The sequence below is a fragment of the Hyla sarda genome, chromosome 1 (assembly GCF_029499605.1).
Source record: "Hyla sarda isolate aHylSar1 chromosome 1, aHylSar1.hap1, whole genome shotgun sequence".
Lineage (NCBI taxonomy): Eukaryota > Metazoa > Chordata > Amphibia > Anura > Hylidae > Hyla > Hyla sarda.
This window is the reverse complement of record NC_079189.1, coordinates 10,845,289-10,989,467: the sequence shown is the minus strand read 5'-3', so window position 1 is coordinate 10,989,467 and position 144,179 is coordinate 10,845,289. Positions and strand designations below refer to the sequence as shown.

General features: G+C 45.1%; 1 protein-coding gene across 1 annotated transcript; it reads right to left on the bottom strand.

Annotated features, from left to right (window-relative positions):
- Nucleotides 1–31,479: 31,479 nt before the first annotated feature.
- Nucleotides 31,480–112,305, bottom strand: LOC130362054 (vomeronasal type-2 receptor 116-like). Its single transcript, XM_056568812.1, has 5 exons — nt 112,153–112,305; nt 108,343–109,146; nt 93,776–94,018; nt 56,215–56,338; nt 31,480–32,378 (listed from the first exon to the last, which is right to left on the bottom strand). Exons 1-5 carry the CDS (start codon nt 112,303–112,305, stop codon nt 31,480–31,482), a joined length of 2,223 nt encoding a protein of 740 aa, XP_056424787.1.
- Between the last annotated feature and the right edge of the window lie 31,874 nt (nt 112,306–144,179).

Genomic DNA, 144,179 nt, shown 5'->3' with positions numbered 1-144,179 from the left:
TCACGTCCATTCCAATTCGCCACGCACATCTCGTTCTTGCGGCATGGTTCCCAATGGCTAGTTCAGTTCAGGCTTAGCCTGTAAATGTTGTGGTTCTATGTGGTCTTGGTGTTATTGATGTACACATGGTCTGGCTAGCTATGCCGGGCCCACGTTCATATTGTCATGTTCAGCAAATATGTCAAGGAGTTATGCTACGCATATGCTTATAGCGTTCATACTCGGTACATGTTCATTTGTTCATTCGGTACATACGTTACTTTGGTTGAGGCTTTGATTTGGATTGACCAGTCACGTCTACAGGTCAGTCCGGATACAACCTGACACGACTTCAGGTTGGTGACAATGTCATTTTATACATTGTGGCTATCCAGCAGTTGGGTGATGCTACAGGAAAACAGCTATATTTTCCATTGTGATTTACCACGTCTTTAGGCAATCATGTTTTCATCCTGCATTGGCTTCAGTTTGACGGTCATACTATTAGTTACATACTAAGCTGAGTCTTCATTTTCGGCCTGTCACGTCTACAGGTCGGTTTAGTTACAACCTGACACGTCTTCAGGTTGGCGACAACGTTATTTATGTTTTCATATGTTTACTTAGTATTTGGGTTGCGCAAACAGGGACATGCTGGTCACATCCACGGATTAGTTGCAGTGACAACCGGACGCAGGTTTAGGTTTGGCACCTTATCGAACCTTCACTCTCTCCTAACACACAATCATATATATATACAGCATGGAACACGTTCTACAATTCTGTCACATTCATTCTCAGGTAGATCACCTGAGAGTCTCACTCCTATTAGCTTTCATTGGGTTTTGCCACTCCACCCTTCATCTGGCTTACAACACAAAATATACTTACCTGGCGTACAACATTTTTATCACCTTATCTTATCCTCATAGAGCCTCGTTGTTCACATCACATGCTATTAGGGCAGCATTGAAGTCGTATCCAAATGCCAGATCCAGAAACCCCATCGAGACAACCTTTTACAGGACAGATGTTCAGGGAGTTGGCAGATGTTGTATAAATTGCTGTTTGGGTATGGTAATAGTTTAATGTAAAAGCAGCATTGTTTTAGGATTCTATGGCTTCTTTAGGCCCGGGAAGTTCACAAGCAGTTCCGACAGATCGTCGTACTAAAGTCAGATCAACTCAGTTGGGTCAAGGTCCACTACGCACTAGACCTCAGTACCACAAAACGTCTCTCCCAGGTCAACCAGGGTTAGGGTCTTACTTTGCCACCTCTCACAAGTGGTGCCCGATAGTGGCTGCCATGCGCTGATGGCCTTCCATACGAATGCAAACTAAAACTCGCCGTTACTGTTATTCGACGGATCCTCCTTGACTACTTCAAAGTTTATTAAACATTTGTGTGTTATAATTCAGTCTTTAGGTCATGGCCCTTCACTCATCTTGGGGCATTCGCTACGTATATGTGCAGCAGCTGCCTCAAATCATGGTGTCCTTGTTCACACCATCAGAGATTGAGGCAATGGAAATCGCATGCTTCATTGCCTTATTAGCCTATTCCTCGTACGGAAATGAAAGAAGCTTTCCTTTCTTTGTTTTGCAATTATGTCGGTAAGTGGTATGTTCTGATAATTGGGTTTTTGCCCTCTTATTCTCAATTAAGATACCTTAATTGAGAATAAGAGGGCAAAAACCCAATTATCAGAACATACCACTTACCGACATAATTGCAAAACAAAGAAATATATGGCACAAGTCCGACTGCCTAGTTGTTAGAAGGTATTAGGTTGTTAGGTTAGGCTCGCTATTCATTGTAACACCGAGTATAAATGTCGCTTTAAGAACACCACGCCAGTAGATGGCATTTCGTGCACTGTTTTACAAAACCCTGTAATCTAAGTAAATCTGGGCCAAAGTGTTCATATTGACATTGGATTTGTAGAGGATATATAAGGAGTTGATGCAACGAGAACAAGAATGTGGGTACATCAGCGTGAAATGTATTGGATTTATGTGCTTGAATTATTGAGCTCTAAATGAATGCTATAGATTCAGCATGTCCCAATAGTCTTTTTTTTACTAGATTGGTCATGTGCAAATGAAAAGTACTGCGATAGGAGGTATATGAGTAGATATGCTTAGGTTCTGAGATTGTATCATAAATTGAAGGGGACAAAACATTTCTGCTGCACTTAAAGCTCAGAAGAGCACAGTGGCCTCCATAATTCTTAAATAGAAGAAGTTTAGAATAACCTCGACTCTTCCTTGAGCTGGCCGCTCCACAAAACTATCAATTGAAGGAGAAGAGACTTGTTAAGAGTCATCACCAAGAACACAATATTCACTTGGGTTGAGTTTTGAAGTGACCGGAGAAACAGCACTCTACCAATTTATGGCAGAGTGACCAAAAAGAAGATTCTCTTCTAAAAAAAAAAAAAAAACACACACACAAAAAAAAAAAAACAACTACCTTAAAGGGGTACTCCTGTGGAAAATATATATTTTTTTTTACACAAACAGGTACCAGAAAGTTAAACAGATTTGTAAATGACTTCTATTAAAAATCTTAATCCTTCCAATACTTAGCTGCTTAATGCTCCACAGGAAGTTCTTTTCTTCTTGAATTTATTTTCTGTCTTACCACAGTGCTCTCTGCTGACACCTCTGTGCATGTCAGGAACTGTCCGGAGCAGGATATGTTTGCTATGGGGATTTGCTCCTACTCTGGACAGTTCCTAAAATGGATATAGGAGTCAGCAGAGAGCACTGTGGTCAGACAGAAAGTAAATTCAAAAAGAAAAGAACGTCCTCTGTAGTATTCAGCAGCTACTAAGTACTGGAAGGATCAAGATTTTTAATAGGAATAATTAAAAAATCGGTTTGACTATCTGGATCCAGTTGATTTAAAAAAAAAAAAATTCCACTAGAGTATCCCTTTATGGACTCGCAGGCTGTGAGAAACAAGATTCTCTTGTCTGACTAAATTAAATGTTCAGGCCTCAATTCCAAGCATCATGTCTGGAGAAAACAAAGCCCTGCTGATCACCTGCCCAATACCTTACCTAAGGAAAGCATGGTGGGCAGCATCATTCTCTGGGGGTATTTTCAGTAGCTGGGACAGGGAGACTAGTCAGGGCTGAGGGAAAGCTGAATAGAGCTCTCTGGATCAGGTTTTCAGTAAGAATATCTATTCTTACTGAAAACCTGATCTAGAATGCTCTGGACATCAGACTGGGCCGAAGGTTCACCTTCCAACAAGTCAATAATCCTAAGGACAAAGCTAAAAAAAAACACAGGAGCAGCTTAGGGACAGCTCTGTGAATGTCCCCGAGTGACCCAGCCAGAACCCTGAATTGAACCCAATGGAACATCTCTGGAGAGACTTGAAAAGGGCTTCCACAGATGGGGACCATCTGTGGAAGCTATTTTCTGGTCTCTCCAGAGATGTTCCATTGGGTTCAATTCAGGGTTCTGGCTGTGTCACTCAAGGACATTCACAGAGTTGTCCCTAAGCCACTCCTGACAGGATCTGCAGAAAAGATGGCAGAAAATCCCCTGGTCCCCGCAAGTCTTCTTTAGGCAATTACTGCCGCAAGAAGACTTCAGGCAGTAATTGCTGCCAAAGGGGTCTTCAACTAAGTCCTGAGTAAAGTGTCTGAAAACTCTTGTCCACACATTCTTGAGCAAAAATATGGGGGTGGGGGGTGGGAGTTGATTTTGTTGATTTAAGCTCAAGGCTACAAGATACCAAAATGTCAATAAGTGAAAGTGTTTGAATACATTCTTAATGTATTATATAATATTAAAGTGCAAAATACATAAACACAGATGAATTTATTAATCAAAATTTCTAAAAATTATTGTAAAACGAAAATGATTTATATGTTCTGATTTTTCAGTACAAGCTCATGAGATGTTCTTACATTACACGGAGGTTACTTACCCATGACAAAATCTGATAGGCCTGTGCACCTTGTTCTTATTTTCAATAATCTGGCTGACTACATCGTGCACAGTGAATATCCCTCCAATGATAACCTCTCCGTCCTGAGAATACTTATACTCAAATAAATAATTGTGGTTGTTAAGTTTACATCCAAATTTCCGACCATGAGATTTACAAATTAAAATGAAAAGAATAAACCAGAACAGGCAATGTATAAAACTAAAGTTTGGAAAGTTTGTAAAAACCAGAGACATTATCAAACGTAATGTCCTCTCACTGATAGCAGCACAGACTCTGTATGATATAGAGTGTTCTGCTATAAGGCAGTGATGGGGACGAGTTTATATATCTTATCTGTCCTATTTATTATCATAGAATCCTGTGTTACATTTATACATTTACAATAAGATCATAAACTGGTTACTCCGGGGAGCAGCTCTCAGGTCATGTCCTGGACTTGTTTTCTACTAGGATTGAAATATAATTTTACAGTTCTCAGTTTTAAAATTGCTACAATATTAATATACACATGAAATCATTCTGAGCTAGAGATCATGAAATACATTTTCTTAACCCCTTAGGGACCCGGAGTTTTTCCGTTTTTGCATTTTCGTTTTTTCCTCCTTACCTTTAAAAAAATCATAACTCTTTCATTTTTGCACCTAAAAATCCATATGATGGCTTATTTTTTGTACCACCAATTCTACTTTGTAATGACATCAGTCATTTTACCCAAAAATCTACAGCGAAACGGGAAAAAAAATTATTGTAAGACAAAATTGAAAAAAAAAAAAACCCACATTTTGTAGATTCTGGGGGCTTCTGTTTCTACACAGTACATTTTTCGGTAAAAATGACACCTTCTCTTTATTCTGTAGGTCCATACGGTTAAAATGATACCCTACTTATATAGTTTTGATTTTGTCGTACTTCTGGAAAAAATCATAACTTCATACAGGAAAATGTGTATGTTTAAAATTGTCATCTTCTAGTATGGGGCGGTATGAGGGCTAATTTTTTGCACTGTGATCTGAATTTTTTAGCGACACCATTTTTTGTATTGATCAGACTTTTTGATCGCTTTTTATTCATTTTTTCATGATATAAAAAGTGACCAAAAATACACTATTTTGGACTTTGGAATTTTTTTGCGCATACGCCATTGACCATACGGTTTAATTAATGATTATAATAATGATATATAATTCGGACATTTACGCACGCGGTGATACCACATATGTTTATTTTTATTTACACTTTTTTTTTTAAATGGGAAAAGGGGGGTGATTCAAACTTTTATTAGGGAAGGGGTTAAATGATCTTTATTCACTTTTTTTTTCACTTTTTTTTTTTTTTTCAATGTTATAGCTCCCATAGCAGGGCCTTGTCTATATTGACATTTCTTCTGGCCCTTATAGGTGTATACTTGATCGGTAGCAAAATCCATATAGTCTCTAATGAATTTCCTGTGTTTGTTTATCCCACTTTTATGTTGTTCTAAGTGAGTTTTAAGTCTCTGTTTCAAGGCTGGAAATTCTTGATTTGTTGTAAAATTCATACGCTGTGATAAAAAGCCCGCCATGTTGCGGTGCTAACAATATAAGGGGGTAGTATTCATGGGGATTTAATCCCTATAATGAACTATAAACTTGCTCTGTGCTCCAGGTGAGTAAGGGGACAATAAATCAATAACCAAACCCATGGGCCTAAGCCCGGGGTAAAAAAAAAAAAAACATATTAACTTCCACCCCTTAAAAGTTCACTTTTGTTAAAGTTTTTTTTTCTTTATTTTTTTTTTCAAAGTAAAGTTTTATTGTTTTTAACAAAAAGAACAATTGGTAAGGCAATATGGTAACACATAGTAACAAGTATCATATAACAGCAAAGCCATGTAGAACAATCTCTCCAGATCGGTCTATATACCCTTGCAGAGCGAGAGACAGTCATAAACACTAACACTAGGTAAGAGCAAAAGCATGGATTATGGAGAAAAAGCCACCTCGCCACATTGAAGCTGGGATAACATTGCGTATGGTGTACACTATCAAGGGGCCACGTGGTTACCAATCCATATTGTTCAGGCTTTGGAGTGGTATAGTCTAATCCCAGGTACCAAGAAGGAGAGAGATGTGCGAAGCACAACAAGAGGGGAAGAGAAAGAAGGAGGAAAAGGAATAGACAGGGAGAGAAAGGGGAAGAAAGGGAAGAAGTAAGAAGGAGCAGGTCACTTTTGGAGACACCTACATCCCGGACCGGAACAGCTCGGCCCCTCTCCAGATCGGCAGCAGCAGCAGTCATGAGAAGAGCAGTTCATTATGGTGTCCGGTAGGCCACGCTAGTGCCCCAAGTGCAGGGGATCAAACTCCGGCGATGATAGGAAAGAGAGCCAGGGGCCCCAAACGGCCCGGAATTTGTTGTGTTGACGTTTAGAGTCAGCAAGCAATTCTTCTAACCTACATATACGGGGAATTTCCTGAAGCAAGGACGAAAAGGTGGGTGGTTGGGGTGAGCGCCATAGTCTTGGAATCACGGTGCGTGCCGCTATCAGCATGTGATGTAGTAAGCTAGCGGAAGCCCTAGGAAGGGAGCTGGGGAGTATTGACAGGAGGACAAGTTCAGGACTCTTTGGGAGCGTGCTGGAGACCAGGCGTGACATGAGGGCAAGCGCCTTACTCCAGTATCGATCAAGTACCGGGCACGTAAGCCAGATATGGGTCATCGTGCCTCTCCCTTTATCACATCTCCAGCACACATCTAAAGTCCCCGGGTAGATTCGAGACAACAAGGACGGGACTCTGTACCATCGTGTAAATATTTTGTAATTGGTCTTGTGAGCCTTACTCGAGATAGTCGACCTATGGCAGAGAGAGAGCGCCCTTCGCCACTCCACGTCCAAGATGGGATGTCCCAGTTCATCCTCCCATGAGGAGCAGAAATGAAGTGGGGGAGTGGCAAAGTCATTGAGGAAGAGAGCATAAAGGGCGCTAATCAGCTTGGGGGGTGGAGATGACGACATACAAAGGCGCTCAAAATCCGTCAGAGGCCGATGGAGGGAGAGTGAGCATTTGTTAGTGTCATAGAAATGTCGAAGTTGCGCATATTGAAAGATTTGGTACTGTGTGGGGGGAGAGGGAGCAATGAGATCCTCTAAAGGCTTCAGATTTGTAGGATCTAACAATGAATGAAAAACTGTACCTCCTGAGCGATGAAAGGAAAGAAAGGTGCGGGTGTGAAGTGCGGGTGGAAAGGCCAGGTTGTCGAATAAGGACGTGAGTGGCCCGTTGGGCGGTACTACAGAGGAGCGAGTGAGGTAGGTGGCGCAGGTCTTGAGGATGGAAGCCACGATAGGTGGGGGACTGTACGCGCCATGAGGGTATAGGGCATTGGCCGCCAACCATAGGGCCGCTCTAGGGTCTCTACCAGATATGTCGTGTTCTAAAGCCACCCATGGTTTACTATCCGCCCCGTGGAAGGAGTCCAATACTCTGGTGAGGACCGCCGCCAAGTAGTAGGACAGGACATCTGGAAGGGCCAGTCCACCCTCTTTTTTCCGCCTAATGAGAACAGACTTCGCCAATCTAGGACGTTTCTGAGCCCAAACGTATTTCCTCTGTATGGAGGTGATTTCAGCAAAGAAGGAGCGGGGCACATGTGTGGGAATTGTAGCAAATAGATAGAGAAGACGCGGAAGCACGTTCATTTTGAAAACATTTATCCTGCCTATCCAAGAGATATCGTTTCTTTCCCATTTGGAGAGGTCTGACTTTAGGGTACGTATTAGGGGAGGGAAATTCAAGCGAAACGTGTCATCCTGATCTCTCGGTACTTGGATACCAAGGTATGTGAGTGAGTGTGATTGCCATTGAAAGGGGTACGATGCTTTAAGCTGTTGGACAGTGTGTGCTGGAAGTGTGATATTGAGAGCTTCACTTTTGGAGGGATTGAGTTTATAATTACTATATGATGAGAAGAGACGAATCGTGGCCATAAGGGAAGGTAGGGAAGTGACAGGGGAAGAAAGGAAGAGTAGGAGGTCGTCAACATAAGCTGAGCATTTGCAATGGCACGAGGATAATTGGAGCCCTTTAATGTCAGGGTTCTGTTGGATAGCCACTAGTAGGTGTTCCATGCATAACACGTATAGGAGTGGAGAGAGAGGACAACCCTGCCTCGTGCCATTGCAAATGTCGAAAGGGGGGCATAAGTGACCATTAATCCTGACTTGAGCTTGAGGGTGTCTATAGAGCGCCATAATGCGTGACCTCATAACGGTGCCCAAGCCAATTTGAGAAAGTGTTGCTTCAAGAAACCCCCAGTCCACGCGATCGAACGCTTTCTCAGCGTCTAAGGAGAGTAGGAACAGTTGTAGTTTACGAGAGCGTGCATTGTGTATGATAGAGAAAGTCCGAAGATTGTTGTCCCTGGCCTCCCTTCCCCTTATGAAACCCACCTGATCTGGGTGGACTAGGGATCCCATGTGTTCAGACAATCTATTGGCTATTAATTTGGCGTACAGTTTAGCGTCGCTATTAATCAACGATATAGGACGATAGCTCGGGCACAGCAAGGGGTCTTTGCCGCCTTTTGGGATGACCGTTATGAAGGCACGCATAAACGAGGAAGGTAGGGGTGGGGAGTCAGTTGTAATGGAGTTGAAAGCGGAAAGCAGGACGGGGGGTAAGTCTGGGCCTAGGGATTTGTAGAATTTTGCTGTGTATCCATCGGGCCCCGGACTCTTACCACCCGGCAGGGAGGAAATAGCCACCTGTAACTCCTCCTGTGAGAACGGTTCCTCGAGAGACTGGATCGCTTCTCGGGAGAGCGGAGGCAGCGCGGTAGAATTCAAATATTGTTCTAAGGAGGGCGAGGCCTCAGTGGTCGAGGCTGGGACCCGAGGGCCTGGTAGGTTATAGAGATTGGCATAGTAAGCATGAAAGGCGGACGGGATATCAGGGGTGAGGTGGGAAGTGGAGCCCGAGGGGGTACGTATCGCAGGCACATATAGGGAAGATTTTTTTGCTTTGAGGGCATTAGCCAGGAGGCGTGCAGACTTATTGCCCCAGACATAGTATAGTTTGCCCGTGATCTGTTTGTAATACCTGTGGCTCTTGTTTAAGTGGTCAAGGAGGTCATGTCGGACTTTGATAATCTCTCTATAAACCCTATCTAGTTGAGACTGTTTGTGTTGGGATTCCAAAGTATGTAATAGGTTTGTAAGTGTAAGCAGTTTGGCTGACGATTCAGTCTTCAGTCGCACTCCATGTTTCATCAGGACCCCTCTCAGGACACATTTGAGGGCTTTCCATTGGGTCATGGGGGATGTCGGGTCAGTGAGGTGGTCCTGACGAAAGTGGGTGATGGAGTCCTTGAGTTCCTGAAGACATAGGGCATCCATGAGGAGGGATTCATTTAGACGCCATGTGGAGTGCAGTTTAGTATAAGGGGGAAGGGCAAATGTACAGAACACAGGGGCATGATCTGAATGTGAAATTATCCCTATGGTGGAAGAAAGAACAGGGGTGAGGAGGTGATGAGGACAAAAAATATAATCAAGTCTACTATAAGATTGTTGGGGGTGAGAGTAGAAGGTATAGTCACGCCCTTGGGGATGAAGAGCCCTCCTGACATCGCTAAGCTGAAGGGAGTGCAGTTTACGTTTCAGGGCACGAAGCTCATTGTGAGAGATGTATGAACGTCCTAATGAGGTATCCGCAGTAGGGGACAGTGGGAGGTTGAAGTCACCACATAAAAAGATTGGGCCTAATGCAAATGAGGAGAGAGCTTCTAGGGTTTTTATGATGAAGGGAACTTGGTCTCGGTTGTGTGCATAAATGGACGCTACCGTCAGTTTCTGTCCCGCGAGTTCACAGTTGGCAAATATGTACCTAGCATGTGGGTCAATGAGTGAGGAGGTGACAGTAATAGGCAGGGACCGGTGAAACGCCAGGGAGACTCCTTTCGTCCGTGCATCTGGATTGGAGCTGTGTATCCATTGGGAGAAGTACCTATCACTAATTTTTGGGAGATGACCTGTCTTAAAATGCGTCTCCTGTGGAGCCAATATGTGTACTCTTTGTTTGTGTAGGGAATAGAGTAGTTGGGCCCTTTTCTCCGGAGTATTGAGACCCTGCACATTTAGGGACACCAGTTTAAAGTCAGCTGCCATTACGACAACGAGGTGTTGGACTGTACTCACCGACCAACCTGGAGGACACCGAGCCGCCCGGCCCACAAGGCTGAGATGAAGGAGAGGACGTGAACCTGCAAGGAGTAAAAGAAAAAGTGTGATACAAGGGTAAATGGGAGAACAGAGGGAAAAGCAGCCATACAGAAGTGGAGGCAGAGGGACTAGAAGAAGCGGCCATAAGGGCCAAATTCAGTGACGGGACAAGCCGGCACTGCGACCTATTGGGGGTAACGTAGAAGGAGCGCCAGATAGGGAGCGAATCCAGTATCAGACACAGAAGGGGAATCATGTAGGTAGTGTGTAAGGGACAGTAAGAAGCTAGGGACCTATTTAGACTGTAGGGTCCTCCCAGCCTCTATAGGTGGGGAGGAGCGGTGTATAAAGGGCTAGAGATCAATCGCTGTCTGGTACTACAAAAAGGGGTGGGAGGCAGAACCACAGTAAGTAGCAGTAGTGGAATTACTGTGAGCAACATAAGAAACATAAATACAGAGAACATGTCAATAAATGCAAACTATGGGGACAGGGCATGTAAGAGCCCCCAAAATTAGCACTACTGATGACACCCATTACAAACAAAACGGGTTTCAGGGGAGTCTAAACCAATTCAGGGCCTAAGTGCAGGACGTTCCCCAACGAGGCAGTCCCCAGGCACAAGGCCCGTACCATGGGGAGGGGCTCCCTCGCAGGAGAAGACCACACGGGCAAAATAAGAAATGTCAAAAGATACTTGAAGTCCCGTGGGGAGTCAAGTCTTCCTCTTTTGCTGCTGTGGTTGAGGCAGTGAAGATCGGGTAGGTCGCCGGTCCTCCAGGGGGTGACGGCGTTGTGGGGTCACCAATTGTAGAGGTGGAGGCAGCCGGAACAAATTCTCCCAATCTGGTAGTTGGACAGGAGGAAGACGAAAAGTCGCAAGGAAGCCTGCGACATCTTCAGGACGACGTAACGTGGCAGTGGTAGGCCCATGTCTGGCCACAAGAGAAAATGGGTAGCCCCATCGATAAGTAATCTGTGCGTTGAGGAGCAGTTGTAGGAGGGGCCGTAAGGCAGCTCTTAGTTTCAGAGTGCGAAGGGAGAGATCTGGGTACAGTTGTATAGCAGTTCCATTATAAGAAAGGTTCTTTAAAGGACGCGCTTTTCGCATGATTTCTTCCTTCTGCGCATAGTGGTGTACACGGCAGTAAACATCCCTTGGCCTTTTGGGATCCGGATCTTTCGCCTTGAGGGCTCTGTGCACTCTATCTAGTTCCAAGGGACTGTCAAGCGGTTTCTGCAACACCTCATTGAAGATTCTTTGTACCGTGCCAGCAACCTCCTGGGGTATAAAGGTTTATGGTAGGCCCTTAATTCTAATATTATTATTTTGCCGATTGCGATTATCTATATCATCTAAATTCTCCACTGTTGCCGCTTGCTGGAGCGAGAGGGCCTGGACCCTTTGCTGTAGTGACTGTACCTGGGAATTCATTGAAGAGCGAAAGTCCTCAAGTCCCTGAACTCGAAACTGCAGGTTAATGACATCGGCCTTAACCGGCTTCAGATCTTGCTGCCACGCAGATTTCAAATCAGAGGCCAATGTGAGTAGGTCGTTTTTAGAAGGCAGGAATGCCAATAGTGCTTGTAGCTCAGGGAAGTTCTTAAAGGTGTTTGCAGCCGTTTCAAGTGATGGCAGGTGGGGAGCAGGTGTCACCTGTCTCGGGTCGGGGTATGATGTATGCGAGACAGGTTGTTTGCGAGGGATAGAGCGGTCTTGAGCGGATTTGCTCCCCTCTTGAGAATCATCCGAAGAGGAATGGTGCCGTCAGGCGGGCAGCATGTTTCAAGGGAGTCTTAAAGAGTTTCTTTTTAGCTGGCGGACTATCCTCCCAGAATCTTGGGGTGTCGCTCCCATCCGTGGAAGCATGAGGGCTCTGCTCTTGTGGCGTGTCATCAGAGTCCATATCGTCAGCCCAGTCAGTGACCGAGCGAGCTGGTGGTCCTGGAGCCTGTATTTCCTGGCAGGAGGGGATCTGAGATGAGGGGCCAGAAGCATGCAATGCAGGCGAGCATACATGGTTCCCAGCAGTCAAAGGTGAGGCCAAGATGGAGGCTGTAGTAGATCCAGGGCCGTCTGGGGAGGGAGGAGGCATAGGGACTGTGGTTGCAGCAGGAGCTGTAGAAAGGGTGGTGGGGTTCGCTGCTGCGTACAAGGCTGGAGTGTGAACTCCTGGTGAATGCCAGTCATCGGTTACAGCCCCCGTTGAAGTGCCAGAGGCCCCTGCTGCCAGGGCCTCCTCAGATTGGGGCGTCCGACTGCTGTCCCTTCTCAAGGCAGGAAGGTTATCTGCAGTCGTGCGCAGCGGTGCCCATTGACGCTGCAGCAGGGGAGAAGAGTGTACCTGCATGTCTCCAGCTCCCGGTTCCCCACTCGGGTCACTTAGCTGTGGATAGGAGGAGTCACGCTGTAAGGTGGGTGATCCTCTGTGCACTTTCGTGGTGGCTGGGAAGTGCGCTGCAGTAGTGGCGGGGAAGTGCGCAGACACTGCTGTGCTCCGGTGAGGCTCCGAAGTCCGGCTGTTAGAGGGCCACTGCGTCTGCGGGGCCCTGGCACCTCTCTGGGGCATAAAGAAAGCTGTAATTGAGCCAGCCGAGTCTCTGGGTGTTCCGGTGTCAGGGTGCTTCTTTTTGGATTTGGTTCTGCCTCCCATCTCACATTAGAAGCCCATGTGGTAGTGGTCCCTTCAGGAGCTCTCACAGACCGCTGCCGACCGCCAGCGCGCCAAGCCCACTTTTGTTAAAGTTTATTAAAAGGTGTGTAGTAAAACCAAGGTATAGATGTTGGTGATATATGTATTTTTAACCCACTGGCTTTCAGTAACGGTGGAGCTGCGGTATCCACCTAATATTACCAAACATCCTCACCAATGTTAAAACCAATATGCAAGCCCCCTCTACATGCTTCCTTGTGTCTGCAACGTCATCAAAAGGGAATGGGCCGTCATACACTTGGCTGGTGAGGAGATCAATTTATAATGTTGACCCCATCTACATCAGAGAACTTCCCCTTGTTGTTGCCAATCAGTTACTATGTACCATTACTCTCACCATTCTGACATATTATCATTCATAGCTTTTCACTTCGATTTTAGAGTGACATGTCACCACTCACTTTCACCATGCATTTTTTTTTTTCAAACATATTTTATTCAATTTTGTAAGAAAATACAAAATACAGAAAAGCATAATAGAATAAAAGAATCTACAACAAAGCAGTTTACACGTTATGTGCAATTTTTTACAGGTAGGTCAGTTCAGCGTATAGGAAGTATCACTGTCGATCCTGCTCTCTCTTGGGAGGCAACTAGCCCCTTGCGACATCTCTTAATGTGGTCAAATCTTTCCTGAGTCGTAAGCATTCAGAATGCACCATGACTTATGATAATAATCTCATTTCTGACATTAGGTGGGTAAACATAGGCCTCCTAGCGTGCCACTCAACGATTCTATACTGTACCATTCAGTGGAACCAAATGGAGTGACTATATCTACTATTTCTGACATTGTATAGTGGGAAAGGATAAATACCCTCCATTTATCAAAGAACTTGCCAGTATGCGTGTCCCTGTGACGTTCAGTGTCTAACCTATCTATCCCACACAGCAGTTTTAGCTGAGAGATAAGCATGGCCTCGGTTGGTGTTTCTGGCCGTAACCAGTTAGAGAAAAGACATCTCAGTGCCACAAGTAAAGTTATATGGACCAATGGAGGTGTTTTCCCTTCCCTCTGGGCATCCCGTTCCGGGGGTCTATTTTGGTGGAACAGTAGGGTTCTCGGTGTGAAGGGTAGGGTAATGCCCCAAAGATCCTTAACAAAGCGTATAACCATGTGCCAAAATTCCACAACTTGTGAACATGACCATACCCCATGCCACATATCTGTAAGGGGACTGGAGCACTTTGGGCACTCTGTGATCCTGTCAGGGAAGTGAGGCGACTGACGAATGTTGAAACCATACAATGCTCTATGAGCAAATTTGAAGTAAGTCTCGCGCCATCTTTCATTTATGATGTGCCGCCGTACCACCTGCCATCCCTTCAGGACACACGCTGAAATATCTTCTCCTGGGACCCACTTCGACCAGTTAGAGAATATGGACTCGGATCTAATCTGATGAGAGCTCCTTTCAGAGGGGGATATAAATTAGAAATTGTCAGCTTGCGAGGGCAGTCACCTACCAGACGGTCAAAGTCATGTTCTATGGCTTCCCTAGACACATTTCGCAGTCGGGATGACAGAAAAGAGTGTAGTTGTATAAGTGTGTAAGTATGTGTAGCCGGAAGTGAGTATTTCAGGACCATCTCATGAGGTGTGTGCCATCTCTTATCAGCCCTGTTAATCATGTGTTGTACTGTTGTTAGACCTTTGGATGCCCATAGCGACAGGGTTTGAGAGGTCAAGATGTGTGGGCCTTCTGGGTGCTTGGTGAGGGGGAGATGTTTGGAAACTAAAAAAGGGAGGAGAAATAGCTTTCGAACCTCCTTCCACGTCACCACTGTGTCCCGTAATAGGACTGAGTGTTTTAGCAATGGTGGTAGCTTAGCATAGGAGGTATGCATAATAGTAGTTAAATCCCAAGGGTTCGCCAATTCCCTTTCCAACTGAGTGGTGGCGTGGAACGAGGAGCCGTGAATCCAGTCAATTACAAATCGAAACAGGCAGGCCAGGTTGTAGCCCCTCAGATTAGGGAAATTCAGACCTCCCTCTTGTGTACCCAACATTAATTTTTTCAAGGCTATTCTCGGTCTTTTACCAGCCCAAATGAACTTGGTGAAGGCCGAGTTGAGATTCTGTATGTCTGCATGTCTCAGTAGTAGGGGAAGGGTTTGCATTGGATAAAGGAGTCTGGAAAAGCTAACCATTTTAAGCAAGTGGCACCTGCCCATAAATGTGAGGGGTATATTATTCCATCGCAGTAACTCTGCACGGATCCTAGCGAACAAGGGCGGGTAGTTTAAATTATATATTGCGGCAGGCGTTTTACCAATGTTTATCCCTAAATAAGTGACCGAGGAGGGGGCCAGTCTAATGCCTAACCCTGCAACGCGGTTGGCCCACCTTGGTGCGGATGTTCCTAGAGCTAGCAGTTCTGATTTATGTAGGTTAATTTTATAGCCTGAAAAACTTCCAAACAGTTGTAGATGGGTAAGCAATCGATGTAACGATTGGTCAGGGGAATCTATAAATAATAGTACATCATCTGCAAACATAGTTAGTTTAACTTCTTCTCTGCCTACTTTTATTCCGGAATATATTTGCGTGGACAATAGAGATCTGGCTAGAGGTTCCAGTGCTAGATTAAAAAGTAGTGGGGAAAGTGGGCACCCCTGTCTGGTACCCTTGGATAGAGCTATGGGTGCAGATAGAATTCCGTGTGTATAAATCTTAGCGACCGGATTGCGATACAATCCTGTTAGGTCTGCAGGGCACATTCCGCACATACCTATCCGATCCAGCACCATCCCCAGCCAGTCACACCTTACATTATCAAACGCCTTTTCGGCATCAAGTGTTAACAGGGCTGGCCTTTCTCCTGGCTGGGGACAGAGCTGCAACCGGTCCAGGACCGCCAGAACAGTTCTAAGATTCATGGTAGCAGACCTGTTCCTAATAAATCCCACTTGATGGGTGCCCACTAAGGCCGGCATGAACCTTGATAGTCTATCTGCCAGGATTTTAGATAGGATTTTAACGTCTTGGTTGATCAGTGAGATGGGTCTATATGAGCCAGGATCTGTGGTATCTTTGCCTTGTTTGTGCAGTAGTTTGATGTATGCCAGTGATGCAGCTGGGGAAAGAGATCCTGTGGTCATATAGACCGTATACACGTCAACTAGCACTGGGGTTAGCTGTGGTAGAAGTGCTTTGTAGAATTCCCCTGTGTACCCATCAGGCCCCGGGGCTTTACAATTATGTAGATTCCTAATGGTAGAGCTGACTTCCTCCTCCGTTATAGGCGAATTAAGGATATCCTTCTGCTCACCCGTCAGCTGAGGAATATCCACCCCTCGTAAAAATGTTTCCCCTAACGTCATATCCGCAGGGCCAACACGATATAGGTCAGCGTAGAAGGTAGCCAGAATTTTATTTATGACATGAGGATCTGTGTTCAGCGTTCCTGCGGTGTCTTTTAGGGCTGTGATATGTGTGAGGGGGCGTTTACCTCTCGCTAGCCTAGCCATTAGGCGACCTGCCTTGTTCCCGTGGCGGAATAGATCCACCTCAAAATGAGCCCTCTTCATCCTCTCCCTCCTGTCAAGCCATAGTTCAAATTGGGCCTTTGCCTCTTTCCATTTCTCCTTGTGGTCATCTGTGGGGGAACCGAGGAATACGGCGTATGCAGATTGCAATCGGGCACTAGCCTCCGCAAATTTCACCCGGGAGGTACGTTTTAGATTGGCTATATGTGCAATCAGCCTACCCCGCATTACAGCCTTGCCAGTTTCCCAGAACAATGTCGGATTTGTATGGTGATCAGCATTTTGTGCCGTAAATTCTAGCCACCATGATCTCAGTTCCTCCACAAATGCGTCATTTTTCACCAAGTAAGTGGGGAACTTCCACAAAATATCTGAGCCCTTTGGGCATGAGGGGTATAGGTGAAATATTATGGGGGCTTTATTTTTAATTGGATAAAGTAAATGTTAAGTTTTATTGCACTTGCACCTTGGGAGCTGGATTTTCCTTTTGTTTTCTGCCTGAATGCTACAGGGTGTCGTGCGGTAATAACTCAATTATGAATTATGGTCATAAAAATATTAATTATGAAAAATAAAAATAATTGAAAATGATTAAAAATATCAGAATTATGACCTGGTGAATTGTAGACAAAGCCAATCAATACAATTCACATCTGAGTCCGACTATTTCCTCAGATTTGAACAAGTTCTTTTTATGACGAGATGACAACGCTTAAGGATGTAGTTTTGCAAAATACAATAATACACAGGTATTATAAAAGTATGCAGATTTATTGGTTATAAACATAAATGAGTAACAAACACAATGATGTATGCAAATGAATATCAATTAGATATATTAGTAAACATTATAAGATTGTTAATTGACTACATAAAAGTAGAGCAATACATGTGAGTAGTATGTAACTTGTTACAATATAACATGAGCTACTAGGTTAGGAATATCAAGAAAAAGGTTACATATCACTGTGTTCAGAGGAACCTCATGATATTAAGATGGGCTATATCTAATCATAGACACATCAATATGGAATGCTAAATACACTCCCTGCCCCCTTATAGCCAACTACATATCACATGACTCCAAGAATGGGCAAATCCTTCTAAGGATATAAACATGGAAGAACTATTATATACTTCTGCCCAATTCTGGACTATTTTGTATACGTGACTTTGGTAAGACATTAGCTCCTTAAGGACGCAGGGTCTGTCCCGGTGGCTAAGGCTAATAGCGTGCGGCACCGATCACCGATCGTTGGAAGTGAATGAAATGAAAGTGAAAGCTTCCCAGAAGCTCAGTCGGGCTGATCAGGACCATCACGATAAAATCACGATCATGAGATAGAGGCTTGAGCAATCAACCGCCTATAACACCGATCAATGCAAAGCTATGGCTTTGCAGTGATCAGTGTAAAAGATCAGTGTGTGCAGTGTTATCGCCCCCTATGGGAGCGATAACACTGCAAAAAAAGTGAAAAAAAAGTTAATAAAGGTCATTTAACCCCTTCCCTAATAAAAGTTTGAATCACCCCCCTTTTCCCATATAAAAAAACAAACAAACAGTGTAAATAAAAAAAAACACATGTGGTATCGCCGAGTGCGGAAATGTCTGAATTATAAAAATATATCATTAATTAAACCGCACGGTCAATGGCGTATGCTCAAAAAAATTCCAAAGTCCAAAATAGAGTATTTTCGGTCTCTTTTTATCTCATGAAAAAATGAATAAAAAGCAATCAAAAAGTCCGATCAATACAAAAATTGTACCGCTAAAAACTTTAGAACATGGTGGAAAAAATTAGCCCTCATACTGCCCCATATGCAGAAAAATAAAAAAGTTATAGGGGTCAGAAGATGAGAATTTTTAACGTATAAATTTTCCTGAATGTAGTTGTGATTTTTTTCAGAAGTACGACAAAATCAAACCTATATGAGTACGGTATTTTTTTTTTTTAACCGTATGGACCTACAGAATAAAGATAAGGTTTTTACGGAAAAATGCACTGCGTAGAAACGAAAGCCCCCAAAAGTTATAAAATGGCATTTTTTCTTCAATTTTGTAAATGTTTTGGTAAAATGACTAATGTCACTGCAAAGTAGAATTGGTGGCGCAAAAAATAAGCCATCATATGGAATTTTATATGCAAAATTGAAAACGTTATGATTTTTAGAAGGTGATGAGGTAAAAATGAAAATACAAAAATGGAAAAACCCTGCGTCCTTAAGGAATTAAGACAAATAGCAGAGTTTCATGATCTCGCTATATTTTAGGAGGAAGAACTTGAAACAAGTTTCCTGTGTGGGAAATATACTTATAACACTTAGTTTAGCGAGTAGGAATTCTATCAATATGTCTAAGCTATTATTTCTTGCTTTGATAGATTATGAGTCTTGATTCTTCTGCAGGTAGAAGGAAGTCTCACAATATCCTAAAACTATAATCTCAATATGGAGATAATTAATTATTTTATGTAATTAATTTATTCGCCAATCTAAATGGTACAATTCCATCCACATTATCCAAATCTTAAAGTGTACCTCTCATGAAACAAACTTTTTATATATTAAAGATAAAGCCCTACTGAACAACTTTTTAAATGATTTTATTAAAAAAAAATTCCTCCTTTCATGTTTTTTTTTTACTTTAAAGGGGTACTCCGCCCCTAGACATCTTATCCCCTATCCTTTGGATAGGGGATAAGATGTCAGATCGCCAGGGTCCCGCTGCTGGGAACCCCCGGGATCTACCATGCTGCACCCACCTGTAGCGGCTTTCAGAACCGCTGGAGGTCCTCAGGCTGAGTCCATCTCGACCACGGGGATTGACGTCACGACTCCGTGTAACATCACACCCCACCCCTCAATGCAAGTCTATGGGAGGGGGCTTGTCAGCAAGCATTTCGGACTCAGTGGGTGAGTCTGAAATGAGCTCTGTGCAGCTCCCGGCCTGTCAGAGCAATGAGCTCCTACACAAGCAGGGAGTGAACAGAGGGGATACATTCCCTCTTCTCTTTTTCTCAGTTTCTCTCCCCTCTCTCCACTTTCCTCATGGATAATTATATATGCACTGCTTATCTCGCTCTCTCCAAGGACTTGCTGTTGCTATGACAACCTCATGTGCACTCTGCCTTGAATTGAGCTACAGAAGAGCATAGAAAAAAGGTATTTTAGGTTTTTTTAAAGCAAAATAAATGCAGGAATAGAATTGTTCAGAGTCAGGGACAGATGGGGAGGGGGATTAGGGAATGTTTAGATGGTGATAGGTACTCTTTAATTAAATGGAATACCATTTTTGTGTCTCTTACCAAGTCTATGTAAGAACCTTGCTACTGCTCTTAGGAAAATTGAACGATCCATCTCATTATCATGGATAGCGATTGGTCTGGTACCGTGTGATCAGTCCGGCTTGCTGGGATCTCACATGGCTTTTCCACCTTGTTGGACCTCTTTCCTGAGAGTTCTTTGTCTTTCTGTCTTTCTTTTTCCCTTCTAGGTGTCTTTGTGTTCTCTCCCATGTTCTACTGTACCTAACATCTGGTTTACCAGACTTTTTAATTAGTTAGACACCCTCCTAAATTGGAATTCCCCAATGAATGTGGGTTGGGCGTGTACATATGATAATGACTATGACATCACTATAATACCCAGAATGCATTGAGCATATCACCCATAATGCCTTTCCTGTCGGTGCAATATCAACTACCTATACGCTAGAGCAGGGGTCTAAAACTCCCGGACCACGGGCCATTTGCGGCCCGCGGAACAAAAGTTTGCGGCCCGCAACATGGATCTGGAGTTTGATTCGCCCGACACCAAGAACATGCAGTTCCAGGCGCCGGGCAGGTAATTTCTTCAGGCATTTAGCCCTGCTTCGGGCAAGCAGCGCTACATGCCAGACGAAATTCACACACTTAGAAAAACTGCAGTACAGTACTTACCTCTCCCTGTTGCAGCCTATTACGAGGGGGTGCGCATGATTGGTGACGTCATCACATCCGCAGAACAGGACCCCGGGACGCTGATGTCCTGCGCGGCGCACATGATGACGTCACCTATCATGCGCATTCCTGCAAAGAAGGCTCGCCATCGGCTGCTGCAGGAAGATGTAAGTACCAGTGGTGGGTGACCCTCCCCGCTGTCAGCTGCGCCGTCCACTAGAAGCACCCACGGTCCACAGTAGTGTGTGTGTGTGTGTAGAAAAATATGGGGGGCTGACTATAATATATCATATAAAAGTGGGTGTGTGTGTCTGTGTGCGCATGCGCAGGGGTTGATGCAGACATGATAGGGGCACAGTAATGGTGGGAGGGGGGGCTGGGGGGATGAAAAGGCTGATATCAATCATATCATCCTCATCACCCCCCCTCCCACACACATAAACGCACATTACTGTCCTTCTCATTTCTGCATCACCCCCCCCACATTACTGTCCCTCTTCAAGTCTGCATCACCCCCCCCCCACATTACTGTGTCTCAAGATGTGTGCTCCAAAGCCCCGCCCACATTACTAGTATATCAACGAGAAAAAACAACAAGAGGTGCGACCCTAGTGAGGACCGTTTATAATAAATGAAAGAAATAACGCAAAGATGGGTTCTTACCCCTAGCTCAGAGCACAACACCTACAGTAGCGTCTAAATGCAGGAAATCAATTGGAACCGCTGCCACGAGGAACTTCCCAGTGTGACGTCAGTCAGTCCGGTGGATTGCAATAGAAAGAGAAAGAGACAACACTGCCACCCAATGGTCGTTTTTAGATACTGTTTTTCATTCATTTTCCAGGCTTTTACATAAGAGGTTTTTTAATTATAAATATTGTTAATTCCTGATGATTTTATTAACACTAGTATGTTTAGCTTATAAACCCATTGTATTTATTGCACAAATACTTTAGATTAGCATCATCCTGATCTCAGTGACAAGTTGTTTTCCGGTTCTACGGAAGTGGTCATCAATTTTCTGAGACTATAAATATAATTGTATTCTATGGAAATGTATGCCTGACGAAGATCCCGGTTCGGGATCGAAACGCGTTGCTAATAAAGAAGTTTACTTGCATCTTTGGGTACCAGCGCCTTCTTTAGAGGAACTTGTTCACATATCTCTTTCTACCGCCCACATTACTGTCCCTTTTCATGTATGCATCACCCCCCCCCCCACATTATTGTGTCTCAAGATGTGTGCTCCACACCCACATTACTGTGCCTCCTATTGTCTACATCACCCCCCCACATTACTGTGCCTCCTATTGTCTATATCACTGTATTATCACACCTAAGAGGCACAGTAATGAGGTGGATGATGATGCAGACATGAGGCACAGTAATCGGGGTTGCAGGGGGCGCAGTGTGTAATAATATTATATTCAGAGCACGCAGTGTGTGATAGCATTATATTCAGAGGATGCAGTGTGTGATGGTATTATATTCAGAGGGCGCAGTGTGTGATAATATTATATTCAGAGGGTGCAGTGTGTGATAGTATTATATTCAGAGGGCGCAGTGTGTTATAGTATTATATTCAGAGGGTGCAGTGTGTGATAGTATTATATTCAGAGGGCGCAGTGTGTGATAGTATTATATTCAGAGGGTGCAGTGTGTGATAGTATTATATTCAGAGGGTGCAGTGTGTTATAGAATTATATTCAGAGGGTGCAGTGTGTGATAGTGTTATATTCAGAGGGCGCAGTGTGTGATAGTGTTATATTCAGAGGGCGCAGTGTGTGATAGTATTATATTCAGAGGGTGCAGTGTGTGATAGTATTATATTCAGAGGGTGCAGTGTGTTATAGTATTATATTCAAAGGGTGCAGTGTGTGATAGTGTTATATTCAGAGGACGCAATGTGTGAAATAATTATATTCAGAGGGTGCAGTGTGTGATTGTATTATATTCAGAGGACGCAGTGTGTGATAGTATTATATTCAGAGGACGCAGTGTGTGATGGTATTATATTCAGAGGGCGCAGTGTGTGATAGCATTATATTCAGGGGGCGCAGTGTGTGATGGTATTATATTCAGAGGGTGCAGTGTGTTATAGTATTATATTCAGAGGGCGCAGTGTGTGATAGTATTATATTAAGAGGGCGCAGTGTGTGATAGTATTATATTCAGAGGGCGCAGTGTGTGATAGCATTATATTCAGAGGACGCAGTGTGTGATGGTATTATATTCAGAGCGTGCAGTGTGTTATAGTATTATATTCAGAGGGTGCAGTGTGTGATAGTATTATATTCAGAGGACGCAGTGTGTGAAAGAATTATATTCAGAGGGTGCAGTGTGTGATAGTATTATATTCAGAGGGCGCAGTGTGTGATAGTGTTATATTCAGGGGGCGCAGTGTGTGATAGTATTATATTCAGAGGAAGCAGTGTGTGATAGTATTATATTCAGAGGGCGCAGTGTGTAATAATATTATATTCAGAGGAAGCAGTGTGTGATAGTATTATATTCAGAGGACGCAGTGTGTGATAGTATTATATTCAGAGGGCGCAGTGTGTGATAGCATTATATTCAGAGGACGCAGTGTGTGAAAGAATTATATTCAGAGGGTGCAGTGTGTGATAGTATTATATTCAGGGGGCGCAGTGTGTAATAATATTATATTCAGAGGACGCAGTGTGGGATAGTATTATATTCAGAGGACGCAGTGTGTGATGGTATTATATTCAGAGGGCGCAGTGTGTGATAGTATTATATTCAGGGGGCGCAGTGTGTAATAATATTATATTCAGAGGACGCAGTGTGTGATAGTATTATATTCAGAGGACGCAGTGTGTGATGGTATTATATATATTATAAGGGATTACATACAGGAATACATAGGGGATAATTGTATTATAGTGATAGCCAGCATGGGTTTACTAAGGATAGAAGTTGTCAAACCAATCTAATTTGCTTTTATGAAGAGGTGAGTAGAAGCCTTGACAGAGGAATGGCTGTGGATATAGTGTTTCTGGATTTTGCTAAAGCATTTGATACTGTCCCTCATAGACGTCTGACAGGTAAGTTAAGGTCTTTGGGTTTGGAAATTTTAGTTTGTAACTGGATTGAACACTGGCTCATGGATCGTACCCAGAGAGTGGTGGTCAATGATTCGTACTCTGATTGGTCCCCGGTTATTAGTGGTGTACCCCAAGGTTCAGTACTGGGACCGCTGTTGTTTAATTTATTTATCAATGATATGGAGGATGGTATTAACAGCTCTGTTTATATCTTTGCAAATAACACCAAGCTTTGTAGAACGGTACAGTCTATAGAGGATGTGCATAAGTTACAAGATGACTTGGATAGACTAAGTGTCTGGGCATCCACTTGGCAAATGAGGTTCAATGTGGATAAATGTAAAGTTATGCATCTGGGTACTAATAACCTGCATGCATCGTATGTCTTAGGGGGGATTAAACTGGCAGAGTCACTGGTAGAGAAGGATCTGGGTGTACTGTACAGACTACAGAATAGCATGCAATGTCAGGCTGCTGCTTCCAAAGCCGGCAGGATATTGTCATGTATCAAAAGAGGCATGGACTCAAGGGACATTGGTACGGCCTTACCTGGAATATGCTGTTCAGTTTTGGGCACCTGTCCATAAAAGGGACACTGCGGAGTTGGAAAGGGTGCAGAGACGCGCGACTAAACTAATATGGGGCATGGGACATCTTAGCTATGAGGAGCGATTAAAGGAGTTACAATTGTTTAGTCTTGAGAAGAGACGTTTAAGGGGGGATATGATAAACGTATATAAGTATATTAATGGCCCATACAAAAAATATGGAGAAAAACTGTTCCAGGTTAAACCCCCCCAAAGGACGAGGGGGCACTCCCTCCGTCTGGAGAAGAAAAAGTTTAGTCTCAAGGGGCGACACGCCTTCTTTACCGTGAGGACTGTGAATTTATGGAACGGTCTACCTCAGGAACTGGTCACAGCAGGAACAATTAACAGCTTTAAAACAGGATTAGATACATTCCTGGAACAAAATAACATTAATGCTTATGAAGAAATATAAAATCTCATCCCTTCCCCAATATCGCGCCACACCCCTACCCCTTAATTCCCTGGTTGAACTTGATGGACATATGTCTTTTTTCGACCGTACTAACTATGTAACTATATTCAGAGGGCGCAGTGTGTGATAGTATTATATTCAGAGGGTGCAGTGTGTGATAGTATTATATTCAGAGGGCGCAGTGTGTGATAGTATTATATTCAGAGGGTGCAGTGTGTGGTAGTATTATATTCAGAGGGTGCAGTGTGTGATAGTATTATATTCAGAGGGCGCAGTGTGTGGTAGTATTATATTCAGAGGACGCAGTGTGTGATACTATTATATTCAGAGGATGCAGTGTGTTATAGTATTATATTCAGAGGGTGCAGTGTGTTATAGTGTTATATTCAGAGGGCGCAGTGTGTGATAATATTATATTCAGAGGACGCAATGTGTCATAGTATTATATTCAGAGGGCGCAGTGTGTGGTAGTATTATATTCAGAGGGTGCAGTGCATGATAGTATTATATTCAGAGGGTGCAGTATGTGATAGTATTATATATAGAGAGGATACAGTGACTGGCAGTGTTATATTAATTATTGTTTTCATATGGACCAGAATCTTCTGATGAAGTAAGGAGCCATTTGGGCTTCAAGTTCTGCAGAGAGAAAATTTAGCTAGAAGAAGTCACAGCGGTATGTACCTAAATTAGATAAGGAAAAATTATAGATACGACGTCAAGATCTGTGAGTTACTTATATTATTGTCTGATATGTCCAATCAGGGCTTTAGCGATTACTTTCAATATATATCTTTGTCAACATTATGGCACAATTTTTTACCGCACCGCGTGACACCAACCCTAGCAATGCCGCTGATAAGAACTGTAGCAGTGCTTGCCTAATGACTCAATAGGGAGGACCTGCTAATCACGAGGGGCTACCTGCCAGATGTAGTATCACTGATGGGGGTAATATCTATCTGGGAGCTTGTACACCTATTGGGAACCCCTACCTTATCATCAGGTAGGGCTCCCCAGTAGGTAGAAAGGCCCCCAGATAGATATTACCCCCATCAGTGATGGGGATCATATCTATCTGTTGCCTCTATACCTACTTGGGAGCCCTACCTGATGGGGGTCATATCTATATGGGGGCCTATGTACCTACTGGGGAGACCTAACCTGATGGGGGGTCATATCTATATGGGGGCCTGTGTACCTACTCGGGAGCCCTACCTGATGGGGGTCATAACTATCTGGGGGCCTGTGTACCTACTGGGGAGCCCTACCAGATGGGGGTCATATCTATATGGGGCCTATGTACCTACTGGGGAGCCCTACCAGATGGTGGTCATATCTATATGGGGGCCTGTGTACCTACTGGGGAGCTCTACCTGATGGTGGTCATATCTATATGGGAGAATTATATGTGAGGGGCGCATGATGGGGACATTATATGTGAAGCGTGCATGATGGGGGCATTACATGTGAGGGGCACATGATGGGGTCATTATATGTGAGGGGCGCATGATTGGGGCATTATATGTGAGGGGCGCATGCTGCCCAGCCTCACCCAGCCGCTATCTCAAGTGGCCCCCAGATCATTTGAGTTTGAGACCCCTGCGCTAGAGGGTACTATTGCATAAGCAATTAGCATAATTACTCTTAAGGGTTAACTTTCAATAACTGGTCTTAAACCCACATTCCACACTTGATGTATGGAGCACTATACATCGATACACGATAAGAACACCATGGAAGTCTCTTTCACACAGACGTGTGAATCTCTCTCTAGTCAAAGGGGAAATTAATTGTTAGAATAACATTCACAAGACTGGCTAACTATCCCTCTTATCTGTCTTATCTAAACAGCCATAAATATCTAAAGAGACAACAAACATTCTTCTCCCAGACTGGCACTTTTGTAGAAGAACTTTAGAATACACTGTGGTCTATTTAGATTATACACAAAATGTCCGACATTATGCTATTAAACATAGTGATTCATTTTTGGGGCGTATAATTAACACGACAAGGGATGGGTGGATCTCTGCATCCGTGCTTCCATTATACCATCCATCTGTGTCTGGGGCCTCCAATTGGTGAGCTGGTCTATTTTCCTTCTGTACCTGCTATCATTCATGAGACAATTCTCTGTGCCCTGATCACTTCCGGGTCACGGATCGGTGCCTCCCTAATATAATTACATCATTTCCTTACCTTGGCTTGGTCCATCCCGCGCCTGCGCCTATTATCATAATCCTCCTGTCCAAATGAGCCTGCGCTGCCTCTAATAGGTCCTCCGGAAATTTTGCGCAGTATCTCGTATCTCTCTCCCGGGACTAAGGATTACATTTATCACCAACATCTATACCTTGGTTTTACTAGACCCCTTTTTAATAAACTTTAATAAAAGTGAAGTTTTAAGGGGTGGGAGATAATTATTATTTTTTTGGTTATTGATATATTGTCCCCTTACTCACCAGGGGAAAATTTTAGTTTGTTTTAACACCACTGTATGCCCAGAACTATTACCTAATATAGGGCTTATTGCAGGATTCTGTTGTATGAGTCACATTTGGGGAATGGGAGTGCAGCTCTGGAGGTGACTAGAGAAGAAGACATGATGTAGCCGCAGAATAGTGACTGCAGCTCTGGATGGTGACTGGAGAATAAGACCTAATGTAACAGCTGATAGTGAGTGCAGTTCTGGAGGGTGAGAGATGATGTAACAGAATAGTGAGTACTCGGCCGTCCACCCCTCCCATAGACTTGCACTGAGGGGGTATGGTGTGACGTCAGAGGGGATGAGGCCGTGAATTCATGACCCCCCACCGGCCACACCCAGCGTTCTGAAGGAACGCTGGATACTGCCGAGTTCACTCCGTGACCTGAATGACAGGGGTGCCGGACCGGAGATCACGGGGGTGCCGATCCGGAGAAAACATGTGTGCGGCCGAGTACGCCTTAAAAGTTGGTTTCTTATTTTGCCAGTTTCTTATTCACTGAAGTTGGTTTCTTAATCGAGCATTTTCTTGTACATTTCTAAGACAAAAAAAAACTTTTCTCCTCTTATTTCTCTGCAGTAAACTTGTTTTTTGTACATAAATGTTGAATATTATTTGGGAACAATCAGATTCAGAAAAAAATAACATAAAAATCTAGTTTGTGTTTTACACACCATTGGCCCACTAACCTTAGGGCGAAAATATAAACACTAAGGCCCCTACATAATACCCAACTGTTGCCAGCCGGGCCCAAAAAGTAGATTGGCAAGAAAACAGGTGCCAACCTTGCTAACTACATATATTTTTTGCACTTTGAATAAGTAACTGAGGAATTTAAGGGGATAAACACCATTGGGCCACCGACCTATGGATGGGAATTGAAAGAGTAAGGGCCTCTACATAATAGCACACTGCCTCCAGACTGGCCCAAAAAGTGCATTGGTAAGAAAATGGGTGCCAACTTTGCCAGCAGCTTATGTGTATTACGAATAAGTAACTGATTTTAAGGGGTTAAACACCATTGGACCACTAACCTGAGGATGGAAATATAAAGAGTAAGGGCCCCTACATAATACACAACTGTATCCAGCCTGGCCCAAATCTGGATTGGCAATAAAACAGGTGCCAACCTTGCGAACTACTTAGATTTTCAGCATTTTGTAACTGAAGATTAATTTCCTGAGCCATCAAGTCAAAATGAAGCTATTGTTTTGCCAAGATGTACAAGATATGAAAAGTTTTTATATCTGACAGTGTCCAAGGTGAGGAGGAAAAAATTTAAATGTGCATGACCAGAGACGTCACACTAGGCATAGATACACTCAAAGTATATGCATCATCTGCGTGAAAATGTATATGCGTCATTAGGAAAACTGTCACCCTGATCACCCACACTAAAACCAATACACTGGGTTATAATGAGGGTGACCAGGAGTGCAAAGAGGTGTCACTTACCAAATTCGGTCCAGTGGCTCCTGTGACATTGCCTGGAGAAGTTCCCATGCTCAGTTTGGTTAATTGCATGTAGGAGAGAAGGCCCAAATGGCTGCCCACCCCCTACTTCTTTCTGCCTCCTGAATTCAGCTCCCTCTATTAACATATTCATATTCTGCGTTGCGCTCTGAGGTAGGAGCACATGCACCATTCGTTTACAGGCAGCTCTTCTTGTGAGAGCGGTCTGCTACAGTGCCAGAGCACATGCGTTAATGCGTCACTAGGATCTGTGAGTCGTCAGTAAACGAATGGCGCATGCGTTCCTACCTCAGAGCACAGCGCAGAATACGAATATGCTAATAGAGGGAAATTGATTTAGAAGGCAAATATATTTAGAGATACATTTACCTTGTTAGCTAATTTATCAAATGCCAAAGAATAGATAACCTAAAGGAGTAGTGTGTATGTACTATGAGATAGATAACACCGAAATGACTGTTTACGGGTGTACAAGAATAATGATTATATCAGGTCCATGAAAAAACTATGCGAACTATAATATACAACTTTATTTCTGCATTTGACTTTTAACATTTAATACATTGAAACACCTATGTCAGTGATATAAAAAAAAAAAACGTATAGGAATCTATTAACCCCTTAAGGACTCAGACAATTTAATTTTTACGTTTTCATTTTTTCCTCCTCGCCTTCTAAAAATCATAACTCTTTTATATTTTCATCCACAGACTAGTATGAGGGCTTGTTTTTTGTGCGACCAGTTGTCCTTTGTAATGACATCACTCATTATATCATAAAATGTATGGCGCAACCAAAAAAACACTATTTTTGTGGGGAAATTAAAAAGAAAAAAGCTATTTTGCTAATTTTGGAAGGTTTCGTTTTCACGCTGTACAATTTACGGTAAAAATGACATGTGTTCTTTATTCTGAGGGTCAATACAATTAAAATAATACCCATTATTACATACTTTTCTATTATTGTTGTGCTTAAAAAAAATCACAAACTTTTTAACCAAATTAGTACGTTTATAATCCCTTTATTTTGATGACCTCTAACTTTTTTATTTTTCCGTATAAGCGGCGGTATGAGGGCTCATTTACCACATTTGTGATACCACATTTGCATATAAAAAACTTTTAATACATTTTTTATAATTTTTTTTAAATAAAATGTATTAAAAAAGTAGCAATTTTGGACTTTTTTTTTTTTACGTTCACGCCGTTCACCGTACAGAATAATTAACATTTTATTTTAATAGTTCTGACGTTTACGCACGCGGCGATACCAAATATGTCTATTAAATTTATTTTTTGCGCTTTTTGGGGGTAAAAGAGGAAAAAACTGACGTTTTACTTTTTTATTGGGGGAGGGGATTTTTCACTTTTTTTTTACTTTTACTTTTACATTCTTTTACATTTTTTTTTACACTTGAATAGTCCCCATAGGGGACTATTCATAGCAATACCATGATTGCTAATACTGATCTGTTCTATGTATAGGACATAGAACAGATCATTGTTATCGGTCATCTTCTGCTCTGGTCTGCTCGATCTCAGACCAGTGCAGAAGACGCCGGGAGCCGGAAGGAGGAAGGTAAGGGGACGACCGTGCGGCGTTCTGAATGATTGGATCCCCGCAGCAGCGCTATGGGCGATCCGATCATTCATTGAAATCGCGCACTGCCGCAAATGCCGGGATCTGTATTGATCCCGGCACCTGAGGGGTTAATGGCGGACGCCAGCGAGATCGTGGGCGTCGGCCATTGCCGGCGGGTCCCTGGCTGCGATCAGCAGCCGGGATCAGCCGCGCATGACACGGGCATCGCTCCGATGCCCGCGGTTATGCACAGGACGTAAATGTACGTCCTGGTGCGTTAAGTACCACCGCACCAGGACGTACATTTATGTCCTGCGTCCTTAAGGGGTTAAGCAAGATACAGACAACTATGTATAACAAACAAGCGGGGCGGATGAATGGAGGAAAAACTTTAATCTTTAATTATTATTCTTTAATTAAATAATTAAAATAAAAAGCAGAGAAAATATACCCCCAACCACTTATTCCTGATCAGTACATTACAAGAGAGGCTAATGCCCCATACTTATTCCACTCTAAAGCCGAGATAAGGGAATTAAAAAAGAAGATTGAAAACGGAGCACTCACCCGATAGTTGTCCTCAAAGGTGGGCTGAATCCCAAGCGGGATCTTCAGCAGGGAGGCGGTAGATGGAAGAGGGGGAATCTCAGACAACGGCACCCATTGGCATGATACGGACCGTAGCCGGCGTCTGAGCTCCCCCCGTTCCATCTACCGCCTCCCTGCTGAAGTCCCCGCTCTTTAATCAGCCCATCTTTGAGGACAACTATCGGGTGAGTGCTCCGTTTTCAATCTTCTTGGCATTGATACATTTGGCATATTCTCTGTTTCCGTGAAGCACCCCCTAGGTTCCGAAATTGGCACATACATACTCCATCTCCATTTATTATCGAAATGTTAACAATGTTGCATTTATAGCAGTAATAAAAGTCGGTGCCAATTCATTTCTACCTTCATTTTGTTTCTGGTTGACACAGGAGTTAAAAAAAGATATGTCACAGGAGAATGAAATAACACAATGTAACTAACCCAGTAACAAATACATTATATTTTAAGCCAGGACCATAGATATTGATGTAACCAATTTATGCCTTTAAAGTATTTATCAGATTTTTCACAATCCTCAGGAGATCCCTGGTCTTCAAATGTACCAAAATATGCAACACTGAAATAAAGATATATGATATTCCAATACATAGAAAGAAAACCAGGGCAACTCACCAAATGCGTAAACTTCAATGCTTCTTTATTGTGCCATGAAGGGTACAAATAGTGCAGGACATGGGTGGACAGTATACAGGGGGATGTTCGTTCGGGACTACAGTGCCGTTTCGCAAGATATGCTTCACCTGGCCTCACTGAAGCATGTCTTGCAGTATCCAGAGAGCACCACCTGGCGTGGTTCGGCCAACAGAGGTATTGAGTTGTATGTGCGGCTGATTAGGCGAGCTGTGCCGAGTTATCTTCTACACACAAGAGTTTCGTTTAAAGATATATGATGTTGTAAATGATGTTTCTGTACGGTATAAGATGAACAATTCATGTTATTAGGAATGTACTTAGTATTATCAGTACAAGAACTATTGTTTATCCCGGAACTGCCTTCTTCTATTCATTTTCAACCTTATAATTTTGTAGCATTTAGGAAAAAATATACAGCCCAGAATCCCAATCTCTGAAGCCAATATAGCAAATATCTCCACCATGACCATGTCCTTCCCCTTACTGCTCAGATACGCTGGGATGGCACAGATCCACACACTACAGAACAGCAGCATGCTGAAGGTGATGTACTTGGCTTCATTATAGATATCAGGTAATGTCCTCACCATAAAGGCCAAAACAAAACTCACCGCTGCCAGAAACCCCAAATAACCCAACATGAAATAAAAAGCCACCACAGAACCTTCATTACACTGAATGATGATCTTTCCAGGATAAGAGTCAATGTCCTGCTCCTGAAATGGAGGAGAAACCGACAACCAAATAATTCCATTCAGAACCTGAACAAGGGAGCAGATCAATACTACAGAATTGGGCAGTGTTACCCCCATCCATTTCCTCCAGAAGCTTCCAGGTCTGGTGGCTTTGAAAGCGATGGAAACCATAATGGTCTTGGCCAGGATAGAAGACACCGCAACAGTGAAGGTGACTCCGGTGGAGATTTGTCGTAACATGCAGGTTATATCATCTGGGTGACCAATGAACAGGAACACACAGAATAAACTCAGCTTCAGGGATAGAAGAAGAATGAAGCTGATGTTCCGATTATTGGCTTTTACTATAGGAGAGTCCAAGAATGAGATGAAAATCCCTGATACAGAGACGGTTATGATGAGAAATAGTCCAGATATGGAGGGAAAAATTATAGCCATGGTGTCCTGCTCAAATGATAGAAATTCTATATCCCTTGGCATACACTTATCTCTTTTTTCATTTGGCCATCGATCATGAGGACATTTATTGCAGTTTTCACTATCTGAAAATAAATAAAAAAAAAGAAAATAATGTATTAAGAAATCCAAAAACCTTTGATATTTGTTGATGTAAATTATAAATAGATATGATCGAAACCGGCAAACCCAAATTTTGTGTTTTGCTCGGCTCTCCAAACTTTCAAACTTCTCCTGATTCAGCTCTGCGAAGCATGAAAAAACTCGGAATACATGAAATGCATGGAGATTGGTACCCAGAGGAAGCAGTAGGAGCAGGGGGTGGTCACATGATGCCAGGTTATCATATAATTTGCTGGTTTATGTGTTAGTCAGCTCCTAGAAGACAGCAAGTGGGTAGGGACTTTTACACAGCTGTTGTAAGCATCAGCCTGTTGAGATTACGTCAGTCATGGAGGGAGAGATACAGTGAAAGGAACATAGAGATACTGAGAGCGAGAGAGTGATACAGAGACACAGACATAAAGTGTGTGTGTGGTGGCGGATGAGAGGATACTGTCTTGTGGGAGTGCAGGGTGTTTAGGGTGTCCTTGTGCAGGATAGTTAAGGGTGCTGTTAACCCTTGTCACTTGTGACGCCAGGGTGAAGGTTAAATACTGTGTTTCGTGATAGGACTATTGTCACCCTTCCCAAGAGCAATAGGTGATGCAGAAATAAAGGATTGTCCACAACCGCTGTTAACTGAAAACTTGCAGGAACTTTTACTGATGAATCTCTGTGCATGTAACAGCAGTAACAGTCCAGATAACAGAGTCTCTTTACATATAGCTTGAGCAGCGATTGACAGTCGGTTGGGATCAGGTAAGCCCACTTTAGCTTCTGGAGGATTATATAGCAGAGATCTGCTGGATATAGGGGAGTAATTAGGTCCAGTGATCTTGCGATCAGTAGCGGGGAATTGCTTAGTCTATCCGCTAGATTAGAGGCCGCAAGGCTTTGGCCTAGTAAATTGTCTTGTAAGCTGCGGAGGTCCTACCTCTTCCAGAGTCAGCAACCCAAGAGAGGGATCAAGATGGCGTGGGTCCCTTATATGGGCAGGGGCCTGCCATTTTGGATCGGTCCGTAACGACTGTCACTCACCGTTACAGTGCATTGTGGGTGATATGTCACGGAAACCTCCAAAGGTCCTAAAGCAAAACCATAGAGTTTCAACCTATTCATGTGACCCGCAGGTCCTGCCACGCTCCGTACAGGTAGACAACTAAGTATAAACATATATATCCTTATACTTATATTATAAGAACTGCTATATAATTATAGACTAAATGTGAGGTGACAAGGGGGGGGGGATCTACAACAGAGGGACCCTGTTGTCCTAGGGATTCTGGCTATGGGGACCTCTATACAGGTAAGGTATATAATACGGTACCGGGATACCACATGTGTGTGTGTGTGTGTGTGTGTATGAACAGGAGCCTGAATCCTGCAGATTCCAAAAAGCATTTATACCATCAATAACCTAAGCAGCAGGCTTAGCACCAATCCCATAGGGACTACACGAAAATCCACAGCAAAGTGATCATTCACAGCCTTGATCTGTGGGCTGATTTTAGGGGGAGGTCCTCTCCATTGCTAGAGAACCCTGATATTGTTCCACAAATCCCAGCAAGCCTTTTTATAGGTTTGTAGAAATAAAACTAAACAGCTACTGGGGGTACTGCGGTGGAAAACTTTTTTTTTAATCAACTGGTGCCAGAAAGTTAAACAGATTAGTAAATTACTTCTATTAAAAATTCTTAATCCTTCTAGTACTTATTTGCTGGCTGTATACTACAAAAGAAATTCTTTTCTTTTTGGATTTCTTTTTTGTCACAAGCACAGTGCTCTCTGCTGACACCTCTTTCCATTTTAGGAACTGTCCAGAGCAGCATACGTTTGCTATATGAATTTTCTCCTGCACTGGACAGTTCCTGACATATACATACAGTAGTGTACAGCCAGCTAATAAGTACTGGAAGGATTTAAAATTTTTAATAGAAGTAATTTACTAATCTGTTTAACTTTCTGGCCCCAGGTGATTAAAAAAATAAAATAAAATAAAGTTTTCCACCAGAGTACCCCCAGTAGCTGTTTAGTTTTATTTCTACAAACCTATAAAAAGGCTTGCAGGGATTTGTCTGTCAGTGGATTCCTCCTCATTGACAGTCACGTGGCACAGTGGAAATGTCTGTCCTATACTCTGTTTCCTCATGTCCATTTTTGCTTCCTCCCCGTATTGCTCAACAGATGTTTTTAATAGAAGTAATTTAGAAATCTGTTTAACTTTCTGGCATCAGTTGATAAAAAAAAAAAAAAAAAATTAATTAATTAAAAAAAAGGTTTTCCACCAGAGTACCCCTTTAAGCAAAGCTGTGGCTGACCTTCATGATAGCAAAACATCATAAGCGCAGAATATCGTTTTTACTTACTTTTTCAGGGATTACACATTATACCTACCGGTTGAAACATAGCATCACAATAAATGGCGTGTGCATACAACACTTAACCTTGTAAAACCAAACAATGTGAATCTTATTGATTTTAGCAAACACACATTGTATCTACCTGGTTGTGACATACATTTGGTCGGAAGAAGTGTCAATGTACGTTGTGAAACTAGTTGCCTCTTGTGGTATGTCCCCACACCTGTGAACTGTGAGTGGCAGCTCTCACTCCCAACTAGGTAAGCTGTCCCTGTTTTCGTTTTGATATCTAAATAATGAAGTTTTTCTTCGAGAGCCATAGGCCTTCATATGAGTTGGAAGAAGAGTTTGATGGTAAGCCAGCTGTCAGTGGATTCCTCCTCATTTACAGTCACATGGCACAGTGGAAATGTCTATACTCTGTCTCCTCATGTCCATCTTTGCTTCCTCCCCGTATTGCTCAACAGAAGAATACCACTAGCCACGAGGAGGAGTCGTGTCACAGTCAGCCTTTGGTGCATGTTGGTGAGTGGTGGAGGGTGATGCAGTGGCCGAGCATAGCACTAGTGGGACTGGTGGTGGTTGGCGTTGTGGGTATACCGTAAGGCCTCATGGTGGATGTGCAGAGGGGGAACAAGGAGGCCACTATCACACATCAGAAGTTCTTACTAAGGGTATGCCCACACTACAGAATTCCCACGGAACTCCGTGGTATGAACTTAACATTAGTGTGAATGAGTCTCCGTGAGACCCGTTCATACTGCGAAAATTGTTCAGCCCAAAGAAAGAACATGTTCATTCTTTGTGCGGATTCCGCAAGCACAGCACAGCCATCAATGTGATGGCTCAGTGCCCCACAGCCCTCGCGCCAAAGTATTTTTTGGCAGCGCCCACCAGACAGAATCTCCGCTCGCGGAATTCTGCGAGCAGAGATTCCGCAGTGTGAAGGCACCCTAACAGGAGTAGTGGGCATGATGAAAAGAAGTTTAAGGATGAGAATGTCAGCAGGCCTGTTGGTCTGAGCAGCTCAGGTGCAGACAAGGTTGGTGCCGGATCTGCAGACTAGAAAAAAAAAACCTTCTAAAACAGGGTCACAGTTGGGTTTGTATGAACCTAGCTATTTACGGTATCCTGCTATCTGTAAATTCCTTACTGTGTTGCCAGATGCAGGAAACCAGGCACAGTGCTGTATCTGCAGAGAGAAAGTAAGGCACAGCCAGCGTCCAACTTTAGGAATTAGGCCTCTATGTAAGCACATGGAAAGGCATCACAAGGCCTGGCGACAAGTATGCCAGATCCACCAATGCCTGCTGTCTGGTGGCAAAAATTTTGAAAAACCTATATTTTAAACCTTCTGCTCTACACTGGATACTATTAGGCTGCCTCCTCCTGGCTCACATTAGTCCCTCTAGTTCGCCTTTAGCTTTGCTGCTGCTACATCCAGTTAGGCCTGTAAAAATAAATAAAAAAAGTTTTTTTAAACCTCCTGCTGTATACGAGATACTACTTCACACCGGTCTGCCATAACTTGCTGCTGGTATTTTCAGTATATTAGCAATAGACACAGAATCCTTAAAACATAACTTTTATTTTGAATATAATAATTAGAGATGAGCAAACTTTTCAAAAATTTGATTCGGCCGATTCGCCGAATTTTCCCGAAAAGTTTGTTTCGATCCAAATTTATTCACGGCAAATCGATGTTAAAAAAGGCTATTTCTAGCCTACATACAGCCTCTATAGGGGTATAGAACACTTTGCTGTGTCCTAAAACGCCTATGGAGTGTGCTGGGGTAGTGAAATAATACTGTTATTCAGAATAGCATGAAGATTACTGGCATCGCTCTTAGAATCAGTGCCTCACAGCAGCACAATGACAGAGCCTGGTGGTGGCATCAGTGTCAGGAGACCATATAGTGACTGAATGACATAGCGTGGACATGTTGGCAGCAAAAGGAGACCATGTAGTGGCTGAATGGCACAGCATGGAGTTGGCTGATGCACTAGTACACTACACACCAGGCCTTCACAATCCCCCCCCAAAAAAACAACACAATATATGACATTTTTGACAAAGATTTCTCATTGGTAGCACCCGCTATCCAAAAATTTGAAATTTCCAGACCCAGGCCCCACCTCTGCGGCATCAGGAACCCATATATTGCCTGAAGGACACAGCCTGGAGTTGTCTGATGCACCAGTACACACCCGGGCTTCACAATCCCCTCCAAAAAACAACAACATTTTAGAAAATTTTTAAAGAAATACCTTTGTGTAAGAACAAGCGCATATCCAACAGTTCACAAGACTCTATAATGCAGGACGGTGGACCACCCAAAGACATTCTTCTCAAAAATAATAAACCACACAATGTTGGAAATTTTTTTACAAAAACTAATTCAATATGTGTGTAAGCGCATCTGTCTCCAAAAGATCAGATCACCAAAGGACTTTTTTCGCAGAAAATGATGAAACAGAGTTAATCCCTGTCCGTATTTTTTAATTTTTTTTTTATTTTCATTAAAAAATCACAGGCAACAAGCGTTCCGTTGTGTAACGATTAGCAGTCTGGAAAATTCAATTTTATTACTGATAAAATAATCAGTAAATAAAAAAAAAAAAACACTACCCAAAAGTGTTTAATTACCCCATACATTGCACCAGGAGCAGTCAGGAGTAGGCCTCAGCAGTACCCAAGAGGCTTTAATAACCCCCTACCTTTGCATGGTCAATTGCGAGATCGAGCAATACCAGGTGTGTTATAACCCCTGATTTCCGGGGCCGCAGGCGCGCTCCACTGAACGGATTAGCGTGTCTCTATCTTTCATCGACCGGTGCTGGTAACCCACTAACTTCCGGAAAGGTAAGCTGCCGCGAAGCAGGTGGTCTCTCCCGGGCACGTTTGGCTCCAGAATTTCCACTACTGCCACACCACGCTGACTGCCAACCCTGCTACCGCCTTGCTGACTCAAGAGCAACCTGCAATTCTCTTCTCCCGATGATGAACCCCCTTCTCCTGAGATCGAGCAATAACAGGTGTGTTATGTCCCTCAGATGTCCGGGGCCGCAGGCGCGCTCCACTGAACAGATTAGGGTGTGTCCATCTTTTTTTGTAGCATCCGCAATCCAAAAATTTTAAATTCCCAGACCCAGGCCCCACCTCTGCGACATCAGGAACCCATTTATTACCTGAAGGACAAAGCCTGGAGTTGGCTGATGCACCAGTACACACAGGGCTTCCCAATCCGCCCCAAAATCTACAACATTTTATAATTTTTTTTTTAATTTACAACTTGTGTAAGCACAAGCACATATCCAACATTTCAGAAGACTCTATAAGGCAAGACAGTGGACCACCCAAAGACATTCTTCTCAAAAATAATGAACCACATCATTGTTGAATAAAAAAAAAAAATTTGAAATTCCTAAACCCAGGACCCACCTCAGCTGCATCAGTAACCCATAGATTGCCTGAAAGACACAGCCTGGAGTTGGCTGATGGACGAGTACTCACCCGGGTTTCACAGTCCACCCCAAAAAAACACAATTTTTTTTTAAATTGTCTGACAAAATACCTTTTTGTTAAAACTAGTGCATATACAGCAGTTCAGAAGACTCTATAATGCAGGACGGTGGACCACCCAAAGGCATTCTTCTATAATATAATAAACCACACAATATGTTCAATTTTTTAAAATAATTGAAATTCTAAGACCAAGGCCCCACCTCTGCTGCATCAGTAACCCATATATTGCCTAACGGACACAGACTGGAGTTGATAGATGAACGAGTACACACTACACTCCCATCACCCGGGCATCACAATCCACCCCAAAAAAACGCAAAATTTTATCGAAATTGTCGGACAAAATACCTTTTACTTTAAAAAAAAAAAAAAACAAGCGCATATACAGCAGTTCAGAAGACTCTATGAGGCAGGATGGTGGACCACCCAAAGACATTCTTCTCAAAAGTAATAAACCACACAATGTTTGAAATTTGGTTAAAAAAATTATTAAAAAAATTATTACATGTGTGTAAGTGCATCTGTCTCCAAAAAATCAGATGGCAAAAGGATTCTATTCGCCAAAAATTATTAAGCAGAGTTAATCCCTCTCCATCTATTTATTTATTTTTTTCATTAAAAAATCACACGCAACAAGCATTCTGTTGTGTAACGGGTAGCATTCTGCAAAATTCAATTTTATTACTGATAAAATGACCAGTAAATTTAATAATAACACTACCCAAGAGTGTTAACTTACCCCATACATTGCACCAGGAGCAGTCAGGAGTAGGCCTCAGCAGTACCCAAGAGGCTTTAATAACCCCTTACCTTGCCCGATCAATTGCGAGATCGAGCAATAACAGGTGTGTTATGGCCTTAGATGTCCTGGGCCACACTAGCGCTACACTGAACGGATTAGCGTCTCTCTATCTTTCAAGGACAGGTGCGTGTTGCACGCTGAAACCAGTTCGTGATAGGGATCTGTGATTGCAATTATTTAATCTTAAAACGAGGAATTACCAGTAAGTGAGGGTCATAAGCTGGCGTTTATTAAGTCCCTGCCCTTTGTACACACTGCCCGTCACTATAAGCGATTGGATTAGTTAGTGAGTTGGTTAGTGAGGTCCTCGGATCAACCCAGGCGGGGTAGGAGAAGGCCCTGGCAGAGCGCCGAGAATTTAACGATCATTGTTGAAATTTGCATTAAGCATGTAATTAGCTACTGCTAAACATCCAAAAATGTAAGGCCCAAGGCCAGAGGCACCAGGAAGGCAAGTAGTTCCTGAAAGACACAGAATGAGTCTGGAGAATGCATTTGCAGTACCCAAGAGGGTTTCATAACCTCTTACATTTAAAGATCAATGTTTACATTTGCATTAAGCATGTATTAAGCTACTGCTAAACTTCAAAAAATTATAGGCCCAAGGCCTGAGGCACCAGGGAGGCAAGTAGTTTGTGAAGGACACAGAATTAGTCTGGAGCAGTCATTCGCAGTACCCAAGAGGGTTTAATAACCCCTTACATTTAAAGATCAATGTTGACATTTGCATTAAGCATGTATTTAGCTACTGCTAAACTTAAAAAAATTATAGGCCCAAGGCCAGAAGCTTCAGTTTTCCCCATATTAGGAGCATAGTTGTCCCCCAGATTAGGCAGCATAGATGTCCCCCAGAATAGGACCATAGTTGTCCCCCAGATTAGGCAGCATAGATGTCACCCAGGTTAGGCAGCATAGATGTCCCCGAGAGTAGGCAGCATAGTTGTTCCCCAGATTAGGAGCATACTTGTTCCCCAGATTAGGCAGCATAGATGTCACCCAGATTAGGAGCATAGCTGTCCCCCAGAGTAGGCAGCATAGATGTCACCCAGATTAGGCAGCATAAATGTCCCCCAGATTAGGAGCATACTTGTCCCCTAGATTAGGCAGCATAGATGTCCCCCAGATTAGGCAGCATAGTTGTCCCCCAATCAGCGCGGGCCGGTCAGAGCCAATCAAAGGGCCGTATGTGTCAAGCGGGCCGTACAATCCCCAGGTCTGCCCCAGAGGGTTTCATAACCAACCACAATAGAGAAAATTTTGTTGTAGGAGCATGGTCAATCTACTCAGACCCATCTGTCATTGGTGACTGGAAATCCTGGCTGATCCATCCCTGATTCATCTTGACAAACGTCAGTCTCTCCACATTTTTAGTGGACAGACAAGTTCGCCTTGGGGTGACTATGGCCCCGGCAGCACTAAACACCCGCTCTGATGGCACACTACTGGCCGGGCAGGACAGCTTTTCCAGGTCAAACTCCGCTAGTTGCGGCCATGAATTGAGTTTGGCTGCCTAAAAGTCCAGCGGATCTTCAACGGTTGTTGGCAGGGTCATGTCGAGGTAAGCCATCACCTGCTGGTTCAGGTCCTGCTCCATGTCCACCTGCTGCTGATGAGTAGCTTCACTATGCGGCTGAAGGAAGCTACTCATCAGCGACTGTAGACTCGGGCTGCTGCTTATTGAGCCGGTACTGCTCCTTCCACCCCTCCCCAGCAGCCGTGGCAGTGGAAGGTGAGCGCAGAGGGCCCCCCAAGTCAGACCTGCGAGTGGATGGACCATGTGGCCGATAGGCATCGGCCAACCGACTATGTAGAAGCTCCCTGAAGTAGGTCAGTTTGTCCTCCCTCTCAGTGGGTGTAAAAAAGGCCCCCATTCTGGGCCGGTAGCGAGGGTCTAATAATGTGGAGATCCAGAAGTCATTGCGCTGACGAATTTTGACAATTCGGGGGTCACTACGCAAGTAACTCAGCATGCATCGTGCCATTTGTGACAGGGACTCACTGGGACTACCTGCCTCCATCTCCACTGCATACTGCCACGGTGTGTCTGGGTCCTCTGTCTCGCCTCCCTCGTAATAACCCTCCAGCTCCTCTGGCTGCTCCTGCTCCTCCTCTCCTGTCCAATGACCAGAAACACCGGCCATCTCATCCACCATAAACTGTGCTCCGCTCTGCCCCTCATCATCCTCCTCCAGTTCATCCCCCACAGGACTCATGTAGCCTTCTGATGTAGGTGCAACATCTCCATTGCCGTGACCAGCCATGTTTTCAATCATTTTTTGGAGTAAATGTAGGAGTGGAATTACGTCGTTCATGGCGTAATTCGAGCGACTAACAAAAAATGTGGCTTCCTCAAAGGGCCTCAGCAAACGGCAGGTGTCACGTATGAGCTGCCACTCGTTCACATTGAAGTTACACAGGGGAGTACTCCTATCTGCTTGTATCATCAAAAAATCCGTGATGGCTTTTCTTTGTTCGTATAGTCTGTCCAACATATGGAGGGTGGAATTCCAACGTGTGGCAACATCACAAATGAGACTATGTTGTGGGATACCGTTCTGACGCTGCAGCTCAAGCAAAGTGTGGTTGGCGGTGTACGAGTGGCTGAAGTGCATGCACAGTTTTCTTACCATTGTCAGGACATCTTGCAAATGGGGTGAAGACTTGATGAACTTCTTGACAACCAGATTCAACACGTGTACCATGCAGGGCGAATGGTTCACACTTCCTTGTCGCAGCGCGGCCACAATGTTCTTCCCATTGTCAGTCACCATGGTTCCCATTTCCAGATTTCGTGGAGTAAGCCTTACTCGGATTTCTTCCCTAATGAACTTCAGCAGTTCCTCCCCTGTATGACTCCATTCGCCAAGGCAAACCATGTGAAGGACGGCTTGACACTGTTGTGCCCTACACACGTGGTACGATGAAGGGCCACCAAGATTTGGATGTGCAGTGGAGGCCGAGGACACGGGGGAGGAGGAGGAGGCGCACACTGTAAAAGGACCAACTGCCTGGGAGCGAGAGCGTGGAGGAGGAAGCGGTGTGACCTGTCCAATTTGCTGCTGTGGCTGGGCAGGAAGAACATTTACCCAGTGGGCCGTAAAAGACATGTATTGTCCCTGCCCGTAGTTACAGTTCCACACGTCGGCGCTGCCGTGCACTTTTGAACACACCAACAGGCTCAAGGACTGGTTCACCTTCTCTTGTACAAAATAATGCAGGGCTGGTACTGCCTTCTTCGCAAAGAAATGACGGCTTGGGACTCTCCACCTCGGCTCGGCACAAGCCATCAATTCCCTGAAAGCTGCAGAGTCCACCAGTTGGAAAGGGAGGGACTGCAACACCAGCAACTTGGACAGGAGCACTTTCAACTTCTGCGCCGTTGGATGAGGGGGCGCATACTGTTGTCTCTTGGACATGGCTTCGCTGATCGATTGTTGGCGGAATGGCTGACTATGAGCGGAGGAAGCAGGAGCGCAAGAAGGATGGTTTGAAACAATGCTCACTTCGGCTGAGGTGGTGGAGCCTTGGCTGGATGACGGAGGTAGCGGATGGCCACTGGGTGATGCGGCAGGCTGGACCACTACCTCGGAGCCACGGTTATCCCAGGCCGCTTTATGGTGGCGAATCATGTGTTGACGCAGGGCCGTGGTGACGAGATTGGGACCCTGGCCACGCTTCACTTTCTGCCCACAGATTTTGCATGTGACTACGCTAAGGTCCTCCAGATTCTTTATGAAAAACAACCCCACAGCAGAGTAGCTGATTTTCCCACCTGTAGTTTGCACTATTTCACTGCTATTGGCGCCGTCTCCAGGAACCCCTGTTCCACTACCTCCCTGAATGGTAGCTTGCCGCGAAGCAGGTGGTCTCCCATGGGCACCTTTGGCTCCGGAATTTCCAGTACTGCCACCACCACGCTGATTTCCAACCGTGCTACCACCTTGCTGCCTCATAGACAAAGAGCAAATCTCTTCTCCTGATGATGATGAAGCCCCGGCTTCTGCACCCAGCTCCCAATTGCGATCGGCTTCATCATCATCAAAAGATGTGTGCACGTCACTGATGTCCTCCTCTTGTTCCACAACAGTGTCTGCCTCAGGACCCTGAGCAATTGAAACACCGCCTCCCACGTCACTCTCCACATAACTACTTGGCTGCCTTGCGGAGCAAGGGACGCATGTCTCCTCACATTCTTGGCTGCCCATTAGATGCTGACTGTCCTCTATTACATCGTCCTCGCTAAATAGTGGAGCTGAACCCAAAGCAAGAGATACTTCTTTGGGAGAGGGAACAGCATAGGACAAAGGCAATGGGATTACGGGGACTGCTCCCGGGCCATGCCAACTGAGGGTTGTGTCTGAGAAACCCACCGACTAGGTGACTAGGGTTGTCAGATGTCGCTTGTGATGATTGGGATGAGTGTGCAAACCAATTGACGAGGAGAGATGGGTCGACGACACGACCGCTGGATGTTAACGGGAGCTCAGGCCTATTGCTGCGACTCCTGCTGCCACTCGCCCCAAGTCTGCTTCCAACTCTGCCTGACGCTTGTAGGCTTCTGCCCCTTCTCTGTGCACGTCCTGGCACTTTCCTGCCTGACATACTTAGTGTGTTTATGAGGGTATAGAACAGCAGCAGGCGATTACTTACAGCTGTCCTTTCAAAGTATATAGACCCTAGACAGAATAACAGTTACTAAATAGTACATTCCTTTGATGTATGTATCCCATTTGCAATGATGAGCACACTGGTATGCGTATTTCTACGTGGAAAAAACACTTTTTTTTTTTTTTATTACACCAGCAGGTGTATACTAATGTGTGTAATAGCACTGAATTTAGCCCAGAGACAGAATAACAGGTAGTAAATAGTAGGGATCAACCGATTATCGGTATGGCCGATATTATCGGCCGATAATCACGATTTTGGGCATTATCGGTATCGGCAATTACCTTGCCGATAAGCCGATAATGCCCCGCCCCCCGAACCGCGATAGAACACCCATCCCCCCCGACCCGCCGCACCGCGACCGCCCCCCCCCGACCCCCCGCACCGCGTCGCATCCCCCACCGTAGTGCTAGGCGGTATACCGGTGTGAAACGGATGCCGTTTTTTTTTTGCCACGGTATGGATTTTTGCTCCTACCGCTATACCGGTCGGGCCCCTCCTCCACCCTCCGAGTCAATAAATTTTTTTTAACTTACCCGTAATGGGGGTTGTCTGGGCCATCCATCCTTCGTGTAGTGTCTGGCGGCATTCCGGGTGGAGGGTGAACCGGTCCGGGCTGTCCTTCTCCGGGGTCCTCTTCTCCACTCCAGACAGGCTCCGGCCTAGTACGCTGCATAGACGCCGCTACGCCGTGACATCAGGTGCGTCGCTGTGCACGGGCGTCACTGCACAGCGGCGTCTATGCTGCGTTACTAGGCCGGAGCCTGCCCGGAGTGGAGAAGAGGACCCCGGAGAAGAAGTACAGCCCGGACCGGTTCACCCTCCACCCGGAATGACACTACAGGAAGGATGGATGGCCCGGACCACTCTGACCGGTACGGGGAGAGAAGCAGGTGGCGACGGCCTATGGCACTGCAAAAGCCAATGCAGTGCATTGATTTAAAGCACCCACTTTAAATCAATGATCTGCAGCGGTGTCACAGGGGGATAAGTAGCCAATAACTTATACCGGAATATCGGTATAAGTTATCGGCTATCGGCCCTAACCTCCACCTATTATCGGCCCTAAAAAAACGATATCGGTCTATCCCTAGTAAATAGTACACTACTTGGTTGTATGTATGCCTTTTGCAATGATGAGCGCACTGTTAAGCGTATTTGTACGCAGGAAAAACTTTTTTTTTTCTTTAATACACCGGCAGGTGTATAACGTGTGGTATAACACTGAATTTAGCACAGAGACAGAAAAAAAGGTAGTATATGGTACGCTATTTGCTTGTATTTAGGCCCTTTGCAATGATAAGGCCACTGAAAAAGCGTATTTGTACTCAGGAAAAACTTTTTTTTCTTTAATACATCGTCAGGTGTATAACATGTGGTATAACACTGAATTTAGCACAGAGACAGAGTAACAGGTGAAAAATGGTAAAAAGGCACTAAAGTCCACACTAATATGACTTATTTCTGAAAACCGGCAGGACCCAACAGTGCAGTATCACAAAAAAAAAAAAAATTCAGGGATTAAACCCTATATTGCACTCTGTCACACAATTCTGAGCAGCAGAAGATTTGTGGAGCAAAAAAAAAAATCAATTGGGCTGATAAATGAGGAGATAAGATACTTCAGAAAGTGCAGGCAGCTTGGAGATTTGTATGAGGCAGCTGACAGCTATCTGCCCCTCTCTGCTGCAATGCTCAATAACGTGAATAGGAGGTTTAGCAATCAATGATCCTTCTCAGTGTAACAGCACAGCACTCTGCACTCCTGTCTTTCCCTAATGCTGATGTGAGTAGCAGTTGCAGTGTAACGCTGTGGTATGAGCTATTCACACACACGCAGTACCGTCCTCTCCATCTGAGTGCATAGATGAAATGAAGAGAGGCAAGATGGCCGCCGATTATATAGGGGCTGTGACATCACAGGGGTCAGTGAACACTGATAGGCTGCATCTCACATGTGGTTCAGGGTCAGCCCGCCTACCTTCATTCCTGCCACTGTTTCCTGCCCTCCCATAATCCCCTGCCCCATGTACTCACATGTGGATCCGCCATCTTAGGTCTCCAATAGCCTGGAACGCTGTAAAAGGGAGTTTAATGAAGCGTTTCGTGCGATAGAATATTCGTTCCGAATCGAATCGAACCGTTTCGTGCGATATTTGTATTCGTTCCGTCGTATGTATGATGTGTGTGTATGTATGATGTGTGTGTATGTACGGTATGTATGATGTATGAATGATGTGTGGAGATGTATTATGCAGGGGGATCTGGAGGCGGCGTGTGCATGTATGATATGTGTATGCATGATGTGTGTGTATGTATGTATTTTGCATGTGGGGAGGTGGAGGCGGCATGTCTATGATGTGTGTGTATGTACTGTATGTATGAATGGTGTGTGTGTATGTACTGTATGTGGCAGTATTATATTCAGGGGTACAGTGGGTGTCAGGACTATTTTCAGGGGGTACAGTGGGTGGCAGGATTATATTCAGGGGGTACAGTAGAACTCAGTATTATATTCAGGGTGTGCAGTGGGTGGCAGTATTGTATGCAGGGGGTACAGTGGATGGTAGTTTTATATTCAGGGGATACAGTGTGTGGAAGTATTATTTTCAGGGGGTAAAGTAGGAGGAAGTATTATATTCAGGGGGTACATTTTCAGGGGGTATAGTGGGTGGCAGTATTATTTTCAGAGGGTACATTAGGTAGAAGTATTATATTCAGGGGGTACAGTAGGTAGCAGTATTATATTCAGGGGGTACAGTATTTAGCAGAATAATACTGATTATTGTCTTCATACAGAGGATGAGGAGCCTATGATGTCCGGTTGTCAGACTCTGCAAAGAAGATAAAGCTGGAAGAAGTCCTGATAACGGGGAAGACGTCACTCAGGTCACTGATATCATTATATATTCTCCTGATTGTCAGCTGGGGTCACTTGTAAGTTTCGCAGTGATGATGGGTGATGCTGTACCCCAATCTGTGGCTTTCCATCTGTTGCAAATGTCGGGATTCGAACCCGTGACCAGCCACATCCCAGTCATGCCAAGCCTTTCTCATCACCCTTGATTCCCCACACCTGGTACTTCCCTATATAAGTCCAGCCCCTTGCACTCTAGTTTGCTGATTATTGAGCTCCTGAGCCTTGATCAAGCTTCTCCTCATCTGCTGCATTTGCTACTACTGAAGTCCACTGCTGACCAGGAATTGCCTACCGACTACTCTTCTGCTTTGTCCCTCCTTACTGAACTGCTACCACCGTTGCCATCTGGATTGTCTGACCACGCTTACTGCCGCCTGCCCTGACCCACCGCCTGCCTACCGACTACGCCTCTGCCAGACTTCCTGTACTTACTCCCTGCCTGCGGTCCTTGCCACTGGGCTCCACTCCTACCTCCAGCTAGTGGTCCTCTGACTCAGGTGAGCCTGTAGGACTGTTACAGAATAATCAGCCACACTATGGAGTCCGCAATGGCCACTCTGCGTAAGCAGGTTTCCGAACTTCAAGAATTTGGTACTACATATCAGGAGAAATTTGCCAAGCTCCAAGGCGTAGTCCAAAGCCAACAGAGGGAGATTATGTAACTACAGAGGCAACTCCTGGACGTCCGCGGCGCGTCCGCAGACACCCGTATGCCACTCCCATCAAGATTCAGAGGTGACAGACGCCAGTATCGGTGGTTTCTAAACGATGCCGCATCTATTTTCAGATGTACCCGGCTGGAACCCAGCAGCACAGAGAAGCCAATTCCGGCGAGGCCTGTCCGAATGAATAAAGGACGAACTCGCCAGAGTTGAGGCCCCGGACGATCTGGATGAGTACATTCAGTTATGCATCCGGATAGATCAAAGACTCTTCAAGAGGAAGAAAGAAAGACTCTGGTCCTCGGACCACAGACCCACTTACTCCTTCTCTTCCACCGCCCAGCGCGACCCCCAGTCAGTAACTGAACCTATGCAGGTCGACGCTCTACGTAGGTCTCTATCCACAGCTGAGAAGGAGAGAAGGCTGGCCGAAAACCTCTGCCTCTACTGTGGGGAGCCAGGTCATTTTGCCATCAAATGTCCTCATAAGATCCGAAAGACTATTGCCGTCACGGAGCTAAAGGAGCAACTACAGACTCCAACTCCGCCTCCGCCCCGAAAATAACAACACGGCGGCTCATGGATCCCACTTCATCGTCCCCATCCTCATCGACATTGAGGGGCGACAACTTCCCTGTTCAGCGATTTTAGACTCCGGGGCGTGAGGCAACTTCATGGATCTAAACTTCGTCCGCGAAAAGAACATTACACTGACAATCGAGCCAGCCCCGTTGACCTGGAAACCGTTGACAGATCCCCACTCTCCTCGGGGCCGGCCACTCACGAGACCACCGAACTACAACTCCTCATAGAACCAGATCACTGTGAAAAGATCCACTTCTCTTTGATCGCCTCCCCGAAGTTCCCAGTGATCTTGGGCATCCCTTGGTTAGCCACCCACAACCCCTCGGTGGACTGGGAAACCCGCTGCATACAATTCCCGTCCGAGTTCTGCTCGCTAAATTTCTCCCACAAACCCGTCCTTCCACCCGAAGACACCACCATCTCAAAATTATCCGTCAAGGATCTGCTACCCCCTCAATACCGTGAGCTCCAGGATGTCTGCGACAAGAAAAACGCAGACAAGCTGCCACCACACCGACCCTACTGCCCTATAGAACTGTTACCCTTTGGCAGTATCTACTCCCTTTCAGAGCCTGAACTCAAGGCTATGAAAGAGTACCTGGACGAGGACCTGAGGAAGGGGTTCATCCGGCCCTCCACCTCCCCCGCGGGAGCCCCCTTTTTCTTCGTAGAGAGAAAAGACTCCTCCGTGCGTCCCTGCATAGAATACAGAAAGCTTAGCGACATAACCGTAACAAAACGGTACCCGCTCCCACTGATTTAAGAACTCCTTGAGAGACTCCGGGCAGCGAAGATCTTCACTAAACTCGACCTTCGAGGGGCCTACAACCTCGTCCGAATCCACCCTGGGGACGAATGGAAGACAGCTTTCCGGACATGTTATGGTTATTTCGAGTACCTGGTCATGCCTTTCGGACTCTGCAATGCTCCCGCCACATTCCAGCACTTCATTAACAACGTCCTCAGGGACATGCTGGATCTGTTTGTAGTCGTTTACCTGGATGACATCTTGATCTTCTCTGAAGACCTTGAGCAGCACCGCGAACACGTCTGCAGGGTACTGCAGAGACTCCGACAGAACTCTCTACATCAAGCTAGAGAAATGTGAGTTTGAGCGAACCACCACTCAGTTCCTCGGATACATCATCTCCCCAGAGGGCATAAGTATGGACCCGGGGAAGATCCAAGCTGTGATGAACTGGCCCATTCCGAAAAACGAGAAGGAGATACAAAGATTCATTGGCTTCGCCAACTTCTATCGGAAATTTATCCGGAACTTCTCCAAGGTCATAGCACCAATCACCCAACTCACCAAGAAGGCAGTCCCCTTCTCCTGGACACCCGAGGCCCAGGAGGCCTTCACCAAGCTGAAACTCCTCTTCACTTCTGCCCCAATCCTAATCCACTCGAACCCCAAGCTCCCATTTACAGTCGAAGTGGATGCATCAGACTCCGCGGTGGGGGCAGTTTTATCACAACGGACAGGGGAGAGGATGCTATTACACCCGTGTGCATATTTCTCCCGCCAGATGTCCCTCTCCGAGAAGAACTATGACCTTGGGAACAAAGAGCTGCTGGCGATCAAGGATGCCTTCTCCGAGTGGAGACACCTGCTGGAGGGAGCCACCAATGCCATAATTGTACTAACTGACCGCAAGAACCTCGAGTTCATCTGCAGCGCTAAGAGACTCTCAGCCAGACAGGCCAGATGGAGCCTATTCTTTTCTCGCTTCAACTTTCTCATCACCTATCGCCCCGGATCAAAAAACGGCAAGGCTGACGCCCTCTCCAGAATGTTTTTCGAGCCCTCACAGAGTAACAAGGGCCAAGATAACATCTTACCCGAGAGAAGGGTCGTAGGGGCCACCTATTCTAAAGAACTCCTGGGCACAATCAAAGAAGGATACGAAAATGACCCCTTCCTCCCCCACCCCACAGGGAATATCAGCCTTACTTTTAAGAACGGTCATTGGTTTCATCAGGACCTACAACTATATGTACCAGAAATTGCACGTCTTGAAGTGCTCATACTCAACCATGACTCCAAGCTGGCCGGCCATTTTGGCACAAGAAAGACCCAGGAGCTTCTCTCCCGCTCTTTCTGGTGGCCAACATACAAGGAGGACATCAAGAGGTGCATCTCCTTGTGCGCGGTCTGTGCCCGCAATAAGACTCCTCGTTCCTCTCCCGTGGGTCTGTTACAACCCCTCCCTATTCCCTCCCGCCCCTGGGGCTCGATCTCCATGGACTTTGTGGTAGACCTTCCTCCTTCAAAAGGGATAACCACCATCCTGGTCGTAGTAGACCGTCTCACCAAGATGGCCCATTTCATCCCCTACAAAGGCATACCCACCACCAAACAGACGGCCGATCTAATTCTCAGAGAGGTCTTCAGGCTGCATGGGATCCCGGACGAAGTGGTCTCCGACCGAGGCGTACAATTTGCCTCAAAGTTCTGGAAGAACTTCTGCCTGGCACTCGGGGTTAAAGTAAACCTGTCCACCGCTTGCCACCCTCAGTCAAACGGGCAGACTGAGAGAACTAATCAGACCCTAGAGCAGTACCTATGCTGTTTCATCTCCCACGTGCAGGATGACTGGCTTGACCATCTCCCCACGGCCGAGTTCGCCTACAAAAATGCTGAGCACAGCTCAACCAAGCACAGCCCCTTCTTTGCTAACACAGGCTCGCACCCGGTGTTCATTCCCCCCCTGCCCGTCGCCTCCACCCTCCCAGCAGTAGCCGAACGCCTAACAACCCTACAGGAGGCACAAAAGAACATTGTAGACAACCTCCAGCTCGCCCAGAGGCGTTTTAAACAGGGAGCAGACAGACGTCGCAAACCCACCCCGGGCTTCCATGTGGGAGACAAGGTGTGGCTGTCCACCAGGAACCTCAGATTGAAGGTCCCCTCCAAAAAGTTGGCCCAAAGATACATGGGTCCATTCCGGATCACCGCACAAATCAACGAGGTCACGTTCCGGCTCGACCTTCCGGACTCCATTAGGGTGCACGCTGTCTTCCATTGCTCACTCCTCGAGCCATGCGTGGTCGGTAGGCAGACTTCCTGCACTTACTCCCTGCCTGTGGTCCTTGCCACTGGGCTCCACTCCTACCTCCAGCCAGCGGTCCTCTGACTCAGGTGAGCCTGTAGGACTGTTACAGCAAAACTACAACTCCCATAATGCCTGAGGCTATCCAGACATGATGGGAGTTATAGCTTTACAGCAGCTGATTGGTGATAGGTTTCTTATTCTTCAATGCCTGTTTTGTCTGTCTGGCCCTGCCTGTTAGTCACTTAAATTGTTGTGCATTCCCCTGACTGTGTCCCATGAGGGCTGTAGTCACTGATATGGAATTTTTTTGCACCGGGGCCCTGGGGTTTCTAGCTACGCCCCTGCTTCTTGTGCTTTGGTAATCCAAGATTCTTTATTACAGTATGTACTCAAAAAGAAATAAAAACATTTACTCAAAATTGCTGGTATTTTCATCCAGGCCTACACAACTCTTGATTCCCCCCAAAAAAGGGATAATTTTTTTTCCAGCTTTTTATACAAAAGCTAATTCTTCTTCGCTATATTTGGACACCAATCCTGTTTTAACTTAAAAAAATTGAAGATTTTTGGAACACGTGGAAAAATACACGCCGTCCTCCTCACTTGGCAGACTCAAAACCTGTTCTTCTCTCAAAAAGGGATGATTTTGAAACAGCATAAGAAGAGAAATAACGGGGGGCACACACGGTACACTGTTAACACCAACCGGCTTCTTTATTCTTCGGGTGCAAATAGACAACAGGGGCAACGGGATGCCCGATAAAGACAGGTACACCTGTCTTGATTGGGCACCCCGTTGCCCATGTTGTCTATTTGCACCTGAAGAATAAAGAAGCCAGTTGGTGTTAACAGTGTGCAGTGTGTGCCCCCCATTATTTCTCTCCTTATGCTGTGGACTTACATTGCTGCCTCTTGGCAGGCTGAGGCACCGAACTGTTTCCATTGGATGGCGCCTGCACGCTGATTTTCTGGAGCTGTGATTGCAAGAGAGGAGGAATACCTGAAAAACGCTTAGAGGTCAGTGCCAACGATCTGTGTCTTTTTTGTGCCTTTCACTTTTGAACGCTTGGAAAAAGCCATTGGTTCTTCCGATACCTCTGTGTGCTTTTTTACACCAGCAGGCATCTACTGACAACAGGGGATACTTTATACAGCTTTATTTTAGTGTGAATAAGCCTAAATACTCTGATTAATTAAAGAAGCTATTAAAGGGAACCAATCATCAGATTTTACCCTATATAACGCTTGGCAAAGCGTTATATAGGGCAAAATCTTTATTTTCCCCATTCCCGGGGGATGCTCCTGCCCCCAGGTATGGTGAAGATATGAAGTTATGAACTAGTCACCGCCGCCGCCGTAAGTAGTCACCTGGGCGGGAAGCTCTTCTCACCTACTCCCGTTCTTCGTCCGGCAGTGACGCCCCCTCCGCTTGATTGATGGGCAGCGTCATCGCTCTGCTCCGTCTGTTCAGTGAGCGGAACAATGACGCGGCCCATCAAGCGGAGGGGGCGTCGCTGCCAGCCGAAGAACGGGAGTAGGGGAGAAGAGCTCCCCGCCCAGGTGACTACTTACGGCGGTGGTGACTAGTTTATAACTTCATATCACCATCCCTGGGGGCAGGAGCATCCCCCGGGAATGGTGAGGACAACAATTTTACCCTATATAACGCTTTGCCAAGCATTATATAGGGTAAAATCTGATGATTGGTTCCCTTCAATTACCATAGGTTACCGCATGTCACCATAACTTACCAGTTTGAGTCAAACCAAGCCAAATCGAACCAGCAATTTTAGAAAAGTTTGAGGAGCCCCGTGTGTCGTACTTTTCAAAAGTTCAAATAAGGAAAAAAAAATGACATGGTCGCACATCCACAACATGTACAGTGATCTAAGGCTTCTCAGCAAAATGTATTAAAGGGACAGATTGCAACACCAGTGCCCACAGGGGGAACGACCCACTGGCATAGCAGCCCCAATGCCATTCAAACCAGACCCTGGGCTGTTCCTCCCCACAGACACAGCACTGCTGCAGCAATGGATGCCGAACAGTACCAGTGTGAACAGGTATCAAAGCTCACTTGCCTTGTGCTCCCAGTGAAAGACTGGGAGACTGCCAGAGATAATAGGGCCCTTTGCAGCTTCCTGACAATTTATATAGACCTGGGTTGAGGGGTACGGCAGAGTGCTGACCAAGTAAAAACAAACATAAAAAAGGAGGATATAAAACACTGTGTATTCAAATAGAGAAAAAACCCCAGACAAGGTCGCCCGTCTGTTTCTCTATTTTTGTTTCACATTTGTAGTCTATCTCCTTTCATAGGCAGCACTCCACACCACCCATTCGGTCCAGGTGTTTTTAATTAGCGGGAGCCTGCATGTGAGTTTACTCCTAGCATTCTCCCAGCCCTCTGGCAGGGAGCACATGGTAGGTTCACACTGTTCACACTGGTGTGGTGCTCGGTGGTGGCCATTGTTGATGTGATGCTTTGTCTGTGGGGTGGAGGGGCCTGGAGCCGGGGGCTTGGTCGGGCAGCAGTGGGGCTGCCTGGCCACTGTGTCATTCCACCTGTGGGCTTGGTGTCATGGAGGCAATGGTCTGCTCTGACTAGGTGGCCTTGATAAGGCGAGTGGGCTTGTACTTTTTGATTAAAATGTATACTAACAACCTTTTAGTTTTTGAAATAGCAAGTAGATCTAAATACAAATAGCGGATGTGCGGCTGTGTTTCTGTTTCTCAATTTTTTTCTACTTTTCAAAAGTTCGCTCATCCCTAATTCTAATGAATAACCAAAAATTAGGTAAAAATATTATACTCATATGAGTTTTGAGAACATATCATTCTGAAATTGTGGACATTCATATAGACTTGAGCCTGTTTTTCGGCTAGAACAGCTACTTTTGAAAGAGTTTGTCTGTATGAATATCTGCTTGTTAAGCCAAATGAGTGTTTGTGAGGCCGGATATTGGTCTTAGACACAGAGGTTTGGCTTACAATCATGACTATAATTTATCTATATATGTCAGGGTTATTGGCAGCCACACAAATTCATTCACACTACTTCAGTACCACATTGTACCTAAACTTTTAACTAATTTTTTCAGGACTGGAAGGATGACTGACATATCAATGCTGGAGATGCAGGTTAGCAATGTTTTTTTTGGATTTTTTTGTTTTAAATAATTGTTCATGCACAAAGCTTTATTTTGTAGGTTTTGTGCACACACAGCTTCTTGGCCATATTTTGAAATGCAAAACAGCCTAAAACATTGGTTTTATACCTCAAGAAAGGCCATTTTTATCATTATCAGCAATAATGTTTGTTTATGTTGTAGATCATGGAAAACTAATGCAATCTCTAATATTTTAATTTAAAAAATCTAAATTTTTACCTTAAATTCGGGCATCACAAATACGAACACTAGGTCTAATAATACTGGCCAGAATGCATTCCTTTCTGCTGAGCACCTTCTTCTGTGTCTCGGCCACAGTGCGCCCCAAGGCGCATTCCAAAACAAGAAGGAGAAGCCATACTCCAGGCTGTTATCCTTCTCAATGCACATGGCACAGAGCCCTGCTTTTCCTTCACTGAGAAGGAAGAGGGGAAATTCCCTGTTGGATGGCAAGGGCAAATGTCACTCTTCCAGAAGGAAGTACCCCCTCCTTCACACTGAACTGCAAGGGGGCCGAGCACCAGGACAGAGGGAAAACAAGGAGATTTCACATAGAATAAATTAATTTAAGCATGAGGAGCTGATGACAGGTACACTTTAAAATTAACTGATTAAAACTTCTTTTAGGTCATTGATGTGCCGAAAAAAGTTATAAAAAATAAAAAACAAGAAACCTTCCTCAAAAAATGTTTGTATTAAAAAAAATATATATTTTTTCCCAGCTTTAGGCTATGTTCACACAATGTTTTTTAGCCTTAGAAATGTCTGTTTTTTTAAAAAGCTATTTAAAGACATTTTATATAAATTAGTAAGAAATTGGTAAAAAGGCAGATTTTAACATTCATTTGTGAAATCCTCAATAACTGCTTATAAGGCAGACTGTATAAGCAGAGAGCCTCGGAACAGCACTAAGTTAAAAAGGGGGCCTACGGACGCCATCTTGAATGTTCGGGACCTTCTGATAGCGATGCAGCCACACAAATTCACCACATCTATATTTTTTTATTTTAGCTGGAGCAACATCTAAAGGGTTAAAGGGGTACTCCAGTGGAAATTTTTTTTTTTATTAAAAATCAACTGGTGCCAAAAAGTTAAACAGATTTGTGAATTACTTCTATTTCAAAAACTTTCTCCTTCCAGTACTTATCAGCTGCTGTATGCTCCACAGGAAGTTGTATAGTTCTTGTCAGTCTGACAACATTGCTCTCTGCTGACACCTCTGTCCCTGTCAGGAACTCTCCAGAGTAGGAGCAAATACCCATAGCATATCTCTATCTCTCCTGCTCTGGACAGTTCCTGACATGGACAAAGGTGTCAGCAGTGAAAACTGTGGTCAGACAAAAAATAAATAAGAAAAGATCTTCCTGTGGAGCATACAACAGCTGAGAAGTACTGGAAGGATTAAGATTTTTAAATAGAAGTAATTTACAAATCTGTTTAACTTTAATAATGAAGTACCCCTTTAATAATTGCTAATGTCTGGCATTAGCTGTGAGCCACGCCTGCTCCTGAGCTTGTTTCAAAGTCCTGTAATGGGCACAGAATGTACATGCATGTCCTGCGTTCTCAAGGGGTTCCCCACATGATGTCATAAATGTCTGATAGGTGCAGGATCTGGATTTATTGCAGACAATGTAAACATAAAATGGTTTAAAGGGGTTCTCCGGTGCTTAGACATCTTATCCCCTATCCAAAGGACAGGGGATAAGATGCCTGATCGTGGGAGTCCCGCCTCTGGGGACCCCTGTGATCTTGCACGCGGCACAGCGTCACGCCCCCTCCCATAGCCTTGCATTGAAGGGCGGAGGCGTGACGTCACACCCCGTCGGCCCTGTGGTCACCAGTAATCAGACCCGGAGCGAACATGCTCCGGGGAATGATTATAAACAGGGTGCCACGTGCAAGATCACGGGGTCCCCAGCAACGGGACTCCCGCGATCAGGCATCTTATCCCCTATCCTTTGGAGAGGGGATAAGATGTCTAAGCACCGGAGAACCCCTTTAAGGAGTCTCCTGGTTCCCAACTTGTGATATCTGTTTTGTTTTTTTATGTGAAATAGGAGATATTTACCAGATGTGTTGGAAATGTGTCCTTCTTGACATGGAATACAATCATAGCAGCATCTGTGATAGCTTTCTTTTGATGTTTGGTAAGTTCCTGGAAAACACGTTTCAGAACACAAACCTTTTGGTGTCTGGGTTATAAAAAAATATAGAAGGCTGTTACTTTAATAAAACCTCCAGGTTTCATGACAGTTTCATTATGTTAAAGGGGTACTCCGGTGGAAAACTTTTATTTTTTTTAAATCAACTAGTGCCAGAAAGTTAAACAGATTTGTATATTACTTCTATAAAAAAAATCTTAATCCTTCCAGTACTTATTAGCTTTCTGAATACTACAGAGGAAATTCTTTTCTTTTTGGAACACAGTTCTCTCTGCTGACATCATGACCACAGTGCTCTCTGCTGACATCTCTGTCCATTTTAAGCACTGTCCAGAGCATGTGAAAATCCCCATAGCAAACATATGCTGCTCTGGACAGTTCCAAAAATTGACGGAGATGTCAGCAGAGAGCACTGTGGTAATGATGACAGCAGAGAGCACTGTGGTAATGATGTCAGCAGACAGCTCTGTGTTCCAAAAAGAAAATAATTTCCTCTGTAGTATTCAGCAGCTAATACAGTGGGGATCAAAAGTTTGGGCACCCCAGGTAAAAATTTGTATTAATGTGCATAAATAAGCCAAGGAAAGATGGAAAAATCTCCAAAAGGCATCAAATTACAGATTAGACATTCTTATAATATGTCACCAAAAGTTAAATTTTATTTCCATCATTTACACTTTCAAAATAACCGAAAACAAAAAAATTGGTGTCTGCAAAAGTTTGGGCACCCTGCAGAGCTAATATCTTGTACTGCCCCCTTTGGAAAATATCACAGCTTGTAAACACTTTTTGTAGCCAGCCAAAAGTCTTTCAATTCTTGTTAGAGGAATCTTTGCCTATTCTTCCTTACAAAAGTCTTCCAGTTCTTTGCGATTTCTGGGCTGTCTGTCACGCACTGCTCTTTTAAGGTCTATTCATAGATTTTCAATTATGTTGAGGTCAGGAGATTGTGAAGGCCATGACAAAACCTTCAGTTTACGCCTCTTGATGTAATCCACCGTGGATTTTGAGGTGTGTTTAGGATCATTATCCATTTGTAGAAGCCATCCTCTCTTTAACTTCAGCTTTTTCACAGATGGCATCAAGTTAGCATCCAAAATTTGCTGAAATTTTATTGAATCCATTTTTCCTTCTAATCGTGAGTTGTTCCCTGTGCCACTGGCTGTAATACAACCCCAAAGCATGATTGATCAACCGCCACGCTTAACAGTTGGACAGAGGTTCTTTTCATTAAATTCTGTTCCCCTTCTTCAAACGTACCTTTGCTCATTCCGGCCAAAAAGTTAAATTTTAACCTCGTTGGTCCACAGAACTTGTTTCCAAAATGCATCAGGCTTGTCTATATGTTCATTTGCAAAGTTCAAACGCTGATTTTTGTGGTGAAGACGTAGAAGAGGTTTTCTTTTGATGACTCTTCCCTGAAGACCATATATGTACAAGTATCTCTTTATAGTGGAATAGTGTACCACAACTCCAGTGTTTGCCAGATCTTTCTGGAGGGATTGTGCAGTCAAACGTGGGTTTTGAATAGTTTTTCTCACAATCCTGCGAGCTGTTCTGTCTGATATTTTTCTTGGTCTTCCAGATCTTGTTTTAACTTCCACTGTTCCTGATGACTGCCATTTCTTAATTACATTCCGAACAGAGGATATTGACATCTGAAAACATTTTGCTATCTTCTTATAGCCTTCTCCCGCTTTGTGAGCGTCAAGTATTTTGAGTTTCAGATTTCTAGACAACTGCTTAGAAGAACCCATGGTGCTGATTGTTGGGGCAAGATCAGATGAGTCTGGGCATTTAAAACCTTTGAGATTGACATCACCTGGTCTTCCCAGATGATGATTGAGAACAATCCATGACACTGGTAGGTCTCAGCTTTGCAAAGGGAGCAGTGCATGCTATAAATTCTGCAGGGTGCCCAAACTTTTGCATTTTTTTTTCTGTTATTTTGAAAGTGTAAATGATGGAAATCAAATCTAACTTTTGTTGACATATTATAAGAATGTCTAATCTGTAATTTGATGCCTTTTTGGAGATTTTTCCATGTTTCCTTGGCTTCTTTATGCACATTAATACAAATTTTTTACCTGTGCCCAAACTTTTGATCCCCACTGTAAGGATTAAGATTTTTTAATAGAAGTAATTTACAAATCTGTTTAACTTTTCTGGCACCAGTTGATTTAAAAAAGTTTTCCACCGAAGTACCCCTTTAAGCCTCTAAGGCAAATCACCACACATCAGAACCGTACATGTTTTAGATCATAGTGCCATGGTTCTGCAATACAGTTAATTATCATGCAGGTAAATAGTGCCACTTAATCACAACAATTTGTCCTAAAATACATGAAGTTTTGCAGTGTGGTTATGGAGGGCCCATCCACTTTGGTCACATCTTTTGAACTTTTTTTTTTTTACAGTGGAGGGGGTATAGGGAATATAAGCATATATAATATAACATAAACATACTGGGGGATATTTATCAAAGTTGTCTATGTCCCGCATCAATAAAGACCAAACTACAGAGGGTTAGTCTGGTCTATTTTGCGCCTAATTTATCAAAAGATGCACGGCTCTTGATAAATTCTGCGCACAGACTTCGTGATCTAAGCTTTAGACTGTGTTTAAACCTGCTCCAACATCTGCGACAAAATTGAAGAAAAAAATGCCATTTTGTAAATTTTGGGGGCTTCCGTTTCTACGCAGTAAATTTTTCGGTAAAAATTACACCTTATCTTAATTCTGTAGGTCCATACGGTTAAAATGATACCCTACTTATATAGGTTTGATGTTGACTTCTGGAAAAAATCCTAACTACATGCAGGAAAATGTATACGTTTAAAATTCATCTTCTGATCCCTATAACTTTCTTATTTTTCCGTGTATGGGGAAGTATGAGGGCTAATTTTTTGCGCCGTGATCTGAAGTTTTATTGGGGAAGGGGTTAAATGATCTTTATTCACTTTTTTGCACTGTTATAGCTCCCATAGGGGGCTATAACACTGCACACACTGATCTTTTACATTGTTTAATGGTTTCTCATAGGAAACCATTGATCAATGATTCTGCCGCTTGACTGCTCATGCCTGGATCTCAGGCACTGAGCAGTCATTCGGTGATCGGACAGCGAGGAGGCAGGTAAGCTGTTCGGGATGCCGCAATTTCACTGCGGCGATCCCGAACAGCTCCCTGAGCTAACCGGCACTGCTTTACTTTCACTTTAGATGCGGCGTTCAACTTTGAACGCCGCATCTAAACTGTTAATAGAGCGCTATTAGCCACGAGTCCCGGCTGTTGTTAGAGGCCGGGCCCCAATAAATAAGCATGAACAACATTACCACTAAAGCCAAAATGTGCTGTCTCTTACTTCTTGTCATTATTACACTGACAGGCATCGGCAAAGCCTTATAACCCTTATAGCCAAGGCAGTCCTGGAGTCTTTGTCAAACTCCTGGCAACCTTGACAACCATCAGCACAGTTCTCCCTCACAGACAACAGTCTCTATTGACAGTGGCATGTAAACTTTTAAACAGCTGGGAATTGACTCGCCTCCATTCCCATCAGTTGTAGCAGGGAATATTAAAAGTGTATTAAAGTCAGGTCCTCCTGCTTGATCGCTTGGTAAAAGAGACAGTGCCACCAAAATAGAGCCCTGGCTTGGGCAAAATGGCGAGGGGGCTAATTCATTTTCATGTGTATAATCTATACTATCTATAAAATATATAAATTGCTGAGCTGTGTCCAAACTGCTCATGTTTTGGGAGGCCTCAACTCCTTACTTATGCATGAAACATGTGTTACCATGACTAAGGTGGGGCTTGGTACCTTGTATATCAGGGTAACACTAATTAGCACAGAGGATTGCATGTTGGACGTGTCATATTTGACCTTTAATTAGAGATGAGCGAATCGAAGTTGACGAACCCGAATTCGTTACGAATTTCATGAAAAATTTCACTTCTTCATTAAACTTCATTTTACAGCGTTCCAGGCTATTGGAGACCTAAAATGGCGGATCCACGTGTGAGTACATGGGGCAGGGGATTATAGGAGGGTGGGAAACAGCGGCGGGAATAAAGGTAGGCGGGATGACCCTGAATCACTTGTGAGATGCAGCCTATCAGCATTCATTGACCCCTGTGATGTCACAGCCCTATATAATCGGCAGCCATCTTTCCTCTCTTCATTTCGTATATGCACTTAGAGATAGAGAGAACAGGACTGCGTGTGTCTGGCTAGCTTATACCACAGCGTTACTGTTAGGATTCGGCAGGCTGGATGTGGATCCTCTGTGTCAGCGAGGGATTGGCGTAGACCGTACAGGTGGACCGGTTCTAAGCTGCTACTGGTATTCACCAGAGCCCGCCGCAAAGCGGGATGGTCTTGCTGTGGCGGTAGCAACCAGGTCGTATCCACCGGTAACGGCTCAACCTCGCTGACTGCTGAGAAGGCGTGGGACAGAAGGACTAGACAGAGATGAGGTCAGACGTAGCAGAAGGTCAGGGCAGGTGGCAAGGTTCGTAGTCAATGGTGATAGCAGAAGGTCTGGAAACACTGGTATGGCAATCACAGGAACGCTTTCACTAGGCACAGGGGCAACAAGATCCGGCAATACAGGGAAGGGGAAGTGAGTTAATATAGAGCAAGGAGCAGGTGGAAGCTAATTACACTGATTGGGCCAGGCACCAATTAGTGGTGCACTGGCCCTTTAAATCCTAGAGAGCTGGCGCGCGCGCGCCCTAGGGAGCGGAGCCGCGCGCGCCAGGACGAGACAGCCTGGGACCGGGACAGGTAAGTGGATTGGGATGCGATCCGCGAGCGGACGCGTCCTGCTATGCGAATCGCATCCCCGTCAGCAGTGTCAGTGCAGCACTCCCGGTAAGCAGGTCTGACCGGGGCACTGCAGAGATGAGAATGCCGCGAGCGCTCCGGGGAGGAGCAGGGACCCGGAGCGCTCGGTGTAACAGTTACACTGCAACTGCTAGTCACATTAGCATTGGAGAACGACAGGAGTGCAGAGTGCTTTGCTGTTCTCACTGAGAAGGATCATTGATTGCTAAACCTCCTATTCACGTTTTTGAGGATTGCAGCAGAGAGGGGCAGATAGCTGTCAGCTGCCTCAGACAGATCAACAAGCTGCCTGAACTTTCTGAAGCATCTTACCACCTCATTTTTCAGCGCAATTCAGTATTTTTTTTTGCTCCACAAATCATCTAGTGCTCAGAATTATGTGACAGAGTGCAATTTAAGGTTTAATCCCTGTATTTTTTTTATTATGTTGCTGCACTGTTGGGTCCTGCTGCTGTTCACAAATATGTTATTTTTCAGCGGACTGTAGTGCATTTGTCTGCCCTCATATGTGCATACCACATGCCTACATCAAAGCAGTCTACTATTCTGTATCTGTAACAAGTCTAGATACAGGGAAAGTCCTGACTCCTGGCAAAAGTAATCACCTGTTGGTATTTTTTAAAAAAATACTTATTTTTTTTGCGTATAGTTGCTGTTACGCTGAGCGCTCCGGGTCCCTGCTCCTCCCCGGAGCGCTCGCGGCGTTCACCTGCTTGCAGCGCCCCGGTCAGACCCACTGACCGGGAGCGCTGCATTAATTTTACCGGCGGGGATGCCGTCACCCGTCCTGTTCCCCGACGGCTCAGTCCCGGCGCGCGCAGCCCCGCTTCCTAGGGTGCGCGCGCCGGCTCTCTGCGATTTAAAGGGCCAGTGCGCCACTGATTGGCGCCTGGCCCAATTAGTGCTCACACCTGTGCCCTCTCTATATAACCTCACTTCCCCTTCCCAGTATTGCCGGATCTTGTTGCCTTGTGCCAGTGAAAGTGTTTCCTTGTATGTCCCAAGCCAGTGTTCCAGACCCTCTACCGTTGCCCCTGACTACGATCCTTGCTGCCTGCCCTGACCTTCTGCTATGTCCGACCTTGCTCTTGCCTAATCCCTTGTACCGCGCCTGTCTCAGCCGTCAGTTAGGGTTGAGTCGCTATCGGGTGGAACGACCTGGGGGTCACCTGCCGCTGCAAGTCCATCCCGCTTTGCGGCGGGCTCTGGTGAAAACCAGTAACCCCTTAGATTCCGTTCCCCTGGTACGGCCCACGTCAACACCCCACTGACACAGAGGATCCACCACCAGTATCCTCACAGTATCCGGATCCTGACAGTTGCGCATATTATTGCCCTCATCAGTGCATACCGCATACGAATGTCCAAGTATTGTACCATCTTGTACCTGTTAATCTGTCAAGGTGCTCCATACTGTCGAAGTCCAAACAATAGTATTCACCGGCTGGTGTTTTTAAAAAATACTGAGTTTTTTTCTGCCTATAGTTGCGCATCTTACTGTCCTCATCAGTGCATACCGCATACGTACATCCAAGTAGTGTACCTTCTTGTACCTGTTAATCTGTAAAGGGCCTACATACTCTGAAAGGACAGCCATAAGTAATCACCTGTTGCTTTTCTAGACAAATACTGTTTAAAGATTAGTGTAGTGTATTGTAATACCCTCATAAACGCACTAAGTATGTCAGGCATAGAAGTGCCAGGACGTGTACAGAGGAGTGGCAGAGGCCTAAATACTTCAGGCAGAGTTGGCAGCAGACTTGGGGCGAGTGACAGCAGGAGTCGCAGCGAGAGGCCTGAGCTCCCGTTATCAGCCAGTGGTTGTGTCTCGACCAGCAACCCATCTTCCGTCGTCGATTGGTTAACACTCTCATCCACATCATCACAAGTGACATCTGACACCCCCAGTCAACAGTCGGTGGGTTCCTCAGACACAAGCCTCAGTTGGCATGGCCCGGGAGCAGTCCCTGTCCTCCTATTGCCTTTGTCCTATGCTGTTCCCTTTCCTAAAGAAGTATCTTATGCTGTGGGTTCAGCTCCACTATTTACTGAGTACGATCTAATAGAGGACAGTCAACAGCTACTGGACAGCCAAGAAGGGGAAGAGACATGCGCCGCTTGCTCTGCTAGGCGGCCAAGTAGTGATGCGGAGAGAATGACGTGGGAGGCGGTGTTGCAAGGGTTCAGGGTCCTAAAGCAGACATTGTTGGCGAACCGGAAGAGGACATCAGTGACGTGCACACACCTGTTGATGATGATGATAAAGCCAATCGCAATTGGGAGCCGGGTGCAGAAGGGGCTTCATCATCATCAGGAGAAGAGAGTTGCAGGTTGCCCTTGAGGCAGCAAGGCAATAGCACGGTTGGCAGTCAGCGTGGTGGCAGGAGTGGAAATTCAGGAGCCAAACGTGCCCGGGGGAGACCACCTACTTCGCAGCAGCCTACTGGGAGGTAGTAAAAAAGAGGTTCCTGGAGACAGCGCCAGTAGCAGTCAATTAGTCTGACGTTTGTCAAGATGAATCAGGGATGGATCAGCCAGGATTTCCAGCCACCAATGCCAGATGCCTCAGAGTAGATTGACCATGCTGCTACAACAACCTTTCCCAATTATGGTTGGTTATGAAACCCTCTTGGGTTATCAATTACGGTTATGAAACCCTCTTTCGTACTGCCATTGCCTGCTCCTGGCTCATCCTGTGTCTTTCAGGAACTACTTGCCTCACTGATGCTTCTGGCCTTGGGCCTTTAATTTTTGGAAGTTTAGCAGTTGCTAATACATACTTAATGCAAATTTCAACAATGATCTTTAAATTCTCGGCGCTCTGCCAGGGCCTTCTCCTACCCCGCCGGGCCGATCCGAGTACCTCACTAAACCATCCAAAGGGCAGGGGCTTAATGAACCCGAGCTTATGACCCGCACTTAGTTGTGATTCTTCTTTCCTGGCAAATATTTGCAATCCCTATTGCGAACAGGGTTCCCCGCACCTGTAGGTGAAAGAGAGACACGCAGCCCCGGACATCTGAGGGCATAACACATCTGTTATTGCTCGATCTTGCGATTGATCGTGCAATGTAAGGGGTTATTGAAGCCTCTTGGGTACTGCTGATGCCCACTCCTGACTGCTCCTGTGTCTTTCTGGAACTACTTGACTTCATGATGCTTCTGGGCTTGGGCCTTTAATTTTAGGATTTTTGAAATACATACATACATGCTTAATTTAAATTTCAACATTTATGGTGCAATGTATGGGGTTATTAAACACTCTTGGGTAGTGTTTTTTTCATATTTTCTGATAATTATCACAGTAATAAACTTGAATTTTCCACAATAATAACCATTACACCATTGAACGCTTGTTGCGCGTGATATTTTTTTAAGTAAAATTTTCAAAAAATATACGGAGAGGGATGAACTCTGCTTCTTATTTCATAAAAAATTATTTTATAAAAGAATGTCTTTTGGGGGTCCACCGTCCTGCGTTATAGAGTCTTCTGGACTCTAGGATATGCGCTTCTTCTTAAACAAAGGTACAAAAACCAAAAATGGCCGGTCAGGGCTATGGAGACGTTGTGCCTACATCTTACGGCCACATGAGCCCTGTGGATTCTTGTGAGATTAGGTCCTTTGTACCCACACGGCGGGGTCCGGGACCCAAATTTTGATTTTAATTTCAAATAAAAAAATCACACATTTCAATGGCCTCCTCATGCTGCAGCAAACTCCAGGCTGTGTCATTCTGGTAATATATAGAGAGCACCCGCTGTCCTAAATTTTCGTTAAAATTTTTCGTCAAAAATGTTTGTCTTTTTTATTAGGGATTGTGAAGCTTTGGTGTGTACTCATGCATCAGCCAACTCCAGGCTGTGTCATTCAGGCAATATATGGTTTACTGATGACGCTGCTGGGCCTTGGTCTGGGAATTAAAAATTTTCTCATAGGTAGCACCCGCTATCCAAAAGTGTTCTTCATAAATTTCTACAATTGTTTTGTGTTTTTTTGTTTTTTTTTAGGGGATTGTGAAGCCCTAGTGTGTACTCATGCATCAGCCAACTCCAGGCTCTGTCATTCAGGCAATGTATAGGTAGCACCCGCTGTCCTAAATATTCTTAGAATTTTTTTTAAAATGGTTGCTTTTTTGGGGGGACTCTGAAGCCCTGGTGTGTACTCAATGCTGCTTCCTGCTACACTCTGTCAGCCTGTTGGTCCTGTGACAGTGTGCTACTCCGCCTCCACATCCTCCACTGTGTCTTAAGCCTCCACTTCCCGGACAAGTCTCAGTGGCCCTTCAGCATACCATGTGTGCAGGTCACGGCGGTGTCACGCTGTTCTTCACATGGTTTGCCTTGGCTAAAAGTCTTGGAAACAATGGCCAGTCAGGGCAATGGAGACGTTGCGCCTACATCTCACGGCCACATGAGCCCATGGATTTGGTTCTTAATACCCACACGCTGGGGTCCAGAACACTCAAAGTTTGTTTTAAATTTCAAAGCAAAAAATTATGGCACTGCTGGGCCTGGGTCTGGGAATTTCAAATTTTCTCATAGATAGCACCCGCTATTCAAAATCTTTTTCAAAAATTTCTAAAGTTGTGGTGTTTTTTGGGGGGGAATTGGGAAGCCCTGCTGTGTTCTTGTGAATCAGCCAACTCCAGGCTGTGTCATTCAGGCAATATATGCTTTACTGATGTTGCTGTGGGGGCTTGTTGGATTTGGTCCTTCGTACCCACACGATGGGGTCCGGGACACTAAAAGTTTGTTTTCATTTTCAAATAAAAAAATGATGGCGCTGCTGGGCCTGGGTCTGGGACTCCACTATATGGTCTCCTCATTCTGCCAACACCTCCACGCTGTGTCATTCAGTCACTATATGGTTTCCAAATGCTGCCAACATGTCCACACTGTGTCATTCAGCGACTATATGGTGTCCTCATGCTGCCAACACCTCCACGCTGTGCCATTCATCCACTATATGGTCTCCTCATGCTGCCAACATGTCCACACTTTCATTCAGCCACTATATGGTCTCCTCATCCTGCCAACACCTCCACGCTGTGTCATTCAGCCACTGTATGGTCTCCTCATACTGCCATGTCCACACTGTGTCATTCAGCCACTATATTGTGTCCTCATGCTGCCAACACCTCCATGCTGTGTCCTTCAGCCACTATATGGTCTCCTCATGCTGCTAACACCTCCACGCTATGTAATTCAGTCACTATATCATCTCCTGACACTGATGCCACCACCAGGCTCTGTCATTGTGCTGCTGTGCAGAAGTGATTCTAACAGCGATGCCGGTAATCTGCATGTTATTCTTAATAACAGTATTATATCACTACCCCAGCACACTCCATATGCGTTTTAAAACAAAAAAAAGTGTTCTATACCCCTATAGAGGCTGTATGTAGGCTAGAATTTGCTTTTTTTTAAATATAGATTAACTGCAAAAAAATTCGGATCAAAACAAACTTTTTCCGAAAAGTTTGCTCATATCTACCTTTAATCAAAAAGAAAAATTGTTCAATTAAGCTTAAAGAAAATTTTAAAAAGTAAAAAATGGCCCATCTAAAGCACTAAATTTAGTAGTAATTCTACAGTAAAATGAGAAGTACGAAAAAAAACTACCAATGAGTTGTGCAGAGCAAAGACCAAACCTTGCACCGGAATTACATTCAACCTTTATTAAGAAATTGCTTATGATACAGGTGGAAATTAAGGACAGAAAAAGAGATAACGATAAATTGGACTTTAGCAATGATCACATATTTGAATGGGGAAATAGTTGCAAACAGAGACAGAGAAAAACCAAAACTAAAATATCAAGACTACGGTATAACAGATTCGGGCTCCAGCATCTCTGAATGATCAGACTCAGGGTTAAGACCAAACATGGTTCCCCCTTTAGAAGGAGGGGAATTTAGCACAAGACCCTATTGAGGAGGAGCGAGCCAGAAGCAAAAGCAAGTAACCACTAACATTGACCAAAGAATGCTCCATATGGTCCAAAGGACTGAATTTTTCTCTAACCAATAAATATCGGGATTGGAGTGCAGCCCACAGCACACACATATAGCTGAGGTTACTGTAAAAGCTCTTGTGACCCGATGACCCGGTAAAGGAGGATGATCAGTGGTGTAATATACACCATCAATCATCCTCCCTACTGTCCTGGGTGGTGGCAGTGTTTTTTTTGCTAACTGTGTGGCCGACCCTCTTCCTTATAAAAGAGTGTACGCCACCGTAAGCCAATCACCCACTGCTGATCAGTCCCATAGTACTGATCAGCGTTTTTTTTTTGTGGTGCAGGCGTTTTTTTATGTATTACAAGCAGCTTTTTTTTTTTTTGCACCTATCGGCCGTCCGTGCCACCATTAGCAGGTCAGTGCTGTGTGGACAGACCGTGCCTGTGTGTGCACCCTGCCCCACCGCTGTCAGTGATTTATCACTGATCAGTGTTTTTTTGGGGTTCAGGCAGGTGCCTTTTTTTTTTTTTAGGGTTGTAGCGTTTTTTGGGGGGGCTGTGTCCAGACCCACACTGACTTCTGCACCCCCTGCCGCACCAAGATCTAATCAGTGTGCAGGAAGTATCGCACCACCAGCGGCACACACACCAATAAAGTTTTCCCCCCCCCACACATACATTCACTTCACCCCCCATTAGAGTAGGGAAATGGCACGCAGGGCATTTTCAGCAGAGGAGGCATATGCCTTACTTGCCTCCGACACTGAAAGTGCCACAGAGGACGAGGAAGACCCCACCTTCCTAAATTCTTCCACGTCCTCCTCATCTAGTTCTGATGATGAGCCACCAAGGCAGCGGAGATGCTGCTTTGTGAAGCCGCAAACCTCCTCTGCTCCTGACATTGTGCCCCATGCTGGTATGAGTCCCCCTGGTGCTCATACTAGTCAAACCCCCCCAGCCAAGTTTACTGGTGTCTGGTACCGGTGAACTTGTCTGGACTCCCGACACCCGAGCCCGGAATCCCTGAGTTTGTTGCCGACTGAGAAATCAAGACTGACATCGTCAGGTTCACTGAAATGGACTATTTATTTTATTTTTTTTCAGTGATCATGGTTGACCAGACAAACCTGTATGCCCAACAGTTCGTCGCCACAAACCCAGGCTCCTTTTTAGCTAGGCCCGGTGGCTGGTTCCCAGTCAATGCAGGCAAAATGAGGACCTTTTGGAGCCTCGTCCTGCATATGGGCCTATTTTATGCGGCATGTCCCCCCCCCCCCCGAACTGATCCCGTGTATGACCGTGCATTGACTGGGAACCAGGTCAGTGATCAATCACTTGGGAGCCAACATTTGGGAGCCCTATGTCCCTGGAAGGTAGGCCTCTATTGATGATTCATTTCCAGCTTTAAGGGGAGACCCAGCTTCCATCAATACATCCCAACCAAGCGGGAGCGGTATTACATGAAGATGTATTTTAACTCTGTGAGAGTACCCCAGTACACTTGCAAGTTTATGGTGTATGAGGGATGATATTCCCATCTTGAACCCCCTAAAATGTCCCCCCACTCTGGGTGTTAGAGGGAAAATCATTTGGAGTATTTTACACCTATTGCTAGATAAAGGCTACCACCTTCATGTTGATAACTTTTATACTAGTATCCCTCTCTTCACATTCCTAGCCGCCCGATCCATGTTCGCTTGTGGGACAGTCCGGAAGAATTAAAGAGGCCTTCCTTCCTTACCCCCGCAGACTCCTATCCCCCGGGTGAGTCTAGTGTCTTTTCCCATGAAAACTTGTTGCTGGTCAAGTATAAGGACAAGAGGGATGTCCTTATGCTCACCACAATTCATGGGAACGGTTGCACCCCTGTCCCTGTGTGAGGTACCGTGGGACCGATCCTCAAGCCTAATTGTATTCTTGGCTACAATCAGTATATGGGGGAGTTGATCTTTCTGATCAAGTCCTCAAGTCATATAATGCCAAGCGAAAAACATGGGCATGGTACAAAAAAGTTGCGGTCTACATGGTACAGGTTGCCATGTACAACTCTTTTGTACTGTCCCGGTACGCTGGCAGCACAGGGACATTCCTGCAGTTCCAAGAGGAAGTTCTAAAGGCCCTAATCTTTGGTGACTGCTAAAGAGTGGGTCAGAGCATCACTGGAACTTCGGTCCCCTAATGATATCTTTTTTTTCATTCCTGGAAAATAAATTTAGGAAATGCCCCTTGTTGCAAATCTCCACTTCACCCCTATACACCTTCCCTAGGGGGTGTACTGTTTGTAATAGGCTCACATGTGGGTGTTCCTTTCTTGTATTTTCCTCTAAATGTATGTAACTGTTAGGTCCGTAAGAAACATCGGCCTCAAATGCTCGCTCATGGGCTCTGACATATTTCCAGGTGAGAATTCGGAGTCAAATGTTAGTTGTTCCCAGAATGATGAAGCAGAGCATAGGTTGAAAATTGCAATTTTTTTAAAGCTACCCTTCATCCATTCCTGGAAAATAAATTTAGGAAACACCCGTGCATTCAAAATGTCCTCTTTAGCCCTATACCCTTTCCTCAGGGTGGATACTTTCTGTAATGTGTCACATGAGGGTGTTTCATTTTTTGTATTTTCCTCTGAATGTATGTAGCCGTCAGCTACTGATATGCCACGGGCCTCAAATGCAAACAGACCTCTATGACTTCTGAGCCTTGTTGTGCGCCCGCCCAGCACCTTACCCCATATGTGGATGTATTTCCATGGTCAGGAGAAAAAGCCCTGCAAAATTTGTAACCAAATTTCTCCAATTACCCCTTTTGAAAATGTAAAAAGTTGGGTAACCCCAGCATTTTAGTGTAAAAAAAAATCTACGGCCCACTGTTCAAAAAACCTGTGAGGTGTAAGTACTCACTGTACCCCTTGTTACCTTCCTTGAGGGGTGTAGTTTCAAAATTGTGGTCACTTGTCGAGTTTCTTATTTTATATTTTATGTTAGAACCTCAACCATTGCAGCACAAAGCACCACTTTAGGCTTCAAATCTTATTGGTGCTGTCTCACTTCTAAGCCCTGTTTTGCACCCGCATAGTGCTTTACCGCCTTATATGGGGTATTTCCTTATTTTGGAGAAATTGGGCAAAAAAAATTGTGGAGCTTTTTTTTTCTTACTACTTGTGAAACTAAAAAAAATTGCTGATACCAGCAATTCAGTGTTAAAAATGAAAAGTTTAACTTTTACGGCCCACTGTTTAAAAAACATGTGAGGTGTAAGTACTCACAATAACCCTTGTTACATTCCTTGAGGGGTGTAGTTTCTAAAATGGTGTCACATGTGTGGGGTTTCTGCTGTTCTTGCACAATGGGGGACTTTTCAGTCCAAAAGCCCAATGGCGCTCCTTCTTTTCTGAGAATTGCAGTGCGCCCGCAGAGCACTTTCCATCCACATATGGGGTATTTTCTTTCTCAGTCGAAATTGCACTAAAAATTTTGGGGTTCTTTTCCCCTATTACCTCGTGTGAAAATGAAACATATAGGGTAACACTATCAATATAGTGCGAAAAATCACATTTTTCACTTTTATGGCCCACTGTTAAAAAAAACCTGTGATGTGTAAGTACTCACTATAACACTTGTTACATTCCTGGAGGGGTATAGTTTCCAAAATGGTGTCCCATGTGGGGGGTTTCTGCTGTTCTGGCACCATGGGAGTTTTGTAAATGCACATGGCCCCCGACTTCAAGCAAAATTCTCTCTCTAAAAGTCCAATGGTGCTCCTTCTGTTCTGCGATCTGTAGTCCGCCAGCAGAGCACTTAACATCCCCATATGGGATGTTTTCTTAATTGGGAGAAATTGGGCTTCAACTTTTTGGGTCCATTTTTTTCCTATCACCGCATGTGAAAATGGAAAATTTGGAGGAACACCATCATTTTTGTGTTTAAAAATCACATTTTTCATTTACTCGTCCAAGTTCAACGCAAACCCCTTAAACACCTGTGAGGTGTTAAGGCTCACTGTACCCCTTGATACGTTCCTTGAGGGTTGTAATTTTCCAAATAATTTCCCATGTGTTTTTTTCTTTTGGCTGTTCTGGCACCATGGGGGTTTCCTAAATGCAACATGCCCCCCAAAAACCATTTCAGCAAAATTCTCTTTCAAAAAGCCAAATTTTGCTCCTTCTCATCTAAGCATTGTAGTGCACCAGCAGAGCACTTAACATCCACATATTGGGTATTTCCATACTCAGAAGAAATGAGGTTTAAAATTTGGGGGGGGGGGTATTTTCTCCTATTATCCCTTGTGAAAAAGAAAAATTTGGGGTAACACCAGCATTTTAGTGTTAAAAATCAAATTTTCCATTTTCAAGTCCAACTTCAACGCAAAGTTGTCAAACACCTGTGAGATGTTAAGGCTCACTATACCCCTTGTTACGTTCCTTGAGGGGTGTAGTTTCCCAAACAGTGTGACATGTTGGATTTTTTTGCTGTTCTGGCACCATGGGGGCTTCCTAAATGTAGCATGGTCCCCAAAAACCATGACAGCAAAATTCGCTCTCCAAAATTCTACAGTTGCTCTTTCCCTCTTGAGCCATGTTGTGAGCCCACAGAGCACTTTATGTAAACATATGATGTATTTCCATACTCGAGAGAAATTGGACTACAAATTTTTGGGGTCTTTTTCTCCTTATACCACTTTTAAAATAACAAAGTGGGGCTACAGGAACATGTTAGTGTAAAAAAAAAAAAGGAGATTTAGATTTGCTGTTCTTGTGAAATACCTAAAGGGTTAACAAACTTCCTGAATGTCATTTCAAATACTTTGAGGGGTGCAGTTTCTATAATGGGGTAATTTATGGGGTATTTCTCACAGAAAGGCCCCTCAAATGCTCTTCAAACTTAACTTGTCCCTGAAAAATTCTGATTTTTTTAAAATTTTCGTGAGCATTTTGAAAATTGCTGCTATACTATGAAGCCCTCTAAAGTTTTCAAAAAGTAAAAACATGTCAACTTTAGGATTCCAACATTTGTGAATCAATATATAATTCACTAGCTTAATACCTGGCGTTTCCCCGTTTTTCCTTCCTAATCCTTGTTGGGGAGGAAATAAACAAAGGAGGAAGCTTTTGACTTCATATTCCGTCCTCATATATTGTTGCCATATCCAAACCCCATATCCCCTCCTCATATCCCGACCTCCTATCCCATCCTCATATCCTGACCACCTATCCCGTCCTCCTATCTCAACCTCCTATCTCGACCTCCTATCCTCACCTCCTATCCCCACTTCCTATCCCGACTTCCTATCCCGACCTCCTATCTCTACCTCCTATCTTGACCTCCTATCCTGTCCTCATATCCCGACCTCCTAACCCGTCCTCCTAACCCGTCCTCCTATCCCGTTCCTCCTATCTCGATCTCCTATCCCGACCTCCTGAATACCTGTGTACCAGGTATTGAAATATCTCCAGCCGTACGGAAGTTATGTGGGAACATACATTTCCCATTGAATTGCATGGGACTTTAAACAAAAACCCTGACACTCACAAATGGGGGTAGTTAACGGTTAAATTAACTATCCTATATTTTAAGTGGACATATAAGTAACATGTGACCAAATATTATCGAAATATCTCCAGCCATTTGGAAGTTATGCAGTAAGATATGTTTCTTGTCACGATGCCGGCTGGCAGGAGGTGGATCCTCTGTGCCAGAGAGGGATTGGCGTGGACCGTGCTAGTGGACCGGTTCTAAGTCACTACAGGTTTTCACCAGAGCCCGCCGCAAAGCGGGATGGTCTTGCTGCGGCGGTAGTGACCAGGTCGTATCCACTAGCAACGGCTCAACCTCTCTGGCTGCTGAAGATAGGCGCGGTACAAGGGAGTAGACAGAAGCAAGGTCGGACGTAGCAGAAGGTCGGGGCAGGCAGCAAGGTTCGTAGTCAGGGTGGATAGCAGCAGTTCTGGTACACAGGCTTTGGACACACAAAACGCTTTCACTAGGCACAAGGGCAACAAGATCCGGCAAGGGAGTGCATGGGAGGAGGTCAGATATAGTCAGGGACCAGGTGGAAGCCAATTAAGCTAATTGGGCCAGGCACCAATCATTGGTGCACTGGCCCTTTAAGTCTCAGGGAGCTGGCGCGCGCGCGCCCTAGAGAGCGGAGCCGCGCGCGCCAGCACATGACAGCAGGGGACGGGAACGGGTAAGTGACCTGGGATGCGATTCGCGAGCGGGCGCGTCCCGCTGTGCGAATCGCATCCCCGACGGCCATGACAGTGCAGCGCTCCCGGTCAGCGGGACCGACCGGGGCGCTGCGGAGAGAGAGACGCCGTACGCGCTCCAGGGAGGAGCGGGGACCCGGAGCGCTAGGCGTAACAGTACCCCCCCCCCCTTAGGTCTCCCCTTCTCTTTGTCCGGTAACTGCCCCCCCTGGGATGAGGACAACGGGAAAGGATGGAGGGATTCCTCAACGGCAGGCAGTACAGCAGGAGTGGGAATGGGGAGGGAGGGCAGAGGGCGAGGCCTGGCACGGGGCAGTGTGACACCAGGATGAGGGCCACGAGGAGGCACCGAGGCTTGACTGACTGGACTGGGAGGGGGGAGAGGCACTTCTTAAGGCGGGCAGAGTCCATAACGACCTTAGGGAGACCGGATACAGGAGGAACCACAGGGTCACGGCAGGGAGTACTGGGAACCGGTTTAAGGCAGTCCTTGAAGCAAGAGGTACCCCAGCTCTTGATCTCCCCTGAGGACCAATCCAGGGTTGGGGAATGGTGTTGAAGCCAGGGTAGTCCAAGGAGAATTTCAGAAGTGCAATTGGAGAGGACCAAAAACTCAATTTTCTCATGATGAGGTCCGATGCACATTAGGAGGGGCTCCGTGCGGAAACGCACGGTGCAATCCAACCTGGCTCCGTTGACCGCGGAAATGTGGAGTGGCTTGACAAGACGGGTCACCGGGATGCGGAATTTATTCACCAAGGACTCCCGAATAAAATTCCCAGAGGCACCAGAGTCCAGGCAGGCCACGGCTGAGAGGGAAGAGCTGGCTGAAGAAGAAATCCGTACAGGCACCGTGAGACGTGGAGAAGCCGACTTAGCATCAAGAGACGCCACACCCACGAGAGCTGGGTGCGAGCGTGCGTTTCCCAGACGTGGAGGACGGATAGGGCAATCCACCAAAAAATGTTCGGTACTGGCACAGTACAGACAAAGATTCTCTTCCTTACGGCGATTCCTCTCTTCCAGGGTCAGGCGAGACCGATCCACTTGCATGGCCTCCTCGGCGGGAGGCCTAGGCGCAGATTGCAATGGAGACTGTGGGAGAGGTGTCCAGAGATCTAAGTCTTTTTCCTGGCGGAGCTCTTGATGCCTCTCAGAAAAACGCATGTCAATGCGAGTGGCTAGATGAATGAGTTCATGCAGGTTAGCAGGAGTTTCTCGTGCGGCCAGAACATCTTTAATGTTGCTGGATAGGCCTTTTTTAAAGGTCGCGCAGAGGGCCTCATTATTCCAGGAAAGTTCAGAAGCAAGAGTACGGAATTGTATGGCGTACTCGCCAACGGAAGAATTACCCTGGACCAGGTTCAGCAGGGCAGTCTCAGCAGAAGAGGCTCGGGCAGGTTCCTCAAAGACACTTCGAATTTCCGAGAAGAAGGAGTGTACAGAGGCAGTGACGGGGTCATTGCGGTCCCAGAGCGGTGTGGCCCATGACAGGGCTTTTCCAGACAGAAGGCTGACTACGAAAGCCACCTTAGACCTTTCAGTAGGAAACTGGTCCGACATCATCTCCAAGTGCAGGGAACATTGTGAAAGGAAGCCACGGCAAAACTTAGAGTCCCCATTAAATTTGTCCGGCAAGGACAGGCGGAGGCTAGGAGTGGCCACTCGCTGCGGAAGGGGTGCAGGAGCTGGCGGAGGAGATGATTGCTGCTGAAGTTGCGACTGAAGTTGCTGCACAATGGTGGACACTTCCGACAGCTGGTGGGTTAGATGGGCGATCTGTCGGGATTGCTGGGCGACCACCGTGGTGAGATCAGAGATATAAGGCAGAGGGACCTCAGCGGGATCCATGGCCGGATCTACTGTCACGATGCCGGCTGGCAGGAGGTGGATCCTCTGTGCCAGAGAGGGATTGGCGTGGACCGTGCTAGTGGACCGGTTCTAAGTCACTACAGGTTTTCACCAGAGCCCGCCGCAAAGCGGGATGGTCTTGCTGCGGCGGTAGTGACCAGGTCGTATCCACTAGCAACGGCTCAACCTCTCTGGCTGCTGAAGATAGGCGCGGTACAAGGGAGTAGACAGAAGCAAGGTCGGACGTAGCAGAAGGTCGGGGCAGGCAGCAAGGTTCGTAGTCAGGGTGGATAGCAGCAGTTCTGGTACACAGGCTTTGGACACACAAAACGCTTTCACTAGGCACAAGGGCAACAAGATCCGGCAAGGGAGTGCATGGGAGGAGGTCAGATATAGTCAGGGACCAGGTGGAAGCCAATTAAGCTAATTGGGCCAGGCACCAATCATTGGTGCACTGGCCCTTTAAGTCTCAGGGAGCTGGCGCGCGCGCGCCCTAGAGAGCGGAGCCGCGCGCGCCAGCACATGACAGCAGGGGACGGGAACGGGTAAGTGACCTGGGATGCGATTCGCGAGCGGGCGCGTCCCGCTGTGCGAATCGCATCCCCGACGGCCATGACAGTGCAGCGCTCCCGGTCAGCGGGACCGACCGGGGCGCTGCGGAGAGAGAGACGCCGTACGCGCTCCGGGGAGGAGCGGGGACCCGGAGCGCTAGGCGTAACATTTCTCATTGACTTGCATGGGACTTTAAACATAAACCCCGCCCCTTGCAAATGTAAGGGTTAAATCACCTATCCTATGTTTGTTGTTGACATTTAAGTAACATGTGTGCCGAGTTTCAAGTTAATATCTTTAGCCTTTTGGAAGTTTTTGTGGAACATACATAGATACACACAAACACACACACACGTTGAGTTTTGTATATATAGATTTGAAATGCCCATTTTCCTTCCAAGCAGAGAGTTTAAAAGTTAGAAAAATGCTAAATTTTAATGAAATGTTTGCATTTTTGACCAAGAAAGGATGCAAGTAATGACACAAATTTACCACTATGTTAATGTAAAATATGTCAAGAAAAAACAATCTCGGAATCAGAATAAAAGGTAAAAGAATGACCGTGATCAGAATTGCAAAAAAGGGCCATAAGGGGAAAATGGGCTGAGTCCCTAAGGGGTTAAACATCTCATATTGCTATAAAAATTGTTTAATATAACCCTCGGCTACTCATAGCAAAATGGGTGCACCTGACTACAAACTTCCATACGACCGGGTAGCCACAAAGGGTCATACCCAAGACAATAAAAAATAAATAAATAATAATGCCAGCCGTATCCAGACATATAAAGTGATAAATAACAAGAATAGGTGATAGGTAACCCATATCAGTGAGGGGAAGGATGGAGGGGGGGGGGAGGGGGGAAAAGGAAAGGGAAGGGAAGAGGGGGAAGGGTAAATAGCCCCAAAGGGGAAAGAAATGAACATGCCAAAATGAGGTAGGTATTTATAACCCATGTAAGGTAAGTATATGAAAAAATATATATAAAGAGGGGGGAAATGACAGATCAGCCCTAGTTGGGGTCAGTATTATTGGGGAGAGAAGAGAAATTCCGATCTGTGTGGTACAGATAATAAAATTAATAATATAATTTGAATACTAAATTAATTTAAGAATGCAGAATACGAAAAGCCTTCATTGAGGCCTGTTGGACTCCTACTATTAAGCCGGTAAATACAACGTGCTTCCTCCAGTAATAGGAGGCCGTCCATATTCCTCTTACGGGACCTAGTTTCATCTGACGTAAACCCCAAAAGAACAGTGTGTCAATTCTGCCATTATGTTGACATCTCATGTGTCTAGCCAGACGGGCATCATGGTTAGTTCTAATGGTGCTCAAATGTTTGCTGATTCTACGGCGAAGTTCTTGTGTAGTCTTTCCAATATACAACTTGGGACATGGACACTGGGCAATGTAAATGACCTTTTTACTGCTACAGTTGATACAATCAAAGATGGTATAGCTCCGTCCATCTGGGGGATTAGCAAAAGTCTTTGTCTTCTTCATGTGTTTACAGAAAGTACAGTGTCCATAGAATAAAATAGAATAAAATAACGGATCTATTACACATGCTGTAAGGTGTAGTACCGCAGCCCAACATGCCGGCCGCGGGCGCATGATTCCCCCATCTTCCTGTTCCATGTCAGGGCCGGGCAGCACCACTGCTCGCATGTCGGGCTGTGGGCGCTCTAATGTGGCCGGCAGGTCCTTACCTTGCCACTCTCCTGCTGTCTCCTCTTCCACCGCTGCCATTGAGTGCGCACCCACTCCCTAGTGCGCGCACGTGCCGGCTCTCTGAGATTTAAAGGACCAGCGCGCTGCCAATTGGCTATTGCTCGGCACTGACTCTATAAAAGGGACGTACTTCCCCTTAACCCCTGCCGGATATTTGGGCCCCCCAGCCTTAGAGAAAGCTTTCCATACTTGTGTTCTGCCTTACTGTGTACCAGACCCCTTGCTACATTTCCTGACCTCGCTTCAGTGCCGCCTGCCCTTGACCTTACTGATGTCTTGACTCAGAGTTCGTCTCTTCCTATGTATGCAACGCATCACCTCGGCTGTCTTTGTGCCAGGGGTAGTGACCTGGGAGCCGCCTGCCGCAGCAAGTCCCTCCCGCTTTGCAGCGGGCTCTAGTTAAAACTAGGGGCTCCTTAGACTCCGCTCCCTGATGCGGCTCACGCCATCGTCTACAGATACAGGGGATCCACACCACAAGTTGTTACACATGCTAAGCAGCATAAAATAAATAAATTATCTAATTAATAATAAATAAAAACCTAAAAACCAGAATTTGTCTTTATCCCTACTCTCAATTGGTCCTAAAAAGGAACCAATAAGAGTGAACCTGCAAGAAAATGTCCTCCAAAAACCTCAATAGTTGTTATTTTGTTTAACCCCTTTCCGAACACTAATGACCAATCACTTTTTTAAGTGTTTCATTTCAAGAGCCAAAACTTTTTATTATTTGTTGCTGTAGCTAGTTTTCACTGACACAATTTTGGGGTACATATACAATATGCTTGTGGCAGACCTGGGGGACTTTTTCATGACCCAAACTACCATAATAAAGCATGCCCCACCCCCTTACTCATGTCATGGGCAAGATGGGCTGAAAAATGTTGTTTTCTCGCTCAAACACCTAAGATACTGAAATCACTTTTGACTGAGGAATCTAAGAAATTAAACAATCAGAAAGCAACTCCATCCAATCAGAGCCCAGATGCCCAAGGCTGTTGCTACTAGCCCAGGCATTGTGGAGCACATACCTCTACAACTTTCTTCTGAAGCACCACTGTTATATAGCAGTACATCAGAGGAAAACCCCTAAATGGCTGCTATAAAAATGTTCTAAGGTGTGTCGTGCTAATTACAGCTTATTAAGCCCCAAAAATGAATCACTATGTTTTAATATGTTTCATAGCATAATTGCATGATGTCGGCCATTTTGCGTATAATCAAAGTAGGCCAATTCTAAAGTCCTTCTCTGTATAAATGCCAGTCGGGAAGTAGAGATGTCTACTTATTTATGGCTTATTTATGGCTGTTTGGGATAAGACTGATAAGGTCTAAGTTGCATTCTCTAGACATTCATATATCTGTGTTAGAGAAGGGGGGTTGAGATAAGAAAATAACTATGTCTCATCCAAATGAACATTAGTTATTTCTATATATAAGGTATTCCGTATGAGATATGATATTGTCATATACTGTTGGTATTGTAAAGGACATCAGTATAGATCTATTATCTTATATATGATTATCAAGTATAGACTTTGAGAATGAGTCTTTGCATACGGAATTGTAAGTACCAATCAATTACCAAGACTGGACAAACAGAGAGACCTACATCAAACTCTTATCTCTTCAATAAATTGAAATGTCAAATTGGAGACTCTATGTCTATGAGAATCCAGGGTTTGATTACTTATAGATGTCAAAAGTAATTCCTGAATTGTTAATTATGGTTCCATCAGTCAAGTGTGGAATGTTGGTTTAAGACCAATTTTTGACAGTTAACCCTTAATTGTAATGATGCTAATTGCTTATGCAATAGCACCCCCTAGTGTATGGGGAGTTGACATTACATTGACTGGAAAGGTATTCTGGGTAGTATAGTGATGTCATAGTCCTTAGCATATGCACACGCCCAACCTACATTCATTGGGGAATTCCAATTTAGGAGGATGTGTCTAACTAATTAAAAAACATGGTAAACCAGATGTTAGAGATTCTGAAGTCTGATACTGAGGTCTGAACTGCTCTAACTGAAAACTGAAAAGAACAGACAAAGAGGTCTTCCACTGAAAGAGGTCCACAAGATGGAAGCCATGAAAGCCATGTAGATTCCTGGAAGCCGAACTGATTACACTGTACCGACCAAATGGCTTGCCCTGACGATGAGCTGGATCGTTCAGTGTTCTTCAGAGCAGAAGTAAGGTTCTTACAAAGTTTTGGTAAGAGACACAAAAATGTTATTCCATATAATTAAGACTAATTGGGATATTGTGGATGGTATTATACCATTTAGATTGGCGAATAAATTAATTAAATAAAATTATTAATTATCTCGCTATTGAGATTATAGTTTTAGGATATTGTGAGACTTCATTCTACCTGCAGAAGAATCAAGACTCATAATCTATCAAGGCATGAAATAATTGCTTAGATATCGATAGAATTCCTACTCACCAATTTAAGTGTTATAAGTATATTTCCCACACAGGAAACTTGTTTCAAGTTTTTCCTCCTTTAATATAGAGCAAGATCATATCTCTCTGCTAATTGTCTTAATAGTCTTACCAAGATCATGTATAGAAAATGGTCCAGAATGAGGGGAAGTATATCATAATTCTTATATATTTATATTCTTAAATGGGTTTCCCCATTCATGAAGTCATGAGATTTGTAGTTGGTCAGAAGGGGGCAGGGAATGTAAAGCATTCCATATTAATATGTCTATGATTAGATATTGCCCACCTTAATATCATGAGGTTCCTCTGGATAGAGTGATATGTAACCTTTTTCTTTTATGATATTTCTAACCTGGTAGCTTTTGTTCTATTGTAACAAGCTACTTACTACTCACATGTATTGTTCTATTTAGAGATGAGCGAACTTTTCAAAAATTCAATTCGGCCGATGCGCTGAATTTTCCCGAAAAGTTTGTTTCGATCCGAATTTATTTGCAGTGAATCGATGTTAAAAAAGGCTATTTCTAGCCTACATACAGCCTCTATAGGGGTATAGAACACTTTGCTGTGTCCTAAAACGCATATGGAGTGTGCTGGGGTAGTGAAATAATACTGTTATTCAGAATAGCATGCAGATTACCAGCATCGCTCTTAGAATCACTGCCGCACAGCAGCACAATGACAGAGCCTGGTGGTGGCATCAGTGTCAGGAGACCATATAGTGACTCAATGACATAGCGTGAACATGTTGGCAGCAAGAGGGGACCATTTAGTGGCTGAATGGCACAGTGTGGAGTTGGCTGATGCACTAGTACACTACACACCAGGGCTTCACAATCCCCCCTCCAAAATCAACACAATGAGACATTTTTGTCAAAGATTTCTCATTGGTAGCACCCGATATCTAAAAATTAGAAATTTCCAGAACCAGGCCCCACCCCTGTGGCATCAGTAACCCATATATTGCCTGCATGACTATTACGCCAAGCGCTCCGGGTCCCTGCTCCTCCCCGGAACGCTCGCGGCGTTCTCCTCTCTGACCGGGAGCGCTGCACTGACACTGCCAACGGGGATGAGATTCGCATAGCGGGACGTGCCCGCTCGCGGATCGCATCCCAACCCACTTACATGTCCCGTTCCCAGGCTGTCACATCCTGGCGCGCGCGGCTCCGCTCTCTAGGGCGCGCGCCAGCTCTCTGAGATTTAAAGGGCCAGTGCACCACTAATTGGTGCCTGGCCCAATCAGTGTAATTAGCTCCCACCTGCTCCACGCCCTTATAACCTCACTTCCCCTTCCCAGAATTGCCAGATCTTGTTGCCCTTGTGCCTAGTGAAAGCGTTTCTGTGATTGCCTTACCAGTGTTTCCAGACCTTCTGCCGTTACCATTGACTACGAACCTTGCCGCCTGCCCTGACCTTCTGCTACGTCTGACCTCGCCTCTGTCTAGTCCTTCTGTCGCACGCCTATCTCAGCAGTCAGCGAGTTTGAGCCGTTACCGGTGGATACGACCTGGTTGCTACCGCCGCAGCAAGACCATCGCGCTTTGCAGCGGGCTCTGGTTTATACCAGTAGATATTTAGAACCGGTCCACCGGTATGGTCCACGCCAATCCATCGCTGACACAGAGGATCCACCTCCAGCCTGCCAAATCATAACAATGACACAGCCTGGAGTTGGCTGATGCAAGAGTACACACCAGGGCTTCACAATCCCCCCCAAAAACCAACACAATATATGAAATTTTTGTCAAAGATTTCTCATTGATAGCACCCGCTATCCAAAAATGAGAAATTTCCAGACCCAGGCCCCACCTCTGCGGCATCAGGAACCCATATATTGCCTGAAGGACACAGCCTGGTGTTGGCTGATGCACCAGTACACACCCGGGCTTCACAATCCCCTCCAAAAAACATTTTAGAAATTTTTAAAAGAAATACCTTTGTGTAAGAAGAAGCGCATATCCAACAGTTCACAAGACTCTATAATGCAGGACGGTGGACCACCCAAAGACATTCTTCTCAAAAATAATAAACCACACAATGTTTGAATTTTTTTTACAAAAACTAATTCAATATGTGTCTAAGCGCATCTGTCTCCAAAAGATCAAATCACCAAAGGACTTTTTTCGCCCAAAATGATGAAGCAGAGTTAATCCCTGTCTGTATTATTATTATTTTTTTTTTTTTCATTAAAAAATCACACGCAACAAGCGTTCCGTTGTGTAACGATTAGCATTCTGGAAAATTCAATTTTATTACTGATAAAATTATCAGTAAATTAAAAAAAAAGCACTACCCAAGAGTGTTTAATTACCCCATACATTGCACCAGGAGCAGTCAAGAGTAGGCCTCAGCAGTACCCAAGAGGCTTTAATAAGCCCCTACCTTCTCACTATGAATTGCGAGATTGAGCAATACCAGGTGTGTTATGCCCCCTGATTTCCGGGGCCACAGGCGCGCTCCACTGAATGGATTAGCGTGTCTCTATCTTTCATTGACCAGTGCTGGTGACCCGCTAACTCCTGGAAAGGTAAGCTGCCGCGAAGCAGGTGGTCTCCCCCGGGCACGTTTGGCTCCAGAATTTCCACTACTGCCACACCACGCTGACTGCCAACCGTGCTACCGCCTTGCTGACTCAAGGGCAAGCTGCAACTCTCTTCTCCCGATGATGAACCCCCTTCTCCTGAGATCGAGCAATAACAGGTGTGTTATGCCCTCAGATGTCCAGGGCCGCAGGCACGCTCCACTGAACGGATTAGGGTGTATCCATCTTTTTTTATAGCACCCGCAATCCCAAAATTTTTAATTCCTAGACCCAGGCTCCACCTCTGCGGCATCAGGAACCCATTTATTGCCTGAAGGACAAAGCCTTGAGTTGGCTGATGCACCAGTACACACAGGGCTCCACAATCCGCCCCAAAATCAACAAAATTGTATACATTTTTTTTTTAATTTACAACTTTGTGTAAGCACAAGCGCATATCCAACATTTCAGAAGACTCTATAAGGCAGAACGGTGGACCACCCAAAGACTTTCTTCTCAAAAATAATGAACCACACAATTGTTGAATTTTTTAAAAGAAAAATTGAAATTCCTAGACCCAGGCCTAACCTCAGCTGCATCAGTAACCCATAGATTGCCTGAAAGACACAGCCTGGAGTTGGCTGATGCAGGAGTACACACCCGGGCTTCACAATCCACCCCCAAAAAAACGGAATTTTTTTTGGAAATTGTCTTACAAAATACCTTTTTGCTAAAACAAGCGCATATACAGCAGTTCAGAAGACTCTATAATGCAGGACGGTGGACCACCCAAAGACATTGTTCTATAATATAATAAACCACACAATATGTTAAATTTTTTTAAATAATTGAAATTCCAAGACCAAGGCCCCACCTCTGCTGCATCAGTAACCCATATATTGCCTAATGGACACAGACTGGAGTTGACTGATGCACGACTACACACTACACACCCGTCACCCGGGCTTCACAATCCACCCCAAAAAAACGCAAAATGTTATCGAAATTGTCGGACAAAATACCTTTTTTTTTTTTTTTTAAACAAGCACATATACAGCAGTTCAGAAGACTCTATAATGCAGAATGGTGTACCACCCAAAGACATTCTTCTCACTCAATAGTAATAAACCACACAATGTTTGAAATTTGGTTTAAAAAATTATTACATGTGTGTAAGTGCATCTGTCTCCAAAAAAATCAGATGGCAAAAGCATTCTATTCGCCAAAAATGATGAAGCAGAGTTAATCACTCTCCATCTATTTTTTTTTCCTTAAAAAATCACAAGCGTTCCGTTGTGTAACGGTTAGCATTCTGCAAAATTCAATTTTATTAATGATAAAATTACCAGTAAATTTAACAATAACACTACCCAAGAGTGTTTAATTACCCCATACATTGCACCAGGAGCAGTCAGGAGTAGGCCTCAGCAGTACCCAAGAGGCTTTAATAACCCCTTACTTTGCCCGATCATTTGCGAGATCGAGCAATAACAGGTGTGTTATGGCCTCAGATGTCCTGGGCCGCACTAGCGCTCCACTGAACGGATTAGCGTCTCTCTATTTCTCAAGGACAGGTGCGTGTTGCACGCTGAAACCAGTTCGTGATAGGGATCTGTGATTGCAATTATTTAATCTTAAAACGAGGAATTACCAGTAATTGAGGGTCATAAGCTGGCGTTTATTAAGTCCCTGCCCTTTGTACACACCGCCCATCGATATAAGCGATTGGATTAGTTAGTGAGTTGGTTAGTGAGGTCCTCGGATCGGCCCAGGCGGGGTAGGAGAAGGCCCTGGCAGAGCACCGGGAATTTAACGATCATTGTTGAAATTTGCATTAAGCATGTATTTAGCTACTGCTAAACATCCGAAAATATAAGGCCCAAGGCCAGAGGCAACAGGGAGGCAAGTAGTTCCTGAAAGACACAGAATGAGTCTGGAGCATGCATTTGCAGTACCCAAGAGGGTTTCATAACCCCTTACATTTAAAGATATAGTTACATAGTTAGTACGGTCGAAAAAAGACATATGTCCATCAAGTTCAACCAGGGAATTAAGGGGTAGGGGTGTGGCGCGATATTGGGGAAGGGATGAGATTTTATATTTCTTCATAAGCATTAATCTTATTTTGTTCCAGGAATGTATCTAATCCTGTTTTAAAGCTGTTAATTGTTCCTGCTGTGACCAGTTCCTGAGGTAGACCGTTCCATAAATTCACAGTCCTCACGGTAAAGAAGGCGTGTCGCCCCTTGAGACTAAACTTTTTCTTCTCCAGATGGAGGGAGTGCCCCCTCGTCCTTTGGGGGGGTTTAACCTGGAACAGTTTTTCTCCATATTTTTTGTATGGGCCATTAATATACTTATATACGTTTATCATATCCCCCCTTAAACGTCTCTTCTCAAGACTAAACAATTGTAACTCCTTTAATCGCTCCTCATAGCTAAGATGTTCCATGCCCCATATTAGTTTAGTCGCGCGTCTCTGCACCCTTTCCAACTCCGCAGTGTCCCTTTTATGGACAGGTGCCCAAAACTGAACAGCATATTCCAGGTAAGGCCGTACCAATGATTTATAAAGGGGGAGTATTATGTCCCTGTCCCTTGAGTCCATGCCTCTTTTGATACATGACAATATCCTGCCGGCTTTGGAAGCAGCAGCCTGACATTGCATGCTATTCTGTAGTCTGTACAGTACACTCAGATCCTTCTCTACCAGTGACTCTGCCAGTTTAATCCCCCCTAAGACATACGATGCATGCAGGTTATTAGTACCCAGATGCATAACTTTACATTTATCCACATTGAACCTCATTTGCCAAGTGGATGCCCAGACACTTAGTCTATCCAAGTCATCTTGTAACCTATGCACATCCTCTATAGACTGTACCGTGCTACAAAGCTTGGTGTCATCTGCAAAGATAGAAACAGAGCTGTTATTACCATCCTCTATATCATTGATAAATAAATTAAACAACAGCGGTCCCAGTACTGAACCTTGGGGTACACCACTAATAACCGGGGACCAATCAGAGTACGAATCACCACTCTCTGGGTACGATCCATGAGCCAGTGTTCAATCCAGTTACAAACTAAAATTTCCAAACCCAAAGACCTTAATTTACCTGTCAGACATCTATGAGGGACAGTATCAAACGCTTTAGCAAAATCCAGAAACACTATATCCACAGCCATTCCTCTGTCAAGGCTTCTACTCACCTCTTCATAAAAGCAAATTAGATTGGTTTGACAACTTCTATCCTTAGTAAACCCATGCTGGCTATCACTTATAATACAATTATCCCCTATGTATTCCTGTATATAATCCCTTATAAGTCCTTCAAACAATTTACCCACAATGCACGTTAAACTTACCGGTCTATAGTTTCCTGTGGAAGACCTAGAGCCCTTTTTGAAGATTGGCACCACATTCGCCTTGCGCCAGTCCCTTGGCACAATACCAGACACCAGAGAATCTCTAAATATCATGAACAGGGGTACAGATATTACTGAACTTATCTCTCTAAGAACTTTTGGGTGTAGTCCATCCGGTCCTGGGGATTTGCTTACATTTATATCACTTAATTTACCTTGTACCATCTCTACATTAAGCCAGTTAAGTACATTACATGATGTGTTACCAGCACTGACCTGGCCAATGTCAGCTCCTTCTTCCACAGTGTATACAGAACTAAAGAACCCATTCAGTAGCTTCGCCTTCTCTTGATCGCCCGTGACAACCTCCCCATTATCATTATTAAGGGGTCCTACATGCTCTGTCCTTGGTTTTTTTGTATTTATATATCTAAAAAAATATTTAGGATTAGTTTTGCTTTCTTTGGCCACCTGTCCCTCATTTTGAATTTTTGCTGTTTTTATTACATTTTTACAGATTTTATTAAGCTCTTTGTACTGTTTAAATGTTATAGCTGACCCAACAGATTTGTATTTTTTGAAGGCTATTTTTTTGTTGTTTATTGCTCTTTTAACATCATGTGTCAGCCATGTAGGATTTAGTTTTAATCGTTTATATTTGTTCCCCTTTGGTATATATTTAGCTGTATAGTTATTTAGAGTTGATTTAAAGATGTCCCATTTACCTTCTGTATCAGTATTTGACAACACCTCCCCCCAGTCTATGTCCTGTAGTGCAGCCCTCAGCCCAGGGAAATTTGCCTTTTTAAAGTTATATGTTTTTGCCTTCCCCGCCTGTCTTTGTTTTCTACATTTTAAGTCAAAAGTAACTATATTGTGGTCGCTATTACCAAGGTTTTCACGCACAGTTACATTACCAACCAGCTCTGCGTTGTTGGAAATGATCAGATCCAACAAGGCATCACTTCTTGTTGGGTCCTCCACAAACTGGCCCATAAAATTATCCTGCAATAAATTTAGGAATTGTCGCCCCTTTGTAGTTTTAGCCAACCCCGGACCCCAATCTATATCTGGATAGTTAAAATCTCCCATTATTACCACTGTACCTGCCCGGGTGGCCCTCTCTATTTGTTTATGAAGCCGAACTTTTATCTCTTCAGTGATATTAGGGGGTCTGTAGATTACAACAAATACTATTTTTTCAGTATTTCCCTCCTTTTGTAATTCTACCCACAATGATTCCACCTCCTCAGAATCATCACACACTATGGCATCGTTCACACTGACTTTCATACCACTTCTTACATACAGACAGACTCCACCACCTTTTCTGTTCATTCTATCCTTGCGAAACAATGTAAACCCCTGCAGATTGACAGCCCAGTCATGCAAGGAGTCCAGCCATGTCTCAGTGACCCCAACTATATCAATATGTTCCTCCAGTATCAAGGCCTCAAGCTCCCCCATTTTATTTGCTAGGCTTCTGGCATTTGTGAACATACACTTTACATTTCCATCCTTTATGTTATTGGGGTTAATGGGATTCAAGGGTGTAAGTTTTATTTTCCTATGAAGCTTATTCCTATTAACTATTCTAACCCCTCCCTCCCACTCCCAGGTACATTTATAATTCCCACCTCTCTATCTACACTATCTTCCCCCTCTTTGCTGTAGGTTCCCTCCCCCCAAGTCCCTAGTTTAAACACTCCTCCACCCTTCTAGCCATCTTCTCCCCAAGCAAAGCTGCACCCTCCCCATTGAGGTGCAGCCCGTCCCTACGGTAGAGCCGGTAACCGACAGCGAAGTCAGCCCAGTTCTCCATGAACCCAAACCCTTCCTTCCTACACCAGCTTCTGAGCCACTTGTTTACCTCCCTGATCTCCCGCTGCCTCTCTGGTGTGGCTCGTGGTACTGGTAGTATTTCAGAAAATACTACCTTGGAGGTCCTTGCCTTAAGCTTGCGGCCTAAGTCCCTGAAATCATTTTTAAGGACACTCCACCTACCTCTTACTTTGTCATTGGTGCCAATATGTACCATGACTGCTGGGTCCTCTCCAGCCCCGCCCAACAACCTGTCAACCCGATCCGCTATGTGCCGAACTCGTGCGCCAGGCAGACAACACACTGTTCGGCGATCCCGGTCTTTGTGACAGATTGCCCTGTCTGTCCCCCTAATAATTGAGTCCCCCACCACTAGTACCTGTCTGGCCTGCCCTGTACTCCTCCCTCCCTCCTTACTGGAGCAGACACCCCCCTGGCGGTCAGAGGCGGTATCCTGCTGCAGTTCTGCTAGCTCTGTAATGGCATCCCCCTCATCTGCCAAGCGGGCAAACTTGTTGGGGTGTGCCAGTTCAGGACTAGCCTCCCTGACACTTTTTCCCCTACCCCTCTTTCTAACTGTAACCCAGCTAACTGCCTGACTGTCCTGCAACTCCGTCCCACTGTCCTCCCCCACCTCTATTCCCGAGAGTGCCTGCTCAGTGAGCACGAGACTCCTCTCCATGTTGTTAATGCTTCTCATTGTTGCCAGTCGCCCCTCTAGATGCAGGATCTGGGCTTCCAAACGGACAACTAGCACACATCTCGCACAACAATATGCACCCTCAAACTGTTGTTCAAGGATTGCATACATTGAACAGGATGTACATTGGACTGCATTTTCCAACATGGAGGCCATCTAATTATGGGGATTTCACAAATGTATAGGAAAAAAACAGACAGTCAAAATTACACTTAAAATTTTTTGTAGACCTTGTGGGTTCAAAAATTAAAACTCACAGCGATCTCAACCTCCTGCTTTCAAACTCCAGTTTTTGAAACTCCTCTTTCACGCCCCCTTTTACACAGCAACACTCAGAAAGAGCAAGATCAATGTTTACATTTGCATTAAGCATGTATTTAGCTACTGCTAAACTTTAAAAAATGATAGGCCCAAGGCCAGAAGCTTCAGTTTTCCCCATATTAGGAGCATAGTTGTCCCCCAGATTAGGCAGCATAGATGTACCCCAGATTAGGACCATAGTTGTCCCCCAGAGTAGGCAGCATAGATGTCACCCAGAGTAGGCAGCATAGATGTCCCCCAAATTAGGAGCATACTTGTCCCCCAGATTAGGCAGCATAGATTTCACCCAGATTAGGCAGCATAGTTGTCCCCCAATCAGCGCGGGCCGGTCAGAGCCAATCAAAGGGCCGTATGTGTACAATCCCCAGGTCTGCCCCAGAGGGTTTCATAACCAACCACAATAGAGAAAATTTTGTTGTAGGAGCATGGTCAATCCACTCAGACCCATCTGGCATTGGTGGCTGGAAATCCTGGCTGATCCATCCCTGATTCATCTTGACAAACGTCAGTCTCTCCACATTTTTAGTGGACAGACGAGTTCGCCTTGGGGTGACTATGGCCCCGGTAGCACTAAACACCCGCTCTGATGGCACACTACTGGCCGGGCAGGACAGCTTTTCCAGGGCAAACTCCGCTAGTTGTGGCTATAAATCGAGTTTGGCTGCCCAGAAGTCCAGCGGATCTTCAACGGTTGTTGGCAGGGTCATGTCGAGGTAAGCCATCACCTGCTGGTTCAGGTCCTGCTCCATGTCCACCTGCTGCTAATGAGTAGCTTCACTATGCAGCTGAAGGAAGCTACTCATCAGCGACTGTAGACTCAGGCTGCTGTTGATTGAGCCGGTACTGCTCCTGCCACCCCTCCCCTCCCCAGCAGCCGTGGCAGTGGAAGGTGAGCGCAGAGGGCCCCCCGAGTCAGACCTGCGAGTGGATGGACCATGTGGCCGACCGACTACGTAGAAGCTCCCTGATGTAGGTCAGTTTGTCCTCCCTCTCAGTGGGTGTAAAAAAGGCCCCCATTCTGGGCCGGTAGTGAGGGTCTAATAAGGTGGAGCTCCAGAAGTCATCGCGCTGATGAGTTTTGACAATTAGGGGGTCACTACGCAAGCAACTCAGCATGCATTGTGCCATTTGTGACAGTGACTCACTGGGACTACCTGCCTCCATCTCTACTGCATACTGCCACAGTGTCTCTGCCCCTCATCATCCTCCCACAGGACTCATGTAGCCTTCTGATGTTGGCGCAACATCTCCATTGCTGTGACCAGCCAATTTTTCAATAATTTTTTAGAGTAAATGTAGGAGTGGAATTACGTTGTTCATGGCGTAATTCGAGCGACTAACAAAAAATGTGGCTTCCTCAAAGGGCCTCAGCAAACGGCAGGTGTCACGTATGAGCTGCCACTCGTTCACATTGAAGTTACACAGGGGAGTACTCCTATCTGCTTGTATAATCAAAAAATCCGTGATGGCTTTTCTTTGTTCGTATAGTCTGTCCAACATATAGAGGGTGGAATTTCAACGTGTGGCAACGTTACAAATGAGACTATGTTGTGGGATACCGTTCTGACGCTGCAGCTCAAGCAAAGTGTGCTTGGCGGTGTACGAGTGGCTGAAGTGCATGCACAGTTTCCTTGCCATTGTCAGGACATCTTGCAAATGGGGTGAAGACTTGATGAACTTCTTGACAACCAGATTCAACATGTGTGCCATGCAGGGCGAATGGTTCACACTTCCTTGTCGCAGGGCGGCCACAATGTTCTTCCCATTGTCGGTCACCATGGTTCCCATTTCCAGATTTCGTGGAGTAAGCTATACTCGGATTTCTTCCCTAATGAACTTCAGCAGTTCCTCCCCTGTGTGACTCCGTTCGCCAAGGCAAACCATGTGAAGGACGGCTTGACACCGCTGTGCCGTACACACGTGGTACGATGAAGGCCCACTGAAATTTGGACATGCAGTGAAGGCCAAGGACACGGGGGAGGAGGAGGAGGAGGAGGCGCACACTGTTAAAGGACCAACTGCCTGGGAGCGAGAGCGTGGAGGAGGAAGCGGTGTGACCTGTCCAAGTTGCTGCGGTGGACAGGTCGCCGATCGATTGTTGGCGGAATGGCTGACTACGAGCGGAGAAAGCAGGAGCGCAAGAAGGTTGGTTTGACACAATGCTCCCTTCGGCTGAGGTGGTGGAGCCTTGGCTGGATGACGGAGTGAGCGGATGGCCACTGGATGATGCGGCAGGCTGGACCACTACCTCGGAGCCACGGTTATCCCAGGCCACTTTATGGTGGTGAATCATGTGTTGACGCAGGGCCGTGGTGCCGAGATTGGGACCCTGGCCACGCTTCACTTTCTGCCCACAGATTTTGCATGTGACTACGCTAAGGTCCTCCGGATTCTTTATGAAGAACAACCACACCGCAAAGTAGCTGATTTTCCTACCCGTAGTTCGCACTATTTCACTGCTATTGGCGCCGTCTCCAGGAACCCCTGTTCCACTACCTCCCTCAATGGTAGCTTGCCGCGAAGCAGGTGGTCTCCCCCTGGCACTTTTGACTCCTGAATTTCCACTACTGCCACCACCACTCTGATTGCCAACCGTGCTACTGCCTTGCTGCCTCATAGACAAAGAGCAAATCTCTTCTCCTGATGATGATGAAGCCCCAGCTTCTGCACCCGGCTCCCAATTGCGATCGGCTTCATCATCATCAAAAGATGTGTGCACGTCACTGATGTCCTCCTCGTGTTCCACAACAGTGTCTGCCTCAGGACCCTGAACAATTGAAACACCGCCTCCCACGTCACTCTCCGCATCACTACTTGCCCGCCTTGCGGAGCAAGCGACGCATGTCTCCTCACATTCTTGGCTGCCCATTAGATGCTGACTGTCCTCTATTACATCGTCCTCACTAAATAGTGGAGCTGAACCCAAAGCATGAGATACTACTTTGGGAGAGGGAACAGCATAGGACAAAGGCAATGGGATTACAGGGACTGCTCCAGGGCCATGCCAACTGAGGGTTGTGTCTGAGGAACCAACTGACTCTTGACTGGGGTTGTCAGATGTCGCTTGTGATGATGGGGATGAGTGTGCAAACCAATTGACGAGGAGAGATGGGTCGACGACACGACCGCTTGGTGTTAACGGGAGCTCAGGCCTATTGCTGTGACTCCTGCTGCCACTCGCCCCAAGTCTGCTGCCAACTCTGCCTGATGCATGTAGGCCTCTGCCCCTTCTCTGTGCATGTCCTGGCACTTCCCTGCCTGACATACTTAGTGCGTTTTATGAGGGTATAGAACAGCAGCAGGCAATTACTTACGGCTGTCCTTTCAAAGTATATAGGCCTTAGACAGAATAACAGTTACTAAATAGTACACTCCTTTGTTGTATGTATGCCCTTTGCAATGATGAGCGCACTGTTAAGCATATTTATACGCAGAAAAAAAAAAATTTTTTTGTTGTATACACCAGCCAGTGTATACTAATGTGTTGAATAGCACTGAATTTAGCACCGAGACAGAAATACAGGTACTAAATAGTACACTACTTGGTTGTATGTAGGCCCTTTGCAATGATGAGCGCACTGTTAAGCGTATTTTTACACAGGAAAACCTTTTTTTTCTTTAATACACCGGCAGGTATATAACGTGTGGTATAACACTTAATTTAGCACAGAGACAGAAAAAAAAGGTGGTATATGGTACGCTATTTGCTTGTATGTAGGCCCTTTGCAATGATAAGGCCACTGAAAAAGCGTATTTGTACTCAGGAAAAAAATGTTTTTCTTTAATACACCGGCAGTTGTATAACGTGTGGTATAACACTGAATTTAGCACAGAGACAGAGTAACAGGTGAAAAATGGTAAAAAGGCACTAAAGTCCACACTAATATGACTTATTTCTGAACAGCAGCAGGACCCAACAGTGCAGCACCACCAAAAAAATAATCCAGGGATTAAACCCTAAATTGCACTCTGTCACACAATTCTGAGCAGCAGAAGATTTGTGGAGCAAAAAAAAACCTCAATAGAGCTGAAAAATGAGGAGATGAGATACTTCAGAAAGTTCAGGCAGCTTGGAGATCTGTATGAGGCAGCTGACAGCTATCTGCCCCTCTCTGCTGCAATGCTCAATAACGTGAATAGGAGGTTTAGCAATCAATGATCCTTCTCAGTGTAACAGCAAAGCAGTCTGCACTCCTGCCTTTCCCTAATGCTGATGTGACTAGCAGTTGCAGTGTAACGCTGTGGGATGAGCTATTCACACACAAGCAGTCCCGTCTTCTCCATCTGAGTGCATAGATGAAATGAAGAGAGGCAAGATGACCGCCGATTATATAGGGGCTGTGACATCACAGGGGTCAGTGAACACTGATAGGCTGCATCTCACATGTGGTTCAGGGTCAGCCTGCCTACCTTCATTCCCGCCCTCCCATAATCCCCTGCCCCATGTACTTACATGTGGATCCGCCATCTTAGCTCTACAATAGCCTGGAATGCTGTAAAATGGAGTTTAATTAAGCGATTCGTGCGATAGAATCGCGGCGATATTCGTATTCGTTGCGAATCTAATTTTTCATGAAATTCGTAACAAATTCGGGTTCGTCAAGTTAGATTCACTCATATCTAGTTCTAATATATGTAGTCAATTAACAATCTTGTACTGTTTACTAATATATCTAATTGATATTAATTTGCATATATCATTGTGTTTATTACTCATTTATGTTTATAATCATATAACCAATAAATCTGCATACTTTTATAATACCTGTGTATTATTGTATATGGCAAAACTACATCCTTAAGCGTTAATGTCATCCCGTCATAAAAAGAACTTGTTGATTTCTGAGGAAATAGTCGGACTCAGATGTGAATTGCATTGATTGGCTTTGTCTACAATTCACCAGGTCATAATTTTGATATTTTTTATATTTTTTCATAATTTTTTATTTTTCATAATTAATAATTGTTATGACCATAATTCATAATTGAGTTATTACCGCACGACAGGTGTTCATTAAAAGTTAAGTATTTTTTAATTGAATGTGTTTGGTATTCACCCTAAAAACTATTTACTGAAATTATCTTTTACTATTTCCATCTTCCATTTATGAAATGTCTTCATTACCTTTCCATGTCTCCAAGTTATCCTATTGGGGAGAATAGTCAGCTGTTTATCCTCAGGAAATGTTGGATTAAATCTGCCCACATGCACTTGAACAGGTTCATTTCTAGTTAAATTATTATATTTAACTTTCATTTTTACCCAGTTTAGAATCTCTAGGATTTCAGTCATTTCTCCTTTTTCATTAAAAGACAGGTCTTCATTATATAGATCTTTGAATTTTATTTTCCTTAGGAACATTTTTAGCTAAAAGAAGAAAACACATAACAGTCCTTACTTTTTACATTGTTTTTTGGACATTATAATTATCAATATTCAAAAGAATAAAACAAAGAAAAATGAATGACCCAGAGAAGGAGATGAAATTGCAATGATATACTTGGGCGGTAACCACAGGTGAAGGATGCAGGTGCTACAGAGGAGGGCTGCTTGTTCTTTTAGTTTCATATAGTGATGTCGGAATCACGGTAACTATAGTGGGACAGATGGGCTTAAGTACCTTCCTAGCTGTCACAGAATACGAGCAAGGGGGGGTTCGCCAATGTGATCACAGTCTATGATCTCTGGGCACTCCTATGGGTGTAGTGTCTGGATACAGGTGTTGGGGTACCCGTGGTGTTATTGCACAAGATGACAGTCCCTTCTTAACTTAAGCAATGCTAGGTGGAATGCTAGGTGCTTAATACACGGATATTCTTGAGCAAAACCTGGTAGCACTCTGTGCATGATTTGAGGCTAGGACGGAGGTTCACCTTCCAGCAGGACAATGACCTCAAATACACTGCTAGAGCAACACGCGAGTGGTTTAAGGGGAAAAATGTAAATGTGTTGGAATGGATTATTCAGAGCCCAGATCTCAATTCAATCGAAAATCTGTGGTCAGACTTAAAGATTGTGTTCACAAGGGCAAACCGTCCAACTTGAAGTTAGACTTGTGCACTAGAAAATTTTTTGTTTCATTTCGATTCGTTTTTTCGTTTTGGAAACATTTTTTGGTTCGGCAATATTTTTGGTTTAGATTTTTCGGATACATTCGGTATTCGGGTGTTCGGGTTGATTTTTTTCGGAAACATTCGGTATTCGGGTACATTCTGTACATGTTTTATTTTTTTCACTTTAGCGATCCTAAAAAATTATGGAAATACCTTTTTTATTAAAATTTCGTAGGGTAAAAAAATCATAATAAAAAAGATACAGTAGTGATGGAAAAAATTGTATCTAACGAAATGTATATTTTTTATTATGAAATGTTTATTCACTTTTAAACAGGGATCAATTTATGTGAGCGGGCAAAGCACTAAAAATGTAGCCGACAATAATAAAAATGTATTGTGTGCGTGTTTTTAACTTTAAAAAAAAAAAAAATGTTTAGGTAGTACTACTACTCCCAGCAAGGAACACTCTGTTCCATGATGGGAGTAGTAGTTACCTGTACTAATTGACAGATCGCAGGGGTCCCTTGCGATCCTCTTGTATAATGTATAGATGCGGGGGCCGCTCTTCTATGGTCCCCTGCACTCACGTATATATACACATATTCATATTTCCCGTAGAGCTGTGATTGGCCAGATGGTTCCAGCCAATCACAGCTCTCTGTGAGAAATTGGAATATGTGTATATATATGGCCGTGCAGGGAACCAGAGGAGAGCGGCCGCCGCATTTATACATTATACAGGAGCATCACAGCGGGTGTCAGGAGTGATACCCGCAGTGATCTTTCCTTCACTACAAGTACTACTACTCCAAAAATGGAGTATACTCTGCTCCATGCTGGGAGCTGTAGTACCTGCATTAATAGACAGATCGCAGCGGGTGTCAGAAGTTACACTCGCTGCAATATGTCTATTAATGCAGGTACTACAGCTCCCAACATGGAGCAGAGTGTGCTCCATGTTGGGAGTATTAGTACCTGCAGTAAGGGACAGATCCCAGTGGATGTCACTCCTCCTGACACCCGCTGCGATTGTCCTTACGTGAATGTCGGGATCAGCTGTTCTCAGAGCTACAGAGCCGGGAGAACAGCTGACGCTGAGCCGTAGGTATACATCGTATATCTACTGCCCAGCAAGAACTTACAGTGAGCCTGCAATGTGTATACAGTATACACATTGCTGGCTCACTTAACCCCTTGCTGAGCTGTGGGCTATGCGCAAGCCCAGCAAGGAAAGGGTTAACTTACACTGCTGGACAGTGTAGGTTAACCCTTTGGGCGGTATACACTATATACAGCTATCTATAGATAGCTGTATACAGTGTATACAGAAGACGAAGTCCAGCTTACTTCCCTCGAGTCCCGGGCAGGTCCGTGTAGCTCCGCCGCCTAGTGATGACATCATTAGGGGCCGGAGCTACAGAAGGGAATAAGGCTAGTTAATCTGAAGCTCTATTCACATTGTCCGTTTTGTATAATGTGAACAGACCCTTCTGGCAGTGTCTACCCAGACAGGGAGACTCCAGCTGTTGCTAAACTACAACATGCTGGGAGTTGTAGTTTTGCACCAATTGGTGGCTCCCTGTTTGGGTAGACATTGCATCATGGGTGCTCTCCCCAGCGGACAGTGCCAAAAATGTCATAACCAATTTTTTGTGTTTTTTTTCTTCTCGTTTCAGATCCGTGTATGCAGAGGATTACTGCGGATTCGATGGATTACGGCAGATTATTATTTTTTTCGTTTAATAAAATGGTTAACGAGGGCTGTGGGGGAGTGTTTTTTTAAATAAAATAATTTTTCCAATGTGTTGTGTTTTTTTTTTATTGAATTTTCAGGGTTAGTAGTGGAAGCTGTCTTATTGACTGAATCCATTGCTAAGCCAGGGGCTGTCTGGGCATGCTGGGAGTTGTAGTTTAGCAACAGCTGGAATCTCCCTGTCTGGGTAGACATTGCATCATGGGTGCTCTCCCCAGCCGACAGCGCCAAAAATGTGATAACCATTTTTTTGTGTTTTTTTTTCTTCTCGTTTCAGATCTGTGAATGCACAGGATTACTGAGGATTCGATGGATTACGGCGGATTATTTTTATTTTTATTTTAATAAAATGGTTAACGAGGGCTGTGGGGGAGTGTTTTTTTAAATAAAATAATTTTTCCAATGTGTTGTGTTTTTTTTTTAAATTCAACTTTCAGGCTTAGTAGTGGAAGCTGGTCTTATTGACTGAATCCATTACTAAGCCAGGGCTTAGTGCTAGCCCCAAAAACAGCTAGCGCTAACCCACAATTATTACCCCTATACCCACTAGGGTGCCGGGAAGAGCCGGTACCAACAGGCCCGGAGCATCAAAAATGTTGCTCCTGGGCCTAGGCGGTAACAGGCTGGTGTTATTTAAGCTGGGGAGGGCCAGTAACAATGGTCCTCGCCCATCCTGGTAACGTCAGGCTGTTGCTGTTTGGTTGGTATTGTGCTGAGAATGAAAATACGGGGGAAAAATAAAAAATAAAAAAATAAAATAAAAAACGCATAGGGTTCCCTGTATTTTCATTCTCAGCACAATACCAACCAAACAGCAACAGCCTGACCATTGTTACTGGCTCTCCACAGCCTAAATAACGTCAGCCTGTTACTGCCTAGGCCCAGGAGCGCCATTTTTGATGCTCCGGGCCTGTTGGTACCGGCTCTTCCCGACACCCCTGTGGCGGTGGGTACCGGGGTAAAAATTGGGAGTTGTAGTTTAGCAACAGCTGGAGTCTCCCTGTCTGGGTAGACACTGCCAGAAGGGTCTGTTCACATTATACAAAACGGACAATGTGAACAGAGCTTCAGATTAACTAGCCATGCTCCCTTCTATAGCCCCGCCCCCTAATGATGTCATCACTAGGGGAGGAGCTACACGGACCTGCCCGGTACTTCAGGGAAGTAAGCGGACTTCGTCTTCTGTATACATTATATACAGCTATCTATAGATAGCTGTATATAGTGTAAACCGCCCAAAGGGTTAACCTACACTGTCCAGCAGTGTAAGTTAACTCTTTCCTTGCTGGGCTTGCGCATAGCACACAGCTCAGCAAGGGGTTAAGTGAGCCAGCAATGTGTATACTGTATATACATTGCAGGCTCACTGTAAGTTCTTGCTGGACAGTAGATATACGATGTATACCTAAGGCTCAGCGTCAGCTGTTCTCCCAGCTCTGTAGCCCTGAAAACAGCTGATCCCGACATTCACATCAGGAGGATCGCAGCGGGTGTCAGGAGAAGTGACATCCACTGGGATCTGTCCCTTACTGCAGGTACTAATACTCCCAACATGGAGCACACTCTGCTCCATGCTGGGAGCTGTAGTACCTGCATTAATAGACATATCGCAGAGAGTGTAACTTCTGACACCCGATGCGATCTGTCTATTAATGCAGGTACTACAGCTCCCAGCATGGAGCAGAGTGTACTCCATGTTGGGAGTAGTAGTACTTGTAGTAAAGGAAAGATCACTACGGGTATCACTCCTGACACCCGCGGTGATGCTCCTGTATAATGTATGGATGCGGCAGCCGCTCTCCTATGGTCCCCTGCACAGCCGTATATATACACATATGCCTATTTCTCACAGAGAGCTGTGATTGGCTGGAACCATCTGGCCAATCACAGCTCTGCGGGAAATATGAATATGTGTATATATATATATACGTGAGTGTATCGGACCATAGAAGAGCGGCCGCCGCATCTATACATTATACAGGAGGATCGCAAGGGACCCCGGTGATCTGTCAATTAGTACAGGTAACTACTACTCCCATCATGGAACAGTGTGTTCCATGCTTGGAGTAGTAGTACTACCTAAACATTTTTTTTTTTAAAGTGAAAAACTCGCACACAATACATTTTTATTATTGTCGGCTACATTTTTAGTGCTTTACCCGCTCACATAAATTGATCCCTGTTTAAAAATTAATAAACATTTCATAATAAAAAAGATACATTTCGTTAGATACAATTTTTTCCATCACTTCTGTATCTTTTTTATTATAATTTTTTTATGGTACCCTATGAAATTTTAATAAAAAAGGTATCTCCATCAATTTTTAGGATTTTCGCTAAAGTCCCAAAAATAATAAAAAGATTTACCGAATGTACCTGAATACCGAATGTATCCGAAAAATCAAACCGTTTCTGTATCCTTTTTACTATTTTTGTTATTAGAATGAATTCTTTACATTTGTCTACGGATAACGAATGCATTCGTTATTTACCACATGCATTCGGGGAAATAACGAATGTATTCGTTATTTTGCTATTCGTATTATCATTGCTATTCGGGAATGTTCAAAATATGTTTTCGTGCATTCGTATCGGTTTGAATGCCCGAAAACGGTAAAATTCGGTAAATTAGACATTCGTGCCGAACCGAATTGCAGATGTCTAACACTTACCTGATGGGAGAAGTATATGCGCATATCACCACAAAGGGGTACTGTTGATCATCTGGAGACAAACTGCTGAGCCCGAGATGGAATGGGAAAGAAGGAAACTTCTCCCATACAGGATCTGGAGAGTATAGCGGAAAAAAGGACCTTTTGTGGGGGTGTATAGCGGAAAAGCATGCCTTAGTATTTGCTTGAATTTACTGGAAGCAAGGACAGCGCCCGAAACATCCTTTTTCCCCCACTTAACTCTACAAATCAAGTTTGGCTGCCCAGAAGTCCAGCGGATCTTTAAGGTGTGTTGGCATGGGCATGTCAAGGTATGCCACCACCTGCTGGTTCAGGTCCTGCTCCAGGTCTACCTGCTGCTGATGAGTCGCTTCACTATGCGAGTAAAGAAAGGTACTCATCAGTGACTGTAGACTCAGGCTTCTGCTGATGGTGCTGGTACTGCTTCTGCCACCCCACCCCTCCCCAGCAGCCATGGCAGTGGAAGGTGGGCGGAGAGGGCCACACAAGTAAGAACTGCTAGTGGATGGGCAATGGCACCGATAGGCATCTGCCAACTGACTATGTAGGATCTCTGTTACGCCGAGCGCTCCGGGTTCCCGCTCCTCCCCGGAGCGCTCGCTACACTCTCGCTCCCGCAGCGCCCCGGTCAGATCCACTGACCGGGTGCGCTGCGATACCGCCTCCAGACGAGATGCGATTCGCGATGCGGGTGGCGCCCGCTCGCGATGCGCACCCCGGCTCCCGTACCTGACTCGCTCTCCGTCGGTCCTGTCCCGGTGCGCGCGGCCCCGCTCCCTAGGGCGCGCGCGCGCCGGGTCTCTAAGATTTAAAGGGCCACTGCGCCGCTGATTGGCGCAGTGGTTCTAATCAGTGTGTTCACCTGTGCACTCCCTATGTATACCTCACTTCCCCTGCACTCCCTCGCCGGATCTTGTTGCCATTGTGCCAGTGAAAGCGTTCCCTTGTTTGTTCCTAGCCTGTGTTCCAGACCTCCTGCCGTTGCCCCTGACTACGATCCTTGCTGCCTGCCCCGACCTTCTGCTACGTCCGACCTTGCTTCTGTCTACTCCCTTGTACCGCGCCTATCTTCAGCAGTCAGAGAGGTTGAGCCGTTGCTAGTGGATACGACCTGGTCACTACCGCCGCAGCAAGACCATCCCGCTTTGCGGCGGGCTCTGGTGAAAACCAGTAGTGACTTAGAACCGGTCCACTAGCACGGTCCTCGCCAATCCCTCTCTGGCACAGAGGATCCACCTCCTGCCAGCCGGCATCGTGACAGTAGATCCGGCCATGGATCCCGCTGAAGTTCCTCTGCCAGTTGTCGCCGACCTCACCACGGTGGTCGCCCAGCAGTCACAACAGATAGCGCAACAAGGCCACCAGCTGTCTCAACTGACCGTGATGCTACAGCAGCTACTACCACAGCTTCAGCAATCATCTCCTCCGCCAGCTCCTGCACCTCCTCCGCAGCGAGTGGCCGCCTCAGGCCTACGACTATCCTTGCCGGATAAATTTGATGGGGACTCTAAGTTTTGCCGTGGCTTTCTTTCACAATGTTCCCTGCACTTGGAGATGATGTCGGACCAGTTTCCTACTGAAAGGTCTAAGGTGGCTTTCGTAGTCAGCCTTCTGTCTGGAAAAGCTCTGTCATGGGCCACACCGCTCTGGGACCGCAATGACCCCGTCACTGCCTCTGTACACTCCTTCTTCTCGGAAATTCGAAGTGTCTTTGAGGAACCTGCCCGAGCCTCTTCTGCTGAGACTGCCCTGCTGAACCTGGTCCAGGGTAATTCTTCCGTTGGCGAGTACGCCGTGCAATTCCGTACTCTTGCTTCAGAACTTTCCTGGAATAATGAGGCCCTCTGCGCGACCTTTAAAAAAGGCCTATCCAGCAACATTAAAGATGTTCTGGCCGCACGAGAAATTCCTGCTAACCTACATGAACTCATTCATCTAGCCACTCGCATTGACATGCGTTTTTCCGAAAGGCGTCAGGAGCTCCGCCAGGATATGGACTTTGTTCGCACGAGGCGTTTTTTCTTCCCGGCTCCTCTCTCCTCTGGTCCTCTGCAATCCGTTCCTGTGCCTTCCGCCGTGGAGGCTATGCAAGTTGACCGGTCTCGCCTGACACCTCAAGAGAGGACACGACGCCGCATGGAGAATCTCTGCCTGTACTGTGCCGGTACCGAACACTTCCTGAAGGATTGTCCTATCCGTCCTCCCCGCCTGGAAAGACGTACGCTGACTCCGCACAAAGGTGAAACAGTCCTTGATGTCAACTCTGCTTCTCCACGTCTTACTGTGCCTGTGCGGATATCTGCCTCTACCTTCTCCTTCTCCACTAAGGCCTTCTTGGACTCCGGATCTGCAGGAAACTTTATTTTGGCCTCTCTCATCAACAGGTTCAACATCCCAGTGACCAGTCTCGCCAGACCTCTCTATATCAATTGCGTTAACAATGAAAGATTGGACTGTGCCGTGCGTTACCGCACGGAACCCCTCCTAATGTGCATCGGACCTCACCACGAAAAAATTGAGTTTTTGGTCCTCTCCAATTGCACTTCCGAAATTCTCCTTGGACTACCCTGGCTTCAACACCATTCCCCAACCCTGGATTGGTCCACAGGGGAGATCAAGAGTTGGGGTCCCTCTTGTTTCAAGGACTGCCTTAAACCGGTTACCAGTACTCCTTGCCGTGACCCTGTGGTTCCCCCTGTAACCGGTCTCCCTAAGGCCTATATGGACTTTGCGGATGTTTTTTGCAAAAAACAAGCTGAGACTCTACCTCCTCACAGGCCTTATGACTGTCCTATTGATCTCCTCCCGGGCACTACTCCACCCCGGGGCAGAATTTATCCTCTCTCTGCCCCAGAGACTCTTGCTATGTCTGAGTACATCCAGGAAAATTTAAAAAAGAGCTTTATCCGCAAATCCTCCTCTCCTGCCGGAGCCGGATTTTTCTTTGTGTCCAAAAAAGATGGCTCCCTACGTCCTTGCATTGACTACCGCGGTCTTAATAAAATCACGGTAAAGAACCGCTACCCTCTACCTCTCATCTCTGAACTCTTTGATCGCCTCCAAGGTGCCCACATCTTTACCAAACTGGACTTAAGAGGTGCTTATAATCTCATCCGCATCAGAGAGGGGGATGAATGGAAAACGGCATTTAACACTAGAGATGGACACTTTGAGTATCTGGTCATGCCCTTTGGCCTGTGCAACGCCCCTGCCGTCTTCCAAGACTTTGTTAATGAAATTTTTCGTGATCTCTTATATTCCTGTGTTGTTGTGTATCTGGACGATATCCTGATTTTTTCTGCCAACCTAGAAGAACACCGCCAGCATGTCCGCATGGTTCTTCAGAGACTTCGTGACAATCAACTTTATGCCAAAATGGAGAAATGTCTGTTTGAATGTCAATCTCTTCCTTTCCTAGGATACTTGGTCTCTGGCCAGGGACTACAAATGGATCCAGACAAACTCTCTGCCGTCTTAGATTGGCCACGCCCCTCCGGACTCCGTGCTATCCAACGTTTTTTGGGGTTCGCCAATTATTACAGACAATTTATTCCACATTTTTCCACCATTGTGGCTCCTATCGTGGCTTTAACCAAAAAGAATGCCAATCCTAAGTCATGGCCTCCTCAAGCGGAAGACGCCTTTAAACTGCTCAAGTCTGCCTTTTCTTCAGCTCCTGTGCTCTCCAGACCTGACCCATCTAAACCCTTCCTATTGGAGGTTGATGCCTCCTCAGTAGGAGCTGGAGCGGTCCTTCTACAAAAAAATTCTTCCGGGCATGCTGTTACTTGTGGTTTTTTTTCTAAGACCTTCTCTCCGGCGGAGAGGAACTACTCCATCGGGGATCGAGAGCTACTAGCCATTAAATTAGCACTTGAGGAATGGAGGCATCTGCTGGAGGGATCAAGATTTCCAGTTATTATTTACACCGATCACAAGAACCTCTCCTATCTCCAGTCTGCCCAACGGCTGAATCCTCGCCAGGCCAGGTGGTCTCTGTTCTTTGCCCGATTTAATTTTGAAATTCACTTTCGGCCTGCCGATAAGAACATTAGGGCCGATGCTCTCTCTCGTTCCTCGGATGCCTCGGAAGTAGAGCTCTCTCCGCAACACATCATTCCTCCTGACTGCCTGATCTCCACTTCTCCAGCCTCCATCAGGCAAACTCCTCCAGGGAAGACCTTCGTCTCCCCACGCCAACACCTCGTAATCCTCAAATGGGGTCACTCCTCCCATCTCGCAGGTCATGCGGGCATCAAGAAATCCGTGCAACTCATCTCTCGTTTCTATTGGTGGCCGACTCTGGAGACGGATGTTGTGGATTTTGTGCGAGCCTGCACTGTCTGTGCCCGGGATAAGACTCCTCGCCAGAAGCCCGCTGGTCTTCTTCATCCTCTGCCTGTTCCCGAACAGCCTTGGTCTCTGATTGGTATGGACTTTATTACAGACTTACCCTCATCCCGTGGCAACACTGTTGTTTGGGTGGTCGTTGATCGATTCTCCAAGATGGCACATTTCATCCCTCTTCCTGGTCTTCCTTCTGCGCCTCAGTTGGCAAAACAATTTTTTGTACACATTTTTCGTCTTCACGGGTTGCCCACGCAGATCGTCTCGGATAGAGGCGTCCAATTCGTGTCTAAATTCTGGAGGGCTCTCTGTAAACAACTCAAGATTAAATTAAACTTTTCTTCTGCTTATCATCCTCAATCCAATGGGCAAGTAGAAAGAATTAACCAGGTCCTGGGTGATTATTTACGGCATTTTGTTTCCTCCCGCCAGGATGACTGGGCAGATCTTCTACCATGGGCCGAATTCTCGTATAACTTCAGAGTTTCTGAATCTTCTTCCAAATCCCCATTTTTCGTGGTGTACGGCCGTCACCCTCTTCCCCCCCTCCCTACTCCCTTGCCCTCTGGTGTACCCGCTGTGGATGAAATATCTCGTGATCTTTCCACCATATGGAAAGAGACCCAAAATTCTCTCTTACAGGCTTCATCACGCATGAAGAAGTTTGCTGATAAGAAAAGAAGAGCTCCCCCCATTTTTTCTCCCGGAGACAAGGTATGGCTCTCCGCTAAATATGTCCGCTTCCGTGTTCCCAGCTACAAATTGGGACCACGCTATCTTGGTCCTTTCAAAATTTTGTGCCAGATTAATCCTGTCTCTTATAAACTTCTTCTCCCTCCTTCTCTTCGTATTCCTAATGCCTTTCACGTTTCTCTTCTTAAACCACTCATCATCAACCGTTTCTCTCCTAAACTTATCTCTCCCACTCCTGTCTCCGGTTCTTCAGACATCTTTCCTGTAAAGGAGATACTGGCCTCCAAAAAGGTCAGAGGAAAAACCTTCTTTTTGGTTGACTGGGAGGGCTGTGGTCCTGAAGAGAGATCCTGGGAACCTGAGGACAATATCCTAGATAAAAATCTGGTCCTCAGGTTCTCAGGCTCCAAGAAGAGGGGGAGACCCAAGGGGGGGGGGTACTGTTACGCCGAGCGCTCCGGGTTCCCGCTCCTCCCCGGAGCGCTCGCTACACTCTCGCTCCCGCAGCGCCCCGGTCAGATCCACTGACCGGGTGCGCTGCGATACCGCCTCCAGCCGGGATGCGATTCGCGATGCGGGTGGCGCCCGCTCGCGATGCGCACCCCGGCTCCCGTACCTGACTCTCTTTCGGTCGGTCCTGTCCCGGCGCGCGCGGCCCCGCTCCCTAGGGCGCGCGCGCGCCGGGTCTCTGCGATTTAAAGGGCCACTGCGCCGCTGATTGGCGCAGTGGTTCTAATCAGTGTGTTCACCTGTGCACTCCCTATGTATACCTCACTTCCCCTGCACTCCCTCGCCGGATCTTGTTGCCATTGTGCCAGTGAAAGCGTTCCCTTGTTTGTTCCTAGCCTGTGTTCCAGACCTCCTGCCGTTGCCCCTGACTACGATCCTTGCTGCCTGCCCCGACCTTCTGCTACGTCCGACCTTGCTTCTGTCTACTCCCTTGTACCGCGCCTATCTTCAGCAGTCAGAGAGGTTGAGCCGTTGCTAGTGGATACGACCTGGTCACTACCGCCGCAGCAAGACCATCCCGCTTTGCGGCGGGCTCTGGTGAAAACCAGTAGTGACTTAGAACCGGTCCACTAGCACGGTCCTCGCCAATCCCTCTCTGGCACAGAGGATCCACCTCCTGCCAGCCGGCATCGTGACAATCTCCTTGTAGTAAGTCGGTTTGTCCTCCCTCTCAATGGGTGTAAAAAAGGCACGCGTTTTGTGCTGGTAGCGAGGGTCCAATAAGGTGGAGACCCAGAAGTCATCCTGCTGCCGAATGGTGACAATTCATCTGTCACTATGCAACCAAGTGAGCATGCATCGTGCCATTTGTGCAAGTGACTCAGAGAGACGCCCTGCCTCCATCTCCACTGCATACTGCTACAGTGTGCCTGGCTCCTCTGTCTCGCCTTCCTCATAACCCTCTAGCTACCCTAGTTCATCATGCTCCTCCTCTCCTGTCAGATGACTAGAAACACAGTCCATCTCATCAAAACCTAAACTGTGCTCCACTTTGCCGCTCATCCTCCTCCTCCAGTTCAGCCCCCACAGGGATCATGTGGCCGTGAGATGTAGGCTCAACGTCTTCATTGCCCTGACCAGCCATAGTTTCCAACACTTGTTCTATGAAATGAAGCAGTGAAATGACATCATTCATCCCGTAATAATGGAGACTTACCTATAATGTGACTTCCTCAAAGTACCTGAGCAAATGGCAGGTGTCACGTATGAGCTGCCACTGGTTCACATTGAAGTTACACACGAGATTACCCCTATCCGCTTGGATCATCAAGAAATTGGTGATGGCTTTTCTCTGTTCGTACAGTCAGTCCATCATATGCAGGATGGAATTCCAACGTGTGGCAACGTCACAAATCGGACTATGTTGGGGGATACCGTTCTCACGCTGCGCCTCAAGGAGGGTGTGCTTTGCAGTGTACGAGAGGCTGAAGTGCTTGCAAAGTTTCCTTTCCATTCTTAGGATGTCTTGAAAATGGGGGGGAACATTTCAGGAACTGCTTTACAACCAGATTTAACACTTTGGCCATGCAGGGCGCATGGGTCACCCTTCCTTGTCGCAGCGCGGCCACGATGTTCTTCCCGTTGTCAGTCACCATGGTTCCTATTTCCAGTTTGTGTGGTGTAAGCCATGCTCCGATTTCTTTATGAATGACTTTTAGCAGTTCATCCCCTGTGTTATTCTTTTGCCAAGGCAAACCATGCGAAGAACAGCCTGACACCGCCGTGCCCTGCACACATGGTATGCTGAAGGGCCACTTAGTCCGGGCAGTGGGGGCTGAGGACATGGTGGAGGATGAGGAGTTGCACACTGTCACAGGACCAACGGGCTGACAGCGTGGAGGAGAAAGCGGCGTGACCTGTCCAAGTTGGGGTTGTGGCTGTGCAGGAACCAAATTCACCCAGTGACCGTAAAGGACATGTATTGTCCCTGACCCCAGTTTCAGCTCCAGACATCGTCGTTGCCATGCACTTTGGTACACACCGACAGGCTCAAGGACTGGTCCACCTTCTCTTCCACAAAATTGTGCAGGGCTGGTACTGCCTTCTTCGCAAAGAAATTACGGCTTGGTACCACTTGAACAGGGAGGCACTGCAGCACCAGCAGCTTAGACAGGAGCACATTCAGCTTCTGCGCCGTTGGATGAGTGGGCGCATACTGTTGTCTCTTGGACATCACTTCGCGGATGGATTGTTGGCAGAATGGCTGACTAAAAGTGGGAGAAGCAGGAGCATCTGGAGCGACAGAAGGAGGGTATGACACACAGCTCCCTTCGGCTGAGGTGGTGGAGCCTTCGCTTGCTGAAGGAGGGAACAGCTGGCCACTGGGTGATGCAGCAGGCTGGACCACTACATCGGAGCCACGGTTCTCCCAGGCCACTTTATGGTGGCGAAGCATGTGTTGATGCAAGGCTGTGGTGCCAACATTGGGACCCTGGCCACTGGTCAATCAATGCTGCATCCTGCATGTGATTCAGGGTCATCATGTCCACCTCGCTTCCCGCCTTGCCTTCCTGCCTTCCCAGCATCCCCTGCCCCATGTACTGACATGTGGATCCGCCATTTTAGGTGTCCCAGACCCTAGAACACTGTTAAATGGAGTTTAATTAACCAATTTGTGTGATAGAATCACGGCGATATTCGTATTTTTTACAAATCAAATAAATCCTGAAATGTTGTGATTTTATGGTCTACTTCGATTCCCTTGCTCTAAACCTTTATCTTCACCCACACAAATACATTAAAACCCTGTACAGCTTTCTAGCTACTTCACTTTGACCTGCTCACCCTGTGTCATAACTTCTATTTTCATAGCACCCATTATGAATTTATCATGGGTCATTGTGATCTCTTATGATCGGGCTATACAGGTCTACCAGGAAAATGATTCCTATCTTACAAAATTGTGAGACAGATGACAACTTGACACCAGTTTCCATTTTTTTTAAATTCATTACTTATTGCCTGATGATAGTGAAGAACAATGATACAAGTGGATGTTACATAATAATGAATCAGTTTAAGTATATTGAGAGAATACCGCATTTTTTGCCATATAAGATGCACTTTTTCATCCTCAAAACTGGGGGGGAAAAGTTGGTGCGTCTTATAAGGCGAATACACACCTATCCCGACGGTCCCTGCGGTCATCAATGGCCGGGACCCGCGGCTAATACAGGACATCACCGATTGCGGTGATGCCCTGCATTAACCCTTCAGACACGGTGATCAAAGCTGACCGAAGCAAAAATAACACTAATCCGGCTGTTCAGTCGGGCTGTTCGGGACTGCCGCGGTGAAATTGCGGCATCCCAAACAGCTTACAGGACACCGGGAGGGACCTTACCTGCCTCCTTGGTGCCTGATCCGTCCCGGGATCCCCTGCATGGCCAGCGCTCTCCTTCATCGTCATGCGTAGCGACGTCATGGTGGTGACGGAGAGCGAGGATGCCCGGGCAGCAGAGACGTTCCGGATCGACGGGGACGCCCCAGGGACGCGGTGACAGTGATGGAGGGCGACATCCAGGGCATCGGTGACGAGCAGTTACGGGTCCAGAGCGGCGGGGACATGTGAGTACTACCTCTAGATTTTTATCCTATAAAATTAGGTGCGTCTTATATGACGAAAAATACGGTACTTACTTTATGTTGGAATTTGATTGTTTTCAATTGTTTTTCTCCCGTTATGTGTGAGAAGGTAAAAAGATCATGAAGAGCCTGCGCCATACTCATGACTGACACATACACTTTGTAGGTTCCTGAATCTCTAGAATAATTTATTAGCTGTCCATACGTCTCTTTTCCAGTACAATTATGAAGGGAGAAACCAGCAAATGCTGAAAATAATTTATTTTTCTTATTATCTCCTGAAAGGCACCAATGTAAATAAATCCAGATGTCCTCTAGTAATTTATCATCTGGTCGTTTGGATGGATGAAAAGTAGATAAATGTTCCTGTAATCCAGCGATGTAACGTATTGGAGGAGAAAACACCAAACTACGATCCAGTCTATCATCCATATAGTGGTGTATGAGTTCTGTGGCAATTGACCATGAGGCTGGAAGGATAATTGTTCTTTCCCTCAGAATAGATGTTATGGAACCAAGTGACTTTATAAAATGTATTCCTAATGTTCCACAGAAAATAACAATCTCAGAAGATGAGGATTTCAGATCTCGGAAATATGTTTTATAAAATACTGTTAGAGAAATTCTAAGGGTAAATTCAGGGCAAATTCCATATTTACTGAGTGTTTGGGTCAGATGTGCGGCTTCGCGTTGTCCTTGGTCATCATCTGAGGTTATGATCCCGACCCAGTTCCATCCAAAACTCTTAGCTAACTTTGCAATCGCTACATGTTGCATCTCATAGTCCTGGACGGTTCGAAAAAAGTTTGGATACAGCTTTCTGTTGCTCAGAAGTGGATCTCGTGATCCATAACTGATCTACAAGCATTAAAATAAAAACATTAATTAAATTAATTTTCCAGGAATAGAAAAACAGAGGTAATTTCTTTCAAAAATTGCTCCCTGTTTGTCTCCAGGTTGGGTTTGGTATTACAACTTGGTTTCATTCACTTCAATAGATTAGCTACAGAACCACACCCAACCTGGAGACAGACAGGGAGCAGTTTTTGAAAGAAAATAACTCTGTTTTTCTATTCCTGTACAACCCCTTTAATATATAGAGGTCAAGTCCTGGGGAAAAAAAAGTGTGGGGACTGGTCTTGTTAACGCAAACAGTGTTCTGCTGTGTGCAGGAACTCTGTTCTTATGCGTTCCTGCAGGACTTAAGCCCTGTGTTAGTGTGTGTGTATATATATAATATATATATATATATATATATATATATATGTTTGTGGCATCTCATCTCCTTAGACATATCTTGGGCTCAGTTCACATCAGTATTTGAGCCATATGTTTAGCATGTACATTAAGAAAGCTCCAGACTAGAGATAAGTAAACTTTTCTAGAGTGACCTGGCATTTTTACAAATAAAAAGCCCAAAAATGATGCCTATTTTAAAATTATCTGGTTGTGTAGACCTGACAGAAGTAGTAGGGGTGATGGTAGATAGAAGTAGCTTCTCTAGTAGCAGTTCAGTGTAAAACAAAGACAGGAGAGAGGATCTGTGCTTACATAAGCCCGGTAGTTGAGGGTAGAAGCAAGGGTGTTGGACTGGTGTTAGTAGTAGTGAGTGGACAGCAGGAATAGCCAATTTAAAGCAGCAATGGCATATGTAACCAGTGGCATCAGGGACCTGGGTATATTTACGTCCGTGGCCGGCTCCCGCAATGTAACGCCCACTCACGCGATGACCATGTGTCATATCGGGTCGCTCCCAGCATGTAACTGAAGCCGGGACCCAAAGATAATAGCGCACGGCAGCGATCGTGGTGCCGTGCGCTATTAACCTTTTAGATGCGGTGTTCAAAGTTGAACACTGCATCTAAAACAAAAGGAGAACCTTCCTGGCTGCTCAGTGGGGCTAATCGGGACCACTGCAGTGACAATGCGGTGTCCCGATCAGCTACAACGCGAGCGGAGGGTCACTCATCTTCCTCCGATCGGCGATTGATTGCTTAAAGTCTGAGATTCAGGCTTGAGCAATCGACTGCCGATAACACTGATCAATGCAAAGCTATGGATTTGCAGTGAACAGTGCTGGCAACCAGTCTATGCAATGTTACAGCCCCCTATGGGGGCTATAACATTGCAAAAAAAAGTATTAAAAAAGTCAATAAATGGGATTTAACCCCTTCCCAAATCACCCCACTTTTCTCATTAAAAAAACATGTAACTAAAAATAAATATAAACATATGGGGTATTGCCGCATGCGAAAATGTCCGAACTATATAAAAATATCATTAATTAAACATCAGGGTCAATGGCATACGCGCAAAAAAATTCCAAAGTCCAAAATTGCGTATTTTGGGTCACTATTTCATAAAAAAATGAATACAAAGCGATCAAAAAGTCCCATCAATACAAAAATGGTATCGCTAATAACTTCAGATCACAAGGTATCATTTTAACCATATGGACCTACAGAATAAAGAGAAGGTGTCATTTTTACCGAAAAAGCCCCCAAAATTTACAAAATGGCGTTTTTTCTTCAATTTTATTGCACAATAATTTTTTTTCCCGTTTTGCCGTAGATTTTTGGGTAAAATGACTGATGTCACTGCAAAGAAGAATTGGTGGCGCAAAGAATAAGCCATCATATGGATTTTTAGGTGCAAAAATTGAAAGGGTTATGATTTTTAAAAGGTGAGGAGGAAAAAACGAAAGTGCAAAAACTGAAAAACCCCTGCTTTCTTAAGGGGTTAAAATCCTCACTGATCCACACCTGATTCCTTTTAACAAATATTGTTTTCATGTTTTGTGCAGAAAAGTTTAGGGGTGACAAGGCCATTTTCCCTGCTGAATACTCCCTGGTGTTACACTGGAGGGTGGAAAAGACTGAACACTTATGGCAAACTGGGCAGGTTCTGGCCAATGGTCTAATCTGGTGACTCAGAAGTCCATAGGGTCTGGGCTGATGGCATTTGCAAGAGAAATGGCACAGCTTAGGTATGAATCAACCTAGTTGTTTAGGTGATGACAGACATGTCTTGGTGACAATTTATGCCAGGTTGGCATTCTGGATGTAAAAATGTTGTCATAATGTATACCAATGAAAACTTACTGCTGCTCCAATTGCTCCTACCTCTAAGGCTGCATTCACATCTCGTTTTTACATTACAGGTGCCGGATACATTAAAGTGAATGGAGTTAAGCGCTGGTCCTGCTGGGGTATGGGAGAGCCCGATTTGCCCCTCCCCCAGCCGGACCAGCGCTGAACTCCATTAACTTTAATGAGCCGACCGGAGTCAACTGGTGACTCCGGTCGGCTAATTTTTAACCCGTATCCAGTTTTGTGACCGAACCTAAAACCTTAGTATACCGCATACGGGTCATAAATGAGCCGTCCAGAGTCACCGTTTGACTCCGGTCGGCTCAATAAAGTTAATGGAGTTCAGCGCTGGTCCGGCTGGGGTACGGGAGAGCCCGGTTTGCCCCTCCCCCAGCCGGATTCCAATGTGGCCCTGTGTTGTTCATGTGGTTATATAGAACCATATTTTCTAAACTTTTGCCCAAACTTTCTGCTTGCAGATCCAGCATTGTGCCTGGTTTTCTTCCTCTGGGAAGGCACAAAAGAATTTTTACATGACAAAGAAATGTAAAGAGACTTTTTTCAGGCTTTTGAGATATTGTTCTGGCCATACTGGGAGCTATAGTTTCACACGATACAAGCTATGAGTTTCACACAGCAGGGGTTACACTGACTTCATACTAGATCTTTACTCAGTTGAATTCTGGTACCTTGTTTACTGATTGTGCTTGGTTGTTGTACTGTGTATGCGTTCTCAGTTTAGTTTTGTTAGTACTCCGTTTAGAGGAGACATTACCTGTGAGTCACTCGATGGCACTGCACTGTACAAGTTGAATGTTTGCACTAAAGTCCATATGCCTTTAGCTATGCCCCTGACTCCATACAACGTCTTGTTGGCCTGCCAGAAGTAAAACCGGCAGCAGACAGCAAGAAATCGTGCTTCCCACATTGCTCAGTATACTATGCAACATGCATAGCAAAATTTTATAATAAAACTCCATCACTGATGTCATGGCTCCATCAGATGTCTTGCTGGCCTACAACGGTCAGTGCCCTGCATTACTTGTGAAGGGAGGGGGGGAGGGGGGTGACACCAACCATAATGACACTACTGTGTACAGTTAGCACTGCAAATGTTGTACCAAAACATAATTAGTATTGTTTTTTAAATACAAAATGCATAAAAAGTTGTTGTACATTTTCCCACATATTTGACTGATGTAATTTAACAAGCAAAGAAGGGGGATATATTACATTTAAGAGGAAACACTGTGTACATGCAATAGTTAAAGCACAAGGGGAAGCTGCCCAGAACTTCTTTATGTGTGGTTAGACATGAGAGAAAATCCTTGATTCACCTTTCACAAACTGTATGGACACTCTGTGTACACGAACTTGTCCCTTCACCATCAGACATGGGGTTCATGGGCAGAGATCCCAACAAAGGAGTCCTCTGTAAGTACACCATCAGAGGCTGCCTTCTCTTCCTTCACTAGCCCTGAGCTGGAGATACTCCTGTCCGCCCTGCAGAGTGCACGCCCGCGCTCCACAAAATTGCCCCAATGGGTCTTCGGAGATGAACCTGATTTAATCAAGTACATGCATGAGGTTCTCCACCCACAGCCTGGGAAGCCACTCCCAACAATTCCAACTGAGCAAATTGAAAGGGCCCGTCAGGAGGCTGAATTAGCCGACCAGATGGAAAAGTTAAAGGCCCGGCTCAGAGAACTTTATGCCACCAAGCATGTTCATCTGCCTCATGAGGAGAGCATCCGTTACCAGGAGAACACCAAAGAAATACGCAAGTGGGATCTTGCCCGAGAAGGGGAGAAGCCCTTGGAACGTCGCAGAGCAACAGTGGCCAAGTTCGACAAGGTCAGAGGTTACAGTACCCTCATGGATTGCCACACCGGTCACACCCTCCTCGTAAACCGTCGAGCTGTCCAGAGGCCATATCTGCACAAGAAGTTCCACTCCCTGGAGGTGGGTGAGATAGTGGAGTACACCCCCGTCAAGGGCCTGCGAGGAGAGTAGGCTGCCGCAGTTACCCGGCCAGCAGCTCCAACCCAGCTTCCTTTCAAGTACTTCCCATCTACGGATTGGGAGTCGGATCGCTTCCAGTTGAGGTCGAAATGGCCTGCTCCTGATACCTCCACCTACGAACCCAAGGATGACTTATTACAGCAGCAGCCACTTCCTTCTAACTTCAGCAAAGTTCCCAGGCCTACTCCCATTAAGGAGGTTTGACCTACCCAGCGGGTACCAGCCAATGTACCTAGGTCTACTCCCGACGAGGAGATTTGGCCTACCCACCAGGTACCAACCAAAGTGCTGCGGCCCACTCCCGACGAGGAGGTGGGGCGGAATCAACCAGCACCAGCTGTTAACCTCAATCCTTCATGGTCACACTCTACCCTTACTAATATGGTGTGGGAGAGCCACATTAACTCTTTGCCTGCTCGTGATCCTGAGAGGGGTAGAGGCTCTAGGCGAGGAGCAGTACGATATCGCCAGAGTTTTGACTGAATGCTGACACTTATTTTGCTTTAAAGTTTTTGTCTTCACAGACTTTCATGTTACGGTTCAAGAAGTGTGCCTAGCAGGACTATGCTAAGACTGTTCAAGTTGTAACGTATCCATCAAGCTTTTGTGCCTGGTCCTTAGACCAAGAGACTCTTGAAGTTTAGACTCTTAGGGCGAGATTTATCAAAACCTGTGCAGAGGAAGACTTGCCCAGTTGCCCATAGCAGCCAATCAGATTGCTTCTTTCATTTTTCACAGGCCTTCATAAAAATGAAAGCAGCAAGCTGATATGTTGCTATGGGCAACTGGGCAAGTTTTCTTCTGCACAGGTTTTGATAAATCTCCCCCTTAGTGTAGGTGGACTGCTGATCCTTGCACGCCTGTTTTCGTGTATATACCTCCATAGTAACATAGTTCATAAGGTTGAAAAAAGACCAGAGTCCATCGCGTTCAACCTATATCCCTACTGAGTCCCTACTGAGTTAATCCAGAGGAAGGCAAAAAAAAAAAACTCATACTAGAGGTAAAAAATTCCTTCCCGACTCCAAATATGACAGTCAGAATAAATCCCTGGATCAACGTTCTGTTCCTATAATTCTAATATACATAACCAGCAATGTTCTTACTCTCCAAAAATGCATCCATACCCCTTTTAAATTATTTTACAGAGTTCCCCATGACCACCTCCTCCGGGAGAGAATTCCACAGTGTCACTGCTCTTACAGTAAAGAACCCCCGTCTGTGCTGGTGTAGAGACCTTCTTTCCTCTAAACGTAGAGGATGCCCCCCTGTTATAGATACAGTCCTGGGTATAAATAGATCATGGGAAAATCTCTGTTTTGTCCCCTGATATATTTATACATAGTTATTTGGTCGCCCCTAAGCCTTCTTTTTTCTAAACTAAATAACCCTAATTCTGATAATCTTTCTGGTTACCGTAGTCCTCCCATTCCCCGTATTACCCTGGTTGCCCATCTTTGAACCCTCTCCTGCTCCACTATATATTTCTTGTACACTGGTGCCCAGTACTGTACACAGTATTCTATGTGGGGTCTGACTAGTGATTTGTACAGTGGTAGAATGATTTCCTTGTCGTGGACATCTATGCCCCTATTGAGGCACCCCATGATTTTATTTGCCTTGGCAAGTAACGTGACTTTCTTTGCTAAAATTGCACTAATCAGGTGAATGCGCCTGAACCCTGTTGGAGTGTTTAATAAATGTTTATGCTAATATAAGTAAATGTAAATGGTTATTGTACACAGAAAAAGTAGCCTTGTACATGTGTACATAAAAAATGTAAATAATAGTTGTTGTAGTAGTTGCTAGTAGGTGGCTCTCTCAGCTCCTCTGAGAGTAGCATTATTGCCACCCATCACTAACACCTTCTTAGAGGTCCACTCAAGGAAAACTACGTCTAAGTTATCAAGACTGACCTAATACTTAGTACTACACACATAGTTCTCCAAAAACAAATCACTCTAGTGTACTTTACTCACTCAAACTTAGTACACCAAACAAACAAAACAAATATCTCACAATCCAGTAAATGTTTTGGGAATTGTAGCTAACGTCACTTTTCAATTGTTGCCATTGTTATGTACACTAATTCTCTTTCTTTCTTCTTACGTGTGCGAGATGCCCTTCCTAACCAGTAGGTGCTCTTGCAAGCTAAAAATGATGCACGTGACTTAAAGGTAACCAAGGAAAAAGTTTATCTGTTGTGTTCTAGGGATAAGAGCGTGTAGCCAATGGACCCTAGTAGCCAGTTTTATTGGTAGATAGCCTCAGGCAAGCCAGTAAAGTTTCCAGTGTACTAACAGGTAGCTAAACATGTCAAAAATGTATAGTTGTCACGATGCCGGCTGGCAGGTAGTGGACCCTCTGTGCCAGAGAGGGATTGGCGTGGACCGTGCTAGTGGACCGGTTCTAAGCCACTACTGGTTTTCACCAGAGCCCGCCGCAAAGCGGGATGGTCTTGCTGCGGCGGTAGTGACCAGGTCGTATCCACTAGCAACGGCTCACCTCTCTGGCTGCTGAAGATAGGCGCGGTACAAGGGAGTAGGCAGAAGCAAGGTCGGACGTAGCAGAAGGTCGGGGCAGGCAGCAAGGATCGTAGTCAGGGGCAACGGCAGAAGGTCTGGAAACACTGGCAAGGGACACACAAGGAACGCTTTCACTGGCACTAAGGCAACAAGATCCGGCAAGGGAGTGCAAGGGAAGTGAGGTAATAAAGGGAGTGCACAGGTGATAACCCTAATTGGAACCACTGCGCCAATCAGCGGCGCAGTGGCCCTTTAAATCGCAGAGACCCGGCGCGCGCGCGCCCTAGGGAGCGGGGCCGCGCGCGCCGGGACAGAACAGACGGGGAGCGAGTCAGGTAGGGGAGCCGGGGTGCGCATCGCGAGCGGGCGCTACCCGCATCGCGAATCGCATCCCGGCTAGCAGCAGGATCGCAGCGCCCCGGGTCAGAGGACGTGACCGGAGCGCTGCAGCGGAGGAGGTGAAGCGAGCGCTCCGGGGAGGAGCGGGAACCCGGAGCGCTCGGCGTAACAGTACCCCCCCCCTTGGGTCTCCCCCTCTTCTTGGAGCCTGAGAACCTGAGGAGCAGACTTTTGTCAAGGATGTTGTCCTCAGGTTCCCAGGATCTCTCTTCAGGACCACAACCCTCCCAGTCTACTAAAAAAAAATTTTTCCCTCTGACCTTTTTGGCAGCCAAAATCTCCTTGACCGAGAAGACGTCCGAGGAGCCGGAAACAGGAGTGGGAGGAACAGATTTGGGAGAAAAACGGTTGAGGATGAGTGGTTTGAGAAGAGAGACGTGAAAGGCATTAGGGATACGAAGAGAAGGAGGAAGAAGAAGTTTATAAGAGACAGGATTAATTTGACACAAAATTTTGAAAGGACCAAGATAGCGTGGTCCCAACTTGTAGCTAGGGACACGGAAGCGGACATATTTAGCGGAGAGCCATACCTTGTCTCCAGGGGAAAAAACGGGGGGAGCTCTTCTTTTCTTATCCGCGAACCTCTTCATGCGTGAAGAAGCCTGTAAGAGAGAATTTTGGGTCTCTCTCCATATAATGGAAAGGTCACGAGAAATTTCATCCACAGCGGGCAGACCAGAGGGCAAGGGGGTAGGGAGGGGGGGAAGAGGGTGACGGCCGTACACCACGAAAAATGGGGATTTGGAGGAAGATTCAGAGACCCCGAAGTTATACGAGAATTCGGCCCATGGAAGGAGATCTGCCCAGTCATCCTGGCGGGAGGAAACAAAATGTCGCAAATAATCACCCAGGATCTGGTTAATTCTTTCTACTTGTCCATTGGACTGGGGATGATATGCAGAGGAAAAATTTAATTTAATCTTGAGTTGTTTACAGAGAGCTCTCCAGAATTTAGACACGAATTGGACCCCTCTATCCGAGACAATCTGCGTAGGCAACCCGTGAAGACGAAAAATGTGTACAAAAAATTGTTTAGCCAACTGAGGCGCAGAAGGAAGACCAGGAAGAGGAATGAAATGTGCCATTTTGGAGAATCGATCAACGACCACCCAAATAACAGTGTTGCCACGGGAAGGGGGTAAATCAGTAATAAAATCCATACCAATCAGCGACCAAGGCTGTTCGGGGACAGGCAGAGGATGAAGAAAACCAGCGGGCTTCTGGCGAGGAGTCTTATCCCGGGCACAGATAGTGCAGGCTCGCACAAAGTCCCCAACATCCGTCTCCAGAGTCGGCCACCAATAGAAGCGGGAGATGAGTTGCACAGATTTCTTGATGCCCGCATGACCTGCGAGATGGGAGGAGTGACCCCATTTGAGGATTCCGAGGCGTTGGCGTGGAGAAACAAAGGTCTTTCCTGGAGGAGTCTGCCTGATGGAGGCAGAAGAAGTGGAGATCAGGCAGTCAGGTGGAATGATGTGTTGCGGAGGGAGATCAATTTCTGAGGCATCCGAGGAACGAGAGAGAGCATCGGCTCTAATGTTCTTATCGGCAGGACGAAAGTGAATCTCAAAGTTAAATCGGGCAAAGAACAGAGACCACCGGGCCTGGCGAGGATTCAGCCGTTGGGCCGACTGGAGGTAGGAGAGGTTCTTGTGGTCGGTGTAGATAATAACAGGAAATCTTGATCCCTCCAGCAGATGCCTCCATTCCTCAAGTGCTAATTTAATGGCTAGAAGCTCTCGATCCCCGATGGAGTAGTTCCTCTCCGCTGGAGAGAAGGTCCTAGAGAAAAAACCACAAGTGACAGCATGCCCGGAAGGATTTTTTTGTAGAAGGACAGCTCCAGCTCCTACTGAGGAGGCATCAACCTCCAATAGGAAGGGTTTGGAAGGGTCAGGTCTGGAGAGCACGGGAGCCGAAGAAAAGGCAGACTTGAGTTGTTTAAAGGAGTCTTCTGCTTGAGGAGGCCAGGACTTGGGATCAGCATTTTTTTTGGTTAAGGCCACGATAGGAGCCACAATGGTAGAAAAATGTGGAATAAATTGCCTGTAATAATTGGCGAACCCCAAAAAGCGTTGGATAGCACGGAGTCCGGAGGGGCGTGGCCAATTTAAGACGGCAGAGAGTTTGTCTGGATCCATCTGTAGTCCCTGGCCAGAGACCAAATATCCTAGAAAAGGAAGAGATTGGCATTCAAACAGACATTTCTCAATTTTGGCATAGAGTTGGTTGTCACGAAGTCTCTGAAGAACCATACGGACATGCTGGCGGTGTTCTTCTAGATTGGCAGAAAAAATTAGGATATCGTCCAGATATACCACAACACAGGAGTATAATAGATCACGAAAAATTTCATTGACAAAGTCTTGGAAGACGGCAGGGGCATTGCACAGTCCAAAGGGCATGACCAGATACTCAAAGTGTCCATCTCTGGTGTTAAATGCCGTTTTCCACTCGTCCCCCTCTCTGATGCGGATGAGGTTATAGGCGCCTCTTAAGTCCAATTTAGTGAAGATGTGGGCACCTTGGAGGCGATCAAAGAGTTCAGAGATGAGGGGTAAGGGGTAGCGGTTCTTAACCGTGATTTTATTAAGACCGCGGTAGTCAATGCAAGGACGTAGGGAGCCATCTTTTTTGGAGACAAAGAAAAATCCGGCTCCGGCAGGAGAGGAGGATTTACGGATAAAGCCCTTTTTTAGATTCTCCTGGACGTATTCGGACATGGCAAGAGTCTCTGGGGCAGAGAGAGGATAAATTCTGCCCCGGGGTGGAGTAGTACCCGGGAGGAGGTCGATAGGGCAATCATAAGGCCTGTGAGGAGGTAGAGTCTCAGCTTGTTTTTTGCAGAAAACATCCGCGAAGTCCATATAGGCCTTAGGGAGACCGGTTACTGGAGGAACCACAGAGTTACGGCAAGGGTTACTGGGAACCGGTTTTAGACAGTTCTTGGAACAAGAGGACCCCCAACTCTTGATCTCCCCAGTGGACCAATCCAGGGTTGGGGAATGAAGTTGAAGCCAGGGAAGTCCAAGGAGAATCTCCGAGGTGCAATTGGGGAGGACCAAAAGTTCAATCCTCTCATGATGAGATCCGATGCTCATAAGAAGGGGCTCCGTGCGGAAACGTATGGTACAGTCCAATCTTTCATTATTTACACAATTGATGTAGAGGGGTCTGGCGAGACTGGTCACTGGGATGCTGAACCTGTTGACGAGAGAGGCCAAAATAAAATTTCCTGCAGAACCGGAGTCCAAGAAGGCCACTGTAGAGAAGGAGAAGGCAGAAGCAGACATCCGCACAGGCACAGTAAGACGTGGAGAAGCAGAGTAGACATCAAGGACTGTTTCACCTTTGTGCGGAGTCAGCGTACGTCTTTCCAGGCGGGGAGGACGGATAGGACAATCCCTCAGGAAGTGTTCGGTACTAGCACAGTACAGGCAGAGGTTCTCCATACGGCGTCGTGTCCTCTCTTGAGGTGTCAGGCGAGACCGGTCGACCTGCATAGCCTCCACGGCGGGAGGCACAGGAACAGATTGCAGGGGACCAGAGGAGAGAGGAGCCGAGGAGACGAAACGCCTCGTGCGAACAGAGTCCATATCTTGGCGGAGTTCCTGACGCCTTTCAGAAAAACGCATGTCAATGCGAGTGGCTAGGTGAATAAGTTCATGTAGATTAGCAGGAATTTCTCGTGCGGCCAGAACATCTTTAATGTTGCTGGATAGGCCTTTTTTGAAGGTCGCGCAGAGGGCCTCATTATTCCAGGACAATTCTGAAGCAAGTGTACGGAATTGTACGGCATACTCGCCAACGGAAGAATTACCCTGGACCAGGTTCAACAGGGCAGTCTCAGCAGAAGAGGCTCGGGCAGGTTCCTCAAAGACACTTCGGATTTCCGAGAAGAAGGAGTGTACAGAGGCAGTGACGGGGTCATTGCGGTCCCAGAGCGGTGTGGCCCATGACAGGGCTTTTCCGGACAGAAGACTGACTACGAAAGCCACCTTAGACCTTTCAGTGGGAAACAGGTCCGACATCATCTCCAGATGCAGGGAACATTGGGAAAGGAAGCCACGGCAAAACTTAGAGTCCCCATCAAATTTATCCGGCAAGGATAAGCGTATCCCAGGAGCGGCCACTCGCTGCGGAGGAGGTGCAGGAGCTGGCGGAGGAGATGACTGCTGAAGCTGTGGTAGCAACTGTTGTAGCATAACGGTCAGTTGAGACAGCTGTTGGCCTTGTTGCGCAATCTGTTGTGACTGCTGGGCGACCACCGTGGTGAGGTCAGCGACAACTGGCAGAGGAACTTCAGCGGGATCCATGGCCGGATCTACTGTCACGATGCCGGCTGGCAGGTAGTGGACCCTCTGTGCCAGAGAGGGATTGGCGTGGACCGTGCTAGTGGACCGGTTCTAAGCCACTACTGGTTTTCACCAGAGCCCGCCGCAAAGCGGGATGGTCTTGCTGCGGCGGTAGTGACCAGGTCGTATCCACTAGCAACGGCTCACCTCTCTGGCTGCTGAAGATAGGCGCGGTACAAGGGAGTAGGCAGAAGCAAGGTCGGACGTAGCAGAAGGTCGGGGCAGGCAGCAAGGATCGTAGTCAGGGGCAACGGCAGAAGGTCTGGAAACACTGGCAAGGGACACACAAGGAACGCTTTCACTGGCACTAAGGCAACAAGATCCGGCAAGGGAGTGCAAGGGAAGTGAGGTAATAAAGGGAGTGCACAGGTGATAACCCTAATTGGAACCACTGCGCCAATCAGCGGCGCAGTGGCCCTTTAAATCGCAGAGACCCGGCGCGCGCGCGCCCTAGGGAGCGGGGCCGCGCGCGCCGGGACAGAACAGACGGGGAGCGAGTCAGGTAGGGGAGCCGGGGTGCGCATCGCGAGCGGGCGCTACCCGCATCGCGAATCGCATCCCGGCTAGCAGCAGGATCGCAGCGCCCCGGGTCAGAGGACGTGACCGGAGCGCTGCAGCGGAGGAGGTGAAGCGAGCGCTCCGGGGAGGAGCGGGAACCCGGAGCGCTCGGCGTAACAATAGTGAGATTGAAATTGTCTAGTAAGCTTTAGAAAATGTCTAGAAAGCTTTAATAATTTCTAGTGAGATAATGCTAGTTAGAGAAACAAGGAAGGGAAAATAAAAGTCAATAATAAAAATGTTAAATAGGATGTAACTCTTGTGAGTAATATCATCCTGTTACTAAATTCATGAACCAAACCTGTTCGTGAGTTTACCCACACAAATGTGCGTACCTGAAAAATGTTAAGTAGGGTTATAATGTTGTTACCCGACCTTCACTTCATCTCTCTGTCTTAGGGGACAGACGTTGAGGCCGACTTATTTTAAGTAAGGGGGTTTGGGGTGTCCCGGTACCGTATTGCATACATTACCTAGTGTAGAGGTCCCCAAAGTCAGAGTAACTACACTCAGGTAGGGTCCCTCAGGTGGGACATCCGCTGGTTGCCTCATCGCTACTCTAATTCTTTAAATGTTACTATCTGTATATATTTAATAATATTGTATAGCTAATATAATGTATGGTACTTACCTTGTTTTGCGTCGCAGGACCTTCGGTCATGTGACCATGTTAATCTCCTCTATGGTATGTTGGAGGACCTTTGGAGGTCCCTAGGTCACATATTACCCACAGTTCTTTGTAATGGTGATTGACACAAGTAATGGACCAATTAGCACTAGTCCAGCCCCTGCCCATAAAAGGGAGCTGTAGCCAATTATCACTCTCTTGGGTTGCTGCTCTTGTGGATGCCGGACTAGCAGGACGGATCTACGCAACTTTCAACGACTCACGCTAGGCCTCAAAACCTACGTGCTTCAGCTGAACTAAAACGTGAGTTCTAATCTACCCCCGCTAAAATAACGTGACTACTGGACCGCAACTAAATCCCCTAAATCCAGTGAAACAGCACACAATACCTTAAGACTCTAAAATTGCTAAAGTCCCAACCTTTGTCAATCTCCAAAGAAAGCAGTTGTATGCATAGACTGTTGCATTTATGAAGCTTGCAGAAAATCTTCAGTAAAAGTTAAACTTGTTTCAGAAAGCTTTCCGGTTGTGGACATTACATTATTATCTACCTCCCTATCGCTCTTGGGACGGGTGGCGGTAGGCAAAAGCTTTATTGAGGACCCCTCACCCTGGCGTCACGAATAGAAAGGGTTAACAAGCACCCTTTAGTAACCGCACAGCTGCACCCCCCCCCCCCTACACTATTCCCCCCAAAGCTAACACAGAGTCATTTTGGAGTCATGGAGGAAAGGAGTATGAAACAACAGCAACCATTTAAATACAGTTACCTGACTATATCCAAAAATGCTCAACAATTGTGCCATCGGGCTTGTAGTGGAGGAATCCCGATCTCCGATGAAACCAGCCAGGTTATGATGTTTCCTACAAGAATAGTTAGGTACTATATCCCCATTCGCATCCCTGGACATTATAGATAGAACATCTTTAATAACTTTTCTTGCATTTCCACAAGAATCGAACACGTGATAACACAGGGTGACATTAGGGAGAATATCTGTCCTCCTGTTAATTTCATCAATGGTAAAAATAAAAGCTTGGAGCTGCTGATAATCTCTGTTATGTACACTGTGGGCAAAAGAAGATGAAAACTCAGTAATGAGTGTATCTATATTTAAAGCACATAAACTACATAAGCTAGAATCATTTCCTAATAGGTATCAGCATTTAGCACCAACACTCATGACCTTTGTGTAGAAATATAGGGATCATACCAATTTCAATGCCACATCCCCTCTGTTCCTGCTCCATCACCCCAATATCATAGCATTAGGGTTAGCAGTGATAATTCATGAATTGTGATGTCCTGTTACATCATGAGTAGAGAGAACTGAACATTTCAAAAGTTCGCTTTGCCAGACTCACCAACCTTTCCGAAAATGGTTATGTTTTTCCCAAATGTCCAAAAAGTCTTCCTTTTTGGGAATAGAAACAAGCTTTGAGTGTGGCAAGTGAAGGCGCCCTGGATTTTTCCATGCGTTACAAACATTCTATCTTTTGTGAGTTACAACATGACTGGTGTTCTAAAATAGTTGAGAAGAAATTGCTTTTGTTTATAAATCCACAGTGTCCAGAAGGTTCAGGCTGGTTGTCCTGTGCTGATGTCATATTATTAGCTGCGCAAACTGATGTGCTGTAGAACGGTATATTTACCTCAATGCGCATGCGTGAGTGTAGTCCTGCACTGATGTCATATGATGCTTAGTTGTGTGAGCTGTCAATCTGCTCATTTAGACTGGCAAAGCATTGTGGGAACTTTGTATTGGCCTCATGAAAGCTTAACTATTGGTAGATCCATATGTCAATCAGGATTCTAACAATGTGAATGTTTTTGGACAGATGTATGACCTGATTGATGACATCACTATAGGAAGTTATAAAACCCCTTGTCAGGCTGTTGTGCACACCATTTACCCAATTGCCCTTGATAAAGCCACTAATGTATGGCGAAACGTGGGTTGTGTAATATGTTATACTTTAGATATCACCCTTGAGGTACTATGTCCGGTGATAGTAATGGACTGCAACCACACTATGAAACATGGTTCTTGTTTACATTGAGGCACAAAGCGGCACCTGGTACAATCCCAGTAATAGTTTACATACCAATGATACTGGGTTAAGGCTTTTAATCTTTATAGGCTTAAAATCAAAGTTATGTTTTATTAATGAGTGGATGGGAATCAATGATTGTGGATTTGTGATCACTTTTGGGATCAAATATGTAGATCTCATTGGACCACAGGTCATGGTTCCAGTAATCCATGTCTTTAGTCTGCTTCTCTTCAGCAATGTGTTTGAGGGCTTTCTTGTGCTTCCTTCTGGGACGACAGCCATGTAGACATATTTGATGCAGTTTGTGGTGTATTGTCTGAGCACTGACAGGCTGACTCCCCACCCCTTCAATCTTTGCAGCAATGCTGGCAGCACTTTTATGTCTATTTCCCCAAAACAACCTCTGGATATGATGCCAAGCACGTGCACTCAACTCCCTTGGTCAAACATGGTGTCAGGGAAAATAACCCTTTCAATCCTTTCATAACCTAAAGCTTTCAGAGAAAAACACCTAAGATATACACTTGTCTGTAGACAAAAGTGGCTGGAACCAGAATTTTCTACACCCGCCCAGATCGTAGTGGACCGTTATTTCAGGACCCTCCCGGCAGAGCTGCAATGGTGGGTTGCTCAAGGAGAGCCCCAGACTGCTGAGCAGCTTGTCAACATGGTGGAAAGGTTCATAGCGACTGACGACTTCCTCCGGGATGTCCCTGCAGTACCAACACCTCCCAGATCGGTCAAACCCGTTACATCTGTGGATAAGAGAGTTCCAGCTGGAAATGTGTGGAAAAGTGTGAAAGGGAGCATGGCTCTAGAGTTTGGGGGAGGGCAAAAGACTGATCATGAACCTCAGGGGCTTCCCAGACCTAGAAAGGACTCCATGCTAAAGAGGCCAGGGGCCCCAGTGCTAGAGGTGTCATGAGTGGGGACACATAGCTGCCTATTGCACTCTTACCTCAGAGCCCATGGAGTGTGACGCTAGCCGGTGACAGTCGCTATTTGCAGAACCTGCGTGTTTAGCCGTTCCAGGGTCAGAGACTGAGCCACATGTATGTATGGTAAAGATAAATGACTGCTCCGTGAAGGCCCTTTTGGACTCGGGTAGCCTGGTAACTTTGGTTCGGGCCAGCTTTGTGGCTAGGAACAATGTGCCAAACAAACGCACAAGAATGCTATGCATCCACAGAGATATTGCGTGGCCCCTGTTGAGTTGGTGACTCCATCTGGAACTGTGAGTCGGGGTCATAAAATGACTTATGTATGCAGTTATATTAGGTCGTGATTTCCCATTGTTCTGGGAGTTATGGAAAAGGGTGTTACTTCTACAGCTGGGGAAGAAACTCCGGCATAATCTGTAACTCTCCCTGTTAGTGATGGGTCATTTGAGACAACCATTGAAAACAATGCTAACAATGAGGGGCAAAATGGAAATGTGGGTCCAGCTGAAATGTGCAGTGATGACCTTTTTCCTTTGCAGGACCACAAAGCAACAGAGATGCCTATAGTCAAAGAGCATTTGCAGAGAGCTAAAGAGGCTTTGATGACCTCACAGATTAAGGTTAAAGGGGTATTCTGGGCAAAAACATCTTATCCCCTATCCAAAGGATAGGGAATAAGATGTTTGATCGCGGGGGCCCGCTGCTGAGACCCCCCGCGATCTCCCTGCAGCACCTGAATTCTCTGCGGGGGCTGCGTCTCCTGTTTCGGAAACCTCACATTTGGAAACTACACCCCTTACAGAATGTACACCCCAAAGGTGTCTGACAGATTTTTTGAAAAGTGGTCCATGAAAATGAAAAATTTATTTTTCATTTGCACAGCGCACTGTTTCAAATATCTGTCAAATGCCAGTGGGGTATAGATGCTCACTGTACCCCTTATTACATTCCATAAGGGGTGTAGTTTCCATGGCTCCACTGTTCTGGCAGCACAGGGGCTTTGTCAACGCACATAGCCCCTGACTTTTATTCCAAAAAATTCTCTCTTCAAAAAGCCCAATGGCACTCTTTCTCTTTTGAGCCCTGTAGTTCGCCCGCAGAGCACTTTACGTCCACATATGGGGCATTTTCTTACTCAGAAGAAATGGTGTTACAAAATTTGGGGGGCTTTTTATCCTATTAACCCTTGTGAAAATGAAAAATGTGGAGTAACACCAGCATTTTAGTGAAATAAATAAAATTTTTCATTGTCACGTCCAACTTTAACCCCTTAAGGACGCAGGGTTTTTCAGTTTTTGCATTTTTGTTTTTTTCCTCCTTACCTTTTAAAAATCATAACCCTTTCAATTTTCCACCTAAAAATCCATATTATGGCTTATTTTTTGCGTCACCATTTCTACTTTGCAGTGACATTAGTCATTTTACCAAAAAATCTACGGCAAAACGAAAAAAAAAATAATTGTGAGACAAAATCGAAGAAAAATCGCCATTTTGTAAATTTTGTGGACTTCCGTTTCTACTCAATGCATATTTCGGTAAAAATGACACCTTATTATTCTGTAGGTCCATATGGTTAAAAGTTACCCTACTTATATAGTTTTGATTTTGTCGTACTTCTGGCAAAAATCATAACTACATGCAGGAAAATGTATACGTTTAAAAATGTCATATTCTGACCCCTATAATTTTTTATTTTTCCACGTACAGGGCGGTATGAGGGCAAATTTTTGGGCCGTGATCTGAAGTTTTTATCGATACCATTTTTGTTTTGATCAGACTTTTTGATCACTTTTTATTCATTTTTTAATGGTATAAAAAGTGACCAAAAATACGCTTTTTTGGACTTTGAAATTTTTTTATGTGTACGCCATTGACCGACCTGTTTAATTAACGATACATTTACGCATGCGGCGATACCACATATGTTTATTTTTATTTACACTGTTTTATTTTTTTAATGGGAGAAGGGGGGGTGATTCAAACTTTTATTAGGGAAGGGGTTAAATGATCTTTATTAACACTTTTTTTTTTTGCAATGTTATAGCTCCCATAGGGGCCTATAACACTGCACACATTGATCTTTTACACAGATCACTGGCCTGTATTAACACGCCTGTGATGAGTGTTATCAGCGCTTGACTGCTCCTGCCTGGATCTCAGGCACGGAGCAGTCATTCGCCAATCGGACATAAAGGAGGCAGGTAAGGTCCCTCCTGGTGTTCTGTAATCTGTTTGGGACACAGCAATTTCACCGCGGCGGTCCCGAACAGCCCGACTGAGCAGCCAGGATACTTTCACTTTGATTTATAACTTCGCCACGTCTGAAGGGTTAATACAGGGCATCACCGCGATCGGTGATGTCTTGTATTAGCCGCGGGTCCCGGCCATTGATGGCCGCCGGGACCGACCCGATGTGATGCGGGGTCACCGCGTGACTCTGCGGCATATCGCGGGAGCCGGCGAAGGACATAAATATATGTCCTTCATCGTTAAGGAGTTAAAAGAAAATTCATCAAACACCTGTGGGGTGTTAAGGCGCACTGTACCCCTTGTTACCTTTCAGCAAAATTCTCCCTCCAAATGCCAAATTTTTCTCTTTCTCTTCTGAGCCCTGTAATGTGCTCACAAAGCACTTTGCATCCACATATGGGGTATTTCTTTACTCAGAAGACATGGGGTTACAAATTTTGGGGGGCTTTGTTTCCTATTACCCTTTGTAAAAACGGAAAAACCATTTCAGCAAAATTTGCTTTCCAAAATCCCAATGTGTCGTCTTCCCTCCTGAGCCCTCTAGTGCACCCGCAGATCACTTTACATCCACATATGAGGTATTCCCATACTCAAGAGAAATTGGGTTACAAATTTTGTTTTACCCCTTGTAAGAATGCAAAAAATGGGGCTACAAGAACTTGTTCATGTTCTCCTCCATTTTGCTGCTATTCCTGTGAAACCAGAATAACACTAAACCATGTAGCTAAAAATTCACAATTTTATTAAATCCTCGTAAAAAAAACAATAAAAATACTATAAATAGTTAGTATCAATACACAAGAAAGAAGAAGTTCTCCTATGATGAACAACTGCATATCCCAACGCGTTTCCCCGTGTATCTTATGATATACAACGGTTCATCAGGGGATGACAACAACAGTATACAAATATATACCTAATAAGCACAGAGATAGGGAGGAACAATATATATATAGATAGCGTGCAACACATGGACAAAGGCACAACTTAATGCGACGTGGATCGCCAGCCGCAGACGGACGTATCATGCTTATGGCATTCTGATATGGGGTAACTACACATGGATAATGGCTGGACATCTTTTTGACAATACTGTGGTTATGTGGACATCATAGAGGTTGCTTTTTTACCTAGGTGGTATTATTATCTGAATTCTTTATCTAAAAATTTGGAGGGTCATATAGGATCCTGGTGATTGGACAATTGTGGTCTGGAGCTATCTGTAGTAAAGAAGCAACTATTATCAGGGGGCCATATGTTAAGCCTTTCTCTCTCTTTTTGTGGAGGAGCCCTTATCTTAGGGTCCTCACTCTATCAGTGACCTCGTTTTTTGCTATCCAACTACCTAGAGGTCGCTACATCAGTCGGAGGATATTTAAATGAAGCCACAAATAAGCCTTGCTATCGTCTGTCTGCATTACTGTGCTTTGTACTGTATATATGTTTGCTTTGATGTATTATAAATATGTATAGTTCTAATTGTTCTCCCATCTTCTGTGCATTAAGTTGTGCCTTTGTCCATGTATTGCACACTATCTATATATATATTGTTCCTCCATATCTCTGTGCTTATTAGGTATATATTTGTATACTGTTGTTGTCATCCCCTGATGAACCGTTGTATATCATAAGATACACGGGGAAACGCGTTGGGATATACAGTTGTTCATCATAGGAGAACTTCTTTCTTGTGTATTGATACTAACTATTTATAGTATTGTTATTGGGTTTTTTACGAGGATTTAATAAAATTGTGAATTTTTAGCTACATGGTTTAGTGTTATTCTGGTAGAAAATAGCTATAGGACACCATTGTGTCCAACTGTCAGTGATATTGTTTATTCCTGTGAAACACCTAAAGCGTTAAACTTTCTGAATGTCATTTTGAATACTTTGATGGGTGCAGTTTCTATAATGGTGTAATTTATGGGGGATTACTTACAGAAAGGCCACTCAAATCCACTTCAAACTGAACTGGTCACTGGAAAATTCAGATTTTGAATTTTTCGTGAAAATTTGGAAAATTGCTGCTTTACTTTGAAGCCTCTGATGTCTTCAAAAAGTAAAAAGATGTCAACTTTATGATGGAGACATAAAGTAGACATATTGTATATGTGAATCAATATATAATGTATTTGGAATATCCATATTCCTTACAAACAGAGAGCTTCAAAGTTAGAAAGATGCAACATTCAACAATCAAAATGTACATTAAAATTTTGTTTATTTTTCACAAAGAAATGATGCAATGATCAACGAAACTTACCACTATCTTGAAGTAGAATATGTCATGAAATAAAAATCTCAGAGTTATTAATGCATAAAGTGACATAGGTCAGATTTGCCAAAAATGGATGTGTCCTTAACCCCTTAAGGACCAATACAAATAAACCTGTACGCCCCTGAAAGACCAGGCCTGTTTTTTCAAATCGGGGTCGTCTGTCTTTATTAGAGAATAACTCTGGTAACGTTTTGCCAATCACGATAATTCTGACATAGTTTTTTTTGTCACCAGTTGTCCTCCATGTACAGTGGTCCCTCAACATATGATATTAATTGGTTCCAGGAGAACCATCATATGTTGAATCCATCATATGTCGAGTACATATGTCTATGTAAAAATGGTTATTGGTTCTGTGGCCTCGGAACCATTGTATGTTGAATACATATCTCTATGGGAAACTGCTAATTGGTTCTGGGATGACCATTGTATGTGGAGTGTATGGGGAGTGTTTAACAAACCAGGGTGCCTCCAGCTGTTGCACAACTACAACTGTCAGCATGCATGTACAGCCATTGACTGTCTGGGCATGCTGGGAGTTATAGTTTTGCAACAGCTGGAGGCACACTCATAGGGAAACATTGATGTATGGGGTGTATAGTGTGTATATGTATTGTATGTGATGTGTGACATCGCATACAGTACTGTACAGTTCTTTAAATACCTTCAGGGGGGACAGAATGTCCTCCATTACGATCCTGCCGACTACAGCTCTATAGGAAAGGAAGGGAGGGCAGCCAGCAGCTCATTGGATGCCTGCAGCAAGATGCTGCAGGCTATTGGCTATAGCTGCACTGGGGGGGTGGGGCTTACACAGAGCTCACAGTGGAAGCCTCCATGAGTTAGCAGGACAGCATGTGAGTAACAGGAGGCAGAACGGGGCACACGGGGCACATTAAACAACGATCTGTCAGTTGCTGAAGTTGTCAGTGCTGTCAGATAGCTGTTTGTACGATGGCCCCAACACACAGCAGCATCATATGTCGATGCTGCCTTCAACATACGATGGGCTCTGAGAGGCAATCAGATGTTGAAATGATCATATGTCGGGGCCATCATAAGTCGGGGGGTCACTGTACATAGTAAAAGTAAGCCGACATCATTTGTAGTTTTTTTTTACAATGTAAAAAATCATGAAATTTTTACAAAAAAATAAGATTTTTTGCTATTTTAACATTAATAGGTTGCATATATTTATACTTACTGACCAAATAGTTTATGAAACTTATACTTTCAGATGTCTACTTTATTTTGACGTCATTTTTTTGTTTTTAATTAACATTTTAAATTAGTTAGAAGCCTAATAATTTAACTTGAAATTTTGAAAATTTTGAAAATTTGAAAAGTACATCTTTTTTTATGTGCTATGCAAGGTTTGCAGAAATTAAAAGGTAGTAGAACATAGGAACACCCCCCCCCCCAAATGATCCCATTTTAAAAACTAGACCCCTCAAGGTATTCTCTAGGGGGTACAGTGAGTATTTTAACACCATAGTTTTTTGGCAGGAATTATTACAAAGTCCGTGTTAAAAATTCGAAATTTGCAATTTTTCCCAAATGCATCATTTGGGGGGCATATTTTTTGTACATCACTTCTGATATTGAAAGAAATGCACCCTATATTTTATTTAGCTGCTTGTCCCATGTTCGGAAATACCCCCGCTTTGGCCATATATGGTTCCTGGGCCGCATGGTAGGACTCAGAAGGAAAGGAGCGCCATTTGGCTTTCAGGGCAGAACAGTACCCCGATCCCCACAAGTGACCCCATTTATATACCGCACCCCTACAAGTTATTGGCTGGACCAGGGATCTCTCTGATTGGTCCTTAGTCAGCTGGCAGTATAACGCGTTTGTCTGTGACAGTTAAGGCTCCTGATGGATATATCCGCCATGTTGTGGGAATAAGCACCGGCTCATGGCGAATATATCCATCACTGCTGCTGCTGGGTAGCTCAGTGTGTCCGCTCATGACTGCTGGCGGGAAATCCGCCGCTATGAGTGGACACACAAAGCTACCCAGCCGCAGCAGGGAGCTCATTACCATGACTGCTGCATAATGTGTAGGATCACATGGTGGACATCCGCAGCATATTACATGCAGCGGAGGTCCGCCAATGCGATCCTACACATTATGCATTTTTTTTGTTATTAGATTCATTTAATAAATGTATTTTTTATATATATATATATATATATATATATATATATATATATATATACATATATATATATATACTGTATTTATATATATTTTTTTTATTAATTTATTTTTTACACTTTTATTGCATTTTTTTTTTTACACTTTTGTTTTATTTATTTATTTTTACACTTTTTAATGCTTTGGAATACTTAGCATTCCAAAGCATTGCAGTTATATGCTGCCTGCCAGTTTTCACTAGCAGGCAGCATATTAGGACGTGCCTCTGGCACGTCCTACAGGCAATACCCAGGGCAGACCTGGGAGTCTTTGTAGGACCCCCGGCTGCCCAGGTATGCAGCAGCACCCCGCGATGCTCCGGGGTGCTGCAGGAGAGACAGAGGGAGCCCCCTCCCTCTGTCAGAACTCCTTACAGCGCAGTCACCTCTGACCGCGGCTGTAAGGGTTAAATGCTCGGGAGTGAAGTGAACTTCACTCCCAGCAGTGCGGCAGGCCCCGGCCAGCCGCGGCCACACACAGCACCCCACGATCGCGATGCGGGGTGCTGCAGAGGAGACAGAGGGAGCCCCCTCCCTCTGTCATAACACTTACAGCCCGCGCTCACTTCCGACCGCGGCTGTAAGGGTTAAAACTTCGGTCCTGGCAGTGCAGCAGGGTCCCGGCTGTGTGATACAGCCGAGTCCCTGCCGCGATCTCGTGGGTGCACTGGGCAGCACCCACGAGAATAATGGACAAGTATAGACGTCTAGGTGCGGGAACGGCCGCCAACCTGGACGTCTATACTCGTCCGTGGTCGTTATCGGGTTAAAGGGGTACTCTGCTTGTAAACATTTGTTTTTAAATCAACTGGGGCCAGAAAGTTAAACAGATTTGTAAATTACTTCTATTAAATAATCTTAATCCTTCCAGTACTTATCAGCTGCTGTATACTACAGAGGAAGTTCTTTTCTTTTTGAATTTCCTTTCTGCCTGACCACAGTGCTCTCTGCTGACACCTAGGAACTGTCCAGTGTAGGAGCAAATGTCCATAGCAAACCTCTCTTGCTCTGGACAGTTCCTGACATGGACAGAGGTGTCAGCAGAGAGCACTGTAGTCAGACAGAAAAGTTCAAAAATTCAAAAAGAAAAGAACTTCCTCTGTAGTATGCAGCAGCTGATAAGTACTGGAAGGATTAATTTTTTTTATTAGAAGTCATTTACAAATCTGTTTAACTTTCTGGCATCAGTTGATTTAAAAGAAAATGTTTTCTAGTGGAGTACCCCTTTAAGGTCAAAATGGGCTGAGTCCTTAAAGGGTCAATCTTTTTTTCAGTGATATTGCAGAAGGTCTTAATGGTAAGGTTTTGGTCTGATGAAAGAAAAATTTGTAACAGGGTTGATGTTCCTGGAGGAATACACCAAATGCAAAAGGATTTGGATAAACTAGAAGAATTGTCAGAACTCTGACAACTAAAGTTTAATGTGGATAAGCGCAAGATAATGCACCTGGGGCGTACAAACCCAAGGACAAAGTATAGACTATGTGACACAGTCCTGACCTCAGTATCTGAGGAAAGAGATTTAGGGGACATTATTTCAGAAGACTTAAAAGTAGGCAGACAATGTAATAGAGCAGCAGGACACGCTAGAAGAATGCTTGGATGTATAGGGAGAGGTATAAGCAGTAGAGAGGGAAGTGCTCATGGATGTACAGGGAGAGGTATTAGCAGTAGAAAGAGGGAAGTGCTCATGCCGCTGTACAGAACACTGGTGAGACCTCACTTGGAGTATTGTGCGCAGTACTGGAGACCGTATCTCCAGAAGGATATAGATACTCTAGAGAGAGTTCAGAGAAGATTCTAGTTCAGAGAAGAACTAGTACATGGATTGCAGGATAAAACTTACCAGGAAAGGTTAAAGGACCTTCACATGTATAGAAGAAAGAAGAGACAGAGGGGATATGATACAGACTTTTATATACATAAAGGGAATAAACACAGTAAAGGAGGAGAGCGTATTTAAAAGCAGAAAAACTACCACAAGAGGACATAGTTTTATATTAGAGGGCAAATGTTTCTGCAGTAATATGAGGACGTATCACTTTACTGAGAGAGTAGTGGATGCATGGAATAGCCTTCCTGCAGAAGTGGTCACTGCAAATACAGTGAAGGAGTTTAAAGATGCATGGGATAGGCATAAGGCTATCTTTCATATAAGATAGGGATAAGCATATAAGATAGAGACATGGACGATTAATAGTATTCAGAATATTGGGCAGACTAGATGGGCTGAATGGTTCTTATCTGCCGACACATTCTATGTTTTTATGTAAAAAATGGTACTGATGGAAATTACAGATCACAAGGCAAAAAATTACCCTCATACAGCCCTGTATATAGAAAAATAAAAAAGGCCAGAAAAGGACAATTTTATGCATACAATAAAAAAAAAAAAAAAAATCTGTAGCCATCAAGATGTTCCTTCGGACTCATGTGAAAATGTATTTGGTGCTGGCGCTGGGTTACTGCAGGGCAGCTCCAAATAGAATGAACGGGATGTCTCTGCAGTTCTTCTACAGTAGTAAGGCTATGACAAATTCAGGAACCCATGTAAACACTAAATCAGTTATGGATCCCTTTAATATACTTGATATGTGGAAAATATCCAACTGATATGTCAGGTCAGAACAGATTTTCTGTGTTGGAAAATTTGTCTGAATGTGGCCTTTGGGTACTGTCTTGCCTTCCTCTAGGTTAATCAGCTAAGTCTCAGAAAATATTGCGTCCCAATAACTTCATGGAATTTGTGATCTCTGAATGAGGCTTTGTCTTTATTAATAGTTTCAATTCCTTTTACATCCTTATTATTTGCTTCATCTCCATTTCATCATTCCAGTGACAATCCCCGCAGTTATCTATGTAGCATTGTGTCCAGCTGTAATGTTACTGAAATCTTACTCCCTTATAGTGCAATACTTCAAATATAAGACTAAGGAAACCTCTCAGCTACATATTCTTATATGGACATACAAGGACAGCACTTGTTCCTACATCACAGAATATACAATGTCATTACTTACTATGAGCAAAATTGATGATTTTCATGTATCTTTAACCCTTCATAAGTGACATATGTGACCATAGAATGTACAGGGAATATCCCTCCGATGTAGACGTCTCCTTTCCGAGCATACTCATACTCAAACATATAATTTGGACTGAAAAGTTCACATCCAGAATTCCCAGCATCACATTTACAAATCAGATCAAAAAGAACAAATACCTGAAACACATTCAGTATAAAAACAGAGGATAGAAGGTTCCTGAACATTATCAGATCCATGTTCGTTAGCTGGAGACTCATCACAGGCAGCAGCACAGCCTCTCCACACTGCAGGGAAGTCTCCTATAAAGGTTGTGATGTGGAGGGTTTATATGTCCTGTTCATCCTATTTGTTTTATAGAAAATCTATGTAAAGAATAACCTGCTCACACAGGGGAGCACCACACAACTCATGTCCTGGATTAGTTCAGTTGTAATTTTATCATTATTTTTTTATTTATTAATTCTGAAAAGATTTTTTATGTATATCTTGCACATGAGCTGCCCAGTCTGGGATCAATCCAACATAAACTGCAGCATGTCATTTGTTTAAATTGTTAAGACGAACCTAAAGTAATGGTGGCCCACACCATAGATTGATGCCTGTCTAACTCACTTATTTTGCCAGGACCTGATAGCCAGAGATAAGAGATGAGCATCAATACTATCAGCACTAGCATCAATACTATCAGTACCTCTGGTCTGGCCTCATTCTTACTGCTTCTACTTCCAACCAGGGCTGGGCCTGGAAGAATCAGAAAAACATAAATCTTTAAACCTCCTGCTGTCCACTGACTACTAAAACTCTTAACTGTCCACCTTGTCCTGCTGTATGCTGGATACTACAGGTCACACACCTCCTACTGTTCACTGGCTACAATCGGTCAGCAACCTCCTGCTGTCTGCTTGTTACTACTAGTTCCTCTAGTCCGGCCTTACCCATGCTGCTTCCACTTCCAGCCAGGTCTGGAAGATTTTGAAACACCTCAGTTTGGAAACCTGCTTTCTGCAGGTTACTACAACACTTACTAGTCCACTTCCTCCTACTGTACGCTCCTCCAAGTTCCACCAGTCTTCCATCACCCCTGCTGCATAGTGTAGTTTTAGATAGTGATGTCGCGAACATAAAATTTCCGGTTCGCGAACGGCGAACGGGAACTTCTGCAAATGTTCGCGAACCGGCAAACTGGGCGAACCGCTATTGACTTCAATGGGCAGGCGAATTTTAAAACCCACAGGGACTCTTTCTGGCCATAGTGATTTAAAATTTGTTTCAAGGAGACTAATACCTGGACTGTGGCATGCTGGAGGGGGATCCATGGCAAAACTCCCATGGAAAATTACATAGTTGATGCAGAGTCTGGTTTTAATCCATAAAGGGCATAAATCACCTATTATTCCTAAATTCTTTGGAATAACGTGCTTTAGCCACCTTTAGGCAGCACATAGAGCCCCCCTTTAGGCATCACATAGTTAGATCCCCGCTTTAGGCAGCACATAGATTCCCCCATATTAGGCAGCACATAGTTAGAGCCCCCCTTTAGGCAGCACATAGGTAGAGCCTCCCTTTAGGCAGCACATAGAGCCCCCTTTAGTCAGCACATAGTTAGATCCCCCCTTTAGGCATCACATAGATATATCCCCCCCTTAGGCAGCACATAGATTCCCCCATGTTAGGCAGCACATAGTTAGAGCCCCCCTTTAGGCAGCACATAGAGCAACCCTTTAGGCAGCACATAGAGCCCCCCTTTAGGCAGCACATAGATTCCCCCATATAGGCGAGCACATAGTTAGAGCCTCCCTTTAGGCAGCACATATAGCCCCCTTTAGGCAGCACATATTTAGATCCCCCTTTACGCAGCACATAGATTCCCCCAGCGGTCCCCTCCCAACCAGGGTGCCTCCAGCTGTTGCAAGACACACGGACTGATATTTGAGCCCTAAAAAGGGCTTTTTTGGGTGCTGTTCTTAACCCCTTAAGGACCAGGCCATTTTGGCCTTAGGACCAGAGCGTTTTTTGCACATCTGACCACTGTCACTTTAAACATTAATAACTCTGGAATGCTTTTAGTTATCATTCTGATTCCGAGATAGTTTTTTCGTGACATATTCTACTTTAACATAGTGGTCAAATTTTGTGGTAACTTGCATCCTTTCTTGGTGAAAAATCCCAAAATTTGATGAAAATTTTGAAAATTTTGCATTTTTCTAACTTTGAAGATATTTTTTTTATTCACATATACAATATGTCTACTTTATGTTTGCATCATAAAATTGACGTGTTTTTAATTTTGGAAGACACCAGAGGGCTTCAAAGTTCAGCAGCAATTTTCCAATTTTTCACAAAATTTTTAACCTCGCTTTTTTTCAGGGACCAGTTCAGGTTTGAAGTGGATTTGAAGGGTCTTCATATTAGAAATACCCCACAAATGACCAAATTATAAAAGCTACACCCCCCAAAGTATTCAAAATGACAATCAGTAAGTGTTTTAACCCTTTAGGTGTTTCACAGGAATAGCAGCAAAGTGAAGGAGAAAATTCACAATCTTCATTTTTTACACTCGCATGTTCTTGTAAACCCAATTTTTGAATTTTTACAAGGGGTAAAAGAAGAAAATGTATACTTATATTTGTAGCCCAATTTCTCTTGAGTAAGGACATACCTCATATGTCTATGTAAATTGTTCGGCGGGCGCAGTAGAGGGCTCAGAAGCGAAGGAGCGACAAGGGGATTTTGGAGAGTACGTTTTTCAGAAATGGTTTTTGGGGGGCATGTTGCATTTAGGAACCCCTATGGTGCCAGAACAGCAAAAAAAAACAAAAAAAAACACATAGCATACCATTTTGGAAACTATAACCCTTGAGGAACGTAACAAGGAATAAAGTGAGCCTTAATACCCCACAGGGGTTTCACGACTTTTGCATATGTAAAAAAAAAAGATTTTTTTTTCACTAAAATGTCTGTTTCCCCCCAAATTTCAAATTTTTGCAAGGGTTAATAGCAGAAAATACCCCCCAAAATTTGTAACCCCATCTCTTCTGAGTATGGAGGTACCCCATAAGTTGACCTGAAGTGCACTACGGGCGAACTACAATGCTCAGAAGAGGAGGAGCACCATTGAGCTTTTGGAAAGAGAATTCGTTTGGAATGGTAGTCAAGGGCCATGTGCATTTACAAAGCCCCCCGTGGTGCCAGAACAGTGGGCCCCCCCACATGTGACCCTATTTTGGAAACTACACCCCTCACAGAATTTAATAAGTGGTGCAGTCGAAACAGTGGTTCTCCAGATGTTGCAAAACTACAACTCCCAGCATGCCCAGACAGCCAATTGCTGTCTGGGCATGCAGGGATTTGTAGTTTTGCAACATCGGGAGGGCCACAGTTTGGAGATCAGTGTGCAGTAGTCTCTAAACTGAAGCCCTCCAGATGTTGCAAAACTGCAAATCCCAGCATGCCCAAACAGCTGTCTCGGCATGCTGGGAGTTGTAGTTGCGTACCTCCAGCTGTTGCATAACTACATCTCCCAGCATGCCCTTCGGCAATCAGTACATGCTGGGAGTTGTAGTTTTGCAACAGCTGGAAGCACCCTGGTTGGAAAATACTGAATTAGGTAACAGAACCTAACTGAAGGTTTTCCAACCAGTGTGCCTCCAGCTGTTGCAAAAGTAGTTTTGAAACAGCTGAGGTTTGCCAGGAGTCATGCGACGATAAAGAATGGAAGAGTACCGCTTCAAGTGATTAACCTATCAGATGTCACTACCAGGCTACCAAAGTATACTCCTGTGGCTCAGCTATTTCACCTGGACTCCAAGGATGTGGTGTCAAAGCCAAAAGTAGCTCGACAAGGGACTGCTCAGACTGCCCAGGCGGTCAACAAGGGCCATCCAGAACCCTGGTGGACTCAGTTGCAGATTGGAGATGAAGACACTCCCAGAGACCAGGTCGGTCGGGTCATCCAAGTGGCCAAGCAATACCAAGAGGTCTTTAGTAAACATCCCACTGATTTTGGCCAGACCACGATGATCCAGTATCGGATTCTGACTGCCGATTGCCCCCCAATAAATGAAAGACCTCGCCCCGTGGCTCCGGGAATGTATCAGAAGGTATAGAAGATGTTACTGGAGATGAAGGAGGCTGACATAATTCAGGAGAGCCAGAGTCCTTGGGCTGCTCCTTTGGTCCTCGTCAAGAAGAAAGATGGGACCATCCACTTCTGTGTGGATTATAGAAAATTAAATGATGTCACCCACAAAGATGCCTGCCCTCACCCCAGGATAGAAGAATTGTTGACTGCTTTGGGCTCAGCTGCCTACTTTTCCACCCTAGACCTGACCAGTGGGTACTGGCAGGTGCCGATGGCGAAGGAGGATCACGAGAAGACGGCGTTTGTGACTTCGATGGGGCGCTTAGAATTTAAGAGCATGCCCTTTGGACTGTGCAACGCACCTTCCACCTTTCCACGCCTGATGGAATGAAGCCTTGGGCACCTTAACATCCAGAGTGTACTTCTATATCTAGATGATGACATTGTCTATTCCAGGACTTACCAAGAGCATTTGGACCATTTGAAGGCAGTCTTCCATGTTCTCATACGGCATGGGCTAAAGGTCAAGCCAGCTAAGTGCCCCCAGCTGAAACCACAAGTTCACTATCTGGGACATGTTGTCAGTGCCGAGGGTGTGCAGCCCGAGCCTGAAAAAGTGAGAGTTGTGAAGAATTGGCCCACACCTCGTACGGTGCGAGATATTAGAAGTTTCCTGGGGTTCGCTGGCTACTACAGGCATTTCATCCCTCTTTCGGCCAGATTGCAGGGCCTCTTACTGCCCTTCTGCGGGGTACCGCGAAGGTGAATTATAATGGAAGACTCCCGATACAATGGGCAGAAGAACAAGAGACAGCATTCCGCGCTCTGAAGTGTCTTCTCATTGAACCTCCCATCCTGGCATATCCTGACTATGGTCAGCCCTTCAGGCTGCACACCGATGCCAGCTTTGAAGGCCTGGGAGCTATCCTGTCCCAAGTGCAAGAGGGTAAAGAGAGAGTGAACGCCTACGCAAGCAGACACCTGCCAGGAGCCGAGAAGAATGATGCAAACTACAGTTCTTTCAAGTTAGAGCTCCTTGCCTTGGTCTGGGCGGTCACTGAGAAGTTCAAGGACTACCTGGCAGCCAATCCCTTTACAGTCTACACTGACAACAATCCGTTGGCACAGCTGAATACTGCAAAATTGGGAGCCATGGAACAGCGTTGGGCCTCTAGACTGGCTAACTATGACTTCCGTATCAAGTATAGGAGTGGTAAAAGCAACATCAACGCTGATGTACTATCCCGAATGGCTCCTGGCGAAGAACCGCCCGTAGAAGACATGTGGGATGACGTGGAGATGCCGTCCTTCTATCAAAGGTTCGTGAGTCAAAATACTCAGGCTACTCAGGAGAAGAGACCAACAAGATTCCGGAGGACCTGTATACTTGGAAGACTCTCAGGGATGAGAGCCGAACCATGGGGGATCTCCTAGACTACCTACTCCAGAAGAGGATACCAACTCGCCTGTGTAAGTCACAGGGAGACTTTGAATTGAAACAATTGTGGCGACAAGGGATTACTGTACCAAAATTCCTTGGATCCAGTTTTGGGAGAGCGTCTGCATCAAATTCTAGTTCCCCGAAGGGACGCAGCCATGGTCCTTAATGCATATCACGACCAGTCAGGACACTTTGGAGTTCACAAGTCTGAAGCCACCATCAGACGAAGGTTTTACTGGGTGTGAATGAGTGGAGTTATTGAAAAGTGGTGCGCCGAATGCACTGTCTGCAATGTTACCAAGAATCTTCGCAAAGATGCGAGAGCACCTCTACATCCCATCCACACTAAGTGACCCAATCAGTTGGTTGCCTTGGACCATGTGAAGCTGTCACCCACTCGATCTGGCTATACATATGCCTTGACCATGGTGGACCATTACTCTAAGTGGTAATCAGGTTTTCATTCATATGCTGAGAGCAGCGTCTGTCTCTAGACACGAAGATTGGCCTTGACTCCTGCCTGAGCTGCTGGAAATCTACAATAACACTATCCACTGCTCCACAGGGTACACTCCGTTCTTCCTTATGATGGGTCGACATTGTCAGCTGCCAAAGGATAGGGCTTTTGGATTACAAGCCCCTTTTAATAACTCCCCTCCTACCTCACAAGATTGGGTCACTGAGCACCAAAGGAGGATTGAAGAGGCTAAAGAGATTGTGGAAAAGAAGATGGGTGAAGCTCAGGACCGACAGCAAAGAGATTACAATCGGCATGCTTCAGCCAAACCATTGCAATTTGGAGACAGAGTGTGGCTCAGAAAATTTCCCAGGTCACATAAGCTGGATTCCCTCTGGGAGACAGAGCCCTACACTATTTCTGCAATGTTGTATCCTGATACGGATGTCTACGAGATCCAAAAGGTGGGATTTGAACCACAGGTGGTCCATAGAAATAGGATTAAACTATGTCTAAAAGAAGAATTGCCACAGTCACCTCCTCCTACTCCCCCAGCTGCAAGGCCGGTGAGAGAATATGTTCCAGGAGAAGGAATTCAACCATCAATGGACATTCCAATGTTCTCCCCTCATCAGCCTGCAATGTTCTGTGGTGTACCGTGGCCATCCCCACTCCAGCCATCTTTGATCTCCTCACCCAGTTTTAGTCCATCTCCACTGACAGCTCCGAGCAACTTAGAGCCGTCTATGCCTATTCCAATGGGTTCTCTCAGTCCAGAAAGGGATCTCACTCCTGCTTCCGGCCCTCAAGCTGGTCCCTCAGGGACTGAAGTCGTCGATGAGTTGTTGATGAGTTGCTGATCTACGAAGTTCTGAATAGTCCAGAGATGATGTTGCGTCGTTCTCAAAGGTCTACTCAGGGTAACCTACCCTTAAGATACCAAGACTGACTCTTCAAATAATTAATGTACACATATTACATCAAATAATCACTCTAGTGTACTTACCTCACTATAACTTAGTACACAAAACAAAAATATCTCACATTCTAAGTAAACAAAGAAACAAAACTTTAAGGGATCGTAGCCTATGTCATTATTCAATTCCTGCAACTCTTGTGTACACTAACTTTGTTCTCTTTACATGTTCAGGATGCTCTTCCTGGCCAGAAGGTGCTCCTGTATCTGTTTAGTTCTAGGGATAGTGCGTGTAGCCAATGGACCCTAGTAGCTAGTTATTGGTAGATAGCCACAGGCAAGCTAATATAACTTCAGTGTACTAAACAGGTAACAAATGTTGTAATAACAATGTCAAGTGAGATTTATAATATGTTATATAATGTTTCTAGTCAGTCAGAAGAAAATAAAAACAATGATAAAATAAGTAAAAGTGTTTAGGCTGTATCTAATGCCTTATAATGTCATCCTGTTACTAAATTCGTGAACAGCATAATCCTGTTCGTGAGTTTATCAGTAGTCATGTCTGTACATCAAAGTGTATATAAAGTTTTTTTTAGAAAAAAAATAAAAAACTAATATATAGTAAATAACAAAAAATTCTTCAGAGCTTGCAAGGACTCTTACCATATGCAAAGACTCTCTTGTTGCATTCATGCAGCCTGAATAATGGACATTTGAAAGACTATGCCCAGGACTGTAAAAAACAAGTGTTGTACTTCGTCCCTCTGCCTTAGGGGACAGACGTTGAGGTTGACTTATCTTAAAGGGGTACTCCGCCCCTAGACATCTTATACCCTATCCAAAGGATAGGGGATAAGATGTCAGATCGTCGGGTCCCGCTGCTGGGGACCCCGGGGATCGCTGCTGCAGCACCCCGCTATCATTACTGCGCAGAGCGAGATCGCTCTGTACGTAATGACGGGCAATACAGGGGCCGGAGCATCGTTATGTCACGGCTCCGCCCCTCGTGACATCACGGCCCGCCCCCGTCAATACAAGTCTATGGGAAGGGGGCGTGGCGGTCGTCACGGCCCCTGCCATAGACTTGCATTAAGGGGACGGGCCGTGATGTCATGAGGGGCGGAGCCATGACGTCACGCTTCTCCGGCCCCTGTATCGCCCGTCATTACGCACAGAGCGAACTTGCTCTGTGCAGAAATTATGGCGGGGTGCCACAGCGGCGATCCCCGGGGTCCCCAGCAGTTGGACCGCGGCGATCTAACATCTTATCCCCTATCCTTTGGATAGGGGATAAGATGCCAGGGGCGGAGTACCCCTTTAAGTAAGGGGATTTGTGGTGTCCCGGTACCGTATGGTCCCCAAAGTCAGAGTTACTTTTTTCCAGTAGGGTCCTCCTGGTGGGATAGCCCCTAGTCGCCTCTTCCTTCTTCAATTCTGTGATGTTTATATGTATATTTAATTGCAAATTTAATTGTATATATAGTGTTGCTGGACCTTAGTTCATGTGACTAATGTTAATTGTATTAGAGTATGTTGAAGGACCTTCCAAGGTCATGTGTGTGGTCACATGTCTAGACCATAATTCCTTGTAAAGTGACTGACTAATGGTATGGACCAATGAACTCAAGGTCAGCCCCTGCCCATATAAGGGAGCTGCCAGCCAATCCTCGCTCTCTTGGGTAACTGCTCTCTCTTGCTCCTGAGCTGCAAAGCAAGCAGCAAATCTCTTGATTCCGGATTACCAGACTGAGCAGATCTGTTATATCCTTCAAGACAAGCTTAGGCCTGAAGCCTGCCAGCCTCGGCCTGAATCTAATCGTGAGTTACAATACCAATCCCCGCTAAAGCTAGCGTGACTGTTGGACCTAAACTCAATCCCCTAAATCAGGCAGAACAGCACATACAAGGTCCCAACCAACTGTCAGGATCCTCATAGACTCTGATTGTACAAAGACTGTTCCTGTTAAATGTTTCATAAAACTTGCAGTAAAAGTTCCGACAGTTTTCTGAAAACCCTCTGGTTGTGGACAATCATTTATTATACCTCCCTATCCCTCTTGGAACGGGTGGTGATAGGACAAGCATATACAGAGGAGCCCTCACACTGGTGTCACGAGTGATAAGGGTTAAACAAGCACCCTTTAGTTACCGCAAAGCTACACCCTATATACCCTAAATCTCTAGGTTACCACAGATATTTTACACTTTGTTTATATTTGTATTGGCACTGATGAATTCACTAATTATGTTAATTTATATGATGTCACTGTTTGGGGATGTGTATTTAAACCCCCTGTGTATCACTTATTTGCACTTAAAAATGGCGGTGAGAGATCACCGAAACGTTGTCTGCATCAAGGAATACATTACAAGCTTGTTTTCACTACAAACGGGAGTGCTGCCTTTTATCTACTATATACAAGCTGGATCTGGGACACCAAGGCTCCATTGTGCTTGCACCCAATCTTTATTTAGGTTTTATTGGATGTGCTGCTTCTCTTTTGGAGCAAGCACCCAATATTTCAGAGCATGGAAATCGCTACTAGCAACCAAACCAGTATGTCGACTTTTCATATACTACCTTGGATGCTGATCTGATCTTGGGGCATTCACTGAATTATGCATCTTTTTTGCATAAACCAT

Coding starts and splice junctions, on each gene's coding strand:
- LOC130362054 (XM_056568812.1), bottom strand. CDS start 112,305: ATGTGGGAAGCACGATTTCTTGCTGTCTGCTGCCGGTTTTACTTCTGG. Junction 109,147..112,152: donor TGCCATCGAGTGACTCACAG/GTAATGTCTCCT, acceptor TAATGCTTGTAG/ATCAGTTATGGATCACGAGA. Junction 56,339..93,775: donor TAACTTGGAGACATGGAAAG/GTAATGAAGACA, acceptor TTTATAACCCAG/ACACCAAAAGGTTTGTGTTC.